This window comes from Eublepharis macularius, chromosome 13 (assembly GCF_028583425.1).
Source record: "Eublepharis macularius isolate TG4126 chromosome 13, MPM_Emac_v1.0, whole genome shotgun sequence".
Lineage (NCBI taxonomy): Eukaryota > Metazoa > Chordata > Lepidosauria > Squamata > Eublepharidae > Eublepharis > Eublepharis macularius.
The window spans coordinates 45441206-45572363 of NC_072802.1; the positions used below are offsets into that span (position 1 = coordinate 45441206).

Below are 131158 nucleotides of genomic sequence, written 5' to 3' on the forward strand. Positions count from 1 at the left end.
TGCCACTTCATACACATTGTGGTATCTTTGTTAGCCCACACAGGCCCAATGTAAAACCCACCCCCAGCATCTCCAGGTGAAGGTAACAAATGTTGGAAAATCTCCTCCTCCAGCTGAGAATTTGGAGATGCACCATCTGCCTGGGGAGAGCTCTTGAAACTTAATGTCTGACTGATCCATGGTCAGACTGCAGCCTTGACTGAGTTTTGTGCCAAACCATAGGCGATTTGCCAAAGCCTCAGAATCAAGGGGGGGGCTTCCAGCACCTTGTCCCCTCCCCATCCTGCCAGTTTCCTTGCTGGAGGGTAGCCAGGTGTCGTCCTCATTGGTCCCCTTCCAGATGCTTTAAAGGCAGCCTGGCAAGCCATGTATTCCCTCTACAGGCCTGGGTGCTGAACCAGGGCAGCTGGCCAGTCAGTGGCAAAGAATGAAACCTGCTGTTTGGTGACAACTTTTTGAAAAGACATGCCTCTGGGATGGCTGCTTGAATAATCTTCCTGCCTTAAAGCAGCTCTCTTGTGCATCCAGAAAGCTACCTGCCCCCTACACATTAGGAAGTCTGCGGTCTAAGTATCTGTCCTTGGCAAGCCTAATTCATTCTCATCCATTTGTAAAATGAGTGGTCTTCCTTGTAAGGTGATTGTAAGGATTAATGCATGTAGGTGAATAATGCATGCATACATTACTGATGCATAAAATTTGAGTCAAAATTTGTAATAAAGTTTCTTGACTGAAAGCTGGGTGTTTATTTCTAGTTGGGCTAAAAAAAATCACCCCTGGAAATATATGATAGTATCCATATTCAAGTATGTTTAGCTAAACCAGATTTCTTGACAAGCAGAAGGCTTATTTCTCCTGTGCTGTAGTCTGATAGGAGATGAAGGCTTCTCTTTGTATTTTTGTCATTCAAGAAGCATCTCAGCAATGAACAAGCGGGCCCAGTCCCAGGTCTGCCACTTCTAGTGTCTCTGCCTGACTCCAGAAAGTTTATTCCAGTTGCTATGTGGCTTGTTCTCCTTGCCACCTTCATTTATTATTTATTTTATTTACGTCATTTATAGTCTGCCTTTCTCATTGAGACTCAAGGCAGATTACTCCTAGTGAGATTAGTGCAATCAGTACCAGGGATATTTCCATAAACAATGTCATAGAGTAAATAGAAGTTCACAAAAGATGTAACGTTAGTAGGAATCCAATGCAACATAATGGTGAGATCTATGGTCCCTAACTTATTAGCGAATCATCTGAGATTCCCCTCCCTACAATATAGCCCTCCTATTTGAGTAAAAAGCCTTTTTGGATAATTCGGTTTTGCATTGTTTGTGGAAAGCCAGGAGAGTGGGGGCTCTCCTGACCTCAGGCAAGCCATTTCACAGGGTGGGGGCCACCACAGAGAGAGCCTGTGTACGGGCTGCTGTTGATTTCACCCATGTGCAGGCTGGCACCTGCAAGAGACCCTGTTTGGAAGAGTGAAGCTGCCATGGAGGAGCATAAGGAGGGAGGCAGTCCTGTAGGTGTGCTGGACCAAGGCCATGAAGAGCTTTGTAAGTGATAACCAATATCTTGAAGTGAGCACGGTAACTAATGGGCAGCGAATGGAGTGACTGTAGGATGGGAATGATGTTCATTCTCCTGCTTGCTCCTGATAACAGTTCAGCTGCAGCATTTTGCACCAATTGGAGTATCTTAGTTTAGATGGGAGACCTATGTATAGTTCATTACAATAATCAAGTCCTGATGTTACCATAGCATGAATGCAGATTTCCAGGTCGGCCAGGTCAAGGTAAGAAGCCATTTTCCAAGTGAGGGAGAGGTTGTAGAAAGCATTTTTGCAGCTGCTTTAACTTGTTTTTCTAATAATACTGCTGGATCCATTATAATCTCTAGGCTCTTAACCGACTCTACAAGGGTCAGGCAAACCATCAAAAGTGGGGGAGTACAATGCCTTTTTGGATCTCTGCCTTCCCAACAAGCATCCCTTCCATCTTGTCAGGGTTTAATTTCAATTTGTTCATTTTCAGCCATTTCACCATGGCTGTCAGTTAACGATCCAAGATTTCTACTGAATCTTGTGGGGACCTGGATAGCGAGATACAGAGTTGGGTGTCACCTGCATATTGATGACATCCCACTCCATAGCTGCGAATGAGTTCTCTTAAAAGTTTTACATAGAGGTTGAATAACATGGGAGATAAGATTGCGCCCTGTGGAACCCCACAAGATAGTTCCCATTCTGGAGATAGCTGATCTCTGACAGCATCCCTTTGAGTCCATTCCACGAGAAACGATTTAAACCAGTCCAAGGAACCCTTTGATGCCCACTTCTGTCTCTAGATGCCTCAACAGGATGGCATGGTCTACTGTGTCAAGGGCTACAGATAGATCCAGGAGGGGCAATAAAGAGGCATGGCTTTTGTCTATGTTCAGACTAAGATCATCTACTAATACCACTAGTTCCGTCTCTGTCCTATGCCCTGGTCTGAATCCAGACTGGAAAGGGTCCAGAGTGCTCGAGTTATCCAAGAAAGTCTGGAGTTGGTCAGCTACTGCTCTCTCAATCACGTTGCCCAGAAAGGGCAGATTAGAGAGGTGATAATTGGCCGCATCATTTTTGTCTAGGGATGGTTTTTTAATTAGCGAACAGATAATCACCTGTTTGAGCAGCCGGGGGGAAGGTGCCCTGAGTTAGCGACTGATTTACAATAGGCCTCAACGATTCACTTATGTGGTCCTTACTTGATTTGGGTAAGGGTCAAGCACACAAGTAGTGGCTTTCGTAGATGTCAGAATCCTGTTAAGATCTGTCATTGTAATTGGCTCAAGGCAGTCCAAATGTAAGCTAGATGGTGCATTAAGCATTTCTTCTTTCTCGTCTGCATTTGCAGCTAGCATCTAGATCAGAGCGTATTTGCACTCTTATCAGTGACAAACTTAGCAAAGTTTGTCTGTTCCTGGGACTGTAAAGGTTCAGATTTAGGAGTTAGAAGGTGTCTGGATATCTTAAACAATTGGGACTGCTGTGAACTAGCCGACACAATGATTGCCAAGAAATATAGTTTCTTTGCCGTCTTCATTTCCACGTCATAGGTCCTCCAGTGGGCTTTGTAGCATGCTCTATCAGCTTCCATGTGAGATTTTCGCCAGCATCTTTCTAGACTTCTTCCAACGCTCTCTAGGTCAGATGCTGCTTGTCTTGGATTAAGTGCCTCGTTTGCTTTCTCAGACTTCAAACAGTTCCCTGGTGTAAATATGGCAAACACAGATGGCCCGAATGCCAGTTACCTGAGGGACAGCTTAGGAAGGTGCTAAAGGGGAGCCCAACTCCTCCTGTGCCATGGCACTACTTCAAAGGGCAGCTGTTTAGCAACACACTCCAGAGGTATGTGCACTGTACATGTATCTTCCACTGGCTCTCTGGGTTGGATCCAAGTGACTTTTGTTCTCCCTTTCCTGTAGAAATTGGAGTGTGGGTGCAGATCAGTTTTGCAAACAGGGCCCTTCCCTTTCATAAGAGGCTTTTAAAGGGGATTTGGCCACCTCTCATATAAGCTTTGTGAACACTTCCATAGCACATATATGCAACATGTTCAGCATAATTCCCGGCAGAGACAGGTATATAGGCTTCTATTAACAGGCAAAAGCTGCCACCAAGTGGCCATTCTGCAGTAGTGCTGTTCCTCATTTCTAGCCTGTATCAGTTCTGCAACATAACTTCCAGAACACAGCCCTATTCCTCCCTACACACTAGTGGGGAGCAAGGTCTCTGTGTTAATTTAGGAAATGATCAACAGCCAGTTTGTAAATGCTTTGTTTTCTATCCATGTACGATGAAAAGGCCAAGAATGACCAATAAGAAAAGGACCTCCCCCTGCCTCCAACAACATGATATAGGGAATGTTCTGAATATCTCAGCTACCAAAGATTCTTATGAATTACTCTGCAAGGATATCTCATTTACCCATGAAAGCTCATATGGAAGATTTTCATAGCATTTTCTGGCAGGTCTGCCAGTCTGGTGTAGTGAATAAGAGCAGCAGGACTCTAATCTGGGGAAGACGGGTTTGATTCCCCACTCCTCTGCTTGAAGCCAGCTGGGTGACCTTGGGTCAGTTACAGCTCTCAGAGTTCTCTCAGCCCCACCCACCTCACAGGGTGACTGTCATGAAGATAATAATAACACACTTTGTAAACCACTCTAAGCGGGGTATTAAGTTGTTTATGTCCCTTTTCCAAGCAGGCTGATAACTGCCCATAGATGTGTGTTCTCAGTTGCAGACCCCCCACTGTGGAATAATCTGCCTGATAAGGTCAGGAAGGCCCCCACCCTCCTGACTTTCCAAAAACTACGCAGAACTGAATTATTCCAGAGGGCTTTTCTGCAAAGGTGTAATAGGGTTGTATTGTACAGAATGGGTTGGAAACCTACTTGGGTAAAGGTTTAGGTACTGTGGTCTATTCTGCTCTGTGTAGCTCATGCTGCCTGTTGCTGTTAAGTATGTAATTTTCTGCACTGTTAACATGTCATGTTAATACTTAGGTTTTGCTTCAGTTATTTTCAGATTTCTGGTTGATTCCAGATTTCTACTATACAATTGTATTGTTTATTGGGTGTCCCATCCTGTTGATTATATCCTGTTGACTTACTCTGTGTAATCCACCATGAGTTCCAGTGAGAAAGGAAGATTTTAAATAATATTAATTACTTCATTAGAATCCATCCACTTAGATGGGTTTGAATGGCACCTACCTTTCCATCCTTGTTCATAAAGCTGTCGGTAAATAAAATGGGGAGGGCGGGCGAATCATATACCTGAGGGAATTTGAACACACTTTTTTTAAAAAAAAGGTCTTGCAAGGCCAAAACCATCTAGGAATTACATCCTATTGTCTTGCAGCCACAGTCTAATTTTTGTGAAGTTTAACAACAACAACAAACCAACAACGAACAACAACATTCAATTTATATACCACCCTTCAGGACAACTTAACACCCCCACAGAGTGTAACCCTGCGAAGTTACAAGAGCAGTTTACAAAGTATGTTATTATCCTTACAACCAGGGCTTTTTTTTCTGGGGAAAGAGGTGCGGGAACTCTCACCTGGGGCAACTTCCAGCAGGAGGTGGTGCCCCTGTAACAACATGTGCATGTGCAAAGTGGGACTGGCAATAATGTCACTTCCGGGAAGTGACATCATTGCACACTGCATGGCTGCCCAATGGGAGAAAGGAAGAGAAAGGAAGGGAAAGAAAGAAGGAAAATCTTGAAAAGACATGGAAAGAAGGAGGGAGGGAGGAAGGAAAGGAAAGACTTGGAAAGAAGGAAGGCTTCAGCTGGGAGGGGGAATCCCCCCTCCTCTCAGCTGAAGTTTAAACCCTGTTTGGGGCTTCCCCCGACCAGATGAAGAGCAGGGGTTTACAAGCTCCTTTCCCGAAGCTCACAATAACAACAACAACAACATTTGATTTATATACCGCCCTTCAGGATGACTTAACACTCACTCAAAGTGGTTTACAAAGTATGTTGTTATTATCCCCACAACCTAACACCCTGTGAGGTGGGTGGGGTTGAGAGAGCTCCTAGAAGCTGTGACTGACCCCAGGGCACCCAGCTGGCTTCAGGTGGAGGAGTGGGGAATCAAACCTAGTTCTCCAGATTAGAGTCCTGTGCTCTTAACCACTACACCAAACTGGCAAGCTGGTCATCACCCTGTGAGGTGGGTGGGGCTGAGAGAGCTCCAGAGAGCTGTAACTGACCCAAGGTCTCCTATTCAAGTGGAGGAGAGGGGAATCAAACCTGGTTCTCCAGATTAGAGTCCCGTTGCTCTTAACTACTACACCAAACTGGTACCAGTTAGCTAACTGCCGGTTTATGACTAGAGATGGGCACGATCCCAAAAAAATTAACGATCCAGCTGATCGTGGATTGGTGCCGGCGACGATCCCGAATTAACGATCCACATCGATCATCTCCCGTTCCTGAACCGTGGATCGTGGATCATGGATGCCAAAGCGGGGCACACTGGTATTCCCAGCTATGTGGGAAGGTGGGTTGTGGTGACAGCCGACTCTCTCAGTCTCTCTCTCTCTCCAAAGGCTAGCAAGTAGCAAGCAAGAGCTCTGTCCCACTCCACTGCTCGCAGAAAATGAAACCCAGCCTGGGAGACCACGGCTATTTATAAGCATGGGTCCCATTCAGCAACACAGGAGGTCTGTGTTTGGCCGTCAGAGCTGCCTATCAGGGTTTGCAGGGATGAGATTGGAGTGCCCATGGCTACAGAACACCCCCTTCCCCCTCCCTCCCCCAGGGGGTCTTCTCCCAACTTGTGACTGCTTTGCTGCTCCATGGTTGGAAGGAAGCCTTGTTGATCAAGGAAAGCTGGGCTTCCATTCGGGTTTCCAGGGCGACAGAAGGAGGGCAAACAGAGCTCAGGCATTCCCCTGGCTCCCCAGGGGAATAGATTGCTGGCACCTGAGTGTCTGGATCCCCGAACCGAGCTGATCTCCCCGACCGCTGCCTCTCCTGACCGCTGGATCGTTGACCGTAGCCAATCACGATCCGCCGGGTCACGATAGCGCGATCGCCATTATCGTGGATTTTTTCGTCCGTAATGCGGATCGTGCCCATCTCTATTTATGACTCCCCTTCTCTTGATGTGAGGATGTTTCACTCTCACCAGCATCCATGCTTTTTCAGATTAGCAGTGTTCTGTAGCATCTTAGAACATGGGATTGTTAATGAACATGCACAACAGTGCCTTTCGCAGTAAAAAAGGGGCACTGAGGGCCAAGCTACAAGTGACGAATGACACTTGAACGGCAAGTGGACAGGTTCACATGTATTCTTCCCTGATCGAGTGGAGCGCAAGTGAATAGGGAGGAATACATGTGAGTCTGTTCACTTGCTGCTCAGGTGTCATTCATCACTTGTAGCTTGGCCCTGAGTCTCCCAGTCCTACTTAATAGACTTCCACAAGGACCTTTGAACCCCAAACAACTATAAAAGTTAAAAAAAATTAATTTGATCAAACTACTATTTTTATTCTTGTGTATTAATATCAGCTGCTTATACTTTATAGGCACTTGGAGATTCAAGTAGGAAGCCAACACACACATTGTCAGTTTCAGGTTGTGCTGGTGCAGTTTAATGGATGGGACCCTTAAGAGGTTCCACACCCTCACCACAAGTCTGAATTCCTTTAAATAAAAAACACTCTGGTACAGACCTTACTAGTTTAGAGCATTTGAATCCGCAAAAGTATTTATAAATTGAACTTCTTTTTCCTGGAATCATTTTATTTTCACCCCATCCCAGCCTTTTTCCAAAAGGTGTAATTTTGCATTAGGATTTCAAGCCAATGGGGCGGCGGCGGGGGGGGGGGGTAGTGTCACTTGCAAATTTGAGACCAGGCTTTTGAGCTATTTCCTTTGAAGCTGGGCCTTCCCGTTATGCTGTTAATTATTAAAGACAGATTTGGGCAAGGGAAGCACTCATTTCACTGTTAAGACAACGCTTCCACATAGTCATTGTGTTCCTGTGGGTTATTGAGCTCAGCAGGTGTGCTACATTGGAACAGTGACTTGGACAGATCAATTAAAAGAAAAAAGACTCTGCTGCAGAAAATTTTTTAAATAGCTGTAAAAATTGGGAAATGGCAAAGAGCCAGCCGAGCTGCTCCTCCTGCCAAGTGCATCAATTGAGTTGTGGCTGTCCACACTAGATAAAGTAGTACAGCAATTTCATTCAACTGTATTATAAAAATTTGTCATACAAGTGGTTATATAAAAAAGACAAGAAGGTCATCAAGGAAGAAACTGAACAGTAATGAGTTGCTTTTTTCATAGTCTGGGCATAAGCCGTATGTAACACACACAGCCCTAGTGCATTGTTATGGTTGAATGTTTCATTGGCCTTCCAACACAGGAGATGGCAACTGTTATGTATTGGTCAAGCTTCTAGCTCAAACAAGGGTACTGAAGCCTGCACTGTCATTGGTTGTGTTTTGCTGGTAGCAGCCAATCAGGGTGGCACGATAAAGACCAATCACTGAGCTGTAAATAAATTATAATGTATATAGTTGATGCAAATGAAGGGTTCCTGGTCTGTGTATTCTCATTGGATGTTAAGATAGTTGGGGCGTGGTTTGGGAATGAAAGTTGTGTATATATGTGCAGCTTGCCGCCTAGGGTTTCAGTGATATTCTGATTGAATAAAGAGCTTGTTGAATCACGCAGTGTTTGACCCCACTATTTAACACTAAGTCATAAGTCCCAGCCATAGAACTGGTACACACACACACACACCCTCCCCAGGAGATCCTGGCTAGAGAACTGCTGCCAGTCAGGAAATGAGACAGATCTAGACAGCCTGCCTTGGTAAAAGACATCTTAGAGTTACCAGCTCCAGCCTGGAACATTCCTGGAGATTTGGGGGGGGCCTGGGGGGAGTGAGTTCAGGGGAGAGTCCACTTTCCCAAAACTGCCATTTTCTACAGGGGAACTGATCTCTGTAGTCTGGAGATCCATTGTAATTCTAGGGGATATCCTTGAGGATGGCAACCCAATTCATGCAGTGACCTATTGTCTGTATACCAAGACTACTGCGCTTCCTGTTCCTGTCTGTCTGAGATGTCAGTCTGTCTCAGTGAAGGCCTCCTTCTCGTGGCATGCTTGGGAATGGTTCTCTTCACATGAAGATTGTCATCTAACATGTTAGCAGCACATTTATTGCTTCTAAGGGCTCCCAAACTTCTCACTTTCAGCTGATGAAAATCAAGAGAAACTTTAGTGCCCCCATAAGTGAAAATCTTGGCCTCTTGTGCTGAGGCCTCCACTGGTCATCCCTTTCCCATTTTTAGTACAAATACCTTATTCTGATATCCCCGCTCAGCATCAGCCCCGTGGGAAACTTTGCTCCAGAAAAGGAAATCTTTATGCAATTGGAGGGGAATTTTAATGCTGAAAATCTACTAACATTACGCATCACCCAGAGACAAGTATCAAGGGATTTTCTCAGTACAGTTGCGGTTTCTGCAGAAAGAGAACAAGGGCATTGGGGTGGAGGAGAAGGGGGACAGCTGCCCTGCTGCCTGCACTCCACATTCGCTGTGGAATCGAGATGGAATTTTCTGCTGCTTGGTCTCCTTCCCCCTCCCTCTCCTAAATGTAATTGTCAGCACAGAACTCTGCTGTGGTCATTAAAAAAGAAAATCTGTATATTCCTTCCTGACGTGAACAGTGCTGCAGAGAGTTTAGCCTCTGGGGAAGAGTGAGTGAGGTTTCAAGGTGGAAAAGGCAGCCCGTCCTACAGGGCCAATTTCTCATTCCACTCAGCTGCCCTACTTTAGCACATCACAGTTGGGGCCATCTCTGAGAACAATGTGAACAAAGGCTGGAAAGGGAAGGAGGTTTCCAGCAGGGGTCTCCACTTAATAATGCACCATGCGGTGGGATGCTAACCACCTCTAGACCCCAATCGTGTAGCAAACCAGTCATAGGCAAGTAGCTCCCTGAGCATATATGGACCATGCCCCATGGGGCATTCTAACGTGGCAGTAACTTGGTGGGTGGTATTTAGACAATCACTCCTTTGGAAGGTCATGCTTAAATAAGTGCGCACAGGAAGCCCCACAGTCATCAGTGTGGGTTAGAAGAAAATGAGGACGCTTGCTTTTCAGGATGTGTGCCGGCTCCAGGCTTTGCTCTCCCAGGAGCTGCTGGTCATTGGCATCACAGTAAAAATCACATTGCAGTGCCCACAAGCCCAGACCCTGTTTCAAGAAGGGTTGATTGTGGCAGGGAATGCAGCCTCTGAATGTATGGAATCAATAAAATGAAATGTATTAAATATGTAACACCTCCATTGATCTTCCACACTGTCTTGTTTAAGAAACAAATTCCCAATTTTAAAAGGAGGGTGCTGAGAATTCTAGTGAATGCCATGAAGAAAAATCTGTGTGGTGTAAGAGTTAAGAGTGTGAAGATATGACCAGGGAGATCGGGGTTCAAACCTCTGCTATTAAGCTCATCAAGTGAATTTGGGTCTCCCTCTCTCTCTCTGTCTAATCTCCCTCACAGGGTTGGTGTGAAGGTAAAAATGGCATGGAGGGGTGGACCATGCCTACCCCCTGAACTACTTGGAGGAAGGGTGGAATTAAAATTTAATAAATAAATGTGGAAAATTGCTCAAGAACAGTGCTGTTCCTCTAACCATTTCTTGTCAGCTTGAAATCCAAATGTAACTTCACCTCTTGCTTCTATTTCCACACTGGAAAAGCATTCCCTGTTGTAGATGCAGATCCTAAATCCCAGATCATCTGCTGATAAAATAGCAACAGCCGCAACATAGCACTCAAAAATAAGTGGGCAATTTGGAATGAGCATATGCAAACTTCCTACACCGGCACTTTCATTAAACCAGTTCTTCAAAAATGCCATTTGTTTCGCGGTGTGTTCTGCCAAGCCTGTACTTGACATGCCTGTTTCCATTTTTAAAAGTATGGAACTGCATCCAAGGCAGCGTAATTGTTACTGAACTGTGGGCTACCTTTATTACCTCATATCCCCTTTTGATTTCCTATTGCAGAAGGAAAGATCTTGTCTAGAACAGGGCAGTAATTATGGCTTTGCTCAACAAGGAATTAATCTGTGGAACTGGTGATGGCCTTAAGGGCACAGATGTCATTATATCTATTCTTCCTTTCCTGGTGTGCATCCCAGTTAACATTTTACACCAGCCGGCTCTGATGCCACTTAAGACTCACAGGGCCCTGACTGGCCTGGTGCTGAGCGAGAGGTGTTGAGGTCTGATGGTCTGCTCAGGTTGGAATGCGGCAGTTTCTTGGAGACGTCTTTATCTGAAGCCTGCCTACAATAAACACGCGTGTGGTGAAACTGCCTCAACCATAAGTAGTCCAGATGCTGGTGGTGCCACACTGGGCTTCCAGAGATGCGGCCTGAACATGGCTCTTAACAAAGCACAAGATGAAAGTGCTGTGATAATCTTCTGCTGTCTGAGTCAGCATGGGCTATGATTTTGATACTTTTTCTTTGATACTTTTATGTTTGTAGATATTAAGATTGTGCTCCTGCTTCATAAATGAGACAGTTTCAAGATTTGGCTTCACGTTATCTTGGACAGTGACTGATACCCAGATTAGTTTAGGTGGAGTCCAAACTCAGGCTAATATTAACAATGATTGGAAGTGCTAAGCCCATAAAGCTCTTTATTCTAGTTTTGGAGGAGAGGGAGATAGGATCAGGATGAACAAGTACTTGGTAGCTAGTAGTGACAGGGACCGTTTTCACACTGCTTACCAGCCACAGAATATGGAATGGAATATGGAATGACAGTGTCTTCCTGGCACGATGTCGCACGAGAACTGTTTCGCACGAAATCATGCCAGGAAGACACTGTCGTTCTGGGAGCTCGGTGCCATGTTCCATGGCCAGGAACCAGTGCGAAAATGGCCTGTGACCCTTCCGGCTGAACTGTGATTGAAAATATGTATTTGTGGTATTACATCCTGCTCTTTCATAGAGTTCCCAGTGATTTCCCATCCAGATTGCTGACTGGGTCCTTACATGCTGAGGAACAGTAAAACTACAACACCTGCAGTTCTCAGATTTTTCATTGGTCCCCCTTGCCAAGCAGTTTTACACTTATGGGCCTCATCTTCAAGGTCTTCCATGGAAGGTGCAGGATGGAGGAGAAGCATCTTTTCAGTGTCATGGCATTTGAGGATGACAAGCAGGTGCACAGGAGAGGCAATGCAGCAGTTCTTTCTCCCCAGAGCAGGGAGAATAGCCACAGAACTCAGCATATTCTTGACAGCCTTCCTTGGGCATCTTGGGAGAAAGCAGCCCCAACCATATGGGCAGCGGACACTTGGACAGTCAGCATACAGGGGGCTGGTCACATTCTCCAGACTCCTGATAAGCAGAGGGCAAGCACGGATGCCGCGGATGAGAATGTCCCTGTCTGAACTCAGCTTTCTGAATGATGCGGCAGAGAGGAGACAACCTGCAGCTGTGTTCTCACTGAGGTGGTAAACCCGTGTCTTTTGAGGCCGTAAACCTGTGCTTTCGGACTGGCAAGGAGCTTGCATAATTGGGTTTGCATGAATGAATGTCCTCCCTTCAAAGCAAGCCAGCTGCTCCCCAACCCAAATCAAGTTTGCAGTCTCAGTAAGAACAAGTCCTGGACAGAGTGACGGTTTGCAACTCACCTGTTGATCAAAGAGGCCAAAGATCATTCATGGAAACAATTCTTGCTCCTTTCATGACAGATTTCTCATCCCATGTTTATGCCCTAAAACCAAAAAGTCCATGCATTAGGAAAGAAGTTTTCAAAGATGGCAAGAATAGATTTTTTGCAAGATGTTTTCCAGGGCTACATTTCAGATGGTTGCATGTCAGCAGCACCCAAGGCATCAATGCGATGAACATGTTCACAAATATGTGCGTGACGGAGAGTCATGCTGTCAAGTGTCCACTCAGGGGCAGTCTTGGGTAGATGGCCTTACCACAGATGTCTCTCAGCTGTTCCTTTTTGGATGTTAATTTGATGCCGCTCTTTGAGCCACCTAAGCAGGCCTGCTGAACATTCAAATGACCCACCCTTGCAGATTGGACTGCTTCATGGCAAAGGCCATGACTGGGTGTGATTGGGTCACAGTCTCCTTGTTTATTTATTTAAAATATTTATAAGCCCAACCTTCCACCTTCCTCTTGAGCTTCACAGGCACCAAAGCAGCAACCACAATATAAAAAAACAATTAACAAAACCAAACATTAAAATCATTAAGCCTGTGGGTTTCCCCCTCTGCCCTGGCTCAGGCTGCTACCAAAGCATATGATCCGCACTAGGTCCCATGCGGTGCAGTCCAAATGGGCCCTTTTTCCTGTTCTTTGCTGATGCTCGGGGTGAGAGAGGGTTGTTGGAAGCAGATCTGTTGCCTAGATGACACACACGTCCTTTTTACACTCACCTGGTTCAGCAAAAGCCTGCAACATTTGCAGTAATGATGGAAAATCTCCATGCACGGCTGCATCCCAGTCCAATATGCTAAGAGCCTCCTAAGTATGCACAATACACAGTCCATGTGTTTGGTCTGGCTCTGGCATGAGGACTTTCCCTCAGGCATGTTCTGTGAGTTCCCCACTGGCAATTCCCAAGTGCATGGAGGACTAGATAGAATTGGGACTGTGGTGCAAGGTGAACACAGCAGTATGATGCCCACGTCATTTTCCTTGCCTGAAATGGCAGGGCAGGGGACACTGTTTGCTTCATTGGGGAAACCTACAGGCAAACATCACAATATATGGATACCCCAAAAAGAGAAAAAGCAGCTCCCCAGGGCTATTGCAGGTCAGGAAAATGATGCCATGGGAAGGCCTCTACCTACTGTGATTCTTTTTAGAACTTGGCTCCTGCTCACCCAGGAATGGAGGTCCTAGCACAGAACTCCAGGGGCACATCAGTGGACAGTCCGCAGATCTGCCTTATGGAGTGTGCCATCTGTGCATCAACCCAAAGGGTTGGGGCCCCTTTCTACAGAATTCCGCAGTCATATTAGGCTATAGCTGATTGCAGTTGCCACAAGTTTATTCTGACTTAGCCACAAGACAAAATGTTTGGCACTGTGCTACCTTTTGGCACTAGCCTAGGTCAAGATCAACCATTACGAATGGCATCATACAGCTTCTGGGAAAAAATAATGAAAGTTTTTAGCCCTTGTGGCCGCAAACACAAGGGTGATACAACAACTACTAAATGGGGTGGTATGGATTCAGTTGTGGAATAACAAGGCTGCTTCTCTGTAGGGGCAAGGAAACCTGGCCACAGTTCCTGCAGCTGATTCCTAGTGTTCAGGGCCAAGATCAACCTCCTCGTGAGGACACATTTGCACTGAATGATTTGCCTATGTTCAGAAAGCAAGCATGTATTGATTCAAGTTGTTTGAGCTTCAGCAAGCACCTACTGTCAAATGTGGCCAGAATAAGATGTACCTGGAGATAACAAGAAGACAAACTGCAGCTCTTCGCTTCCCTCTTGCCATTTGGGCAGTCCAAATATAAGGATCACCGTGATGCCTTCTCTGTGTTAGAATGGTATTTAGGTTTCTCCTTCCAAAGGGCTGGATCCAACCAGCTTTTCTGTTGGTGAAAAGGCGAGGAAGTCTTGTCTGACTAGCGCAAAGGGCTATGCCGGAGATAGATCATTGGACCCACATGTACAAAAGCCATGTGTGACGGGGGCTGAAGTAAGGAGGAGAATTGGATGTGATTGAGTGAAAAAGCTGTCTGGATCCAACCCATTATTTCTATTTGCATGTACTGCCAAACACAAAAGAAGTCTACAAAAAGCAAGCAAATATTCCATCTTTCAATGGACAAGGGAAAGAAATAAACACACCTGCTTTCAAGGCTGTATTTTGAAAGTGTAATTTCTCTTTTGGGATAGAAAAAAAACCAAGAAAGATTCCTGACCAATTGATGGTTAACAATTTTAAAATACATTTGAGTCCATTTACATTGCCATTTGCTTAAGAAAAAGAAGTGTGTGTGTGCGTGTGTGTGTGTGTGTGTCTGAATACTTTTTTTCCAAAATAAAAAAGAAAGAAATACATGAATGTACACATTACATTGGTTTGGCACTGGTATGATCATTTGTTAAAAAAACATTTTTTTTGTTCATATCGATCATGTTTTGTACAAAACTGTAAACTATTTTCAAGTTTGTTCTTTAAACGTTAGTTCATTGTCATCTTCCAAAAACTGTCACTGTGAAATTAATAGGAGCACTAAAAAGAAAAAGCAAACAAATATCTTCAAGGAGACAGTTTTTGAAAGGACATGCGGTGATGCAATTGGTGAAGACGCGCTTCCTGCAACAGCGGCTTCCCTTCTGCAGAATGTGGTTCTCGATGGCTGTCCAATCACAGGAAGTGGCTGCTTGGGAACAGGAAGTGTTTGCTCACCAATCACATATTCACACCTGTAGAGTAGACAAAGATGGCTCTTTAGGTAATTTTGTTTTATTTCTTTTTTTCTTGTTTTTTTCTTGCCTTTTTATACAAAAAGTCTACATCTAAATCATTTTGCTAGAAACATTTTTTTCCTTTTCTGTTTTGTACATTTTTAAAAAGCAGAATCTGCTTTTGTGGGAAAAAAAGAGAGACAAAGATCAAGGTTTTGTTTCATGCAGGAAAAAAATGCAAATTAAAGAAAGATCATAAAAACAGGTGTTTTTTTCCCCTTTTGTCATTTTGGAAACACTGTACAGGATGCAAAGCAGCCACTCAGAGAAGGTTAAAGATGGTTCACAGCAGTTCCTTCCACAACATACACGCTGGTGCCCTGACAGTGATGCGGGTCTCCTCCCCTGACTTTCTCTTCTTGTTTGATTTTAAGTTCTGGTCTCCCATGTCCAGATTATGCTGCTTCTTCACTGGCTGTCAGATTTAGGTGGATGCTTAAGTCAGCAGGTTGCCTGCCTCCTTATCTGAAGGTCCAGTTTAGTTGTCCTCCACGCTTATAACGTTTTGCATCACAGTGCATACCACCTCAACCTTTCCATTGACTGATGTGTAGCCTGCCCTGCTGAATGTTTGACTTTTTTTTTTTTTGCTAAATAGCCATGCTGAATGTTAACAACCTACTTTCCCTTCTGCAGAGAACTCACCTGTTCATGGAGAAATGACCTAGTGCCACGATATGCCAAGCAGTACCTTGTGTTACCTACAGCACAAGATCTCACCAGCATCCTGGCAGCCTTACCAACAGCTTCTTAATACAGTCCAGAAAATGTCCTGAGCTTGCAATCCTCCAAGTCACTTGGCCTTAGGCTATTGACATATTTCCTGCAGTTTTCTCCCTGTCTTGACTGCAATTGGCTTCTTTGCTGTCTGGACAGAGATAGTGATGCTGCCATGTCCGACTTAGAGAATAAGCATTAAAACATAGACAATGCAACAGGTTTTAGTGGACTCCAACCTTGCAAGAGTATGAAACACTTCAAATTCCACAACCCAGTTCACTGGGCAGAATGAAGTAGTTTGTATAATGCAGAAGCTTGTGTATTCTTACACTTGAAACTGCTTGGCCCGTAAAAGGTAACACATTGTCAGTATTTTTTTTTATTTCAAACACACACACATTCAGCCTCCTGCCTCCCCCCCCAAAAACACATCATAGACTTAACTTCAAAACAAAAAGATTGGAATGTTTTGGTTTGCTCATGTTTGATCTGAAAGTGGCTGGCCCTCCTCATGCCAGTAAAGCATAGGAATGAAGAGCATTATTGTGGGAAACGCAACTTCCTGTGGACTTTGGGACACTATCTTGGGGTGACAACATTGGAAGTGAACCTTTTCCCATCCTTGCAAGAGGAGCTGTACTAGCCCAACACCTTCCTGAGTTGCTTTTGACTGACGGGTCCTGATTACACCACCCACCCACGGCAGATTCATTCAGACATTGTTAAACCCCTCATTACAGCATAGCACACGTTAGAACCTCAAGGTTTTACAAACATGCATCCCATAAACATCACAAACCCTATGGTCTTTTAGACAAGCGTTTTAGGAGTATCACATAGTTAGCAAACACGGGGTTGCAGACAGCATGCTTTTCAATTTGCAAGAGGATGTAAACATTGTGCCTCTTAACAAACCAAAGCCTTATTTGAATAGGGGTGCCACCTACAGGTTGGGAAATTCCTGGCAATTTGGGGGCAGACCCTAGGAAGGGTGGAGCTGGGGGAAGGGAGGTGGCTCAGCTGGGTTGCGATGCCACCCTCCCAAGCTGCCGTTTCCTCCAAGGGAACTGGGAGAACTCCAGGCCCCACATGGAGGCTGGCAACCCTATTAGTGAAGCATGGTGGCGGGGGAGATGGAGAAGGCTGCTCCATTCCAAAGTGAGGAAGAGCCACTGGAGAGTCATGCCTGAAGCATGGCTCTGTGCCACATTCCTCTCCTCTGTTACCTTTCCCCTAAGCATTCATCCCTCATCCTTCTTGCAACATAGCAGAAACCTACTTTCTATGTTTACTTCTTGCTGCTGTGGCTAAAGCACTGCTGATAGCAGCAGTTTGGTTTAGTGGTTATGAGTGGCAGGACTCTAATCTGGAGAAGCGGGTTTGATTCCCCACTCCTCCACTTGAAGCCAGTGGGTGATCTTGGGTCAGCCACAGCTCTCTCAGAGCTCTCTCAGCTCCACCCACCTCACAGGGTGATTGTTGTGGGGATAATAATAACACACTTTGTAAACCGCTCTGAGTGGGTGTTAAGTTGTCCTGAAGGGTTGTATTATAAATCAAATGTTATTATTATTAGCAGTACTGGCAGGGCATCTTTGCAGGCTGGATCCTGAGACAAATATCTCTGGCCCCGAGTCTGAGGCATAGTCCACTTGTCCAGGGCACCATTTCCAATCATTCTAATCATCTCTTCTGCCCATAAAATTTGAACATCAGCAGGTGGGAAATTTCTTCACTTTTGTCTGGAATCTCACATTATTTCCACCTGCAAACTGCTCCTAGGGTCATGGAGGCATTATGCTCCACCATAACCAGCTGAATAAAATAGAGACCACCAGAACACTATCAACCACGTGGCCTAGGAATCCTGGAGGTGTCTCTAAGCTACTGTTCAAATGCTTCCCAGTGGTCATAAGTCAGGAGTGCAAAGTGTATCCTTGGTGTGGCATAAATACACTGACAGGCATAATGAAAAGGAAGAAGGAAGCGGTTATGGAACAGCCCCCCTCCTAAAGCAGGGGTGGAAAAGTCCTCTCCTAAAAATGCTGTTGCCTGCCTTTTGCCCCATCCCTGATTCACAGTAGGATTTCCTTCATATCCTCACCTACTGAATTCCAAAGGAGCTCAGCTACCTGGTCAAGCCCTGCGCAACTAGCCGCTATCAATGGACCCACATTGAGTATTGGGTTGGGGGAACTGAAAAATATACTCAGTCTGGAATAGACATCAGCCAGCCTGCATGAAAAGATTGCCACTGTGGATGGATCATCTTTACCTCAAGGACACTACCTGTGCCACAAAAGCATTATGCCAAGATTGAAAAAGAGACATTGACAATCACACCTGCATGGGAATGTCCCCAAGTTCTTATCATTGACCTACATCATCTTATGAGTGAAACAGACCACAACCCCCCTGTTTTCACAGGGGAAAAACCTCTCAACATTAACAGGAGGAGGAGGAGGTCTTCCTCATACTTAAAAAGAAGCTTGATGGGCGCATCAGAGTGGCTTTGGTCATCCAAGCCCCTCCACCGGCCAGGCCATAAAGAGCATGGAAGAGCCCAGTTAAAGGAAGGCCAGTTGCACCTGAGCCATGCCTCTGCAGGGCAGTCATGGGCAATACATAATTGAAAGTTTATATTAAATTGGGTATGTGTGTGCTAGATCGAGATCGAGATCTGAGACTGTCATTTTTTTCATTTTTTAAAAATACTAGCACTTGGTTTTTTTAAAAAAAATATGAACTTCTGGCTTTCCCAAACTCTGGAATCAGGTTTAAATTTAGATAGCTTTGTGTGTTGAACCAGATTATATGACTGTGAGACAGCCATTGTTGAACTTTGGAAAAGTTGGATTTTGAATGAGGGCATGTGCAAGGCCACACTGCCTCAGCAGTTGCAGACTGAATTTTTAACACATATAAGCATATCAACCCACCATTCTATGATCCATGTCGCTTTTGTGCCATTTCAAGGTTTTCTTATAAAAGGTTTGATCAGCGGACAAAATTTTTCTGCATCAGGCCTGGCTTCCAGGTAGAGTTCCCAGTCTCCAGATGGTGGCTGGAGATTTTCCAGAATTATAATGGATCTCCAGGTGATAGAGGTTAGTTCCCTTGGCTGCTTTAGAAAGTGGACTCTATTGCATCATATCCTGCTGAGCTTCCAACCTCTCCAGACTCCACCCCCAAAATCTCCAGGAATTTCCCAACCAGGTTCTGGCACCCCTGCTCCCAGGCCTTACACAGCCCCTCTACTCAGCCACTGTTCTGTTGGAAAAGCAGCTTCCTCTGAAGACCTTTTAGTTTGAACCCGTGCGACCCTTTGCCTCAAGAAGACCCTTGGCTCACGTCATCTGCGAATGTTCTTCTCAGTCACTTTACAATCCTCTTCCCAAGTCAGGCCCCTTGCCCTGCTATAGGTGGGAGGCTCTTTTTAGCACATTGCATATTTGATATGAGAAGAACACAACTGCATTGTTGCAACTAAGATAATCAACTTCTTTTTTAAAAAATCTACCATTGTAGGAGGATACCTGTGCATGCCTGGGAAACACACACAGAATGCAGTGGAGGGATCAAATAGCATGGCAAAGAGATGAAACAAAACATGATGCTGCTGGTGTGAGCGCAGCCTCAGCATGAGACTTGTACCTCGCATGCTCCCTGCACGCTTGCACACAAGAAAAAAAGCTCACGTTGCACAATGGCTTCAACAAAACAGACTGGCTGAATTGCTCCTGAGTTGAAAGGGGAAAAAGGGTCCGGAGGGACTTTCCTCTAAGCAGGCTCTTTCAAGGCTCCTTGGGATTACAGAGGGAGCTTAGGTGGAGGCACACCAACAACACACCTCAAGAGCAGAGCTGGGGCTGTTTTTCAATGACCCCTCTCCTGCCACTTTTCTTGCAAGTAGCCTTCACCAGCTCCCTCCTTCCTCCACACACAGAGGACCATCACACTGAGTCAGTGAATCTGTTTCATGTTTGCTGCAATGACGGGATTGTGCCACTTTGGAAGATTACAGGCTTCCCCTTTCCCTTTAGAACTTGCCAGTCCCGTTTCACATGGGGGCAGGAATGGGACAGTTGGGGGCTGGCATGTCAAAACAAGCTTCTTCCCCATGATTCAGCTCTATTTGTGCCCACCCATTGGGGGCATATTCTCCTCTGGGTAGATTGGAGAGGAGCAGCAGCCAAAGGGGGAGGGAAGCATTATGGGCATCTGCCCTCTGCTTCTGTCACTTTTCTCCCCAAACTGCAGCTCAAACACCTTCTAGCGAAACTGTCTTTCTGCAAAGTGACAACTGGACCATGCCAGCTATTCATTCCACCTTTCTCCTGAATTCACAGAATCACACTTATTTGGCTTAAAATAAGACATTATTAAACTGAAAAACGAAACCCAAGCAAATGCTATATACAGCCCCTTCTGCCCACCCCCTCCTTTCCCCACCCCACAGCCTCCCATTCTTTGTCCCCACAGATTGGCTCCCTGGCCAACCCCATATCCTTAGCCATGACTCACCCTTTGCCTGGGTAGCATGGACTCTTGGTGCAGAGTGTGGCCACCCACTTTGGGGCTCTTGCTGGCAACTAGGATGCACATTATCATCCCTTTTGGAGCTGCCACAGAGCCCTAATCATATCCCTCCCCCCCACCCTCAGTCAGAATGCCTCTGGAATCTATACAAACCGAGGGGCTGCTTGAAGACTCCCTAGCCGACCCTCCCACAATCCCCTCCCCTCCCCCTTTTGAATTGCATTCTAGACTGCTTGCTCTCCCCTCTAGTCCAAGAGGCTGGTTCCATCCCACCCCAAAGATTCTCTCACCTCCCCTGATTAGCTGGTACCATAAGCTTTATTTTCCCAGAACTTCTCTGCTAAACTGGCTGGAGCTCTCAACATTGATCACTTCCCTTGCTATAGAGTACCAAGCCATATCCCAAACAGTTCAGCTTTTGGGATCTTGGAGATCATCACAGCAGGGTAGAGGAAACACTGAGCCATGGCCCCACTTAAATGTGCCAGTTTGCCCATATTAGGAACTCTCGAGATGGATGTCCATTAAGACACTACTCTTAGTTCCATAGATTGCAAACTTTTCCTGTATTAGGGACAGGACCGAAGCTTTGAATCAAAAGCAAAGAATGTCTTTCACCTCCAAGAGCGCCCTTTTCTCCGTTCACATTGCATTTGATCAGCACGTTCATTTTCCATCATTCTTCCTCCATAGAGGAAGGAGTGGTGTGTGGAGGGGAAGGGGGTTGGTAGGATGACAGTCCCCAGTTCAGAAAAGTCCCTGAGTGACGGCCCTATGCCAGCAGCAGGAAATGAAGCATACATGTTGGTTGCGCTGTCCTGAGATTGTCCTCCTTCCCCCCATCTCACAAAAATGAATTTTGATGACTTCACATTGCTCCTCCAGCTAGTCCATGGTGATCAAAATGAGCAGCTGGCTGAGTGATCCCGGTCGTCACCCTATTTTCTCTTGCATGTAGTTACTCTTTTCTTCCTTATGGCTGCCCCAGCAACCCACATGGCAGCAACCCACACTTCGCACAGGCTGCAGAGCATAGGATCGGCCCAAATGGTGTTAAAATCCTGACTCTGGTGAAGGTAAGGGCAGCCAGGAAGGACATTGAGCAGCAATTGAGACTTGTCAGCCTGCAGCTGATGGAGAAGATGCCGGTCAAACTCTTGCTGAGGAGGCAAAGCCTCATGCGGGAAGCCCTGGCTGCTTCTGAATTGTCAGGAGGATTTCCAAGCAAGTCCTTGACGGAAGGATAGAATAGTAGAAATAGGGCTATTTTTGGTACAGGAGGTGACTAGGTGGAACCGCAGTCAATGAAAGACGCTAGTGATAGTGACAGATGCACAAAAAGCAGGAGTTGCAAGGGACGGCCATGGTCGTGCAGCCAAACCCTTTGACCAAACAGTGAGAAGTTTGTTGTTACTATGGGGCAGAAACGAAATGACGATGGCCTCCACCCCACTGCCCACCCCAGTTTGGCTCATGTCCTTTCCTGGGTTGAATGTGCAAAGGCTCCTGGGTGTGGCAGATGAGGCATGAATGGAGCAAATAGAGAGAGAGTTCCTGCATTTGCACATCTGAAGGAAATGTGCATGCATGAGACAAAGAGACCTGTGGACACTATTACAGACCCCAAATGGGCTTCACTATCATGGATCGATTTAGGATTTTCTGGTACAAAACAGGATCTAATGACCCGCCTGTATATGCAGAGAACTATTTCGTTTTTTTCCACACTCTCACCCAGAAGTGTCAGTTTTTCACATGCTCAAACTCAGCTAAAGACATACATGTGCGCCCACAGCATGTAGCTGTAACTTGCGGCGCTGATGTGTTGCCACTATGTCCAGTTGATGAGCACATACTCAAAGCTGGAGCTGACCAGATAACATTGGGCGGAGCATTAAAAGCTGCCTATGGAGGGGGTGGTCTCAGAGAGATAGAGAGGAATTCCTCTTTCCTGGCCAAGGTGGAGTAGTAGCTGAAGTGTCTGAGTAAGACAGGGAGATCCAGGTTCAAATCCCCACTCTGCCACAAAGTGCACTGGGTGACTTTGGACCAGTCATTCTCTCTCAGCCTAACCCACCTCACAGAGTTGTTGTAAGGATACAATGGGGAAGAGAGGACTATGTATGCCACCCTGAGAAGAAGGGCAGAATTTTTTAAAAAACGCACTCAGTAGATAGTGCACATCAAGTTGTAGGATTCTTTGAAACCTTGCGACACAGTACAAGCACAGGGGTAAAAACAAAGCTTGCGTTTATCTCAAGCATGGCATTTGCATCTGCTTGGTGGGATGTCCCTTGGCTTTTTGAGATGCTCCCAGTTAGAGTCATCTGGCACCAAGAATGGAGCAGGGGACGAGGAGGATGCTGGAAACTTGAAAAGGGTGATTCTGGAGCAAGGCAAAGTGTGTGAGGAGACAGCAGTAGAGAATAGCAACAGAAGTCCTCGGTGATGCCTACAAAAAAGTGGGCGAATCTTGTGCATGTCTGAGTTTGTTCTCTCATGGCATTGACCTCATGCCACGACAAGGGGAAATGCTGAAGCCAAAGTTTCCAAGGTGCTTAATGGAGTTCCTCATCGTGACTTGGTAGCTCTACGATCCAAGACTCAGGACAAGCAGGTGAGGATTCTCCCGAGCCCTGCCAAGGTGTGCGGGCCACTTCGGCATCCTTACAGACCTGTGCAAGTTTCCTGCATGCTACACCAGACTTCAGGCACTCCCTGGTCATCCCAACAAAAGCTGAGGTGGCAAGAGCTATTGCTTGCAGCATGCCAGTTCAGGTCATGAAGGAAATTATGGTTCTATTGAAGGATTAGGAATTAGAGCCCCCCCTCCCCCTCCTGCAAAAAAAAATGGTTCTTTTTTGCCACAGATAGGTTAGAAGGATCTCCCATAGCTTTCTCTGGCTGACCATGAAACAAGCCGATGCCAGAAGCTGGTCTGCAGAAAGATGAAGTGGAAAAAATTTCCCTTTCAGTGCCCCAGTCATGAAGTTGTCCTGCAGCTGCAGAAGAGAACTCCACAATACCACCATTTCCCTCCCATCTGGGGACACCATGTTAGGAAAACAGCAGGTGTCACCTTTGTCACTTTCATTCTGATCTGCTGCATTTAGCTGCCTGAGCCTACCTGAGGCTAGGAATCACCCTACGTTCCTGGGAATCACAGAACATCTATGAAGCTCCCCACATTCCAATGGTGCCTCACCAGTACCTTCTTTCTACAAAAGACATTACAACTCCGCCCCCCCCCCCAATGCCGGGAAATGAGTTTATACGCATGCGCACACATGTGCACACGCACAAACAGATGCTTGTACATTCACACCAGAAACAAAACAAAAGCTCCCACACACCTGAAAAGGGGGAAAAGCAGCTTATAAATGTGCCTTTGATTCTGATGTGGGCCTGTCCTCCCTGCCCCCTCCCCTTTCTTCCCCCTCCCTGGTGTAATGGGTTGCAACATAAATATTTCCTTTTTGAGAAAGAGTCTCATAAACTTTGGAGACAGAGAAGAAGAAAAGCAGTTCATGCGCTATGAGAAAGCAATTCCTTCTTTCAAATGAAATATAAATGGGGGGGGGAGGAAGAGGAGGAAAGAAAAAGAAAAAATGATCTCCAGAACAAGGAAGCGAGAGTTTGGCAAGCCAGTGAAGCTTAATGGCTGTGCATCTGGGCACCTTCCAACGTTAACACACTCAACGCCACCCTATTGACTGAGTCAGCTGCAACAATGGGGGGGTTGCTTTGTTCTTTAGGAGAAAGGTGTTTTTCCCCCAAGTGGTGAAGTTCATCAAGCAAGGAACGCAAAACCAAACAAGAGAAAGATGTCCCTTTTCATCCCTGAAACCAGCCCCTCCCCCCCTCCACATGCCCCTGTTTCCACCACACACAGGCTGTGTGTCAAATGTGCTGAAAAGGAGAAGAGATCTAGGAGAAACTTAAAACCAAAGGCAGGGAGGGGAGGGTGAGAATTAAGCATTGGTCATAAGTAAGAGAAAAACCCAAACCCCAAAGACTGCAGCACTCCTGTGGTGTTGTCATAGTTTGAGTGTCTTTCCCTATTTCTTGTGAAGCCTGCAGGCATCAATTGACATAGTACAACCAGTAAACCAGGTTGAAGAATCCAAAGGTGATTGGGAAAATGATCCGTGACCACTTGTCAATGGTGCTGACATCTGCCAGGTCCGGAATTTTGAGCTTCAGCTTTGAAGACCGCCGGCGGAGTCGGCAGTTAGCACGATTGCGGGCAGCAGTATGGTGGGACAGCGGGACATGACGGTCTAAGGTGGGGTGGTGTCCAAAGCCATCTCGGGAGGCCACCTGCTTGCGGAACTGGATTCCTGATCCCTCAAAGGACATGACAGAGTTTCGGGAGTCTCCCACGGTACTCATCATGTCCGTAGCCAGTAACTCATTGTTCATTTCTAGAGTGCTGAGAAGGATGTTGCCATACGGGTCAACCTGTAAAAGATGAGAAACATTGGGCAGAGTGAACATCCAATCTGTTGTTGGAAACTGGGCCAATTCTACAATTGATAGCTTTGCTTTGGCAGCCTCTGCTCAAGGGTTTGTTCGGAGCAGGAATTTAAGGGGACAGTTCCATAGCATTTTCATTCAGGGGGAAGGGGGTCACAGACTGCACTAAGAGATATTGCCACTTTCAACCAGATCTCAGCAATATGTATTTAACTTATAGTGAACTGAGGCTATCATGTTTTGTCCACATTATGAGAAGACAAGACTCTCCAGAAAAGACAATAATCTAGGAAAAGAGGAAGACCCAACATGAGATGGTTTGACTCAATAAAGGAAGCCACACAGTCTTCAGTTTGTAAGACCTGAGCAAGACTGCTAATGATAGGACATTTTGAGGCCATTTATTTATAGGGTGGCCATAAGTCAAAAGTGACTTGATGGCACAGATACAATTGCAGTCCTAATTTTAGATTTCATAAAATGCAATAATGACCAAACTCTGTTTTTTAAAATCCAAAATTATACTAAATCCAGAAACAAACAAATGTAATGTGAGTGTGTTGGGGGGTGGGTGGGGGAACTAATTGGACAAAATGACTGGTGTTTGCATCTCATTGCTAACTTGTATTTTTTTTACTTCCATCAAATATTTATAACAAAATGAAAATTCATTTTGAAAGGTGGCCTATTCTGTTTTTTTTTACTTTAAAAATCTACTTTTTTATTTTTAAAAAATTTACTTCTCTTAATTTTTTTGAGACTGGTAAAATAATTTAGAAAGATGCCTTAACAAACAGGAAACATTATGACAAGAAGAGAAAATAGAAAACTCTATTGAAATGATACTTTGGTACGTTGAATGAAACCCTGGTTATTTGGCTTGTCCAAATCTCCCACCTCCTTCTGCCAGGTGGCCAGGACTAGAAAACAAAATGGAGCAGTATTCTAGAGCAGAGTTATGTTTCTTTTGCATCGTTTGTTTCCATTGCATCATTTGGGTTACCAGCTCCATCTTGGGAAATTCCTAGAGATTTTGGGGAGATGCTTGGGGAGAGCAGAGTCTGGGGAAGAGAGGAAGCTCAACAGGGTATAATGCTATAGAGTTCACCCTCCAAACTTGCCCATTTCCTTCAGGGAAACTGATCTTTGTAGTCTGGAGGTCAGTTGTAATTCTGGGAGAATTCCAGGATGCACCTGGAGGTAGACAACCTTACATTTGGCTTACAGGGATTCTTCCATGGAGGCGGGAGAGAAAGCGCCTGCTTATTAAGAATCCTTTTTGGTCCCCACTCTTAGTTCCATGGGACAGGACCCACCCAATGTATCTGTCAGAGCCTGAAGTGCTTGGCTTTAAGAATAGGGATTAGGGAACTTTGACATGTCACATTTGGCATAAGATTCTTGAAAGAACTGTGTATGGACCAGAAGGCATGGCTGGATGGGTTCAGCTCCCCGTTTCATCACAAACACACTGAAACAGGACCCAACAACATGTTCACACTGGTTCTGGGTCTTGCCTACCAAATATGTGCTTGGAATTCCCTGTTGAAACTTAATTTTCAAGCATGCAGAAGTACAGTTTGGGTTGAGACCATAGCTCACAAGGAGAGAAAGCGTAAGCCTCCTGCCCCCACTCCTCTCACAGTTTTTCCTGACTAGGAATGGCCTCATAAAGCAGCTATTTTCCTACTGAAGAAACTTATGTATATATAATAAACTCCATTTGTACTGATGGGCTGAAGGTAAATTTTACCTACGGGACAAATCGCTGCTCCCCAGGCAATGTTTCAGGTGAGGAAAACGGCACAAGGGGGAAGGCTTAAGCCCTCTCTCCCTGCATGCCCCTGTGTCCTTGTGTGCCTGATATAGCATTCCTGTGTGCCTGACATAGGACACAGGGTATACGCAGATATGTACTTAGGCCTGTTGTGGCCTGGGGCAAGCAGTGCTGTGTACACTTTTCTGTAAAATGCAAACAGTGGAGGCATTTGCTTCCGGGTGGCTCCTTAGCAAGCAGCTGCATGCCCCAGTTTTTGTTCAACATCAGTGAACATGAAAGGTACATCTGCAATACCACAAGTGGAAAAGCAACTGGGGGACATGGCCATTGAGGAAAGGTTAAACACACATCCCTACACATACACTCCTCCACTCTGAACCTCCAAAGACTGCTTTGAGGCTAGAAACCTGAATGGGCTGGAACTTCCTTGCATATCCTGTTGTTGTTTGCGCGTGTGCACACGCACACCCTAGATGCTGCTGTGAGAGTGTAAAGGGAGACAGACAAACCTGCTCTCTCACCCGCTTCTCCTCATATCGGTGCCTCTCGTTATTTGCTTTATTGATGCGCTCGCTCTGCTTCTTCTGCTGCTGAGGGCCTCGCCCAAAGAAAATGTAGTTGACGAAGGCGTACTCCAGGAGCGCCAGGAACACAAACACGAAGCAGCCCATGAGATAGACGTCAATGGCTTTGACATAGGGGATCTTGGGGAGGGTCTCTCGCAAGTGGGTGTTGATGGTGGTCATGGTGAGCACGGTGGTGACCCCTGCAAACACAGAAGGGCATGCGCTGGTCCTCAGCAAGGGCTCTGCACTGAGGGAATGCTCCACGTGCTTCGTAGCAGAGCCAAGAGTGGCTGCAGTCACTTTGCAAGCGCTTTCAACAGTGGTCCATGCCAAAAAGATGGGAGGAAGTTGCTATTCATATTAATTTGGTATTAGAACATCCATTGATTTTTGAGGGTATTTACATACTTTTAAACTACCTGCCTGTAACATGGAACCTAACCAATGGTCAAGGAAAATGGACTCTCCATAATAAAAATAAAAAAGTGATCAATGCCTGACATCTGTCTATATAGCGGGTATAAGACAGCAGTGAAAATGGACAGAGGTCATTTGCAGCAGAGCTTAGCTGATGCCTGGCATGAAATATCACTGAATTTTAAAAATCCAAACATTTCAAAGTCCAAATTAAAAATTTAAATCCTAAGTCTTTTTTAAAAGACTAATCATGATGTGTCATCAAAACAACTGATCTCAGTTTTTAAATCAGACATGTAAACCCCTTCACTAAGAACAGTTGCTAATCTTCTATGTGGAAAAAATTAACTTCCCTGAAAAGTCCTACAAGTGGTATGCCAAATGCAGGATTACCTAGATATCTCAAAATTGCCCTTTAGGCAAACTCCAGAGGCAATGCCAAGATGGTGAAAATACTCCTGAGATAAATTTCATGAATGCTGACAAAATCCCTGTAGGCAAAATTCAGTGGCAACTCAACAACATGCAGAAGTGCCTCCTGCTAGAAAATCCTAGAGGGGGACCTATGTGAGGCTGCTGCAGCCAAAATAACAAAGAGTCTTGTAGCATCTTGAAGACTAACGAGTTTGTTGTGGCAGAAGCTTTGGTGGACCACAGTCCACTTCCTCAGATGCACATGATGACACATCTTAAAAATGGGCTTTGGTTCACAAAAGCTGATGTCACAATTAATTCATTAGGCTTCAAAGTGCCACAAGACTGTTGCTGTCATCTGCATTTGATCATCAGGAGAGAAAGCAGGCGGAGCAATTGCTTGATGCAGGTCAAAATAAACAGCACATGTTGCCTTGACTCTCTTGTGATTGCGGGGGCAACAATTAAATAGGCTGCACGCTTGCTCAGGAGGCAAATTATTCTCTGCCTTGACCTCTCTGGTAAGCATTTGTTCAAGCTGCATTCCCAGTGTTTGGCACCAAGGTTAAAAGGCTGGATAGAAATCACAAGAGACCCATGCTTGGATCCAGCAATGTATAAGTGGAAATGGACCTGGTGCAGTTCTACTTGCAGAAGATCTTACATAGCACCTAACGCTTTCCCTCCTATATTTTATAGTGCCCAGGAATTGCTTGTGCATGCAGGAAAATGACCCTGGATACTCTTGTGTCAAATTTAGAGCAAGGAGCTGGTGTACATGTGTTTTTCCCACACTTCTGCTTGTGCAAGACCCCTTGCACAAGTGGAAATCATCTAGCAGATCCAAGCCTGGCTTCAAATTCTGGCACAAGTAAGAAGTTGTGAACATGAAGTCTCAGGCCACTGGATAATTCCCTCCCTTGTTTGCACCATCTGTGCTAGGAGGCAACATCAGGGGAAGTCCTTAGCCTCCAAGCCTTTTTATGAATGGCCCTCCACAGCAACAGGAGTGGCCACTGTGTAAAATAGGATGCCAGACTGGATGGACCACTGGTTTGATCCAGCAGGGCTCTTCTTATGTACTCCTACCTGAAAGAAACGTTTTACAAACAAAGCACAAGTGATAGCTGAGCACAAAGCAGGCTAATCTGTCTTCTGTTTTGAGCCCTGAGCTTCTTGGTGTTTCATGTGAAATGCCACCTTCATCGTCTGCGTGGGGTGGAGAGCTTGTTCTGCATGAATGGCTGTATCAAACATTCTGTGTGGGCCTCAAGTTTTTAACGTGGCTGCTTTGTATATTACCATATTTTGCATAGTATTTACATGAACCTGGGCCAGTTGGTGGTGGGTGAGCTGCTCGTCTACAGTGCTCTTGTTTGGAAATTGTTCCTTCCAAGTGTGAAATCCTTTTGTCAGTCTTCAGGAACTGAAAACAGCCTCTTGGTAGCTGAATCCTTGTTCAAGGAGCTCTCTCTGGTTTTTCTTAAAAGCTCGAGTCTGCTCTGAACAGAAAATGGCCCGTCTCCAGTTTACACGCCATTTTCAACCCATTGTAATGTGTTCTTATAAAAAGGGAGCCTGACAAATACATAGAGGGAAAGAGGCCTATCAAAGGCCACGACGGCAGAAGTGTACCAACCAAGCTGCTTTCCACTGAGTTGGATTACAGGTCTGCCTCTTCTGATTGGTAGGCGTTTTGTAGGATCTTGGATAAAAAGGGTCTTTCCCAGCATTGGCTACCTGAGGTGCTACTCAGTGGAGATGACAGGAATTGAACCAAGGAGCTTTCAGCATGCTAAGCATGTGCTCTCCCATAAGCCCTTCCCTAAAGGTGAATTTTGTTTGATTCCACATTTCTCCATTCTAAGACTCAAACTACCTCTGAATACACATTGCTGGGAGTCAACCGTGGGGAAAGGCCTCCATGCCCTGTTTGTGGCCTTGCTGGGGGGCAACTCATTGGCCACGGTAGGAAAGGGGATGCTGGGGACTTTGCTGGTCTGATCCAGCAAGGATCTTCCTGTGCTCTTCTTATGAAAGGAGATACTTGAGGGACTCCAGAAGTGACAAATGAGCCACATTTCAGGGGTCCAAACTGTCTTTTTACTCCCTCCCTCCCCAAGCTGGTAAAGCCTAGGAAAGTAGCTTGGGGACAAAAGACATACCAAGGGCCACCCGGGCAGCAGAGGCATCATAGTTGATCCAAAAGGAAACCCAGGAGAGGATGGTGATGAGAATAGAAGGCATGTAAGTCTGCAGGATGAAGTAGCCGATGTTTCTCTTGATCCGGAAACTCAGGGATAATCGAAGGTAGGAGCCTGTCAGAGAGAAGATAGGGACAGCTTTAGGAAATGGGCAAAAAAAAAAATCATTTTTTCCCCTCTGTGGTGGGATCTCTCAATTTCAGCTCTACCTGCACAAAGCACATCATTAGGAGGACCAGCTATCCATCTTAGGGAACAGGTGCATTTCCCCCCTAAACCTGGCATATTTCCTTCCAAATTGTTCACTGATGGGAGAAGCCAGGAAGGAAGAATTCACATTGGCCTCAAATTCCAGCTTGTTGCCCACAGTTAATATTCAATTACTGATCCTACACTGGAGATCAATAAGATTTTCAGGGTATAAGCTTTTGAGAGTCAAAGATCCCTTCTTCAAATACCTGAAGAACCTGAAATAGTATTGGAAGTATCTGAAGAAGGGCACTTTGACTCTTGAAAGCTTATTCCCTGGAAATCTTGTTGGTCTCTAATATGCCATTGGACTCAAATCTCACTATTCTACTGCAGACCAACAGCTACCTACCTGAAACTGGCCCTACATTGGATACACAGAAAATAATGAATGACATAAAAATAGAACTTAGAAAGGCTTTACTGAATTGATAGACTCTGTGATATTTATGGTATAGAGACAAAGAGAATGAAGAATGGAAGATATGAAAGCAGGATAGGTGAGGGAGCTCCAAATAGTTCAATAAAGAATGAGTAGTAAATGCCACAAGTAAATAACATGATGTAATTTGCACAAGTAAATGCAAAGGCATAACAAAAAAGAGGGAAAGGACACAGACATTCAAAAATAAAATGACAGTAGACTTTAAGAATAACACAGCAAGTGAATCTAAGAGCAATAGCAACCCCAAACCATAAAAGATCACAACACAGTGAGCCATTGAGTTTGCCAGAGCTCTTTGCTGGCTGAATGTCAAGCAAAAGTGTACTGGGCATGATGGAAAGCTGGTGACTCCAGGGTGCAGAGGGAGAAAGAAAGAATATTCCCACTGTTGCTGCTACCAGGCATTGTCAATGAGGCACCCAAGGAGCAGTCAGGCTTCCTCTACATAGAGGAGGAGGGCTTGATTTGCTTGTTTAAACCAAGCAAATACATGAAACCACTTCTCTGCAACAGGACTCTTTTGTTGAAATCAAAAGGTGCAGCAATGCCATTTGGTCATTCCAGCCCCAGCAAGGGTCCACTCTGCTGAGGATTTTTTCTGTGGCTACTCCCATGTTGTTTGTTTGTTTGTTTTATATAACACCTTTCTCTTCAATGGGTATCCAAAATGGCTTACATCATTCTCCTCTTCTCCATTTTATTCTCCATGGAATAGCCTTCTGAAGGAAGTTAGAAAAATCTATGTCTCTCTTGCAGTTTCAGACAGATTGTACAACAGAACTCTTTAGAAGAGCTGTGGCTTCTCAAGACGATTGCTCTGTGGGTACTTTGAAAGACAGCAATCTCAGTGGAATTTTATTTTTAAAGCCTTTGCTATCTGAATTCTGTTGTTTTTAAAATTATGGTATTGGGGGCTGTTTTATTGATGCTGGTTCCAGGAGACAAGTGGGCTTCTGTATATTTAAATAAAACAAACAGATAAAACAGTAGTTTGCTAAATTGAAAACTAATATGAACTATCATAAAATACCAACCCCAAAGTTCTCATTTTGCAAAGCGAAGCAGTTAGAAAAAAGTAAGAGAAAAATAGGGAAAAGCTCAAAGTCATGATTGCTAATCCTAATTTCCAGTGCCAAAGACCCATATTCAGAGGACATCTAAATGCCTATAAAAATCCTTTCCCTGCCATTGTTCCTGTTTGCTCCTCTCTCTCTTTCTCCACAGAGGATAGCCATGTTCATTTGCTGGAGCAAAAGGTAAACAGGAGTTATGTGACACCTTAAAGAGCAAGATTTTATTCCAGCATAAATTTACATGGACTATAGCCTACTTTGTTAGATGTAGACAAAGTGGGCTCCAGTTGCAAAAGTTTGTGTTGGAATAAAATCCTGTTAGTTTTTTAGGTGCCACATAAGTCATGTTAATTTTTTCTCCCTCAGCCAGCTGTCACTGTCCAAGATCAGCACTGCAGCTTTCCTCCCCAACCCTTACCCCTGTCCCCTACTGGAGAACCCTAAGGTAATGGAATATATGGTTCATGCTCCAAAAGTGCACAAACCACAGCCTAGCAATAGCAAAATGGGGTCCCTAACAATGGGGTATCTGTGTAGGAGCCACTACGTAGAACTTCCTATAACACTTCCTGCATTTAGACAATATAAGGGATTGCTTTTTAAACCAGGGCGGTAACATTAGCTGATTATTTTATCTGTTTTTATAATTGATTTTAAGCTGTATTTTAATTAATGTTGTACCTCACCCTGAGCCTGCTTGTGGGGAGGGGGGGGTTAAAAATGAATAAATAAATAAATAAATAAATAAATAAATAAATAAATAAAATAGTCAGTTGACAGTGACATCCTAAAAAGACCTTCCTGGGAGTAAGCCCCCATTAAGTACACTTCAGTAGTATTACGAGTGGCCCTGACTAACTGGGTAGCAGATTATCTTTTAAAATTTTTAATACAAATACTTCCAAAGCCAACAAGGCTGGTTTAGGGGTCAATCGTAGAAGAGGCATTCCTCTCTTTCACACCGCAGTAATGGGAATGCCTCTTCTAAGCTGGCACTTCCAGTGTCATGTGCTGGCATCACATAGAAAGAGAATGCCTTCTCCACCTCTCCTAGAGTCACCAACCTCCAGGTGAGGGCTGGAGATCTCCCAAGATTACAACTGATCTCCAGGGGCAAATCCACACGCCCTTGGTGCGTCCCGGTGTTGCGCTAAATGTTCGCTAAAAACCCGGTAGTATAGCATCTTTCTAGTGCGATTTCTGAAATTGCACTAGAAAGATGCTATACTTCCAGGTGTTTAGCGAACATTTAGCACAACACCAGGACGCACCAAGGGCGTGTGGATTTGCCCCAGGCAATAAAGATCAGTATCCCTCAAGAAAATGGGAGTTTGGGAGAATGGACTCTATGGCATTATACCCAGCAGAACTCCCTCCCCTCAGCAAACCCTGCCCTTCCCAGTAGGGTTGCCAGCCTCTTAAGTACTGGCTGGAGATCTCCCGGAATGACAACTGGTCTCCAAGCCATAGAGATCAGTTCACCTTAAGAAAATGGCTACTTTGGGGGATGGACTCTATGGAATTATACCATGCCAAGGTCCTTTCCCTCCCCCAAACCCACTTTCTCCAGGTTTCTCCAGGTTTCACCCCCCAGATCTCCAGGAATTTCCCAACTTGGAGCTGGCAACCCTAATCCCCAGGCTCCACCCCCCAAATCTCCAGGAACTTCCCAATCCAGAGCTGACAACTCTACCCCCTACCCTCCTTGTTTTGCAAGTTTATGCAGACAAACCAATTAACTGATTGGTGTAAACTCATATCATCTGTGGTATCTTTAAATGAACGATAGTTCTGTTTTTATTTATAAAACAGGCATACACACACACTACATACTCTAGAGATGGAAGCTCCAAACTGCATATAGGGCATGATCAAGATGTGCTGAGGCTCTAAACTGTGTCAACTATAGCACTGCATTGCAAATATGGTGATTTAGTAAAAAATGTGTTTAGAGGCCCCTCGTAATCTGAGGCCCTGTGCTATAGTTTACTTAGGCTGTGCATAATTTCAGCGCTGACAGTATCTCTCATAAATAAAGGAGTTGTGGGGGGAATGGTGCTTCCCCCTACATTGTGCTTCTTAGTTTATTTCTTGTACTCTGTCACCAAGTTTTGGAAGTGGTAAAGGAACTGTATATAAAGAGGTGGCTAGATGGAGTCATAACTGCAATCTTGATTGTATCACCAATGGTCAGGCAAGAGGCCTGGGGCTGCACGGAGAGGAAAAAGTCCCTGATCAAAGGACACTGGCTGGCAGGCTGACAACATTTTGGGAGAGAAGGAGCCAAGTACAGAGGTGCTAATCTGAAGCAACAAGGAAGCTACTGGTTTCCAGAGGGAAAAAGATAGGGACACAGGTTATCCAGGTCACATGCAAGCCATTTGGCAAGGTGAAGTAAAAGCAAAACAGACAGATCTCCAGGATTTCTAAGGCCAAACCTCCATGCCATACAAGCTGTGCCTATGAGCCTGGTGCTCTGGAAAGAGGAGCAAGTGAATCAGGAATCGCCATCTGCTGAGGTCTAGGTCCTCTTGGGTGGGGTGCACCCCAGGGCAAGGGAAACCCAAGAGGTTTGCCAACATGCAATTAAAGAACAGGCCACGTAGCTAGATATCCTTTATTCCTTCCCACCTTTTCAAATGCATAGTTTGGGAAAGGGGTTTTATGAGCCTAAGTGCCACATCCTTCAACAGCCACGTCAAGGTCTCTGAAGTTAAGCGGCACTAGCCAAGAGAAAACTCACAATGCATCTAAGAAGAAAGCCCACCTGTGGTAAAGACAACCTCTCTCGTGACCAGCCTCTGCTCAATGATAGTGAACTGGGGCAGCTCTAGGGTCTCCATCCCAGTCACAGCCGAGTTGTTTCCTTGCCAAAAGAAGACAATATCATCGATCGTGTAGCCATCTGGATGGAGAAAGTGAAAGAGGAGCATGGTGAGAACTGAGACAAATGGCTGCAGTGATTGCAGTGACATTCGGCAATGACTGCAGCCTCATTGAGGAGGTTGCTAGGTATGACTTGAACTCCTGCCTGGCCCAGATGCCTTGTGATTCCTGAGGGGGACAGGATCAAGGGGTTGGAAGCCTTGACATTTGCAGCATCAGGTGCAAAAGCCTCTGGGCACAGCAACACTCTTCTTCACCCTATCCAAGAGGGGCTGGCTGAAAGCTTGCATTGGTTGTGCAAATGAACACCGTTTCCTGCTTACGATGGCAGATGCACCTTGGGTCTAGGGACCATCATGACTGGAATCCATTGCAAGCCTCCCTGGAGTCTGACCAATCTCTCTGGGACGATAAGGTGGGTAGCTGAAGGCCTTGTTTTGTGCTGACACTGGATTAGGGGACCTGCAACTGGTCAGCAGACATCCAAACTGAAACAAAATGCCCCCTCCCACACAGATGTCAGTCCTTGGATTCTGAGCCTTCTGAAAGTTGACTTTAAAAAATTTAAAGGGTGTCAAGGGAATATTGCATTTGGCATCTGATGCTTCACATGATTACCTAGAGCAGCTCTAGTCTGTAACGGCCAAGAAAAATAGATGTGGACATTGTTGCATTCTGCCTGGGGCTGAGCACCAAGAGGAAGAGGCTCAGGAGGGTTCCGGTAGCGGCAGAATGCAGGAAGAAAGCAGAAGGAGCCCTTTTGGCCCTTCCTCCAGGGTCACACCCCCGCTGTTGCCAAGGAGACCTTGGGCCCAGGTATAGAGATACGCACAGCTCTCGATTTCCAGCGTGCAGTTTTGCTGGTCCAGAGGGTATCTCCTCAGGTCCATCATGCAAGCAGCTGTGGTGGTGATTCTGAAAACGAGAGAGAAGGAAGACAAGTCAGCGTGAGGAGCTGCTGTTGCTATGACAACCAGAGAAGGAGGCTGTGGGGAAGGAGTGTGTGTAGGGAGCACAGCGCATCTCAACCTCAACTGCATGGTTTAAATCATTCGTGACTCACTGCAGCCGGCCTGTATCTCTATTAAAAGGGAGGAGGAGAGAGAGAGAGACCAACCATGGGAAAGTGTGGGAAGAGCGACGTTTCTGTTTGTGACAGTGCAGGGGGAGGCCTGGAAGAAAACAAACCTACTAAAGAGAAAGTGCACATGACTCGGATCTTCAAGGCTTGTTAGGAAAGAGATGGTTCAATTATGTAGGCTGAAGCAAAATGGGCCTTTTCGAATCTGACTTGGAAATTGCATGTCACTGAGTGTTTGGGCTTTCAAAACGTTGCTTTTGTACATTCGGTGCAGACTCGACTTCTTCCCCACATGCGACTGTGGTACATGCGACCCACAAATCACAAGCCATATGTTACATAAACAAGTTACATAATCCCCAATTCACCAACAGAGAAGAGCGAATTACGAATTCATGAATACCAAATAACGAATTCATGAATGCCAAGATGGCAAACGCCACTGTGAACATCAAATGCAGAATTAACACACTAAAAGAGGCCTTCCATATCAGTCCACAAAACCAGTCAAGTTCAGTCTCTTGGGACTGTCTGATCCAGTCTGAATGCAGCGTCTCAGTTCCATCCCAATCTCAGAGTGCCACTGCATGCAGAATAGGTCTGCTGTACCTTAATAGCTGCAGATTAGATGGAATCTTGGCAGACAGAGCTCTCTCTACACGTGAGAGTGAAAGAAACTGCTCTTGCTAAATTATCCCACCATTGCAATTCTTAGAGCCTCTGCAGACCTGGATTTACCCAGAAGGGCCACATACACATTGCTAATCCCTCACTCTTCCACCCTGACACCATTATCTTTGCAAGAGCTGCTATGGATAGTTTCTCAGCACATAGCTCATTAACTGAAGCTTGTGTGAGCACTATTGATTCAAGCTTAAGGAGAGTAACTAACTATCCCACAATGTTTTGCTGTGGAAATGGAGGCTAAGAGAGCACAGCTGGCGCCTATTGGATGGTGCCAGAGACATTATTGCCAGGGGCATCATTGGCACTTATTAGATGGCACCTACAGGCACCTATTGTTGGCACCTATTGGATAGTGCCAAGACATGACTGCCAGGAGTATTGTTGGCCCATCCTTGCCTTTTTGTGCCATTTTTAAATGACCACAATTTACAAAAAAATGTTTTCTTCTACCATCCCCTTTTAGTTATTTTTGTGATTTTCTTTCCCCATCATATAGATCTGCAGAGCTCACAAGGCGTCTGGAAACATATCAACAAATCAACAATAAATCCTACCATAATAGACCAAATATAAATAAAAAGAGCATCATCAACAACTTTTTAAAAAGCACAAGTCACCGCCCTCCCAAGTAATTCCCAGGCAGAAAGTACAAAGAAAGTTAAAAATATAATCATCATTCCCAAGACCTACTGGAATAAACAGGTCTTGGATACCACATATTCCTCTGCTCTAGCAAATATGGGCAATTTTTTTTTTAAGGAAATAGAAAACCCTCCTTCTTCCCACCTGCTAGGCTACCTCCATGCCATCGTGGCAGGTTCCTTGCTTACAGATGGCAAGTGGTAGTCCAGCATGGTGCATTAGACTCCTTTAGACACGTTTAGACTCAAACTAGGCATGAGGGCAGCAGGCATATATTCGCAGTTCATGAGTTCACCTCAGTTCTCTTATAAAGTGGAGGGTGAGGGAAATCCCAATTCACAATCAAAAGGAGACGAGAGGAGCATCCCTCTCCTGCCTATTTGCCCCACTGGAGCTCACATATGGGTACTGATATGGGTACAAATCTGTTTCCCCTTTGGGACAAATAAGGGCTTCCTGGAACTATCTGTAGACAGAGCTACCATATATTGAGTCAGACCTCTGGTCTATCAAGGTCACTATTGTCTACTCCGGCAGCAGCTCTCCAGGGTATCACATCCTCATTTATATCCTGCCTTTCTCCACAATAGGGGCCCAAAGCAGCTTTTAACCTCATTCACCTCTCCTCACCCTCACAACAATAATCATATGAGGTGAGTGACTGGCCCAGTCAACCAATGAGCTTCCTATGGCAGAGCGGGGACTTAAATTCAGGTCTTCCGGATGAGCGTCTGAAACTCTAACCATTACACAATGCTACCATGCTGACTGTATAGCATGAGGGGGTGGAGGTTTAACACTACCTTCTCTCATGCCACGGGGCCCTGCAACCTGAGAAATCGATTTTACAAAATACTGAGAGCTCTGTTCATGGAGTTCCCAGCATTTCACTTGCATTTCACCTTTCCTGAACTTCAGGGGTTTGCCAAGGTGTTTGGTAAGCTGTTTGGATAGGCCTTCTGGATGGTCTCTTGCTGCGGTGTAACTATGGGTTTTTATATTACATCTTGCATTAACTGGCTTTAAAACTTTGTTGCAGTGGGAAAAGCCAGGACAGAAATATTTTCAGTGCATAGAGTCCATTCATGGCTGCTGACACCTGGAAGATTTGTCAGGAGAAAAAAAATGAGTGACTTGTATGTGTGAATCAGTTGCCAGCATGTTCAGAATTGAGATTTTTGATTGGTCGATGAGCAGACTGACCACTGCTTTTGTGCTGACAAAGAAAGACATCTCTTTTGCAAGATTGAGCGGGACTGTGGCTGTGTGTGATTGCTTTGTGAGTATGTACCAAGGCTGAAATGGCTTTTGTCTCCGTTTTGGGAGCAGGAATCTGCACTTCCAGTTAGAAGCTTGGTGAAAAACCAGCTTGACCAGAGTTCCCAGTGGGAAAGCAAAACCATGCACAGCTAGCACAGGGCAGCAGCAGTGCTATCTGTGTTCTGCTCCTCAGAAAATTACCTCTGTACACCCAGCATTGCAGTCGGGCAGCAAACCCAAAGAGAACAGAGAGCCTCCCCACTGGGCTCTGTCCCCTCCCCCCGACACACACACACAACTGACCAGGATTTACAGAACCTAGTCCAAGTGCCAACATTTTAAAATAGACTGACAGTTGGCAGCCCTGAATTTAAATGTCAGTTCTGTGTGAGAGGCTGCTTCCACACAGATTTGCTCTGCCCCGGCGCTCAAACTGCAGCATTTTATGTACCATCATTCCACTATAGCAACTGAATTGTCTTGTTCACGCAGGGTGTCAAGAAATGCCATCCACCCAAGAATTCACTCCACTATTTCAATTATTACGACGGTTCTCTGTCCACATACAGGAGCACACCTGTAGACCAGTAGCTAGCAGAGAGGAGAGGGATTGAAGGAAGAAGCCATCAAGCTCCCAGCATAGAGCATTCAAGCTCTTAGTTATGCTAATGGCAGTGGCCAAGGAAAACTCTTATTTTGTGGCGGGGACAATAAGGTCATCCTAACTAGGGGTAAAAGGTTATTTCAACTCAAGACACAAGGAAGAAGTTCTAACTGTCTTACTCTTGTATCTTGCTCTTGACTTGGAAGCCCAAACCACAATGAACTAAGCTTATACTTAAGTACTAAGACCAGGAGATTTAAGGTAATGATGATGAACTTCAAACTACTAATCTGATCTAGATGTAACCAGAGCATGCACCACAGTGGCCAGTACAGTTGCCAGCTCTGTGTTAGGAAATTCCTGGAGATCTGGGGGTGGAGCCTGGGGAGGGTGTGGTTTAGGAATGGGTGGGACCTCAGTGAGGTATAATTCCATAGTGTGTCCCCTCCAAAGCAGCCATTTTCTCCAGATGTCTATCAACTGTAATTCTAGGAGATCTTCAGACCCCACCTGGAGGTTTTTTTCAGTCAATTTAAACAGAAAAGTCAAATCCAATATCAATATCATACAAACTCCCATTCACAAAAATATATCATTTGTTCTCTTGTTCCCTTGTTTTAACGGTTGCCTTTAGCGGAGCATACACAGTTCTTCGGCATGCAGTCTGTGGAAGCTGCTTGTTCTTCTCCCTGGGGGGTAGAACAGAGGTGGTGTTCCCAAGAAGATGGCTACAAGCTTCGCCGGCCCCGTCTCTTTCGGCTCGTTTCAAGAACAGTCTTCTTCTAGCCAATATTTAGTTCCTTTCAATAAACAGTACTCAAACTTATGTCTCCAGTGTAGTCACCCCACCGATATTGACTACACTGGAGATGGAACTTTGAATACTGTTTATTGAAAGAAACTAAATATTGGCCAGAAGAAGGCTGTTCTCGAAACGAGCCGAAAGAGACGGGGCCGGCGAAGCTCATAGCCATCTTCTTGGGAACACCGCCGTTATTCTACCCCCCCAGGGAGAAGAACAAGCAGCTTCCATAGACTGCATGCTGAAGAACTGTGTATGCTCCGCTAAAGGCAACCGTTAAAACAAGGGAATAAGAGAACAAATGATATATTTTTGTGAATGGGACTTTGTATGATATTGATATTGGATTTGACTTTTCTGTTTAAATTGACTGAAAAATACATAATATTGTCAATCTTCATAAGGTAGAAGGTGTTTAATTGCAACTCCCTTCTCTTGCCTCCTTGAGCTTAGGCTCTTGGTGCTTTGTCTGATTAACAGGTTTCCCCCTCACATTTTGGCCCCACCTGGAGGTTGACAACCCTAGCAGGTCTTTTCTGCCCAGGCAAGGCTGCAGCTGGCTAACCAGCTGAAGCTGGTAAAAGGCTCTCCTGGCCACAACTGCCACCTGCTTATCCAAATGTAGATCCAGGTCCAAGAGCACTGCCAGACTACAGACCTGTTCCTTCAAGGGGAGTGCAACCCCATCCAGAACAGGCGACACTTTAAATCCTGAATTAGACCCTCCACTAGGGCTGCCAGATCCCCGATGGTGGCGGGGAATCCCCCGCCCCCACTTACCTGGCCAGTGGGGGGGCGCACCTTCCATGCGTGCCCCCCTGTGGTGCTGAGCGCCCCTGCGCACAGCAGCCCCAGGATCAGGCCTGTTTTGGCCTGGATCGGGGCCCCTGTGGAGCGCAGGAGCATTCCTGCACTCCACAGGGGCCCACAATGGGCCCATTCTGCACCAAAATGGGCCCAGTCCGCTCCCGTTTTGGCACGGATTGGGTCCATTTTGGTGCGGATTGGGCCCATTGTGGGCCCCTGTGGAGAGCAGGAACGCTCCCACACTCCACAGGGGTCCAAAATGGGCCCAATCCGCGTCAAAATGGACCCGATCCATGCCAAAACGGGTGCGGATTGGGCCCGTTTTGGTGCGGATTGGGCCCGTTGTGGGCCCCTGTGGGGCGTGGGAGCGTTCCTGTGTTCTGCAGGGGCCCACAAGGGGCCCGATCAGCACCCAAACAGGGGCTGCGTGATATCACTCCCAGAAGTGACATCATCACACTTGCACACGAGCTCCTCCAAGGTAAGAGCCAGGCCCCAGTCTCCCGCTGGGAGATCAAGGGGGCCTGGCAACCCTACCTTCCACTCACCAGTAGCAATTCCATCCTGTCAGGATTAAGTTTCAGTTTATTATCCTGCGTCCACTCCAAAACAACCTCCGGGCACTAGTTCAGGGTTTCTTTTTTTTTTTTGAAAAATTTTTATTGGGTTAGAACATTTTTATTTTTACATTACAGTCAATTTTCCCCTAATTTTTCGTTTCTAACCCCCACCCTTTCCCCCCCTTTTGTTGACTTCCAACAGCTTTCCCACCCTCTGTCCCTTTTCCCTTACTTCTATTAAGTTCCTCTGTCTAAAACAGATATACATTCTCCATTATATTAAGCAGTACATCTTTAACTCCTTTACTTATTATACACCCAAGTTATACGTCTTTAGATAAACAATTTATCCCATTTTCCAGTTTTGAATATTTCTATATTAACCTATATATCATAAACCATAAAAATTTCCCACATTTAAATCAAACAATTTGATTTGTTCTCTATATATTACTCATTTCAACTTTTTATGGTAATTCTATATAACTCCTCGCATGATCAATCAATTTAACTCTTCTGTACATTCAGTTTGGTGCATATAAATCTTATCAAAGAAAGAAAATATTGTTAGTTACTCAATCCTCATGTTTAAACCTTATCATTAATTATTCTCTATCAATGTTCTATCAGTTAACCTATACATATCTATATATATATCAATCTATTAATCTAACTGCTTATAAATTCACATTTCTCTTCCTCCCCCGGTAAAGTCACCCCTCTCTTTTATACTTTTATTATACTTCAGTAGTTCTCAAACTGCCACAGTTTTCCTCCCACCTCCCATTTCTTCTCCAGATATTGTTTCAGCTTCTCCCAGTCTGTGTTAAACTGCCCTGAGTCCAGATCTCTCAGTTTTCTTGTCATCTTATCCATTTCAGCCATATACAGCAATTTGTAGATCCAATCTTCCATAGTTGGCACTTCTTGTACTTTCCATTTCTGCGCATACAAAAGTCTAGCTGCTGCAGTCATATAAAAAATCAACGTCCTATGATGGGCTGGAATTCCCTCCATTCCCAAGTTTAGTAGCAGGAGTTCTGGGTTTTTATTTATTTGAAACTGTAAAATTTCACTCATTTCTCTTATTATTTCCCCCCAGAACTGCTTTGCTACCTCACACGACCACCACATATGATAGAGGGAGCCCTCATGTTTCTTACATTTCCAGCATTTATTAGAAGTATTCAAGTTCCCTAGCGCAATCTTCTTTGGTGTCATGTACCAACGATAGATCATTTTGAAAATGTTCTCTTTAATATTAATACATGTCGTTGTCTTCATTGTAGTTTTCCACAAGTATTCCCATGCCTCCATTGTTATTTCTTTATTGAAATTTATAGCCCATTTCACCATCTGTGTTTTAACTATCTCATCCTCAGTATACCATTTCAACAATACTTGGTATACCTTGGATATTCTTTTCTTGTCTTCTTTAAGAAGGGTCTGCTCTAGTTCCGAGTTCTCTGTTCGTATGCCCCCTTTTGCAAAGTCCGAGTTATATAAGTCTCTAATCTGTCTATACTGGAACCAATCATAGTTAGGTGATAGTTCCTCTTGCGTCTTTATTCTAAGTTTAGATACTTCAATCTTGGTTATTTCTTTGTACGTTAAACATTGTTGTTCATTATCCACAGCTCTCGGATCTATCACCTCATATGGAACCACCCACAGGGGGGTTCCTTCTTGTAAGTAAGTTCTGTACTTCTTCCAGATTGTATATAGACTTCTCCTTACAAAATGATGCAGGAACATCGAGTTGACCTTTACTTTGTCATGCCATAGGTATGCGTGCCATCCAAAAAATTTTTTATATCCTTCTAGGGCTAATAGTTTCTTATTCTTTAATGTCATCCACTCTTTTAGCCAAACTAGGCAGATTGCATCGTGGTAAAGTCTCAGATTGGGCAGTTGCATTCCGCCTCTCTCCTTTGCATCTTGTAAAACTTTTACTTTCACTCGAGGCTTCTTGCCTGCCCAAACAAAATCTGATATTTTCCTCTGCCATTTTTCAAATTGTTTAGAGTCTCTGATGATTGGTATTGTCTGTAACAAAAACATTACTCTTGGTAACACATTCATCTTAACTGCTGCAATCCTGCCCAACCATGACAGGTTCAATCTATTCCATTTAATCAAGTCTCTCTCTATCTGAGTCCATAATTTTTCATAGTTATTCTTGAACAAATCTATATTTTTTGCAGTCAGCTCAACTCCCAAGTATTTCACCTTACTAGTTACTTCACAATCCGTTGTTTCCATTAACAATTGTTGTTTCTGCTTAGTCATGTTTTTGCATAATATCTTTGACTTCTTTTTGTTAATGAAGAAACCTGCCAAGTCTCCAAACTCCTTGATCTTGTCTATCACTTTTGGCATGTTCTCCAGTGGGTCTTCTACGATTAACATTATGTCGTCTGCAAATGCTCTGACCTTATATGAATAGTCCTTTATTTTTATTCCTCGTATTTCCTCATCTTGTCGGATTTGTATCATCAGAATCTCCAATACTAAAATGAACAACAATGGAGATAACGGGCAACCTTGTCTTGTTCCTTTACTAATCGTCAATTTCTTGGTCAGTTCATCATTCACTACAATTGCTGCAGTCTGGTCTCTATAAATTTCCTTGATTGCTCTGACGAATCTTTCTCCCAATTGTAGCTTTTCCATAGTGGCAAACATAAAGTCCCAGTTTAAATTGTCAAACGCTTTTTCTATGGCCTCCCTGGGATTGGCTGGAAGGACAAGTTTGAATCGAATGTCATCCAAATAATGGTAACAAGCAACCCAGGCCAAATCCCTGCATGACCTCACCCAGTGGTTTCATAAAGATGTTTGTCATGATCTGGCTGTGCCAAGATGGCCTAGCAAGGCCTCAGAAGCCTGTTAGCAGTGAGAGTAGGCCTGCCCAGGATTCCCAGGAGCCCCTGGGCCGTTTTGGCGCCCTTTTTGGCCAATCAGAACACAGGGGGCTAATGCTATATAAGTCTGGGAGGAAAAAAAGCCTGTGTTTTTTCTCCCAGGGAGCAGGCCAGAGGAGATTTCTGATAGGGAGAAAGGCCCTCATCCAGGTAGGGTGAGAAGACAGGCCAGGCAGACAGAGGGACAGTGAGTTCAGTCGCGCTAGGGCCTTTTGTTTATTTTCCTTACACCCGTCTCTTGTTGGTAATGCACCTTGCTTGTTTGCTTGTTGTTTGATTAACTGACCTCCTTGTAAATAAACCCTTTTGTTTGTTGTTACTCTGCTGGGTCCTCACGCCTGTTTATTGGCCAAGCTATGGAGGTCAGAAGGGTTGGGAGGGTACTCTGGGCCTTCCCAAGGGACTCTAAATCCCAGAGCGGTGGCAGCATAAGGTGGCTCACCCCACCTGAGGCATAACAATGTTAAAGAGCATAAGGGACAAGATGGAACCTGTGGGGCTCCCACAGGCCAAAGGCATGGCTGCCAGATCCCCAGCTATTGCAGGAGACTGCCCACCCCCAGCCACTGCCCTCTGCCACTGCTTACCTGGCCAGCAGGGTAGGTGGGAAAGCACTGGGAAACAGGGGAGGTAGCTATGAGGCATGCACATGAAACGCATGCACACCAACCCATGTCACCAGAAAATGAGGTAATTTCTGGTGCAATGCAGAAGCAACAGCTTTCACCAGAGATCAATTCTATAAAAAATGATCCATGGTGCAACTTGCTGCTTAAGTGTCATGCCAGAAATGACATCATTTTCTAGTGGTGCAGGAGTACGCGCATGAAGTGTGCCTGTGGGTATAACTACCTGCTGCCCCTCCCCCATTCCCTCACCCCCTGATTTCCTGTATAGGGGAGCTGGCAACCATGGCCAAAGGCCAAGGGGCTGAGCCGAAGTCCCTCAACACCATCTTCTGAAACCTACCCTCCAGGTAGAACTGGAACCACCACTAAATTGTACCTCCCAATTTCATCCCAGAAAGGCTTTTCAGAAGTATACCATGATCAATTGTACTGAAAACCACTAAGGCAGTCCAGGAAGATCAAGAGTCATATTCCCTCTGTCCATCTCCTGGCACAGGTCATCCACTAGGGTAACCAAGGCTTTTTCAGCCCTATAATCACTCCCAATACCAATTTGGAAAGGATCCAAACATGCTATATGAAGTGTGGTAATGCAGGAGGAGGGGGGACAGAGAAGCTTACCATCCCTGGAACACAATAGAACTAAATTGGAAGTTGCAATAGATCACCCCCCTGCTTGCTTTTAGGATCATAGTGGGAGGTGCAGAAACTAGGCAGAACCTCTAAATAGCAACACAGGTACAGAGTGCTAGACTGCGACTCCATCTAACAGGAGATATTCTCAGAGTCATTGGTGGAAGCTGGCGGTTACCCAGTTTGTTTTTTGGTACCCCTGGGGAGCAAGAGAAGGAGTGCTGGCGGAGGCAGAACAGCTGCAGGATTTTTCTGACCTCTCAGGGACCAACCTGAAGAAACGAGGGGGTTGTGAATCTGCTCCTTCACAAGGGATAACCCAATTGCAGATGACTGCAAGAGCATGATAATAGTACAAGAGCCAATGGTGTGTGGATACCGCCCAGGACATCTTCACTCCATTCCCCTTTTGTTGCCTTCTGTGACTTTCCTTCCTTTGATTTGTTTCTGGAGACATTGGAATCAAAATGGGTTACATGAGGATAGGAAGGTGTAGATTTCTGAAGCTCCTGCCCACATCCAGCTCCATTTCTCCTATTAATTCCCTTGGGCTTACACACACACACACACCAATCCTGGCTCATGTCAGGATTTTTGCTTGCTTTAAAAAAACAGGTAGCAGGTATCTCACTGTAACACTGCAGAGATAGCCTTGCTACTAATTTTTTTAAAGCCAGCAAAAAATCCCACACACACGGGTGCAAGAGAACAGGGAGGGAAAACCTGCGAATCACTTAGTAGGGATCTTCTCCAGTTGTTGAAAATGCAGCAATGAGACCGTAATGGGAGGTATTGTCCCCATGTGGAAGCAGCGAGAATGTCATTAAGCTTAAGAGCAAGATCCCGGCTCAATAGCACCTTGAAGACCAACTACATAGCCAATGTATGAGCTTTTGACAATCAAAGGTCTCTTCATCAGCTCGTTAAGGTGCTATTGGACCCAGATCTTCCTCTCCTACTGCAGACATAAATGGCTATCCACTGGAAACTATCAAGCTTAAGGCAGTCTTGGATAAAGAAAGGGTGGTGATGGTTTGCTGTCCAATTTGTAGGGTTGCCAACTCCACCTGGGGAAATTCCTGGAGATTTGGGGCAATGCCTGGGGAGAGTGGAGTTTTGCAAGCAGAGAGCACTCAGCAGAGATGTGATGCCATGGAGTCTTCCCTCTGAAGCTGCCTTTCATCCAAGCAAAACGATCTGGGTAATCTGGAAATCAGTTGTAATTCGAGGAGAATGCTAGGCCCCACTTGGGAGGTTGGTAACCCAAACAATATGGACATCGAAGCTGGAAAGAATCCATTTCCTTCTGGCAGGAATTATATACCTTTCCAAACCTCACTGAAGTCCCCCAGGCAGCCCCCACCTCGCCCATCCTAGGGCCCCAAATGACATTTGCAGGATGGTTGGAATGGCTGTCCACTGATTCAGGAGTACAGTACCAGGGTATTAAGTCTTTCTGTTCTTCACAGGTGCCCCTCAAGCAGCAGAGGGAGAAGGGCTGTAGAGTCCTTTAAGTGGTATGGAAGAAATGATAATTCAGTCTTAGTAGCCATGTATGTCTGTGTGCATGCATGAAGGCAGATGGCGATGAGCTCCATGGCTCTCTCTGCAATTAACCATCCATAAGGCATGAATCAAGCAGCATGTTTTATGATGCAGGCATAACCAGCCAAAAGAGGAAAGCTTTGTTAACCCCCAAGCCCCGGAGTGGGGGGAGTGGATGGAGGAATAAGGGAGATGGGGGGGGGGAGGCAAGGAAGAAGAGTGAAAGAGGGAGGTGGAGGAAGGATGGGAGGGGGCCAGAAGCTGCTCCCCCAAAGGGAGAGAGCAGGGCAGGCAATGGCCTGGTCAGGCTGCTGTCTCTTTAAGAACTCTTGCATGCTAAATTTATCTCTCCGCTGTCTGTGACGAGGGTTGTAGGAAGCCTTGAGGAGTGCCTCTGCCGCTGCCTGTCATGCTATAAATAGCTCTGAAGAGACTGAGGAAATATATATATAGGGTGGAGATACTACACTGCAAACAAGGGTGGGTCAGCCCCTTTGCAGGAAACAAGCTGCTATCTGCGTAGGCCTGGCAAGGCTCCATGTGTATCTCATATTGCCAGGTTCCAAATGTGTCTGTGGTGAGTGAAAGGCCCATTTCCCCTTCTCCTTCTCCCTGATCCTGTTCTTAAAGACTGGAGAGAATGAAGGCATCCACCTAGGGCATTCCCAGAGAGAGATGCAGCAGTGGAAGGCAGAGGGACCGCAAAGGCCCGTGACTCATCCTGCATGCTGCACACAGCTTGTGCTGTATATATTATCCTGCACCCGTGGGAAACAGCATCTACAACTGCATCTTCTTTTCCCCCAAAGTGTGAGATGCAAAAATGTATTAAATTACATTTTTTCCAGCTCATTTGCAGGAGGACCCTGTGGGCCAAACCTCCCTGCGGTTACCCACTCAAGATCAGTGCCAAGCCAAGGCTGGCGAGAGGGAAGCCCCGGGGTTTGATTGACCCTCTGGCTTTGTGGTCAGGAATGAGCTCAGCACCACCTGCACTCTGGAGTCTCCCTAAGGCCACATCTGCAGGTGCTCTGTTGAATACCTTGGATTTCCTTTACATTTCTATCAGAAGATGTAAATCTCTGCCTATTTTGTAGCAAATGCCATTTTGCTTCTTTGCCAGGGATGCTTCTGTTTAGCTAAGATTTTAGTGGAGGCTTATTACAGCCTTTCCAGATAATGACATTTTTCTGCAACATAGGCAGATCTGTCGCATGTTTGTTGTGGGGATTCTAATATCTTCGCATCGTTACAGATTTGGTCAGCAGAACTGCTGTGGCAGAAAAAGCTTGTCTTGCCAGAGCTCAAAGCTAAGTTTCTATTTGCTAGCAAAATTAAAAACTTTCCTCACGCATACCTCAGTCATTACTTGAGGAGCTCTGTGGAATGTGGTCTCCTAGGTATCATGGGCACCTTTCGGCTAACACATCTGTAACATCCCCGAGGATCACCACATACCTTTTCTTTCTCCATTACTATTTTGGAACCTCTTTTCTAAAGAGATAATTATTGGAATGTGGAATGCAGCATAGTATAGCCCAATCTCATCAGATCTTGGAAGCTAAGTAGAGTCAATACTTGGATGGGCAACCACCAAGGAAGATTGCAGAGGAAGGCATTGGCAAACCATCTCTGTTTCTCACTTGCCTTGAAAGCCCCTTGCTGGGGTCACCATAAATCAGTTGTGACTTGATGGCATGCACACACGCAATTATTGGAATCTTCCTCTGCTGTATGAGTGGTTTACAAATAAAAATCAAATGGTGATGGAACAGGTGAGTGTGGTGGGCTATAATTCTCAGAAGCATACTGTGTGCTTCTTTCTACACCTGTATAGACTCAGAGAAGATGTATAGTCTGGAACACGTGGAATCTAAGAGTCTTTGCTGTAGAATTTTGAGCATCATTTTGCTTGCTCAAAATTATACAGCAAAGACTCTTAGATTCCACATGCTCCAGACAATACATCTTCCCGGAGTCTATGCAACAGTGTTAACGGAAATGGGGGTGCCACGATATCTGATAGTTTTGAGGCACAACCTGTACTCTGGACAAGAGGGCTATGGCTAGGACAGAATATTGGGAAACAGAATGGTTTATAATTGGCAAGGGTGTCAGACAAGAATGCATATTATCTCTACTTGTTCAACCTCTATGCAGAGCATATCATAAGGAAAGCTGGATTAGATCTAGAAGAAGCTGGAGTAAAAATTGGCAGAAGGAACATTTAACAATTTGATGTATGCAGATGACATTACTGGCAGATAATACTGAAGGCTTGAAACAACTACTGATGAAGGTTAAAGGAGAAAGCGCCAAAGCAGGATTACATCTGAACATCAAGACGACCAAAGTAATGACTACTGAGGAGTTACACTATTTCAAAGTTGACAATGAGGAAATTGAAATTGTTCAAGATTTTCTATTCCTTGGCTAAATCATCAACCAACAGGGAGACAAATACAATATTCAAAGTTGAGAATAAAGACAGAAGAAGAATTGTCTCCTTGTTATGGATGGTTCCAGTACAGACAGATCAGAGACCTTTATAATGCGGACTGCCAGAGAGGAGGAATAAGATTGGAAAATTTGGAGTTAGAGGAAGTGATACTACAAGAAGGCAAGAAAGAAATATCCAAGATTTACCAATTACTTTTAAAATGGTTTACGGTGGACGAAACAGTAAAAGTCCAGATGGTGAAGTGGGCAATAAACTTTCATAAAGAAATAACAATGGAGGCATGGGAGTACCTATGGAAAAATACAGTGAAGATTTCAACTTGTACGAACATTAAAGAGAATGTGTACAAAATGATTTACAGATGGTATTTAACACCAAAGAAGATTGCGCTAAGAAATACTAACGTCAGACAAATGCTGGAAATGTAAAAAGCATGAAGGATCATTTTATCATATGTGGTGGACATGTGAAGTAGCTAAACAGTTCTGGGGAGAAATAATTGAAGCAATAAATGAAATTTTACAAATACAAATAAATAAGAACCCAGAATTGTTGCTACTGAACTTGGGAATGGAGGCAGTTCCAACGCAGCATAGAACATTGTTATTTTATATGACAGCAGCGGCAAGACTTTTGTATGCGCAGAAATGGAAGACACAAGAAATACCAACTGTAGAAGACTGGATTTACAAATTGCTGTACATGGCAGAAATGGACAAAATGACAAGGAAACTTAAAGATCTTGACCTAGGACAATATATTGTTGATTGGGGGAAATTGAAACAATTTTTGGAAAAAAAGTGGGATGTAAAAGGAGAACTGTGGCAGTTTGAAAATTTTTAAAGAACAATGTTGCAATGAGAAGAGAGAAGGGATCTTACCATTTAGGGGGAATGTAATTATAATCTAGGCTAACATAATATTTAAGGGAATTTTACATTGAATATATGGGATAATGAGAAGGGGTAAACAGATATCTCAATGAGGTATACTATATATGATATATAACATAAAATAACGGGTTAGTGGATCAGACTTTACATTATAACACAGTATGAGGTTGTGCTATATGGTATTGTGTGCTGTGCTACATTGGTGGCATAGCATACAATATATATACAATATATATATATATATAATATATTACTATAATATATACTATATTGATAGTGTATTTGATGGAGTATATGCTTAAAAGAAAAGAAATAGAATAAGTTTAAAGTAAGAGATAGTGCGATCCCTGCTATATATTATATTATACTGTTATGTTATATTGATATGAGATATACTATATTGATAGTATGTTTGATAGAGTTTATGTAAAAGAATAAGAATATGCTTAGAGTAAGAGATATTATGATTCAAAGTTGGTAGGGAAATATAAATGAAATAGATTTAAGTAATAAGAAGGGTTAAGGGTTGGAAAGCTGTTGGAAGTCAATAGGGAGGGGGGAGGGAAAGGGTGGGGGACAGAGTAAGGGGAAAAAATGGGATTATGTGTGTTAAATTTGGAAAATTTTCTTTTGTTTTTCCACTCACCAATAAAACTTTATTAAAAAAAAACCAACAGGGAGACTGCAACAAGGAAATCAGGAGATTGAGACTTGGAAGAACAGCTGTGAGGGAGCTAGATAAGATCCTTAAAGATAAAGATGTCTCTATGGGGACCAAGATCAAGATAATCCAAACAATGGTATTCCCTATTACGATGTACGGATGTGAAAGCTAAACAGTGAAGAAAGCTGACAGGAAGAAAATTGATTCATTTGAAATGTGGTGCTGGGGGATATCTTGGATGGGCAAAAAGACAAATGGTACTAGATCAAATCAAGCCTGATTTCTCCCTAGAAGCTAAAATGACTAAACTGAGGCTATCATACTTTGGTCACATTATGAGAAGACAAGATTCTCTGGAAAAGTCAATAGTGCTAGGAAAAGTAGAGGGCAGTAGGAAAAGAGGAAGACCTAAAATGAGATGGCTTGACTCAATAAAAGAAGTGATGTCCTCTAGTTTGCCATATCTGAGCAATTCTGTTAATGATAGGATGTTTTGGAGGTCTTTCGTTCATAGGGTTGCCATAGGTCAGAGGCGACTTGAGGGCACATAACCCACACGTGAAATCACCAGCAAGATACATGGAAGCTATGCTAACTGCTGGGGTACGTCGCTGCTGGGGATGGCAAATTTCTCCCCCCTTCCTGCCTAGCATCATTGGGGGAAGAGGCCGCATGAATTCAGCCTCAAGCTGCCACATCTTTCAGAGTTCAACAGCTCTGGTGCTCTGAAAAGCTTTTGTGGGGAGAGGCAGTAGAAGCATTTACACTGGTGTTCCATTCCAAAACCACTTCTCTCTGCTGCTCAGAAATGTGCTAAGAGTTATTTATCTTTGCAACACTATATCTGCAGTTACTGCTGCTGCCAGCAGAGCTGTCCTTTAAAAAATCCTTTAAGTGTTCCAAATAAACCTGAGCTCATGATGGCAATATTTCTATGCGTATCCTGGGTCCAGATTAACAGGGAATGCCATTTACATTGGACTGCAGTACAATGTTAATTACAATAGCAGAAGATACACAAAGCAGAGGCATACAAGCAAAGGTAACTTGTAAACATACTCCACTCAGTAAAATGTCTGAAACTGGATGGATATATTGAAATAGAACAGGGGCATGTCGAATGTCTTCCTTTGATCTCCAATGGCAGGAATAAAGAACAAAATGAAAATCAGGCAAGGTTGAAAATCTGGTGAACTCTCACTCCCTTCGTATCTGATTTATTTATATATTTCATTTATATACTGCTCAACCTTCAGGACAGAGAAGTTTGCAAATTATGCAGTCTGAAACTTGCTTGACTCTAGCAATGATGCAGCACCCCGTACCTACGAATTATTCTCTGCCCCCCTCCCTGTTTTTTAACTGTGGGTTCCTCTGTGCCATCTTTTCCAACAACAACATAAAGAGAGAGTTCTAGCAACAATAACCAAAACTTGTGCACCGTGCACCCACAATGGTATAAACCAGATGTGAAAAGTATCTGAACGTCTGGGTACTAGAGTGGATTTGAAAAGTGGCAGGATACTGCCCCACACAGATGCCAGATTTCCACGCTCATAACCTTTGTACAAATTAATTAAATGATGGGGAATCATGGAGAAAAGACCGAAGGAGACTATTTTATAAAGCATGAGCACGCTCCATAGTGACACAATTCTTACTAGAAAATATTTTTAAAGGAAGGAACAAACCCGTATCCTATAAAATTAAGTGAGCATCACATAACCCTACAGGGACACAGGACAGGCCATGGAACAGTTTATCAAATACATGGGAACCTGACAGAAGAAAAAATCCTGCAGTACAGCCTTAACTAATTCAGAACACCCTGTCATTGCAATTGTCCTATAAAATTCGGATAGTAATTTTATGCTTAGTATACAGACCATGCAAAACTTGTTGTGAAATCCATTAATCAGTATCACAGTCCCTCTGCACACATACAGCTGAACTAGCTAGCACGGGGGTCAGCAACCTTTTATAATTAAAGATCCAAACAACTACAGAATTCAGAGCAAGAGAACAATAGAGAGCTAGCATAAGACAGCAGGTTGGTATAACTGAAAACATACAATTTAACATGACTGATAATTGACATGTGGATTAATAATCATAAATTTTCTGCAGCCCAAGCACTGGCTGCTGCAAATTCTTTATTAGGAAGGTGACACACACAGGGTCTCCCAATAAGTAATAAATACACACAAGAGCACCTTATACAATTGTTTTAGTGCACTGGCATTAATCTGCATTTGATTCACACTTGGACTACTGGCAACTGTTCGCCTCTATCATTTTCATTTGTGTAAAGTATCTCTAAGAAGTCCTTTAGTCCCATTCAAATTTTTGCCTACTATTCTCTCCACATACTAGTAATCTAGCATCCCACCTACTGTCTAATAGACTTTAACTTAAAGATTTCATTTTCTTTTTTTTAAAGAGCTATATTTGGCTCTATAGTGAGCTAGATGTAGCTCTGGAGTCATAGGTTACAGAAGGTTTATTATTTTTACTGCTAACTAGAAGGAAACATTACATTTTGAAATAGCATCGAACTTTGAATTTTAATGCAAGCTTGTAACAGCCTTAGGAATTTGGGCAGACAAACTTCAGCCCCCGATTAAATTGATTTTGATGGTCTGTTGGTAAACTGAGTTGATAGCAAATGAAACAGATGCAGCCACATCTGTGGCACCACATAGCATCCACTCACATGCACATTGTAAACTCTCAAGCCAGTCCTGCCTGACTTCAGTTGTATTTGCACTTTCCCTATAACATGCAAGTCAGGTCTGGATGATAAGAGAGGGCCATTCTGCGAGACTCACCTCAAGCCATACAGGACTGTCCCATCTGGGTGCAGCCGAATCATCCGGTTCTTCACTGTTACCCCGTGAAGGAAAGACTTCTTGTCGTTCAGGAAGTACGTGTCAGGAAGCCAGAGCTGATCAGCCACACGGTTATCCAGAGTGAGATTCAGAGGCAAGTCACTGTACGCTAATCTCTTGTCTCGCCAGCTTTGCTGGAAATACATGGTGATGGTGTAGTCCTGGAAGCACAAATATCGCAGTGGTTAAATCTCAAGAAGAAGACCCAGCTGCCTCTCCCCTTCCTCTGGTGCTCTGGGGCAGCAGGGCACTTAGAGGGAAACGGAGCAAAGTACCAGCTAGAGGAAGAGGCAGGCTGATCCAGGGTGCCACTGCTCTGGATCTGCCCATATATGAGGAAGCAGTAGCAAGTGGTCCTGTTTGGGGTTGAGCACCGCCAACCAATGCAGCCAGTCAGGCCGAGGCCATGGGGGCAGCTGTTGAGTCGAGCTGCCAGGGTCCCATGACTGTCAGCAGTGATGTGGGGAGGGCTAGGAGAAGGAATTTAAAGATCGGCAGTCCAGTCCATGCATGTGTGGGATGGCTGCTTCTTTATCACTGTGGAGCTGAAAAGTGACAAGAGATACCAAGGAGCAGTATGCTGAGCAAGGGCTAGGACTGACAACCTCCAGGTAGGGCTTGGAGATCTAGAATTACAACTTATCTCCAGACTACAAGTATTAGTTCTGCTGGAGAAAATGGCTGCTTTGGAGGGTGGCATCTATGGTATTATACCCCACTGAGGTCTTTCCCCTCCCCAAACCGTGCCCTCCTCAAGCTCCATCCCCAAATCTCCAGGAATTTCCCAACCCAAAGTTGAAAAGCCTAGCAAGAGCATCTTTGTACCTCTTAAAGTTTCAATGCAGCATGTCCTCTGGGCATCCTCCTAGGAGGAACTGGGCAGCTGCTGGTGGTGGTAGTGCTGCTGCCAGGCTTCCCAAAGTGGGCTTTGAAGGCCATACTGCTGGAAAGGAATTCTCAAGCAAAATAGTGCTTTGGTTGGCACTATTAATTTTTTAAAAAACTGCAGGAATTGCATAGTGGGGGAGGAGTGTTAGAATCTAACAGGACTTACGCTGGAACAAATGAAAGATCAGTCTTATCCTCCCTCTTATTTCCCATAGTTGCCAACCAATTGCCCCCAGGAAGTCTAGAAGTGAGGCACACGCAAAGGCCAGAGCTCTCCCGTGCTGCCACATCACACCAACTGGTGCCAGTGCCTTGGAACATGAAGATGCCATTTACTCCTCACGGCTAATGGAAGGTGATCTCGTAGTCATTAGCCTTCTGTGGCAACAGCATGTGGCCATCAAGACTCTTCAATTACTACTGATTTTTCATCCCACTGTCAGAAACAATCTGTGCATTTGATCTGCATGGTTTGGAATCAAAAGGGGCTGCTGAGGTTTTTTGCACAAGGGAAACCAGACCTTGTGGCAAATAGGTAATTCCTCTCTGCTTTTGGCCTCGGGCACTCATGAGGAACCCAGTCAGTATTTTAATTATTTATCAGTCTAGCAGATTTATATTTCACCTTTCTGTTTTTAAAACACCCAAGGGGGCTTAGCAATAACGCAAAAATACAAGTCAGTACAATCAAATGCAACATCATTAGAAGCAAGCAACATGATAAACCTGAGGCAGCAGAATACAAGCAGGTAATCCGAAAGGCCCTCTAGAGCAAATAAATGTTCAAATTGTGCCAAAAGACTTGCAAAGACAATGGCAGTTGTACCTGGGGGAGTGGTTCTATAAACGGGCAGTGGCAGCTGAAAGATCCCCTCCAGCCGAAATTTAGCCAGGGCATGTTAAGGATGCTCATATATCCAGTTCAGCTCACACCCTGTTTGTCACTAGCAAACCATTTTCACACGGCTTAACGGCCACGGAATATCGCACCGAGCTCCCGGAACGACAGCGTCTTCCTGGCATGATTTTGCTGTTCTCGCATGAAATTGCATCAGGAAGATGCTGTCATTCCGGGAGCTCGGTGCAATGTTCCGTAGCCGGTAAGCCATGTGAAAACAGCCAGGGAGCCCAGCAGTTGCTCCCTTTGTCAATCAGTTTGCAGCTAGTCAGCAGGTTGCCTTGCTGCATTCCTTCCCAACAGTGAAGTGCAGCACAATCAGCTTTCCATGTATGCCCATTCTCACAAATTGGAAGTTCTGCTTTCCCCGCTTCTGCTGTGCCGCTGTTCCACCTGGCCAGCAGTTGTTTAAACACACAATCAAATCAGTCATAAATAAATGCTGTCTTTAAAAAAATCCTACTATTCTGTATTCATCTATGTAATCCTTTGCAACCTTAACTGTAGCTAATCCACTAAAGACAGACAGCTGCCAGGTAATCCTATATTGCATTGATTGTATCTGCTTGTTTTTGATAACAAACTTTTATTTCATAAAACTGTGTCTTAAAACTTTTCACCCACATTGCATAAAAGAACTCACCTAGCTCTTTTGCTTACACTCTTTCATTACAAAAACCTAAACTTTAGAACTGCTTCTCTCCCCAATAGAACTAAAGAGGTCAGTGGCACTTATGCAAGAGCTCATGCCGGCTGGCAGATTAACATGGGTGTATTTATTTATAATGTGCATATCCTGCAAAGTGTTGTTCTGGACTGAATACTTCTGCTCAGTTATGACACCTAGGAGTTTGAAGGTAGATAAAACCCCTGCTATCTATCAAGTGCAATGCTTGCCCTAAGAAGGTAACCTCTGCCCCCAGCTCCCACTAAGGAAGTGGGAGCTGGGGGCACCCTGATAAGGGTTAAGGGGCTTTGTGGCAACTCAAGGAGAAAAGGAGCCTTGGATGTAGAATATGGAAAAGAAACAACAACACATGACAAGATAGTGCAGGTCACTCTGATGGAAACTGTTCACTGGGGGGCAAAGTTATCCTAAAGCGGGTTGAGTTCATCCGTCATCATGGAGGCATGCTTCTCAGCAGTGGAAGCAATGGCTCCAAGGTGAGACTCAGCCATTCATCAAGCAAGGCTGTCTTTGGGGGGATTCTACTGCAGACTCCACAGCTCTCTCTGGAGAGCAAACCAGACTATGAAAAGGAATCTGATTTGGGCTTCGGAGCATCACCCAACTCTGCAACCCAGTCATGTCAGGGCTGTCCTGGGTACAGCCCATCAAACCCCTCCGGTGGGAAGCGTCTGGGCTTGAGGTATGCCAAGAGGTGAGGCACATGATTAATTGTGCATCTGCTGCTGGTCTACCCACTCCAGAATGCTGATATGGAATCCAAAGTTTGAATGCCTCTTCATGCACAGAGAAAGAAAGAAATCACTATCCATTTAAAACGAGTAAGCTAGTGTAATGTTAGACTGCAGCCTTCTCCATGACATGCTGATTTGGTATGCATGAGAAAGGGTTTGTTTTAGGGGGGAAACTGAAATACATACAACCCTTTCCTTGCTGCTGTGTGAAATGATTCTGCCCGGTAACGAACCACTCATCAATGCAGGGCTGCTGCCTATGATTCTACTTGGAGGCTGGAATAAAGTTTGAAGCAGAGCTTCCTTTACCCGTTTGTTCACGGGGCACAAGGAGAGTTGTCTTCTAAGGGCTCCCTGCCAAGCTGCTATAACAGTCAGCCATGCTCTCAAGGGGCATAGAAACATCTGGGTACCAGGAGACTTGTTTTCTTGGAGTTCTCTTTCCATCGATTTGCTGTCACGGGAGGTTTATTTTAATTCACAAGTTTTAATTGCTCTACACGAGCCTTCAGCCTTGGTGGGGGGGGACTTTGAACTACCACCTTGTTTGGCCTTCCTGTCATCTAATAGACACAGATCGCTGCCACACATTCTTAATGAGACGGCCTGCCAACCTAACTTTGGCTGGTTATCTCACTGATTACACACATCATTGTTTCCCATGCGTGAGCAGGTCATGACAATCCCGCTTTTTAAGCGTTTTTTGTGAAACCTGTTTCAGTCCCTTTTCATTTTTGATGCTGGGTTTTCCGCACGATTATCTAGCATATCAAGGCATGTGGACACTTCTTTGCGCTTTTGACGTGCCCTCCCACTAATCTCCAACCCCTCCTCTCACCATTACCCCTCCCACACATGCGCCTGGCTTGCATGCGCGATTGTATAACCCCCCCTTTTTTTTACTTTAAAAAAAACGGTCTTTGTGCTATTACAATATGTATACAAAGGGAATCACACTGCAGTGCTTGCTACATTGGATCACTCAGCAATCAGACTATCAGTCTAGGAACAACATTGGGAATGGAATGCCATTTCTGATTTTATTTCAAACTAACAATAAGGCCCGTGGTTTGGGAAAACACAACAGGCCCTAGCAGCACTCTCCCTCCCTACACCTCTCCCCATGGCATCAGTCAAAGGGGGGGGGATCAGGGAAGAGAGCAGGAGCTCCCTCCTCCTCCAACCCCTCGGCCGCCACTTGGCTTGTGTGTGGCCCTCCCAAGGCCCCACGGAGGCGGCAGGGAGCCCTGCTCCCCCAACTGGCCAAGTAGAACAGTGGCAAAGCAGAAGAGGGGAAAGCAGAACTTTGGCTCTGTGAGACTGTGCATACATGGAAAGCTGATTGTGCTGCACTGCACTATTGGGAAGAAATGCAGCGAGGCAACCTGCTGACTAGCTGCAAACTGAGAGCCAGGCAAGTGTAATTCGTCACTTGTAGCTTGGCTCAGATTGACAAAGGAGGAACTGCTGGTAACTCAATTGGCTCCCTGTTTGCTAGTGAGCTGAACTGGATGTTTGACCAATCCTTAACTTGCTCTGGCGGAAGTTCTGCTTTCCCTTCTTCTGCTATGCTGCTGTTCCACTTGGCCAAGTTGAATTCGCATATTTATTAAACACTTTTGCATTTAAAACTTTGAGCGGGAATCAACGGTAGAGAGTGGAGTACTGTGCAGGCCCAGTTTCTACAAAAGCTGACAGGACAACGGTTTTGGCACGAGCCCCCCCGCCCCCCCCCAAAGGAAAGTTGGGCAGGAATGCACTAACATCGTCCATGAAAAGGCGCAGATAAAGAACGCGTTTTCTGTTTTGGGACTATTTTTCCCCCCTGCGATAAACAACCACAAAACACACATGAGGATGATGCATGTGGAAGGTGAGTTCTCGAAGCAGATCAGGAACAGGGAAAACCCCAAAAAATTGGTGCATACGGAAGCGACCACAGATAAATGGGCACGAGGAACGTCAATTAAGCATATGATGTAGTGGTATCTTATTCTTTTAATTACTGTTTTCATCTCATTGGATTATTGCAGGCTTTGCAAAACTCAGCCATTGCCCAAGAGCTGCACAACCTTCTGCAGGTACGTGGGTAGCATTTGGGCCCCGCAGACATTAGCCACGGACAAGCATTCTTCAACATAAACACCGTGTGTGTTAGGTGCTGCACAGGAAAGGGACCTCACTGCATGTGAGGCTTGGAAAGAGGTAGAGAGAATGCAAGGGGTTGTTATTTGTGAGTTGGTTAACAGAAGTGATAACAGGAGTTTCTGAGCTTGAAGGTAGCCTGTCAGTTCTGAAAAGCCTCCCTCATCTCATGAACCAACAGTGGACTTTGTAGTAATCATGGACCTTTAAGAGTACCTCTAATTTCTTACTGCTCTGACTGGATAATATGCTTTTGTACAAAAAAATCTACTGGCTGGTGCTGTCACAGAACTCTAGTTTCTCTCTTTTCACACTCACAAGAGTGCTCAGTGACTGAATGTGCCTTATTATATTAGGCTGCAGGCACACAGCCAATAAGAAAGCTGCAAAGGGGCCACTTCATCTGGCCTGCTGCCCAAACCAAGCCTCTAGCAGAGGGACACTACATAGTTGAACATTATTTCCGGAACTTTGTTACATGATCTTTGATGTCTGTGTCTCATCTCCGTCCACGTTACAGCAGAGGACAGGAGCTCCTGTTGGCCCACCCTAGTATCACTGCTAAGGCCAAGGAGGGAACCAGCCCACAGGATGTCCCAGAATCCTCTTCTGCACAGAAGGAATAGTTTGGCTTCTTTCCCATATGTGCCTCTTCAGGTGGCAAATAAAAATGGTGGAGCATCCTGTTCTCCAATTGGCGGTGGCAGGGGGATGAAATGATGTACTTTGCATTCTTGAAAATACACCAGTGACTGCCAACATTTTCAGGGCTAAAGTGATTCGGTGAGGGAGCATGCTTCTTCCCGCCTTCTTCCCAGAGTGCCGTTTGGTTATTTCTTAAAGAGGCAGTAGCGGCCACTATTACTGACATTCACACGGATCTATGAAAACTGCCCTTCACTGGCTCATTCATTGGTTTGTTGCTTGGCACACTGGAGAAGTTAGTTTAAGGTAGGGTTGCCAACTCCATGTTGGGAAATTCCTGGAGATTTAAGGGTGGAGTCTGGGAGGGGCCTCAGTGGGGTCTACAGCCATAGAGTCCACTTTCTAGTGCAGCCAGGGCTTTTTTTCAGGGGGAACGCGGGGGAACGGAGTTCCGGAACCTCTTGAAAATGGTCACATGGCTGGTGGCCCTGCCCCTGATCTCCAGACAGAGGGGAGTTTAGATTGCCCGCCACGCTGCCAAGTGGCACGGAGGGCAATCTAAACTCCCCTCTGTCTGGAGATCAGGGGCGGGGCCACCATCCATGTGACCATTTTCTCTGAGGGCAACCCACTGAGTTCCACCACCTCTTTTCCCAGAAAAAAAGCCCTGAGTGCAGCCATTTTCTCCAGGGGATATGATCTCTGTGGTCACAGCAGATGTAATTTTAGGAAATCTCCAGACCCCACCTGGAGGTTGGCAATCCTAGTTTAAGAGCTGGCCTGGCAAGCAAGAGACTTGGATACAGCATGTTAAAAACAAATAAGTATGTAAGCCTGATCAAGGTAGAGAAAGAGAGAAAATTAAGGTAAGCTATTTGCAGTTTAAAGCATGCTGTTGTAGTTCCCACTCTTTGCCCAAATCTCATTTCTCACTATCACGTAGAGGGTGGTGAACTGCTCTGGAACATGGTCAAGTTGAATTCACATGTTAATTTTATAGTGTGGGAGCCACTGCTCCCCTAACACTTCAGTAACATGGGAGGAGGCGTAATGGGGGCTGCTTTCACACATGTTGGATAACGCACTGTCAATGCACTTTAGTTTTCAGTGCACTTTTGTGATAATTTGCAATTGGATTTTCCTGTGTGAAACAGGAAAATCCACTTGCATTCACTAAAGTGCATTGACAATGCATTAACCAACATGTGTGAAAGCAGCCACAATGGTTACTTCAGCTGCACCCTTCCCTGAGCTTGATGTGTAGAAGCCAAACACACCCGCATGCCTGTCCCACATAGTTAAGTTTTTCATGTTACTGGGACAGTGTAGGGCCAGAGCTCACACCCCACACCCCACAGAAAAAGCCCCATCCGAATTCTAAGTGTAACAGGATTAATCTTGTGGCCATCAACACAACATGTGTCAATAACTTCTGTAAGGTTAATTCAGCACAAGTCTAGTGGCACCTTCACTTCAAGAGATGTTTTGCTGCTGAACAAAATTTCATGAAGGAATAAATGTTTAGTGTTTCAAGTGCCACTGAATTTGTGTTTAATTTGGCCGCAGCAGTCTAACATGGTTGCCTATCTGGATTTATTTCCCTAAGTTAAATATTGGATGCATAAAGCCATACATCATTTTGTCAGTGCCCAAATATGCTGCCAGTCAGATTTGTGAGATACCCCAAAGCAAACACAAAGGGCTGATGGATAGAGTCCTTTCACTCTCACTCTCTCAACATTTTGCAAAGTTTTATATTTCGCTGTCACGTTCCTGCTAAAGTCATCTTTTTTTCCTGCAAACTAAACTGCGTCAACTTCTCTAGCTTTTCTTAACTAGAAAGATGATCCAGTCCTCGGATCATTTCCCTTTTCGCTTTCTGGTCCTTTTCCAGCTGTGTGATGTCCTCCTTGAACCAGGGCATCTAAAGCTGCATGTTGTGTTCTAGATGGGGGCCACGCCACAGATTTAAAGAAGGTTGTCACTGCATTTGTTCCTGTTACACCTTCCCTGTTATTTTAGGCAACATGTCTTTTAAATCCAGCAAAGCATGGGATTAGTAACAAATGTGGCTTTACTTTACTTTGGTGGATTTTGACCTGTTGGGAGCTGCCTATCAGAGGGTGAGTCTGCAAGCAGGACCTGACAGTCTCCTTCCACTTCTGGAGAACTTAGGCAATCATAAAAGTGATGATGAGAGTCCTTTACAAGAAGGAAATCCTCAGCACATCCTTCTGGGCAGAGTCAAAACTAGGAAGAGTCCCTAGCCTTGCAGCAGCCTTCTTTTCCAGGGAAGCTACTTGCAGGGGGCAGGCATGGCTCCAAAGGTGCAGGCACAGGTACAGATTTCCCAACCTCCCTTTCCTCCCTGCTGTCCCATTCTACATTTTGTTCCCACCTCCTTTTTATCTGACCAAAGGGCAATCTGCTCTGGCCCTCCATGATCTCATTAGCTCATTTGCCTTCCCAGTTGCCTAGCAACTCTGCATCGTTGCAGAATACTAAGTACTCCCCTTGCCTCCCCTTCCATGCACTTGCTTCTCCAGGGGCTTGAAAATGTGAAAACAGGCAGTGGGGGGGGGGAGAGAAAAGGGAATTCTCAGAGTGCCTCATTCCAATAGAGCCATTCAGTTCTTTTGCATCTGCTCTCCTATCCATCACAGAGATGCAAGCACGTGTATGTGTGTGCACACATCACTACACATACTGGCAAATGCATCTGATATATATTCCAACAATGGCTTCCATGCACATAACATCCTGCAATGGAGCTATTCTGGTTTGTCTGGAAAATAGACCACAGTAGCTTCCCAACTTCTGCGTGTCTTTTTTGCCAAATGCTCACACACACACACACACACACACAGAGTGAACATATTGCTTATGAAACATGTGATCTCAAATTAGTTTCCCATTCAACAACATGATTGTTACTGGAACAGGTCATCATCACTGGAACTCCTTCTCACTACCTATGAAACTAATTTGATTAAATCTAGAATAAAACAAGATTGTACACAAATTCAATATGAGCTTTCAGAAATATGAAATCATGATTCCCGCTACCTCTCATCCGGATATTTATGCTCAAATTCAAAGAAGAGAATTTTTATAGAATTCTCTTGTGGCCCTTTGTTTGTACCATGTATGTGTGTAGGGGGGAAAGAAAGCATATGGGGCAAAATAATACACAGGCATTGCTGGAACTGATGCCAGGTGTCTTCAATGGACCACAGAGGTACCCAAGTCTGGTTAAGGACTCCTCATGGCAGTTGGTTGAGAGTCCTTTTCCCCCTCCCTATTTGTACAGTCATGGTCCTTGGCTAATCTCACACACACACTCCCCTCTGTGAGCCTTGCTCCCTTGGCCCAAATAGACTGCATCTGTTGCTATACACTGGCTAACACAACTCCACCCAGCAGGGCTCCCTTTCCCGGTGCCTGGTCCCTCCTTGCTTTCTATCACTGCCAAGCCTCTCACATTCCCTTTTCTTTTATTTATAGTCTGCCTTTCTCACTGAGATTCAAGGCAGTGTAAATCTATGCAATCAATAGCTGGCACAATCAATGAACAATATAATAGGCAATGCATGGCAGGAATTGGAAAAGAAACATACAATTCAAATATAGGAAAACAGCAATGAAACATTGCTGGAACAAAACATAAGAATTAGACATGACCTATTAAACAACATGGTAAGTAAGATCATATCTACATCTACAGACAGTACCCAGTAGTATAGCCTACAGTCCCTGTCCCTTTACTAAACCATTTCTCTGTACTATTTCCTTCCTACTGCCTGAGTGAAAAAGCCCTCCTGAATAACTCAGTGATGTTCTATACCTTGAGAAAAAAAATAACTTGTGTGTTATCAAAGTGATGATAGGATAAGCTAGGAAGCTCCCTGACACTGTGAAAGCAGAAATCCTCCTTTTACAACCAGCTAAGACCACCCAAGTATATCTGGTAAGCCATCCTGGTCTACCTACACAGCCCCAGCTGAAGTACAAAAATCCCCTCCTTTTTTTGCCTACCATTAAAATATGCCTGTATACATTTGGAAGCTTCAAATGATGAAAACTGGCAGCTAGAACGTCCTACCAGGACCACACTGGCTGCTGATACTGATTCTCCACCAGCACAAGTAAAGATGTTGCTTGTTACCTTTAAAACCCTAGGTGACTATGTAAAGAGCTACTAATTCCCAAATGTTGGTCAAGAGCTTCTCCATAGGCCCTACTCTGTATACCTCCACCTTTGGAATGAAATGACCAATGGCCACTTCTGTATTCAGTTTTTAAAGAGAGGTTGTGGGGCTTGTGCATGCTGAGAGTTGAGCCATCCATGCTGGGAATCCTGCTTTTTAATGCCAAACATGTGAGGCTAGGCTATAGTTACTTAATGGTGGGAGAAGGGACTCTGCACATACTCAGGGATACCTTTCTTTATTACTGCTTCACATATTCCAGGACTCACCCCTAGCAGGGCAGTAACTGGCCTTATTTACTAGTTGGGGGGGGGGGACTGCTACATTTTCTGGTCATGTTTCAAAACAATGGAAATTACTGATTTCTTTAACAGAGATCCCTCTTACTCTGTCAGAAAGCCCCAGTCTTTCTCTGTGCATTTTAGTGCCTGTGACTGGTTAGCATAGCAAACATGCAGGCCAAATAAGAGGAATCAAGTTTTTACCCACTTACAATGAATACCTTCCTTACACAAATAGCTTTCTTAAATTACCACTTAGTCCCCCTCAAACTTCCTGCCATGCTTATAAACATAGTAACAAAAGGGAGAATTTTTGTGGAAGAGCTCGTAAGCATGACAAGGGTGAATGAGGCAGGCTTGAAAAATCCATCAGGAAGTAGGCAGACCGTGGGTGGAACAGAATTTACAGCACTTTTTCTTTGCAGTGAGGGGGATCATGGGGTTGCCAAACTCCAGGTAAGGCCTGGAGTTCTCCCAGAATTACATCTGATTTCCAGACCACAGGAGTCAGCTCCCAGTGGGGGAAATGTCAGCTTCAAATGGTAAACTTTATGGCATCACGTCCTTACTCTACGTCCTTCCCTCCCCAAGCCCTGGCTTTCTTGTGCACTGCTGCCCAATCTCCAGGAATTTCCTATGCTGGAGTTGGCAACCCTAGGGAATCACCACTGGCTCCAGATTTGCTTTGACCAGAAACATAGCTCTTCTATGAGCAAGGTTTAAATATATAAATGAAATCTGTTGTGTCATACATTTTCAAGCCTGTTTCTTTATTTTTAAATCTTAGGTGGGCCACATGAGTGCTCTAGATAGGGTAGTGTACTGCGAGCCCTGTACCAGTTATGACCACTATTTCCAGCACATTCAGGACTGGCCCCTTAAGCCTTGCTAGCTCTCTTCTCAGTTGCGGGATTCCATAAGGCAGCAGGCCCCTTGGGAGCCATGTCTTTCTCTAATGACTTTTGCCTATTGCTGGAGAGGATAGAAACTTAAGTATTTATCAAAGAGCATGGAGGAGAAGTAGATTTAATAGGTAAAATTTATTGAAGGCATTTATATTAAACCTTTCTACTTGTAAAAAGTCTACAAGGCAGCTTACAGGTGTTACATATTAATTAAAAAGTTAAAATCATGAAATCTAATAAAACATTGCTATTGCTATTACAGAAAAACTGAAGAGCCTAGGACAAACTGAAAAATCCAGTTTCAACAGTAAAGGTTAAACTAAGTATGGACTAAATGGTCAGGTTAAAAGAATGGACTTAATCTACCATTTATTTAATGAAAAGATTTTGCACCAAGCTGATCTCTCTGGGATGGGAAGGGACTTACAGAGCCAGGGTGCTACCACCAAGAAGTTCCCTTCACTAATCATCAACTGCCTAACTTCAGAAATTGGGGGATACAGAAAAGAGCCTCCAACTATCTCAATTCCAATCAGGTTCATAGGGAAGAAGATAGTCCTCCAGTCCCCATCATCACTTCATAGGTCTAAACCAGTGTCTTGAATTGTTCCTCAAAACACTGAGAGCCAGTGAAGATGCTGCAATAGTAGTATGACACCATCAGTCTGCCATACTCCAGTCAACAATCTGGATAACGTTTTCTAGACCCCAAACAACACATTGTAATAGTCCAGTACGGATGCTGCAAATGTGTGATTAACTAAGGCCAGACCATCTCTTTCCATAAATGGACACAGCTGGTTCACCAACATCCATATTCAAAGTTGTCTCTGAATGTACCCTCCAAATGTGAGCCTTATCTTTACTGTAATCCCATCTCAAGATGGTTCAGAAAAAACCACCCACCCACCATAACTCCATCAGGATGGATTCAATATATTACAGATTCCATGATCATCCACAGCTGCAGCTGTATTGGATGAAAAGAAGAAATAGATTTGGGTGTCCTCTGCTTCCTGAGAACAATTCACTCCAAATACCTAGATGACCTTTCCCAGGATTATATGTATGGGGGAACAAACAAAGCCCGGCAGCGTGTCACATGTATGTTATAATGCACAGCAATAGCCCTAAAGCTGACCTTCCTGAAACTTCCTGCCAGCTAGGAGTGTAACAACTGAACCAGTGGATCAAGAAGGAGGACTTCACTGTTACTGGTAAGGACCACTGTTGAGAGGTTCAGGCTTCCCAATCTAGCTTAACTGGCCAGTGTGGGTACAAAAAAAAAATCATGTATTCAATTCTGACAAAGTGCTACAATAGAAAAATATAATTTTCTGGAATGTTCTGCAATAGATTGTGGTCCCATGATTCTAATTACCAGTTGTTGAGGGGAAAACATGGCCAGAATCTTGAGGATGCGTTCAACCATCCTCCAACCATTCTTCCAGCCTAAGGAACCTTCCTCCAACTTAAGTGGCTGTTCTTCCAATAGAAGAGCCACTTGTATTGGAGAAAGGCTTCAGGTTTGAACAAAAAGGAAAGATGGAGTACAAACAAACTTAGCTCAGTGGAGTGGTATCACCATCGCCCCCAGTCTTCATTCCTGATTCTGGATTTCCTGGGAGCATCTGGTTGGCCATATGAGAAACAGGGTAGTGGACTGGCCTTTGCAAAACACCCCAGGATGAGTGACATTAGATTAGGGTGCCATTTGACCCACCCTCAGGTCCGTTCCCTTCCTGTTTTCAAGATGGGCTTTTCTCTGTGTGACATACCTGACTTCCTAAACCTAAGCCTGAGGGCTTTATTGGGCCTTTTAAGGGCCACCAGTGCAGTCAGCATCAGCCCCTGTCCCATTCAACAGAAGTACTGAGCCATCACCTAGAGAAAGAAGCAGATGCCCTTGGAATCACGGGGAACCAGCCTCTTCCTTCCTATCAACTTAATTAGAAGCGCCAACATTTTCACCCAAAGAAGGAATGGAGAAGGTAGAAGTAGAATGGTGGTGATAGCCAGTGGGGAAAGGCACAGGATCTTTGGACCTGCAGAATGGGGCAGCTGTCCTATCAGGAGGGAGGATGGATTTTGGAAGGCATTTTGTGAGTGGCACACAGAAAAAGAGCTTGGAGAGCAGGTATATGGGAGTTACAAAGGACAGCTAATTAAGAGGTTTTGCTGCTGAGATATGAGAGGGTGGAAGATTGGCTGAGGGATAGACAGTGAGGGGTCTTTAAGCTGGAAGTATCTTTCCAGGGGTTCATATCAAAAATAATAGTTTGGACAGAATCAGATTTGATTATACTCTCTGACTTGGAAGCCCAGATAGTTATTTAGGTTGCTTAGCAGTGAAGCAAATTTATTTTCCTACTAGCAACAAAGCCCATTGTGGGAAAAAATACAACAGGCTCTAGAAGGGGCAGGGCAGGCGGGCAGGGCATTGCCCCCTTTGCAGTGCCCCGATCAGGGTAGGGGGAGGGCAGAGCAGCCGGGCTGGGCATTGCCCCCTCTGCAGTGCCCTGATCTGGGTGGGGGAGGGCAGGGCAGATGGGCTGGGCCAGGTGTTGCCCCCTCCACAGCGGCCAAATCTGGGCAGGAGGAGGGGAGGGTGGCTGAGCCAGGCATTGCTGCCTTCCCTGCAGGGGGCCTTGGAGCGCTCCTGCATTCCACAGCGGCCTGATTTGGCCCTGATTCAGGCAGACTCACACCACTGTGGAGGCTAGGAGTGCTGCTGGGGTGGTGCAAGGGGCCCTGGCGCACTCCTGTGCTCTGCAGCAATTCGGCCCCAATTCATTGAGAATTGGGCCACTGAGGAGGCCGGGAGCACTGCTGGGGTGACGCATGGGGCCCTGAAGCGCTCCTGTGCTCCACAGTGGCCTGATTCAGGGGGTGGTCCAGCCCTCCCAAAGATCTGCCAGCCGGCCGCAGCCCTCCTCAGGCCCTCCGAGGCATGCCATGTTGGCCAGGACTCACCTTTTATCCCCGTGGAGGGGCATGCAAGTGTGCCTGCGTGGGGATAAGACGTGTGTTGACGCCGATACGGCTTGCCTTTTATAAAGTAGGATCTACATATTGTCTCTTTTGCATATTGCCTTTCCTCCTCAAAACGACTGATTAGGCTAAGAGATTAAACTAGCCAATGCAATTAAGGCCTCAACAGACACACACACACACTCCCTATTGCTTTTATGTATTTTTGACATTATAGCCATGACATGTTCAGGAACATTTAATTAATTTAACCCCTTTTTATCATCATAAAAATACTCTATAAATTAACTGGGTGACACTTGCTTTTTAACAAATGTTGTTTCTAATATTGCATATAAAAAGTATAGACAGAATGCTTTTTCATCTCAGAAAAAGCATTCCCCCTTCATACAGGAGGGTATGCTTCTCAGATGGTGTTTGTGGAAATACACACACATACCATCTATAAACAAAGAAATTACTTTTTCTGTTATTGTTTTATTCATAAGCAATAGACAGGGGGAGAGAGATTTAATTTGATCATTTTCAAAATCATTTGACCAATCATTTGACTTATGTTTCTTTAATTGTGTGACAGCCTTTAACTTGCAAGTCTTCAGGAACGATTTCTAAAAGATATTCACTAATTATTTATCTACTTATTTATTTATAAAACTTTTAAACTGTCTTTATCCCAATAGGGATTCGGGGTAGTTTACAACAAACAAACTCTAAAACCAAATTATATCAAAATTAATACAACACTCTACTGAGCATCAGATAAACACCATACCTTTCAGAAAGTGCAAAAATCCTGCACAAATAACACACAACAGCACCCCCCCACACACACACTCCCACTCAACCAGCTAGCTAAAAGAATTAAAACACATTCACAATACTCAGTGCCCTCAAAGGCAATCTTAAATTTTACCTTGCTAAGTTATTTTTTTTAAACTCAGAGTGTAAGAGCTTCTTTAACATAGCTGGACAAACTGTTCCTAGAAGATGGGGCAGTCACAGAAAAAGCTCACAACCAGTTAATAGCAATTTAATAGTCCTGATAACTAAGAAGAGACAATCGGAAAACCCTTTTGAGAAGAATGAAGGGACCACATGGTTTCATAACTGGAGAAATGATCCTGAACAGAGGTGTCATTTTCAGCTTGAGAAGTTCTTGGAGATTTGGGGGAGTTGCCTGGGTAAGGTGGAGTTTGGGGAAGGGAGGGAGCTCAGCTGTGAGTCTGCCCTCCAAAACTGCCATTTAATCCACAGAGCTGATCTTTGTAGTCTGGAGTTCTGTTTTAATTGTGGGAGAACTCCAGGCCTCACCTTGAAGTTGGTAACTCTAATCCTAGAAAAAAAAATGTTTGGTGTACAATTCAGCTGGAATTGACTTCTTTTTTTTTGGTGAAAAATTACCCTTTGGCATTTCTGAGTGGAGATAAGGTTCCTGTCTATCCTGTATGATTTTGATATCGCAAGTTTACACGAAGGTTTGATCCCTTTATCTCCTGTGATCCTTTGACTCTTGCTGGCCCTGGATTGCTCTAAATAGCCATTTCTTCATGTAGGTCCATTTATATTGCAGTGGTAAATATAGAAATTATATTCTGTGATAATTAGTACACATTTTCTATAGCCCATAACAAATTATTCCATATAATAAAATCATGAGCTACTATACTAGTTCCAAATGACTAATGCCAACATTCCAAAATCATGGCTTTTATATTGAAAAGGCATCATTGATTCCCTGAAGAAGAATCTTCTGAACCCAAAGGGCTTGGTACCATTCTGGGTACAATAAAACCTGATATTTGGATTGTGGCCTAGAGTTGTTCCTTGGTTCTGTCCTGAGGAAAACCACAGCCCAATGTGTCTGATGATGTGAAAACAAAATTTAAAAAAAACACCCACTCACAACTAGGATTTTGGACACATGAGAAAAAGCACTCTGTTAATGTTTTCAAACAAGCAAATTGAATAATGGTTCTTATTTTCTTTTGCCTTATTTATAACCTGCCTTTCTCCCCAGTGGGGACCCAATGTCGCTTATATCATTCTCTTCTTCATCTTTTTGTCCTCAAAACAATCCTCTGAGGTAGGTTAGGGGAGTGTGTGTGACTGGCCCCAGGTCACCCTGTGAGCTTCCTTGGCACAGTAGGGATTTGAACCAGGGTCTCCCAGATCCTAGTCTCTCGAACCATTACATCACACTGGCTGGAATTCTGTGCCATGTTGTAGGGTTGCCATCTTCCAGGTGGTGGCTGGAGATCTCCCGGAATTACAACTTATCTCCAGCTGACAGAGATCAGTTCCCCTGGAGAAAACGGCTGCTTTGGAAGGTGGACTCTATGGCATTATACTCTTTTGAGGCCCCTCCCTCCCAAATCCCACCCACTCCAAGCCTCACTCCACCCCCCCCCCCCCCAGTCTCCAGAAATTTCCCAACCTGGAGCTGGCAATCCTACTGAGTGGAGCTGCACTATATAAATGATAACTTTCCTGCCTTCCCTCTCCTGTTACAGTCATCTGTGACCCCCAAGATTATTCCCCCTGTGTCAGTGGACCCACAGGAACATGATAGGGGGTTGCATTGAAAGGAAGATTGGCCAAAATGCCTCACTTCCTCCTCTGTAAGTAGAATGACTACCGCAAGTGGAAAAGGAGCTTAGACTGAAGAAATGTCTTCGTTCAGCTTATCTCTAGAACCATTCAGAATTTTGGGGGGTGGTGATAGCTATTACTGTGGCATTGTTTTTTTAAAATAATGGCAGAGAAGCCAACCGATTTCTACAAAAGGGTTCCCTTAATATAAAGCAGCCACTGTACAGGAATGAACAAACACCAATGGATCACTGTCTCCCTCCTGCCCTTCTGGTGATCTTCTCTTGCCATTTGTCTAGCAGCTCTCAGAAGCTGAGCAAAAGGGGCCAGTGGGCCTGAACCAGCTTGGCAACGTTTAGGCTCCCTGACGGATGGGCTGAAGGAAAGCAGCAGCAGCAAATCCCTCCTGTCTCTAAAGCCCCCTCATACTCTACTTAGAAAGGCAGGTTGCATTTTGTGTGCTCAGCTAACTTGTGTAGCAGCTTTGTTTACTCTTTCCCATTGCTCATGTACATTCTGTTGCCTGCAAGGGGACTGCTGCTTTTGCCTCATTGGACAATTTTTTTTTCCAGATATGTTTCTAGGGGTTTCGGAATAGCACGCACAATATGTTACCTTCCTCAATTCAGGCAAACAAGCCAAAGCATGCATAAACAGCCAGACTTTTGATACCCCAGAAAAAAATGTAAAGGAAGAGGGGGCAAGAATTTGTGTTTGTATTTCAGACAGCAAACATTCTTGGTTCAGATGCATACATAGCACAGGATTGCTCCTAGCTTCCCCATTCAGTGACAACAGTCCATGTGCTTTTAATCTTGTCACCTGCACCAAACTTTACAAGGTTTTAAGGTTAATGATGCTCAAGCAATGATACTGGGGTTATTTGAGCACTCTCTTGAATGAATAAATACAGAAGATGCAAGAACTGCTCCCACAAAATCACATGAAAATAGGGTGCATATTAGGGACATGCTGTAAGCAGTTGGCTTGGCCTCCACCATCTTTAATAGCTATTTAATATAGCTACCTGTGATATAAAATCACAAGACCCCTGAATTAAATGCAGTTTGGCTTGCAAAAAGCTAGCAGTTGCTGAGTCCCTCCTGGGAGACCCAGGCATGAATGGAATGCCACATGTAAATGTAGAGTGACCAGTGGTGATTAGTTTACAGTCTTCCCAGCTCCGAATGGAATCCAGAGCAACAAAGGTCTTGCAGTGTCTTCCCACCTAACACATTCCTTTCCCCTCCTTCCGTGATGAGATCTCCTGCCCATGATTGATAAGAAATCAATTAGCATTCATAAGCTCTTATGATTCATTCCTGGGAAAGGTACTTTCCCCAACTAAATCCATCAACTTAGCTGTGGTGGACTCCATTTAAAAACTCCCCCTTTTATGCAGTTCCAGGAGAGACTTTGCATTCTCTTTTACACACCCTGGCATTTAGCAATCAAGGTAATCCAACCTTTGTTATTCCCAGGAACTGACTGTTGGGACCTTCGTTCTAACGGCTGGGAGGATTCTCCCACCTCAGGGCACGTTTTACCCTATAAGAGTAGTACCCTTGCCCCATTCAAATCATGCACACTTATTGGATCCGAAGTGCTGCTCCCTTGATGTTGCTCTAAGCCTCTTGCTCTCTTGGCCGAGGATGTTGGACATTTGAAGCTACTCTCTTCCTCCATGGACTGGACTACTCTTTAGGATAGGTAGATATACTTCCCCTCCCTCACTCTACTCCAACTTCTGACTAGCATCTTAGGACTCTGTGTGTGTGTAACCATTTTTATTTATGCCTGTGTGTGCGTGTGTTTTTCCTCTTCAATAAAAGATTACTCTTTGAATTTAAAGCACCAGCCTCGTCTGCTATTTGGGAAGGCACTCCGTAAAAATTAATGGAAAAGATCCCATAGTTACCACCTCTCGCATAGCCGTCTTCCTTGCTGCTAATTCCCCCACTCCCTATTACTCAAGGAGACCGATTCAGGTAACAATGCAATTCAGTATATATAGTTTTAAAATATACCCCCCAAATACCTATTTGGTATTATTCAGATATATCTGGATTAGAGATGGGCACAAACCAGAAAAAAAACGAACCATGTGTCCCATTTCATGAACCACGAACTTTCACAAACCTGCCCCAGTTTGTGAACTGGTTCATTTGGTTTGTGAAAACACCACTTCAGGGCCAGCAAATCACCACTTCCAAGTCAGCAGAAGGTCACTTCCGGGTCAGCAGAAGGTCTGCAGAAAGCCCATCCCCCATTGCCTAGGAAACTGATTGATCGGCATCAAACTGTCTGCAGTGATGAACTGAAAAATGAAACAAGCGAACCGCCCTAGAGTTCATGGCAGTTTGGCAGAAATGGGCTCTGATGAACCGCTAGTTCACGAACCATGAACCGGCCTGATTCATGCTGAACTTTGGTTTGTATTTCAGTTCGTGCCCATCTCTAATCTGAATATATCTGTCAGATAACTGGTTTATATTCCCAAATTATCCATATATATTTGAGAATATCCAGGACTTGCATTTTTAAGATTGCAGCACCTTGTCCCTCATCCCCCCGCTTTGCAGGTTTCCCAGGCTACCGGAGGAAGAAGGAAGGAGGCAGAGTTACTGTGTGTGTGTCTGTGTCAGTGTTGCTTGCTTGTCATATACCATTGTCAGGTCTGGCTGGCTGCCTTCTTATAGTTTGGGGTTCTGGGATTTTCTGGTTTGACACTGGTTCTGTTGGGCTTGCATTGGCCCTGGGTTCTGCCTAGCATCTGTGAGTGACACTGGTTCTGTTGGCTTGTATCAGGGTCCCTTGCTTCAGTTTGGTTCTGCTGGGATTCTCTGGTTTGAGTTGGTTGTGTTAGGCTTTGTTGGTTCTGTTTGCATTGGGAGGCTTGGTCAAAGTTGTTGCTCTTGTGTGTTTGGCTAAGGCTCTTTTTTAGGCTTCTGTCTTTGACCTGGAGAAAGCATTAGATAATGGTCCCCCTCATAGGAAATAATGGAGAATGACTGGGAGCACCATTTCAGGGGCCCATATAATTGTACTTATAGACCCAATTGACTTGAAACTTGGGGAGTCTTTAGTGGACAGGCAACACTAGGCTTCCTGAAATTTTGGTGTAGTTTGCTTGAAAAACAGCCCCTCCAGCGCTGCCCCATAGAGAACAATGGAGCCAAATATATCCAGAATTCCAAATAAAAACTGAATCCAAATACTATACCATATATATATTAGTACCTGAATATTGAGAATACAAATATATATGGTATTCCAGATAACTGAATTTGGAAAATACTGGGGGTTTTTTTTAGTGTACACTTGTAGTGCTTACTTTCCTGTCTGCAGCCATCTTTCTGGGGGCAATATGAGCAGCCAGGTCATAAATGCATAGGGCACAGAAATACTTGGAAATTTGTGGAGGATTATTCTCTCTCTTTTGGTGTAATACAAATCAGCTTTATTATGCTGAAAGAATATGCCAGCAAGTCCTCTCCAAACTCATAGCCTCAACTTTGTTTCATAACACTCAGGGCCTAACTTTTCCCAGGTCCGTCTCTAGATCAGGTTGACAGATGTGGTCTGGGAGTTGCATGCTTTCCTGTGCTATTTTCCCTACCTGAAATGGCCCTGGGAAGCTAATATTTGCCCTACTGGGGAAAATTAACGTTTAGCCCATGAGTACATGTTACATTTCCCTATGGAGCAAACTGGCTTCTCATGGCCATTTCAGGTCAGGCAAATGGAGGGGGGGGGGAGACTTAAGCTCATGGGCCATGTTTTTGATTCAACCTGTGTGCTAGGAAGCACAGAACTCTCGGACTTCATCTGTTGAACCAAACTGCATGCAGGTCCAGGAAAATGTAATGTGGTTAGGCACACACTGCTCCATATTGGCATCCAGACAGGTAATAAAGCCAGCACCCCCGTAACAAGAGCCCATTCATCTCAGTCCCATTGAAAAATATTCTAAAGAAGAATGTACATGATAATACCAAAGCACTACTACCAAAAGCAAAGTTGAGCTGAAATAAGCTGAAGATTTTCATGGACATCTTAATAACTCCCCTTGCCATGTTTGCTGGAGGTACGGGAGTGCGCACCCATTGCCAAATGCACCAAAACCAGGCAGCATTTTTCTTGCCAGGCAGCTGAGCTGATTCTCCTGTCTTGTTTTATTTCGCTGCAGCAGTTTCATCACTCCACTTAAAGAGGGGGAACATCAGTCTAGTTGCCTTGGCGATGGAGATGCATTGCTTCCCTTTCAAGTGATGCCCATGTAGCTTCATTTGCCCTAAGTGATATCATAGTATAGTAAGATCTGATTGGCTAAATCAGAGTCTGCAGGCACTTTGGGATTTCTGAGAAACAGATAGGGAGCACAAAATGGCTACCAGGGGGAGCCCTTAACCCTAACTGTCTTCCTTATATACATTTAAAATAAAGTTTCAATTAAGCATTCATGAGGGAAATAAAAGATTTCCATTTTTGTAGGGGAGTGGAGTCCAGACATAATTATCCAGTCTTTCTAATATTTACCAACTGATATCTGTCATGGATACCATCTGCAAGTCTTTGTGGGAGGGGGACTGACTCAGGGATCCAGTTGAAGACAGGAGCTGGGAAATCCATAAGCCGGTGTACCAAGGATTTTATTTGGTATGTATATGAAGTATTCTGGATGTGACAGGTGTTAGAAGAGCAGGGTAGGTTTCCCTGGCTGACTGGGGGAAGCATCAATCCTCCCTCCTCCTCTTTCCCAATCTCTGTCAGCTCTTCTCATAGTTACTTTCTGTTCTCATAGTGAGTGCTCCTCTCCCTTGCTTAGTTTCTGCAAGAAGTGGAGCTGTCATTGTGGCAAAGTCTTTTCAATCAAACACATGCCCCTAATGAAGCAAAAGGTAAGTCAAGCTGCACATTCCAGCACCCCTTGGCCTTGAAGCTGTCTGTAGCTACTGCCTGGACTTCTTGGGACGGAGTGGACCTTGGCTCTCTTATCCCGTCAATCCCCTCATCACCTCAACAACCTCTGCATTCTCTCATCAGCAGTAGCACACTTCAAAAGTGGCTGGAGAAGTGTTGTGGGGTAGGAGTTAAGGACAGAGAGCCTCAAAAGAGAGGAACAGAGAAAGGAAAAAGAAAGAATATATAGGAAGGGAAAAGCAGATGTATGAACAAGGGAGGACAAAGAAGAAACGGTCTTGAAAAGGGATAAGGAAGTAACATGGAAGAGGTCAGAAAGTGGGCAGCAAGTGGGCATCAGGAAACTCATTAGCTGTCACCACGGCACCCACAAGAACCATGTTGGGTACCACTAGACTAAATAGTAATGGAATCTTGTTATGTTCACTATATGATTTTTGGTTTGAATCACACAATTCAGAAAGAAGAAAATGGTACCAAAGCTCTACAAACTATTGAGAATGGATATACTTGATTTAGACATAGGAATCTTTTTGCAGGAAAATTTTTGAGGGCAAGAAATTGGTGCAGCACTGGTTGAAAATACAATTGCTTGCCATTCAGTTAATGTTCACCACACTGGATGGAGCATGGTGCATACTTGGGTCGACTGGGAGCATGGGTGAAAGATACTTGCTCAGATGTAAAGTGTCAAAGTACCTTTGGTGTACATGAATTGGAAGTACTGTTCCCTTGTCTCTGGAGTTTGAACTCCTTGAGATGTACAAAGATTATAAGGCTATCCCCAAAGACAGGCAGATTAGGGCTGTTAATCTATCCCCTTCCTAAATCATCAATTACGAAGTCTCTTTGGAGACGTTTTGGGTACGTGACAAAAAAAACCCCTGTCCACCATGAGGATTTTGTGCCGCAGGTGTGTTGGGCATACCTCCCAGATACACATGGTCCCAACTCTGATTGTGACTTCAGTGCACAAGAGGAAGAGGCTTCAGTATTCCTCCTGTGTCATTTTCTCATCCTAAAATGCCCCCATGGAGCTGCAGTGTGCTCCACTGAGAAACTTGTGTGTGTGATACAGGGACTTTGTAATGTGTTGAACATTACATTAGTTGAACACACAGACTGCAACCCTTTGCACCAAAATAAGACTCACTGAGCTCAGTTGGACTTATCCTAGACTAAACATGGCTGTATTCTTCCATCTGCCCTGAAACAGCCTGGTTGCGACATGCTGCAAACCAATGCACACACACCCCTGGCAAACTACACCTGCCTCAACCGAGTGAAAAGCAGAAACCAGTTGTCTTTAGGGCTGGGTGGAATGGGCATGCACAATAGTTCTGCTCCAAAAGGTGTTTGCTATGCCAGAGCATAATTAGTTTCTGATGAGGCAGCTCTGGTTTTAACTGGAGCAATGCTCCTATGTCCCTTCTTGCCTAGAATTTTAATGTTGCATCTATTATGCATTTTATAATGTGATTCTATCCCCTTTAGTGTTGTTTTATCGCTTTGACTGTTAACTGTGTTAAGAACACTGTTAAAAAGTGGCCTATAAATCTAAGAGGCAAGCAACAAAAGTGCCCGCTGCCCATGCACAGCAGAGGGATCAAAGAGGGTGAGATTAGTTTTTGTATTCTTTTGTAGTAGGGACATTTGCTTTGCTTCAGCACATTCAAAGTAGATCTGTTCATGGCACAGGTCGCTGCTGCTTCTCCTAGGATAGCCAGTGCAGCTACTGCATCTGAAATGGTCCTTAAAACTGTTTCATCAATTTTCCTGACCAAATTGCTCTGTGATAAATATGGTGCAGCAGGTATAAGCTGGTACTAACATGTGTCCTTAATTTTTTTTCTGGAGTAGGCAACCATGTCCATACACTTCTAAAAGCTAGCATAAGAGTTCATACGACCTTCATTAAACATGGGGTAAGAGACTGATGAGGTGCCCCAGGTTATTGTCAATTTGAGGGTGTTATAATAATGAAAGACGACTCAGAGACAACAACGAGCACCTTTCTTGGAGGAGGTTATGGAGAAGTTCAATTCAAGAAGAAGGGCTAGCCTGCAGTAAAGATTTTCTCGAATGAGGGCAGTGCCAACCCAGGAACATCTTGCCTCTAGACGTTCCTTCTGAGAGAGGGTAGCTAGAATTTAGAGTGGATTTGTGCACTGCAGGGTACACATTACCAAGCAAGAGCTGCCTCGGCTTCAAAGTACTTGGAGGTAGAGATGGGCGCGACGACCATTTGAGGGGCAGGAAGGCCGTTTTCGGCTTCCACCATTTGAGGGTCCACTATTTGAGGGGCGGGAAGGTCATTTTCGGCTTCCTCCGCTGCCCTGAGGGCCCACACAGCAGCGGAAGAGGCCAAAAGCAGCCTTACCACCCCTCGCAGGAGGAAGGGGAGGACGCCACGGGCCCATAGGGCAAGGTAAGTATGGGGCTGGGGGGGGTTGGGGGGTTGGGCAGTTTAAAGGGCCTTGCTGCTTGCAAGCAGCAGGAAAAAATTATATGGCCATTTCCCTGGGGAAATGGCCATTTAAACTGCCCCTTTAATACGACCCAAACGAACCAGTAGACCAGTTCATGGAAGTTCATGGAAACAAGCTTCCATGAACCACTGGTTCACGAACCATGAACTAGCCTGGTTCGTGTGTTTTTTTGGGTCGTAATTCGATTTGTGCCCATCTCTACTTGGAAGGCATTCCAAAACCTCCAGGAGACTTGAAATCAGCATGTGTTTGGGTCCCTTGAAGATTCGGCAATTTTTGTGGTGTAGTGGTTAAAGTGTCTGACTACATCCTAGGAAATGCAGGCTCAAATCCCTGCTCTGCTGTGGTAGTTCTGTAGGGGACCTTGGGTCAATCACTCACTCTTGGCTTAACCTAACTCATAAGGTTGCAGAGATAAAACAGAGGAGGGGAGAACAATGCTGTAGGATGCTTTGGGTCCTCACTGGGTGAAAAGCAGGGTATAAATTTCTAAATATGTAATAAGCATGTAATTTAGATATAGCTGCCGACTTCTTTGCAGTTTTGTCATATTAAAAATGTTCTTTTAAAAAAGAAAGTGTAGATTACGGAGTTGGGTTGGGACAATTGTGACTGAGGATGGGATTTTGGGGAGACTGTGATGGGGATCAAGGACAAACTGTGTATTCTTGGAAACTGGGTTATATGGATCAGGACAGAGGGTTATTACAAAAGGAAGCTCAGCCTCCTGCGGGCCCTGAAACACTGAGTCACCATCTCCACAATGCCCCAAGATCTGCTCTTTGTGTCAATGAACCCTACGAGGCCCAGCACTCTGAACAGTGACCCACATTCAACCACATATACTATTGCAGTGGCCCTTCTTGTTTTGAGATATTGACAATATTAACAATTATTATTAATGTGTATCTTTTATAAAGCACCCGTGATTACAAGACTGGAAAGAGGCCCAGTCCCCTAGAGGATATTAGTGGGGCATTGTTTTCCAGGGAAAAGCTTTTAGATAGATTGGTCCCCCTCGTCTGACTCTAAGCATCCCACAAGTCTTAGATTTCAGTGGCTAAGAAACAGGTTCCTTCCAAAGCCCGCCGGAAGGAACCTCTCGCCTGGGGGAAGCTGCCCAGTGTACTGCCCAGTACTGCTTGCACCCTGAAAGGAATGTCTCTGATGCACCAGGAAGGGATATTTGGAGGTGAATTAATGGCACTACAAGGAACTGTGCAACAACGGAAGTGAGTCTGTCTCCATGGCAACAAAGTGGCTTGTGCACCTTTAATTTATTGCATGAATGGTCCTTCCCTCCTTGCCCACAGCATGGAGAAATCTGTGCCTAGATACATGTGCTACACGATGCAGAAAGCATAAAACAGGAAGCTCTTCAGTACAAACTACCACCCCTACTCTTCACAGACAGGAAGGAACACATCTGCTTACTGGCTCCTCTAACCTGTCTCTATTTTTCAGCTTTGTTGCTAGCTGTATTGGCTAGTGATTGAGGTTATGCCATCATTGGCAACACCTCCTTAGGCCATGAAGCCAAAGGGCCTTCACATCCCTATTTGCCCACCCAAGCATGCACAAGCACGCACACACAACATAGCCAGGTAACATTGCTCAAGCCTCTTCCCTTTGCCTTGTTGCAGATTAGGAAAAGAGCACAGGCTGTATCCAAAGCAGAGACAATGAATTGCCAGAACTGGAGTTCTCAAAACATCTACAATGAAATGTAGGAGAGTTCCACACAATTTGCTGTCTTTTCTTCCCCTTTAGGGATACCACAGCTGGCCACAGACCATTATTTAAGATGGAAATGCTGCATTTCTGTGCTATGGAGGAGTTGGTGGGATTTGAAACTTTTTAGCAAGGAATGGATCGGTAATGCTGTGTGGGAGAGAGCAGTGGTCAAGCTGGGCAAAGAAGCTCCGTTCTTTAAACCTTCCTTTCATAACTGTGATAGCTAGAATGAGCAGAGGGTCTCAGAGGCCTAGTTTTTCTCCAGCCGGTTAAGAGATTATACCTAATTTTAAATCTCTTTCTCTGAAAAGTATCTGCCCTCTTATATAGTCCATGGGAAGAACGGTTCTGCTTTTCTGCCTGCTTTCCCACCAACTAAGAACAAGTGTGCCCCACATCACTATCCCAGCTCTATTCCAAAACACGCTTTTCCATGCATTGCAGGTCAACAGAAACCTTGTGCCTGGCACTGGGGTTCGCAGAAGGCCTGCAAAGGCTCCTGAAAGAAGAGGCCAGGAAACTTCTGTTCTTCATCTGGAGAGATGGCGGCAGTGCTGGTTTCTTTAAGAGCTCTAAGAAAGGGGAACATTTTGCATGCTGATGGGAAGAGGGGCTGCTCTCTCTCAGTTGGGGTTGGAGATCCTACTAAATTGGGACTGGTGCTTCTCCTGGAAAGGCTCCTGCTCAGTCCAGCCTTGGGGGAGGGAAGAGAAGACAGCTCTCTTTCCTGGCCGTTCATGAAGTAGCATGCATTCACCCTGAGTTAACTTCACAGGAGAAAATTTTCACCTGGGGGGAATCCCCCTCTTGTTTGTTCTGAACTGGCCTGTGAGCCACACCAAACAGCCATGAGCATCGACAGCACTGATCATTCTTTGGTGCTGTTGCTCTGTCTCTGCCCGCTGCTGCCAAGGGAGGGTATAAGTGAATGCTGAGGTGAGTATGTAAGACAGAGAGAAAAAACAGACACCCAGGAAACAACCTACTTCATTAGAATGCACTTACAACGGCACTGGATGGCTGCATTCCTAAGCACACTTACTAAGGAGTAAGTCCCATTGAATCCAGTAGGGTTTGTTTTTGTGCATACTTGCTTAGGATTGCACATCTAGGAACAAAGACAGCTGACACACCTTGTTCCCAAAGATATTTCCACCTCCCCTGAAATGCTAACATGATCATAACCAGCACTAGCTGGCCTAGACAATTCCACAAATGACCCAAAACTAGATAGCAAATACGGAGAAAATGCAAGGGCCAAACTGATTCCTGCCTATGACTTCACCCACTACAAAGGGGGTTCCTAGGGGTTTGGAGTGCATGTCATGTTGGCTGAGTCACGAGGATGCTGGAAAGCCAGTCTAAAGTACACAACGAATGAAGGGGATTAACTGGTGGTTGCAACCTGGAGGTGGCTTCTGCTGTAGTCCAGAGCAGTTAAAAGGTTCAGCTTTATGCTTGCAATGTGCCTGGTTTCTGTGTTTGTGATTAAAAGCTCATGCTTAGAGGGAACATTGGTTTCTGCCTTGAAATCAAGAGCCGTGTGGATGTTACAACGCGTGATGGACCCTGCCCCCTCTCCCATGGGTCCTTATGCTGAGAATAACTTCTGGCTAAAGGTCTAGCCTTCTCTTTTCTACTGGGCAGTTTAAAAAAAAATCTTCATTTTTGTCACTATTTTCTAAACAATTTCTCCATTAAGAATTTATAATTGGCCCTGCACATTTAATTGGTTATGAACATTTTATTGGTGAGTAACTGCAGTGCTCTGGTCTACTTGGGAAGGCCTGGAGATGTTCTTTGTGGAGCTGGAATTCCTGTTCTAATCTGTCCCCTGTTCCCCGCAGGCTTCTGAGCTTGAGTTGGGCACTGCTGTGGTTCCCCAGGAGCAGAGAAGCTTGCATGTGCCTGCAAGCAGCTGAAGTCAGAGTCTGAGAAGGGCAAATAAAGGCTCGCCCATGTTGCTTTGGAGGGTAGGGTTGGCATGGGCCTATGGGCCAAAGCATTGGGAGCTAAGAGGAGATCCTGGTTGTTCCTCCAAATCACTCTGCCTGTTCTTCTGGAAGCAGGGAAGTTCTGTTCATAACTCTATCCCATTACCTTGATTGCATGTGCTCAACTTTCTTAACCTGGAAGAGCTTCTCAGACACCCTTTCACAGGGTTCATGACCCTCAGGAGTATAGATACATACTATGGATAAACTGTTATTTGCAAATGTACAAATTCAGAAGGTGAGAAGCAACCATATACAGTGGGCATACTAATTGCAAAGTGACACCAGGTCAGAATCCTAGAAACTGCTTTTGCCCAACAGCTAGCTACCTTTTCCAGCCAGGACTAGACTCAAAAACATGCCCCCCCCCCCTCTGTTCAAAGTTAATTCATCCTCCTGGGAGGACAGGTGGAGTATAACTCAAATTCTAGAGTGACAACCAACCATCAAAGCCCATTAATCAGGAAACCACTATCAAAAAGTGGTGGTGGTGGAGAGTGCATTAAGTCATAGCTGACTTACGGCGGCCCCTTGTGAGATTTTCGAGGCAGACTAGCAGAAGTGGTTTGCCATTGCTGGTCTCTGCAACCCTGGTCTTCGTTGGATGTCTCCCATCCAATTACAAACCAAGATAAATCCTTCTTAGCTTTTGAAATCTGATGAGATTGGGCTTGCCTGAGCTGTCCAGGTTAGGACATCAAAAAGAGGAGGAGGGACATTTTATGTAAGCCAGGAGCAGATTTGGCAACTTTTACCCCTAAAGGCCTGGAGTGAAACCTACAAAGGTTGGAGTGATGCCTTCCCACCATTCCCCATGTAGCAGAAAGCACAAGCCAGAAAGATCACAAAGAACATGGCAAGTTTTATCTAGCTTTGTGCAGATACCCAGGCTGAGGAAAGGTGATCAATACAATGTCAAACACACAAATCCAAGAGGATTAATTCCAGTCCCTCAGTGATCTAACGCTTAATAGCAGAAAATCCCCAAACCAAAATGAACTGAGCCTCTGGCCTTCTTTCTGCTCTCTCTAAGCCAGCTCCCCTTCCCTCTCCACTATACCATTCTCCAGGCAGGAGGTATGCTGGCTTTGGCCAGGAGGTGGGGAGCACAAAGGCCATGTAGGGTCAGATTCCACAGGGCCCATTCAAACATAACATCTGTCTCTAACTGGAAGAAAGTTTCTTGTTAAAAAATACAAAAATAGCTATAAAGTTCTTGCAACTTGAGTGGGCTGTGTATGAGTCTTATATTTGACTAAGAAATTCTGGGAAGCAGAGTAAAATAAACTTTAAAAAATGAACCCTATTTCAAATGACATGTCCAGTGTAAGTGAAGTCACCAGAACAGCAGGGAGCAATGGACCCACTCTTGACATGCATACAATCAAGTGCACCTCTGTATGGAGTCTAGAGGCCTACTGTTATAACAACAACAACATTCGATTTATATACTGCCCTTCAGGACAACTTAATGCCCACTCAGAGAGCGGTTTACAAAGTATGTCATTATTATCCTCACAACAAACACCCAGTGAGGTGGGTGGGGCTGAGAGAGCTCCAGAGAGCCGTGACTAGCCCAAGGTCTCCCAGCTGGCTTCAAGTGGAGGAGTGGGGAATCCAACCTGGTTCTCCAGATTAGAGTCCCATGCTCTTGGAAAAGCAGAGTTCCTGAATCACAGGAAGGGGGAGTTCTGTGTACATTCAGCTGCATAACCCTACCACTATCCCTAACCTTAATTCAGACTCCAGCAGCAGATTAATTTTTCATTGCCTTTTAAGTACTTACCATATTGACTTCTGAAATCTGATCAATGCTTGAAATACGGATGCTCATTCCCACCGTAACAGGGTTACCTGAAACACACAGGGCACAGGGTTAGTCTCTGCATATGCTAAGCTATTTCACAATTTTTGTTCTAGTACCTATCAAGGAAGCAAAGTATCAGGCCTGTGATCCAATCATGCCTCTGTTGTAAGCAGAAAGTAAGAAATAAGCAAAATAACATATATTTTGGATGGTAAGGGCATTATTGGAGGGCTTTCCTGATGCCAAAGGGAAAATGTGGAGTGAGCTCTTATCATGGCCAGTGGGTTCAATGCAGTCCCTAACTGTTCTTTCTCCTTCCTAGCAAAAATAGCAAAAGCCTTTTCCTCCAGTTTTCCTTGCAACAACTAGCCAGAGAAAACCCAATTAAATTCCCTTCCAGATTAGACCAGTGTCTAATCTAGAGAGGAGAGACCTTTGGAATGCCTAGTGAAAGAGGGTCTGCCATTCCCCAAGCCTACCTGGAGGGTTGCAGAAACTATAGCAAGGCATTTTTAATTAGGGATATGTATTTGTTTATTGGTTAATAGAAAAACAAAACAAAACACCTTATTTGTTACTGCCACTATAACAAAAAGCAAATAAGAAAACTGACAGTGATAATTAATATTCATTCAGAGAATTCAAACTCATTGAGACTCAGAGGGAATTAGTGGGTAATGAAACTGATTGTGAACCTTTCCAGTCAGCAGAGTCAATCAGATCTTGCAACAGAAGAGATTTCTCCTAATAGGGCTTTCTTTCCTCCATGTTTCTAATAATTATAGCTGAGTTGTGGTGGGTGTGCATTCTTGATTCTATATAAGGAAATCTATCACCAGTTACTTAGCTACAGAATAAGGTTGCCAGCTCTGGGTTGGGAACCACCTGGAGTTCTGGGAGCAAAGACTGAGGAGAGAAGGGAGTTCAGCCTGGCTATAATGCCATAGAATCCACACTGTAAAACAGCCATTTTCTCCAGGGGAACTGATCTTTGTAGTCTGAAGATGTTATAATTCCAGGACTCCAGCCCCCACCTGGTTGGCAACAAGTATTGTTCCTACCGAGACCATGGCTGCAATCCTAAAGACACTTTCCTGGGAGTAAACCTCATGGCATAATATGGGACTTACTTTTGAGTAGACCTGTTTAGATTGCTCACTGTGCCTTTTATGTGTTTTGTGCTTTGAAAATTGCTTTTACTCTTTGAGTGAGAGATCTGGATGTGAGCATGAGCGTGGCTGATCTGCTATTTTTGCTAGTATCAGAGTTTTGCCAGAATGATGATTTATCTTATTCCCTTTCCCTTTGGTGTCAGTTCTTGTAAGATCTGTTATTCATCCTGCTTATATGATAATGTGTCAGTATATGCACAGGCCCTCCCCCATTTTTATTTTAAGTTCATTTTACGTTTTTCTTTTCTTAAAAAAAAAACTTGATTCAAATTCTTTGATAAGGATTAAGGGAACAGAAAGCAAACAGGACCCATTTCCACTTATATAGATCCGGAAAGTCCTCCCAAAGCCAGTGGGACAATGCAATGATTGGAGTGGAAATTTTGCACACAGAAACACTAATTGGGAAGATCATCGGTGGTGGAAACACCTGTTTACTCTTCTGGTTGGAAGATGCTCCAGACACTAACAGTACCATCCTAAGCAGGTCTACTCAGAATCCTTCTCAGGGTTATTCAATGGGGCTTATTCCCAGGAAAGTGTTATTAGGATTGCACTGTTAGATTATTTGTTGTCTCTCACCTTGATTCCCCTCTTGCTGCCCTTGTTTCTGTGCAAAGGAGAGAAGCTCCAGCATAACATACATTTCTCACAGTTTCTGGAAACTGCTGGTTGTTAATTTTAGCAAACTGATTAGATATTTTAAACACATTAAAGAATTCAGTTCAGATTTCCATTCATTCATATCTGTGCCAGTGATTATTTGCAGCACACACAAATACTGAATTCTTGTGCGTTACTCATACTGAGTATACAAACATTAATAGTCAGTTTGAGTGTCACTCATTGCAGTGCACACACATTTAAAGTGATTTCCACCAGGCCCTACTGCTCCAGTAAGTGTTTCCCACTCAGCACTCCTGCTCAATGTTTGAACAATCATGGAAAATTGTGCCTGACACCTAAACAGAATTAGGTCTACTCAGAATTCTACTCGGTTCTATTCAATGGTGCTTTCTCCCAGGGTTTAGGGTTGTGCTGTTCATGCTCTGCTATGCCACTTGCCTTGTGGGGTGCCAGATACTGATAGGTCCCAACGGGGGCCCAAAGCAGTGGTCGTTGTTCTCCTCTCCTCCATTTTCTCCTGACAACACACTTGGGAGGTTACCCAGCCAACTTCCACGGCGGAGTGGGAAATTGGATCCTGCTCTCCCAGATCCTAGTTCAATATTCTAACCGCTATCCCTCACTGGCTCCTTCTACAAAACTCTTTCTTCTATCTGTCATAGACTTGGCAGGCATGAGGGTTACAATTACTTTTTATCAGAACTGGACAGACAACAAAGTAGATACAGCCAATAATGTGTTTCATACTGAAACCAATGAAAAATTAATTCACGGGGGGGGGGGGGGTGGAGACATGAAACTTACCCCCCCCCTCAATTCTTATTTAGGATAGGCATATTTCTACAAATACTCTTGTTATGATTATTACCACCAGGAGTAAGTAGGGCTCTGATCCTAGAAAGCGCCTCTCAGCACAGTAGTTGTGGGCAGAAAATTGCTCTCTGTCACAGAATGGGAGAAAGTGGTCCCTGATCTAAAACTCAGCCCCAGACACCAAAGTGAGATTAAACCTACAATCACCATCAAATACAAACTTAATTCAGCAAATGAGCCACAATGCTTAAAGATGAACTGCTGAGCTGCTGCAAACAGGAGCCTCAGGTTTAAGTCACACGCCGTCACACAATTTCAGTGGCCTTAGGCAAACAATGGAGGGATTATAATGGGGGCCAACTTTGCAGGAAAGGTGTAAGGATTACTGAGATAATGAATTTGAGGGACTCTGACAATAGATATAACAAGCTTCCATATATTAGGTGTGGAGGTGCTGTCTGCTCAAAGATCAAGGGGGCAGGGAAAGAATCTTCACTAGTCAAGAGCTACCAAGTGGCAAACTTCCCTGACTATTCTCATGAACTCTTGTCACAAGTAATGTATTTATTCATGCAAGCGTTGTCAACCTATCTTAAAACATTATTTGATTTTCATCAATTTACTGACCGAATCTGGAAAAAATACCCCATATCCTCAGTCTAGGGGATTACAATTTCAATAGTACTTGAGCCACGAGTCATCTGTCCTCCTACTAGAATATCTCTTAAAACCTAGATAAGGCCAATTCAGGCATCCAAGTTATACACTGCAAGGGAAGGCAAGAGAGCTTCTAGCTTATCGGCTATGCTCACCTGAGGAAATCCCTTCCCAACCCCCTCGTATAGCAATCAGAGCATGAGGAAAAATCCATCCTGCAATGAACTGCAAAAAACATCTGGAGGTAAAAAAAAATCTCTCCACCCCCCACAATTGTCCAAGAGACACCCTATTGCTGAGCATTTATGTAAATTGTATTCATTTATTTATGTATAGGCTTCTAGACTGCTTTTATACTCAGCAAACATTCAAAGCAACAAGATTTTTAAAAATCACATTTAATATCATCCATGTAAACAAATCACAGAAACAACTCAAATTCATGCAATTAAATCAAACCATCAAATTAAAAAAATACCATCAGCTTAAGAGATGTCAACAGAAGTCATTCAGGCTAAGATACGTTATTAATGCTAACGCTGATACCAATACTTAATATTTGTGCAGCACTTTCCCTTGTTCAATGTGCTGCCCACACATTATCTTGTTGCAATCTTTACAACAACCCTGGAAGGTAGGTGTACATTATTACCCTCATATTGTAGTGGGAGGGGGGAGCAGAGAGCAAGAACTTTGCCTAAGACCACTCAATGAGTTTGTGACAGGGGGTCAGACCCTCGAGCTGGTGACTCGTATATTGTTTGTGGTGTCATTCCGCCCTCCAACCTGTAAGTTAGTTTGGGGTAACATACCTGGAACTACAATGGATCTCCATACTACACAGATCAGTTTCCCTGGAGAAAATGGCTGCGTTGGAGGGTGGATTCTATGACATTATACTCTGCTGAGGTCTCTCCCCTCTCAAAACCCTGTTCTCCCCAGGCCCCACTCTCAAATCTCCAGGAGTGTCCAGACCTGGCGCTGGCAACCCTAAGTGGGTGGATCTGGGGTCTTTATAGTAAATTGATCAGCCTTGGAGTCATCCACCTGACTCCTTTGAACCAAAGAGTCAAATTATTACAAATTTCAGCTGCCTTCCTGCTTCATAATAATAATAACTGCACTTACGCACTGCTGTTCTAGACAGATTAGTGCCTCACTCAGAGCAGCAAACAAAGTCAGTGTTATAATTATCTCCACAATAGAGCTGGGGCTGAGAGGAGTGGTCTACCCAAGATCAACTGCTGAGCTCATGGCAGTAATGGGATTCTAACCAGCAGAGTGCCAATTCGCAACCCAGCCACTTAATCATTATGCTACAGCAATGTTGATTACTTTTTTAAAAAACCCTCTCCACTTCAGTTCTGGTTCAGGCATTAACTTTGAAATAGTGGCTTGGTCACTGATTCAACAGCTTTGAACTGGTTCGGATTCATGCATGAGAAACTGTTTTCAATCTGGAATTATTAATATGCAACTCATAACAGCTGCGGTGAGGCTCCTATAAAAATGAATATTTAAGACTTAAAAAAAAGCAAGCCATTTGAATGCCACATCACCCAGAATGATGTCAATCATATCTGACAACTGAGTGGATGGAGATAATGTTTGAGGACAGAAATTCATTCTACATTAACTGGCATTGCAGGAATAGAAAAAATATAATTTTAGCTCATATCAGGTATTTTTTTAATCTCTCCAAGCACTGAAGAAACTTGCAGCACGAATGCCATTATATAAATGCAGCCACACTTAAAATATCAAATACAATTCTGGCTACTCCATTTCCAAAAGGACAATCTGTGTTTTCTCAGAAGGAAGTCCCACTTTGTTTAATGGGATCAAAGGCTTAGAGCACTTTCCTACAAGGAAAGTCTCAAATGTTTCAGGCTTTTTAGTTTAGAAGAAAAAATGGCTTGGAGCAGGAAGGGAAATTAGAGATTTATAAAACTATGCATCTCTACAGCACAGATACAGAGATTCTTTTCTCCCAGAACTAGAAACTGCTATCCCCCCGAAGTTGATTCATGGTGAATTCAAGGTTGATAAAAGAAAATGCTCCTTCATGCATTTGCTTATGGAACACTAAGATGGGATGATAGCACTAGCCCGGATGGTTCTTTAAGAGGCTTAGACAAGTTGACGGAGAATAGGTCTAACAACAGCCATTAGCCGTGGTGCCTATATATTCAGAGGCAGTGTACCTCTGAGTGGGAGAAGCTGGGGGGGGCGGGGGGAAAGACAGCGGGGAGAGCCAAGTGCCTCTGGCCTTGGTTTGCAGTTGTTGGTGGATACAGAAGGCTGAACTTCACAGACTTTTGGTTTTCTTTAGCGAGGCAAGTCTTCTGTTCCTGTTCTTACTTTTAGCTAGATGAGGCTCATTGATTAGAGAATTTGGTTAGGGACCTTCGTAGCCCTTTCTTAGAAGAAAAGTTTCTTGCTTCTTATAACTCTGAACACTCAGAGAAGATATCAGCCATAAGCTGAACTAGTGGCCATACATTTCTGACAGGGAGAAAAAAAAAACCATTCCAGGCATCGTCTGAAACACAAGTGCATAGACATCTCCAACACAGCTTAATTAGATTAGCTTTTATTTCATCTTCAGCTGAGAAAAGCAGTTTGCACTTGAGGTCAAAGAAATTGAAGGAGACAGGATAATTTACCAGTCCCAGAAGCTTTGTAGCATCATTTGGTCTTCTACAGGACTTGGACAAAGCCAGCGTGTTGTAGTGGTTAGAAGTCTGGGAGAGCCGAATTCAAAATCCTGCTCTGCTATACAAGCTTGCAGAGTGACCCTGGGCCAGTCATATACTTTCAGCCTAACCTACCTCTCAGAGTTGTTGTGAGGATAAAACAGATGAGGGAGTGATGTAAGCTGCTTTGGGTCTCCACTGAGGAGAAAGGCGGGATATAAATAAAGCAGGTAAGTAAAAAATAAATAGCCTTTGTGATATGCTAAATGCTGGACATGGCAGAGGAGAACATTGTTTCAGTCACTTACTTGATCAAAAGAAGAGCTCAGCTCTGCCAGCAGATACCAGTAGGATGTCACAGAATGTTCTGAACGTCATTACTGTGCCCCTCTTTCCTTATCATCATCATCTCTGTATCCTGCTATGTGTTTACAGTGGATTCAACTGCATCGTTTCTGAGACCTCAGGCCCTATCCTAGGCAGCCCATCGATGCAAAAGGCCCCAAAAGTGTTATGCCAGCAATGTTTTGTGCCCAGCAGGGAAGATGATCTACACATGGTCTTTTTAAAGAGGACTGCACAGTAGCATACTTGTCCTATGACTTTCCCATCCAAACCTGTGATTTCTGAAGTCACCTTGTCTAGCTCAATAAAATATACTGAGCCTAATTCATTTAATGGGTTCATAGACCTGCCTCTTTTCATGTCCGGTTCAAATCATGGAGATATTTGTAACCACATCAACCAAACCCAAAACTAAACAAAACTGCTGACCTATCATATTTATCAAAGGAACCACAAGGAGGTATTCCCTCTACTTTTTGAAATTTTAATGAAGAAATCACATTTTAGCAGTCAGCATTTGTTTATAGTTCTGCATTAGCACATGTTATCATGGCTGGGTTTTGCATTTATTGTCATCTGGGAGATACAGCATTCTGTTATCTCCCAGGAGATGCAGAAGAGAACTGCCTTTTAGCTGGGAAGCTGGAGAGGTTGCTTAATGCACCCTTCTTTGTAAATTTGGACCTGGTGTCCTCCTCTCATTGACCCACAGCCACAGAAAACTACCCTTTCAAACCCTCTCACTCCATAAAATGGTAGAGGAGGTGCTCAGAGCCCCCTCCCAACACTTGAGGCCAAACATCACCACAACCACACCTCTCTCCACCATTGGATATGAAAACGGGAAGAAGAAACGGCAGTAAACACCGGAGCTCATGAATACTAGTTGAGACTCAGGAGGATCCTGGCAAACTACCGTACCCCTCATTTTACTTCCAAGTTAAAAAAAAAATTACAATCTAGAATCTCAGCCGCTCAGCCAAATTTATGCTAAAAGACAGGACCAGGCTCATCCATTTTATATGAGCACTTCTGATCCAAAAAGAGCAATCATCTTGCTGACAGAACTGCAGGGCTGCTATCCAAAGCTTACAGATAGGGTTGCCAACTCTCGGTTGGGAAATTCCTGGAGATTTGGGGGGGTGGAGCCTAGGGAGTGTGGGGTTTGGGGAAGAGAGGGACCTCAGTGGGGTATAATGCCACAGTCCACCTTCCAAATCAGCCATTTTCTTCAGGGGAACTGACCTCTGTCGTCTGTAGATTAGTTATAATTCCTGGAGATTTCCAGGCCCCATAAGGAGGTTGGCAAAACTAACCTACAGACTAGGGAGTAAGCCTCCGTGAATTCTTATTTCTGAATGAACACAAGTTCAGGATAAGGGTGTGCAATTGAGTATTCAGTATACAGAATATACACCAGATAATTGCTGATTCGGTATTATCTGGGCAGAACAAATAAGATTAGAGAATCTCAAATAAAATTGGGATACCAATTAAATCAATGCCAGATCAACCTGAATTTATTTGGGTTTATCCAGCAAACTCAACTACAGCCTTTTTAAAGGTGACTGGCTGCTCTTGCAAGCTCCCCCTGCCCGCCCCCCAGCCTGCTTGCCCAATTTTCCATGGCTTTCCTTGCTTCAGTTTGGCTCTGCTGAGATTTTCTTGGTTGACATTGGTTCTGCTTGGATTCTCTGGTATGATGTTGGTCCCCTTTCATCAGTTTGGTTCTGTTGGGCTTTGTTGGTTCAACTTGCATTGAGAAGTGGCTTTTGGCTAGAGGTTGCCCCTTTGCATAAGGTTTCTTTGCTTGGAAAGCCTTGGGAATGTTTTCCCCACAAGAAACAATGGTGTGTGGCTGTGGGAACTTTGTTTCAGTTCCCATAGAATTGGACTCCTGGGTCCAATCTTCCTAAAACTTGGGGAAGGGTCTTTAGTGGACAGGCAGGGCTAAGTTCCCTGTGAATGTGGTGAAGTTTGCTTGAAAAATGCTCTTCCCAGTCACCCAAATTGTTTTCCCTTTAGGGAATAATGGCCGAATATATTCAGATTCCCAATTAAAAGTGAACCCGAATAGAGAATCTGATCCGAATATCAGGAATATCAAATATTTATGGTATTCCTAAATACTGGATCTGAATGAAGATGATTTTTTTTGGGGTGCTTACCCCTTGTTCAGGATGCACAGTAACCTAAAGAGATATATGTTTTAAAGGGTGGGGTATCAGATGAACTTGACTAAGTCCAGGGCAGTAAAGTATTCGGAGGTTGCCGAGCAGCTAGGAGCTTTTGTGGGAGAAATGTGTTTGTGAGGAGCGCTCTGCCTTTTCAGAGACTTCTCAGCAGTTCCTATTGTCTTTCTCCCCATGAATATTTTGCTAGTTTATTTAAAGGGCTGGAACTGTTACAAAAACCAGTGAATTTTAAGCAGGGATGGAAGATATTTGAGGCAATGAACGCCAGATTCAGGATGATGTGTCTGAGGAAATCTTCCTCCCTCTCTCCATGCTTCTCCCCATTCCAATCTTTAGTTCGCACCAAAAGACCTCAATATTTCCTGAATGCTTGTTGACTAGAGCGGTGGGATATCTGGGAGCCCTTGTGGTTAGCGTCTCTTATCTACACCCACCCTGTGGCCATGGAATCAGCCAGTTTCTACATTCAGTCATGATTCCTCTCCTTTTCACAAGAAAGCAAGACTAGCGCCATTGGCACAGAAGTGAAAGGATGGTTGCCAACCTCTATGTGGGGCCTGGAGTTCTCCCAGAGTTACAACTGATCTCCAGATGACAGAGATCAATTCCCCAGAAAATGGCTGCTTTGGAGGGTGGATTCTATGGCATTATACCCTGCTGAGGTACCTCCCCAGGTTCCACCACCAAATCTTTAGGAATTTCCCAACCTGGAGTTGGTAATCATAAGTGAAAGGGATCAGGGTGGTAATCCTCCTGCCCTGAGAGAACAGCATTTCTTCCTCAAACATGCCTGGCTAAAGTTTGCCTACCTTTTTTCTTGGCATCTTCCAAAGAAAGAGATTTCACAGCCTCCCTGGGCCACATCCTTTGGCTGGACTGCATTTATATTCCTAAACCAGCTTCCCTGGAGTATAAACCCTGCATTTCTGGTCCTGTCCTTGCACTCAGCAAAAGAAAGTTGTGGCTCTTTTTTCTAATACTCTTTTAAAATTGTGCCATCTCCCAATTTCTTCAGCCTACCAGTTAAGATTCTCTTCCTGCCTGTAGAAATGAGACTACCAGAGTCAAGGCTTTTTCAGGGATGCACCTTTCCTGTGGAAAACCCTCCCACCTGAGGTTCACCTGGCACCCTCCACCCTACTCTCTTTTAGAGAGCCAGTTTGGTGTAGTGGTTAGGAGTGCAGGACTCTAATCTGGAGGGCCAGGTTTGATTCCTCACTCCTCCACTTGAAGCCAGCTGGGTGACCTTGGGTCAGTCACAGCTTCTAGGAGCTCTCTCAGCCCCACCTCACAGGGTGTTTGTTGTGGGGATAATAATGATATACTTTGTAAACCGTTCTGAGTGGGCATTAAGTTGTCCTGAAGGGTGGTATATAAATCTATTATTATTATTATTATTATTATTATTATTATTATTATTATTATTATTATTAGGTGCCAGACCAAAATATTTCTTTGTATCCAAGCTTTTAATTAAGGGCTTGACCTTTTACATTTATTTTTATAGTCTGCTTCTAGCCTAAGGACTGTTTTATGAGAATCATTTTAGATTGCTGTCTCATGAGGATAGGTTAGGTGGGTAGCCATGTTGGTCTGCAGTAGAACAGCAGGATATTAGTCCAGTGGCACCTTAGAGACCAACAAGATTTTCAGGGTGTAAGCTTTCGAGAGTCAGAGTTCCCTGCTTCAGACAGCTTCCCTTCTAAAGAAGGGAGCTCTGACTCTCAAAAGCTTACACCCTGAAAATCTTGTTGGTCTCTAAGGTGCCACTGGACTCAAACCAGAGAAAACCAGAGCACTTGTGGTGGTTTAATGCTCTGGCTGGGTTTGTAATGGCTAGGTTTTTAATAGTTTGTTACTTTACAATGAATGTTATGAAGTTTTATGACTTTACCATGTTCTACTTTGTAAGCTGCCTCAGGCAGGTTCTCTGGAGAGGTGGCACATAATTTCTAAATGAATGTTTAAATAAATGTGAGAATACTAACTCCCCCTCTGTAAGGATCATTCACCTTTGCATGTGCATTTATCACCCTGCTGTTCACACAAAGCTTTGTTTCAGATAGGATGAGGTCATTTTCTCCATTCTGGACATGAGGAGGGTGGGGTGGGGGACAGGCCCTGTACTACTCAAATTCCAGTACAAAGTCCAGGTGTTAAGCATATGCCTATCGTTCTGGTCAGATATATAAAAGTTCCAGGGATCGGAGATTCTCTGTGCCTTCTTCTACAAGGCCACCTGCCTGATTAGTCAATGAGAAACAGAACCTGGGGCAGGGGGGAAGGAAGAGCTTCAGCCCAGGAACACCAGTCTTCTTGGGCTGGAGCCTGGCTGACCTCTAGACTGCCACCACACCCAGGAGCGCTTGAACGGATGCTATAGATGGTGAACTGGTTTGGGGAGCCCGGCTGTCAATGTGAGAATAAAAAGGAAGGCAAAATTGGTACCACTTTTCATTTGCAGCATCATCTTCTTCTTACATCCCACCCTCTTAATTATGACCCAGCAAATGAAGAGTTATGCTTGGAAAAGCAATGTGATGGTTAAGAACTAGAGCTGCCAAACTCCAGGGGGATCTGAGAGATCTTCTGGAATTCTAGCTGATCTTCAGAGATCAGTTCCCCTGGCTGCTTTGGAGAGTGGGCTCCATGGCATTATACCCTGCTGAGGTCTTTCCCCTCCCCAAATGCCACCCTCCCCAGATCTTACCCCCAAATCTCTAGGAATTTCTCAATCTGGAGTTGGCATCCCTGTATCCTCCCTTCCACAAGGCTCTTGAGAGTCAGGATGCTGCAGGGAGCCTTTGGTTTTGGCGTGCAATTGTGACACAATTACTGCTCTGTCATCACAAGCCAGAGAAGAGATTTGTGTCAGACGGAGATTCTTACCTACTTGTGTGAAAACGATACAGAGAGAGGAAGACATTTCATGTGAGCTCAAAACAGACAAGATGCTGGGAGTTCCATAAATGGAGCTCCCAATATATTTCTTTTTCTTAAAATGAGGTCACGTGTCCCCAGTTTGGACTGAGATCATGGCACGAGGAGTTTACCCCCCCCCATTCCATTTTCCTAAGTGGAAATAGCTCTGAGGAGCCACTCTTTGCCATGTTGGGGCAAACATAAAAGTACCTTTATCAGTACCTGCATCTTTTCTCATTTTTTCTTTATGTCCTGCTTTTCTCCCAAGGTGGGGTTGGGCAAAGCAGCTTACAACACTATTCTCCCTTCCTCTATTTTATCCTCACAGTAACAACCCTGTGAGGTAAGTTGAGAAATATTGGCCCAAGGTCAACCAGCAAGCTTTTGTGGCAGAGTGGAGAGTCAAAACTGGATCTCCCATCACTGCACCCTGCTAGCATACAGGGCAAATAGCAGGCAACTTTTAAAATCATCATTCCTAACTTTGATTTCAAATTCTACGATTCCTCCTCTACTTATGGAGAACATGATCTGAATCCAATATGAGCCCCCTTGCATGTCCTGGTCGACTGGAAAGCCCTGCAGAAGTTATGTTGGCAGCCTGAACAAGCAAGAGCTTATCTGCTGCCCACAGTGGGAGAACTCCCTCCCTCAGAATATAGGAGCCAGGTGCCAAAGAAGAAGAGAGGTGGGCTCAGGGAATCTCTCTCTGCCCCTTACATACTTCTCCATTCTGACCCATTTGAGGGACAGTTTCACTATCTGTTCAGAAGAAGTTTTGGAGTCTTCTCCCCTACCTCATTATTTTACTTTTTATTTAAGGGGAGGGAGAGTCATGCCAGGAGATTGAAAATACAAGAGGAAAGGAAGGAAATAATTAATAGGGTCAAAATGTGGGTGGGGAGGAAGCAAGTTGGGGTGCACCAGGTGATCCTGAGATCCAGCCAACTCATCAGCTGAAGGGCTTCAAGGGAAATGGCTGGTGCTTCTCAGCCTCTCAGCTCTGCCCGAAGCTAACAAAGCATCTCAAAATTAAAAAGTGAACTGCAATCCCCAACAGGCCTGCCCTCCTTTTGGAATTAGTTGGAGCTCTCTGTTCCCTCCTCTTCTGCCCCCCCCCCCAAACCTGGATGAGCAGGTTAGCAAATTTAGGGAGCCTAAAACTGCAGAGGAAGTGAAGTTACTGAATCCTGCCAGATACTTTGATCAAGGTATCCCTTTCTTTTGCTGTCCTTAAGGTTCCAGTGCTGAACAGTGCTTGGGGAACCCATCCATTGATCTGCTACAGAAGCCCCTTCTTTGCTTCATTCACTCCAGCCTCCTATTGATATCTCAAGCATTACATTCCCAGACTTTGCCCATGTCCTTTGTTCCTCTGTCCTTGGGCAATGCACTGTTGTCATGTCCTAAGCTGCCTGCAACATACTAGGAGCCCCATATGGTCTAGGAAAGGAGCAGAAAACTTGCAAGACAGATAGTCCAGTGCTTTGCTGTGTTCCCTAGACTGTGGACCTATTTGTCATAAGGGAAAGGCTCAGGGGAGGTTTTGCAGCTGCTAGCAGATCAGGTCCCTATTAAGGGCAATTGATCCCAGGTACAGCTGGCAGCTCCACGCAAACCTGCCAAGGCTCCAGCCCAAAGATCTTTAGTATCTTTTGCTCTGCAGCTTTGGTCTGATCTATGCTGTTCTAAACTTGTCGACTGCAACTGGATCTATGCATATGACTTGGGACAGTCTGCTTTGGCTCAGTTCATACAGATCTACATAGTGGTCTGACAGAGACTTTAAAATGCTACTGGCAAGCAATGTGACTCTCCATGCAAGCTGCAGCATTTTCAGCCCCTACAAGGCAACCTCTCTTGCAGTGTCAACACCAATGCATGGGAAGCCACTTCACATACATGGCGTGCCATTACAGCTTCACCTGCAAAATCAGGGGGAGGTATTGATAGTTACCATGCCACATTGTGCATTCTGCATTCCCTGAAATAGAACCGTTCAGTACCACTAACTGTTGTATCCTTCTGTCTTGGTTAGTGGTGGGAGGTGCTGCACTCTGGTAGCCCCCCCATTCCTATCAGGTAGGTTACAGAAAGAGGTCCGGGGACTTATGCTCTCTTCTTTGGAACTGATCCTTTTGAATAATGATGGCCACTGTTTTGTGCTCTATTCCCACCCCACCAAGCTACTTAAAATCTACATAGAAGTGTTGGGAGTGAAGCATCAGAATGCTGATAGCACATTTCTCTTTTGAAATGAATGTCTGGAACCAGCAATGAAGGCTTGTTAAATAAAGCTCAATCCATCCTCCACCCCCCCACCCCCCAAAGCTGACCCTATCTGCGGTGGATGTGGTTACAGTGTCCCTATCCTCCTATCCCAAGGATCACATTTGTCATCCGGAGGTTGTTATTAGTTCTGGCCCTTATATTCAATACCCAGAGAACAGCTGGCACGAAGCACTTTGCAATATGGTGGGTTGATGCACCAGCTGAACATCCCCCTTCCCTGGACATAACCTGGCCCCAGTTATCCACAGTCTAATAACATCAAGCCTGGATTTCTTCATTGCACTCTACGTAGCTCTGCTTTTGAAAACTATTGGAAAATGTCAGTTGTTTCAGAACACAGCTGCTAGACTGGCAAATCTTGATTAAGAAACTCATCTCTTCCTAGAGTTAACATATCTTCAATGGCTAGCACTTTCTTTCTGGGCACGATTAAAAGTGCTGGTTTTGACTTGCAAGGCTCTCAGTGGTCCAGGAGCAGAGGTATTGGAAGGACTTCCTTCTCCTTTATCAGTACGTTTAAGATCTTCCTACCTTCAATGGCCAAGTAAACAGCAATCAGGGACAGGACCTTTTTTGTATGTTGGCCCCCCATTTATAGAATGCCCTCCTTAGAGGCTTGTATGGCACCAGTCTTAAGGTCAGTGCCAGGGAAAAGACTGTGTTGTTCTCTGACTTGGAGAATGATTATCTTTCCAGCATCTTATTTTTACTGCTGCTGAGGGTTTTTTTTACTGGTTTCTGTTGATTTGCTAAGCTTTAATCTGATGTTGCATTTCATTTAATGATTGCCAGATGCCCTGGAGGTTACAATGGAAAGGCAGGAGATAAATATTTAAATCAAATGAATAGACCTGGCAACATTGTGCACTAAGAAGCTTTATCACTGGCTCTTGATGCATTTCATTCAAAAATGCACCACTCCGAATTGTCAGTCTTGGGTTTTTCCCTCTCCAGCCTCCATCCGATACCTCCCCGCATGCACATTATGCAGCCTTTTCACAAAACCCAGGGTGGCCTACTTGACTTCCTCTTTCCCAAAGCACTGTTGATAAGGGTACATAGGGCAGGGGCAATGTGTTAAATGGCAGAACTTCCAATTACTGCCATGCTATTGACCTCTGGCTTCTCACTTGAGGCCTTGGCAAAAGAGGGCTCTGCCAAAGTCATCCTGGGGGCTTGTAATGCTTTCTTGCTCCATAAATGCGCAAGCCAAACCGAGTTCAAAGGCAGGAAGAGACAGTCAGGAGCCCTCAGATAGTCAATGAGAAGACTCCCTTCCAAAAAGGGGAAGGGTATCCCATGAAGCAAAACCAAAACAGGTATCATATGAAACAAAACAGAATTATGAAAATATGATCACTGTAGCAACGTGTGTGCCCCAAAGCAACAGTCTTACCAGGGCTTTTTTTCTGGGAAAAAAGGTGGTGGAACTCAGTGGGTTGCCCTCAAAGAAAATGGTCACATGGCTGGTGGCCTCGTCCCCTGATCTCCAGACAGAAGGGAGATTAGATTGCCCTCCATGCTGCTGAGCGGCACGGAGAGCAATCTCAACTCCCCTCTGTCTGGAGATCAGGGGGCGGGGCCACCAGCCATGTGACCATTTTCAAGAGGTTCCGGAACTCCATTCCCCCACATTCCCCCTGAAAAAAAGCCCTGAGTATTACACACACATACACACACAATCCCAGTTCTGTCATCAAAAACCAAAACATGGTATTAACTAATATCCTATTGAGACTGTTTCCAGTTCTTGTGGGCTCTCCCTTTTTGTGTCTAGCAGACTCCACCATCTCATGTAAGCTCTCAGCTTCTCCTGAATGAATATTTCATCCTGTATTAGTAGCACTTGAGAGCAACAACGCAAGCGAGAGCTCCATGTACACTAGTTGCTCAGCCAGAAGAGACATGGATGGATGGATGGGCCCAACACACTGCCAGACGGACTGACAAGCCAACCATAACAGAGAGGGGGAGACACTTGTGGGCCAGGAAGGGTTTAGTGTTTTGCAGGGAGGAGAACAGAGCTAAGATATGTCTCCAAGGAACGTTGCCATTGCAGTTGCTGCAGAAATGCCAGCCACAGATAGGCAATGGCTGCTCCCCCCCTCCCCCCCAACATCTCAGCCCTGAGTAGACTAAGAAGGAGGCTGAATTTGACCTGGCACCGTTCATCTGGCTGCTGGATTGCATGTCAGAGCCAAGCAGAGGAAATGGGGAGAAAGACAGGGAAGGGGGAGGGAGGATAAAGGGAAAGACAAAGCAAGGTTTACCAACCAGAAGGCTTAGCAAGAGAGAGAAGGACAAAGGAAAGGAAAGGATGGAGCAAGAAAGAGCAGGATGGGGAGTTGCAAAAGATGTCTCATAAGCTGTTGAATGCTAGGCTTGAGAAATAGCAAACAGTTCTCAGTGTCTCCCTCCCCACCACCCCAGCCAATGAGAAAAAAGGGACCAGCCTACCTCCAAAGTCAGGCCGGAGGCGGACATCATACCCCTTCAGCAGTTTGTCCACAATCCCTTTCACCACCGAAATATTCCCAGTGGATGGGCTGAAAGACAGAAGAGTACCAAGGCCTCATTACTATCACTGTCCCCACAAAAGCAGCATGGGGCAGAGGGCCCATCGGCCCACCGCAAGCACATTTCCTGCTTGTACCTCAGAAAGGCCAGGATCTGGTGCATAACAAGCCAAAGCATTTTCTGCCTGTATTGGAGTTGGGGGGGGGCACCAGGGGTCAGATCTGCCATGGTTAGTGGAGTATAGTGTGTGTGTAGCCAGCATGGTGTGTTGTGGTTAGAGTGTTCGTCTAGGATCTGAAAACCCCAGTTTCAAATTCCCACTTTGCCATAGAAGCTCTCTGGGGAACCTTGGAAAAGTCACTCTCTCTGAGCTTAACCTACCTCTCAGGGTTGTTGTTATGAGGATAAAATGTTATTATAAGAATAAAATGAAGGTGAATGATGTTGTATGGTGCTTTGGGCCCTTATTGGGGACCAAAGTGGGGAATACATATTTAAATAAGCATGTAGGCAAGAATTCTAGAGGCTGTTGCAAGGAGGCACGTAGCGTGGGGAGGCAACCTCAGACCCACACCCACTCCTTCCTTCTCTCTCACATACACATGCCCTTCCTCCTATGGTGCATATACATAAGCTTGCTCGCACATATAGTCTTTCCTCTCCATCTCCTTCTGGCAACCCTGAGATTCTTTCCTAATCTCCCTTTCTTCTTGGAAATACGCAAGAGGACCACAGGAAAGGTTCCATCACAGTTGGAAGGAAGAGCTCATGAAGCCGCCTCCTTGGATCATGGCTTGATCATCTCTCCCACCCAGTGCCATTTCTCCTAGTCCCAAGAGGCCCTCCAGTGCTAGTTCAAAGGGCCTGTTGGCTCAGTTTGCCATCTGCGAACCTCATCTTATTTCTGCACATTGTCAGAAGTCCCCAGTATGCCTTCATACACACACTTGAGGCACAGTGTTGTGTGAGTCTTCCTCCCAGTACAAACCCTTGTTGTTGCTGTCCTTTCACCTCCACACACACCCATCACCCTGTTAATAGCTGCTGCCTGATCTATCACATGCACAGCGTCTGCATTCAGTTCACAAGTCTCCTTGCTCTGCCAGTCCACACCCCCCTCCCTTTTACACCCCAAACATCCCCAGGTTGCTTGCACCTCTCTGCAAATGACCTGTTTTCTGTCTCTTCCCCTCCCATTTCAAGGCACAGGAGAGGGTTCTTGAGCCTCTGAACCCGGCTGTTCTTTGCTCTGGAGAAGTGCCCTTACAGACTATGAGAAGCAAGACTTCATCTTTGCATCCATGTGGCGGAGGATGCCATCTCTGCCTGAGTCTGCTCATTCCCATCCAGAAGCTGGTATTTTGCTTTCCACTCCAAGGTGTGTGTCAGTGGGTGGGTGTGTATGACTGTAAAAACGGTCCTCACAGGGGATGGGGGGAGACAAGCAAGCGAATCACTGTGGTGCTGGTGGAGGAGGAGAAAGCTCAGAAACGCAATTCGACTGTAGATGGCTTCTCTAACCCAAAGCCGGCAAGATGAGCCTTGCGCTATGAAAGGAGGTTGCATAGAGATGCCATGCTGTTTATCAAAGTGCTGGCTCAGCCCAAAGACTAAGACATCTTTGGCAGCCCACAGGCATTTGCTTTTTCTCCGGACACCTTCTGGAGGTACCTAGCCTTTGCCCATCCAGCCAGAGTTGGGGCCTATGCTGATTATTAATGGATCGAGAAAGTCAATCCAATCCCTTCACCTCAATGTGCGTGACTCATACCAACGAAGTTGATATTGTGGGAATGGCACCGTGCGCTTCTGTGACTGGGTGCAAATAGCTAGGTAAGATCCAGAGGAGGCCTGGCTTGGCATGGGTACAACACTGCCTGTCCTTTTCCTGAAAGTGGGCAGGATCTGGTGCAAGCTGAGTGCCTGACCTCTCAGCCACTCCTTCGGGAAAAACTTGACCAGCCACTCCTTCGGGAAAACTTGGCTTCAAAGGCCACATGACCTGGCCAAGATCTGGGAACCGCAGAGCAGTCCCAGTTGCAGACAGCTCAAACCAAGCCTCCTGTGCAGCACCAGTGGGGGCTGGTGATTACTACTCTCCATGCTGAGTCTGTGCTGCAGGCATGCAAAGTGCAAACCAGGAGACACGAGTTAGGATCTCAGAGAATAAGCACATAGATTGCTAATGCAGGCTTCTTTCATTTGATACATCAGAGTAAACCAACAAGTTTTGCAGGAGGGGATTGGCACCTGTTCTAGGTACATAGAAAAGCAGCTCAAATCGTCTGCTGATGAATATGTCTCCATGGAGCAATGCTCATTCCATCTTTCTGCTTACAATCCATGTACGTTAGTATATTCTGGTTAGTGCTTGTGGATCTGCAGGTAGGTGTATACTCTCTAGAGCATGTATAACTAATTTCCACATAATATGAGTTTAGATAATTTTCTTATAGAGACAACTGTGTTGGTAGAAAGCTTTCAGGTTGCGCAGATCTTTTCCTATAGGAAGGCATGTTATCCTACCCTAAAAACACAGTAGGCAGATTTGGATGAACACCCTCCCCCTCCCCAATCTAGTCTTAATCTGAAAAAGTCAGTCTTAGACGTGGTCCTGACTGGGCCCTGGGCCCAACTGTGAGATGATGGCATTAGCATGCACCAGGGCCTGGAGGCCTCTACGGTACCGGTTTGTATTTGAGACAGACTGAATGATCTCAAGTCTGGTCTGAAATAGATTCAAGGAGCACTCCCCTCAGAAAATGTGGAGGCAAAAAGTCTACATTTTGAAGAATTTGCCCTGGAATCTTATATAGGGCATCCATGCAGTTATCTTTGCAAGAACCCTGCTTTATGCTTATTGGATTTCAGAGAGGCTGGGAGGAATGGCTGTCTTCATTTTATAGGAGGGAGTCATAACAGTTAAGCAAGAGGTCACAATTAGAATCTACAACAAAACTACATCTGGCTCACCACACTCCACCTGGGGCAGAAGCGCTCTCATCAGCAAGACCTGGAGGCTTAGGACACTTGTAGGGTGCAGAAATGCTCTGTATATATGATCTGAATCCCTTGTCCCAGGATATCCTCCTGTCTATGGATCTCTGCCAGGCACCTCAGTGCATCTGATCAGGGCACAGAGTTAGGCGTAACATGTCCTCACTGAATGTCTGAATAGAGGCAAACCTGCCTGGGCCAGTCAGCACCAGCTACCACAGCACAAGGGGGGGTGGTCCATGTCAAGACAGCTCTGCACGCTGTCCCCCCCAGAAATGTGTGCCATCGATGGATGCTGAGATGGAGGTTCTGCATCTCTTCCGCGGCATGCGCAGGTCACACTGAGTATGGAGACACTGGCCGTGTCTGGCTATGCAAATGTCCCGGGTGCCTCCATGATGCTATTTGCATGCACGTATCCACTGCCCCAAACCAGCAACATGGACCGTGTGGTGTTTGTGATGTGTCCACACATGCACCGCCTGGCTGGACATGCAGTGGTGTGCGGCGGGCTCCCTATGGGCACTGGAGGAGCGGGGCTTCTGTCACCTACACCTTGTTGTACAAACAGTCCCCGCTGGTGACCTAATCCATAGCAGATGCACTGAGAGGTGAGCCTCCCTCCCGTCGGTGTACCCACCAAGCTAGCCCCACTCTCCATCCAACATCCGCGGGAAAGCAGTGCAAGGGTCCAGCAAAGCCAAGGCCACCCCCACCAGCACCCTGCAAACGAATTGGCTTACCTTTGAGCACAGCAGGCGAGACAAAGGGCTGCTAAAGCAGAGACGAATCCACTCAGTCTGTCTGCCTGAAATCTCCACATTTCCACCAACACCATGGAGGGAAAAAGGAAGGTCTGTTGGGGGGGGGGGTGACCGTGCTTCTGAAAATCACCCTCTCCAAAGGGAGAAAGGAGCAATGGACAATGTCCTTGGTTGGTTGGGTTTTTTTAAAAAATCACATGAATTGGGTTTTTTATATATAAAAAATAGGAATAGGGGAGGGTCCCACGCTGCTTAGTGCTCCTCAAAGAATCCGCTTCTTCTCGCATCCAGCATTCTCTCAGCGAGGCATCCTCTGCCAATGGAGAAAATCCCAGGCTGTGAGGGGAGAGGAATAAGCCCCGCAAATGGACTCAGCAAAACGTGAAATCCGCTCTTATGGTGGGGGAGGAGGAGGGGAGGGAAGGAGAAAAGAAAGGGAAAGAAAAGAAAGAAAAGGGACCCCGGCCTCCCCCCGGACCCTCCACTTGGCTCGCTGGCGCTGCCCCCTGCTATTCTGCCATCCAGCCCTGCAGATGTTGCCTCGCTCCTGCTATCCACCTTCAGAGAGGAGGAGGAGGAGGCGGAGGAGGAAGAGAAGAGGAGGAGAGTCGATGTGTGGAGGAGGAGGAGGAGGAGGAGGGAGGCCGGGCGAAGAGTTCTCCAGCGATGCAATTTGGGCTCCCGGCCCCCACCCGCCCCCTCTGCCTGCGTGTCCCCCTTCCCTATTTTTAGCCGCGGGTCTGGGAGGCTCCGATACCTGTTTGCTTGGGATTTTCAATGGGATCGGGGCAGGGGTGTGAGGTGGAACAGAACCAGTGGGGAGACTGGAGGAAAAACAGCTGGCCCAAAGCGAGCGAGGTGGGGGGACTCCGGACACGCAAGAGCATCGGCACCCCCTGAATGCGGAGAGAGCGGACCCCTTTCGCGCGCTCTTTGATCATTGCAAAAAACAGGCGCAAGGGGGGGCTGGGCAGATGGAACCGCCGCCCCCCTCCCCAAAATCTCTGGGCAAATCAATGCCATTCTGACGTCACATCTGAGCATATTAACCCTTGCTGGTGTGCGCGGGGTCTAGCGTGGTGGCGGCGGGAGGAGCGAAGGCGATGCCCACGTTGGGGCGATTTTGCAGCGGAGCATCCTCGGCCGGCAGTCTGGCCGCTGGGAACGGGGGAAGGGACAGCGCAGAGGGTGCAACACCCGGTGTGGGGGGGGGTCTGCCTGGCCCGGGCCACAAAAGCTGGGAAAGCAGCATCCCGACAGGGAAGAGCATAAGGCAGACGGGAGTTGAGCTGTCGAGTGCTTTGCCAAGCCTTGGCTGTGCGGTCCCTGTGTACAAGCGCGGCTAGAGGCGACGGGGGAAATTCATGGAGGGCTTCTCCAGTCCAGCACTAGGAGCCCAGGAATGATGCTTTCCTGCCCCGGCCCAACGCTGACCTATCGCCTGGCCAGAAGCCTCTCTGACTTCCGATTGCCCAAAACGGAGCCTACAGCTCATCAGCTGATGGGGAGTGGAGGAGATAATCTTGGGCTGGGGGACCTGAGTTCAAGTCTCTGCACAGTTAGGAAGCTCACACTTGCGGACCTTGGGCTGGTCGTTGCCTGACCTACCTTACAGGCTTGCTATGAGGCTAAATGGAGGGGGGATCTAATCACATTTTGGAAAAAAGGGGGGGATAATAAAACAATAGTTTCCTGGTGAACCTCACATTTGTCACAAAGCTTATAGCTGTGGGGAGAGAGTTCTTTGCGCAAAGATCAATTAGCCATTGTGTTTTGGAGTCTGGCAGCTCTGCAGTGGGCTTTTATTGGGACAAACCCTTTGGATGGCCATCAGTGGGTGCCCTATTTCGGCCACCCAGCTACCCCAATTTGTATAGCGTGTTCGCATGGCCCATGTCTTCTGCCATGACTCAGAAGGCAGGGGGCAAACCTGTCACTGGCAACACAGGAGCAGGCCTGTAGGGCTGGTACAGTGACTGGCAAGTGAGTGGTTATTATGCCCCACTGTAGATAAATCAACCCATAAAGCAAGTGTGTGCAAGTCATTAGTTGAATGGCAGCAAAAATTTGGTCTGAGATCTGAAGTGCCCAGGACTGGCACACCTCCTATCAACTTACCCTGTTTCTGATTTCTCATCTGACTGTAGTGGTCTCAGCAAAAGGTCTGAATGTAGTGGTCTCTTAGCCATCAGAAAAAGTACAGTATCTACTCAAATGCAAAACTCCGTTTTCTCCCTACAAGCACACCATCAAAAAAACAAGACGGGGGCATCTTACATTATCATTCAAATTACAATAATGTCCAGTAATTTTGTAGGTGTGTAACATTTTTAAGGGGGTCACGTTATATTCAGAGTCATCTTCCTTTTGAGTAAATACAGTGGCCGCTGGGACTTCTGTCTTCCAGATTTGGGTTGAATTTTTGTTTTCAGAATTTGGCCATGACCATATTTCATTAGAATGAATACCAAAGAATATTGTGAAGGGAGATGGAGGGGGATAAAACAAGGATGGTTTGCATACCACTTTGAGTAGCAGTAGTAGAGGCAGCAGCAGCAGCAGCCGTACCTGTAGTAGCAACATCATCAACAACAAGTATTGCAAGTAGCCATGCTGGATCATTTGAAAAAATCTCAAATAACTTTTACTGGGACCAACTTAAATGTTACAAAGTTGCAAGCAAACTTTTGTGTTCCCCAGAATGCTTTCTTAGACTCTATGTTCTGTGCATTGTTTTTTTTTTAAGGAGACAGAAGACAAAATGTATCAGGCATGATGAAGAAGCCCCATAGACTGCAGTTTGTACTAGTCTGAAGATGGCGCACCAGAGGTGCCTTTCAGACTTAATTAGGTCTGGCCATACTAGGTATAGAACAGATTTCAGGTTGCCCTGAGGGCTTCTGGGAGAGACAAACAGTCACTGGCTGTTTTGCCCTTTGAAAATATAAAAATCAGCAATAATTCACATAGAGGAAGATACTTTATATAGAACCAATAATAAGCAAACAATAAACAAATAGTAACTACCCCGAATTTTAATTGCAAATTAAGCTGATGGGTCCTAAGCCTGCAAGGTCATTTTCAGGTGCCTGGCCAGAGGTCATCAAGCAGCACACTAGAGGACTGCAATCTATACATAAGAGGGCTTCAGCCTACAAACTCCACCAGCCCAGAAGACCTGATGAAGATTATAAGACTGGGTTCCTGTTGCCAGCTCAAGACTGAATGGCTGAAAAATATTTCTTTTTCTAGGGACACTTCCCAACCCTCCTGCCAGTCCCAGCCTTGGATTATAGGCAGTGTGGATGTGCCTCATAAAGGTACCCCTTTTACTTTTTTCCATATAGAAGCAGGCCTAGCAGACCCATCTGGAAACAAAATGTACAACTCTGGCAAGGGCAGCAGCCATCCTGTACCACCAGTGGGCCTGTAACCTGCCCATCCTAGCACTTACACGTAGAGTTACTAAACTCAGGGGCTGGAGTTCCCCAGAATTACAGCTTAGCTCCAGAATATGGCGAGCAGTTCCCCTGGAAGAAGTGGCAGCTTTGGCAAGTGGATCAACGATATACTGTAGAATCTTGGAGAAACAGTAGTGGTTGCAGATGGTACCTGTTCTAAGATTCCTAATTCTCCTATGGTATACAATAGAGAGAAGGAGAAACTGACTATCACCGGTAATGACACTAAAGGCCATTTTAGGCTTACAACATTCCTGTGAGGGAGGTAAGGATGAGGGTATATGACTGGTCCAAGTTCACCTCGCAAGCATCCATAGCAGAGTGGGGATTCCAACCTGAGTCGCCCAGATCTAGTCCTGCACTCTAACCACTACACAAGTCTGGATGTCACTGGTAGACAGAACTGGGCTGAGAGCTCAAGGGTGGCAACTGGTGAGAGACTTCCATGGAGGGGGGCACTAGCCAGGAATGTCATGATTTCACTGTGGCGACACTTCTGGGATGCATTGGCAGCAATGTTCTAGCATTCAAATTTTAAAATTTTCCACCTCCTATCACTTCCCCTGCATTTCCCCTCTGTATGCCTTCATGCACACATTTGATGCACAATGTTATGTGTGCCTTCCAGTACAAACCCTCATCACTGTCCTTTCTCCTCTGCACACACCTGCTACCCTTTTAAAGGTGTTAACATCCTCTACCAGGCTGTTAACCCTGAACCCTCTGATTTGTTCATTTCCTGACTGTAAACCATTTGTTCTCTGAGCAAGTGAGCATTTCTGGCCACTACAAACACAAAGCGGTCTACTTATTGCTCCAATTCCTGATTATTCTGTCCTTTTGAGAACTGTTAGGCTAAGAGGAAAAAGGCAATACATAAATAAATAATTTTAATGCCACTTTCTAGGCATTCAGAGCCCATTGCCCAATCATGTCTAAGCCCGAGAGCAGCAAGAGGCCAAAGATGGTTTCCTGTGCTACGTACATGGCATGAACAGAGGCAGAAGAGGAGGAACACATCAGGTCCCTTTGCATAACCCCTCTCCTGTTGCTAACTTTGTGACTTAAGGGCCTGTGCTGGCAGCGGGCCATATTCCCAACTCAGGTGAAAAGGACATACCCATTAAATGCATTTTTCAACAAGAGTGGAAGGAAGAAAAGGAATTTTTGACATTAATGAGAGCAATTGCCCTATCTGGAAAGGTGCCCTCCTACCCCTAGTAGAAACCAAAGGAATGCAGATTGGATCTCATCTACTCCAGGGACGACTGCAACTGATATAGGAAGCTGATTGCTCTGTCAGCAAGTCAGCAGGTTTTCCCATCTTAAATTGGAGGTGACAACTGTGCATTGGTTCACAGAAAGAGAGAAAGGGAAGGAGAGTGTGGGATGATGGCCAGAATGCTGGACAGGGAACACAGGGGTTCAAATCCTGTCTCATAGGGTGATCTTCTTCTGGCCACTCTTTTCCCCTAACATACCTAACACACCGGGCTTCCAGCAGCACCAGTGGCTCCCGCCCACCTTGCACGTGGGGAAGTCTATTCGTTGCTTGATCCTGGGGTGGGGGGTGAGTGATTCCTGGACTTTTGCGCAAGGGCCCAGAATCACTATGACTATCAGTGGATAAAACAGAGGAAGGGAGAGCCCTGTATGTCATCTTAGAGGTGGTAATGAAATCAGGGAAGGAACTCCAAGGTAGGCAAGGAGTCTCTGTGTCATTTTGCTTGCAGATGAGTTTTTCCTACAAGTAGCTCCTGAGGGCTTCCTCTTGGGAGCTGCAACTATCTCTGTAAGCATTCCTGAAGGACTTCCTCTTCCAAGAAGAGCCCTCAGGTCCAGTCCACAGGTCCCACTGTTTGTACTCCCTGTTTGCCAGGTGGGGACATCCATGGCCAGGGCACAGGCCTTCTTGGTGGCAATCTCATGTCTATGAAATGGGCTACAAAATGAGATGCAGAAGGCATTTCTGTTGCTGGCTGTTTTACCAGTAGAGCTGTGGTCTTTCAGAAAAGTTTTTTTTTTTTGACTAATTTATTGGGTGGTGATGGAGAGTGCATTCAAGTCATAGCAACCCCTAGTAGGGTTTTCATGCCAAGAGGCTAACAGAGGTGGTTTTCCATTGCTTGCCTCTGTAACCCTGGTCTTCATTGGAGGTCTCCGATCCAATTACTAACCAAGGTTGACCCTCCTTAACTTCTGAGATCTGATGAGATAAGGCTTGCCTGGGCTGTCCAGGTCATGATAACTTATTGGTATTTATTATTACTTCCTTTATTTGGCACTTAGATTTTTAAAAGCTTTTTATATTCATTGTACTTCTTTGTGATTACCTTTAATTGTATGCTGCTTGGAATTTTGGATAAAGTGACATATACATTTTTCAAATAAAAAATGTAAATGAGGGGTGAGACACCTGTTGGGAATGCAGGCCAAATTGCTGATGGCTAGCAGCCATGAAAACAAGCAAGTAGGCAAACTGGCAGAACCACAGAGGTTCAGGAGGGCTTCTGAGGATCCATGAGCAGTTCAACCTGCTACTGAATGATGAGGGGCAAAACTCAGAAGTTACATAAAGCTCGGCTGGACCTCACTGGCTCCTCAAGTCACCTGATGCTTCTGGGTAGAAAACTGCAGCTCACTGCAGCTTCAGAGCAGGAGAAATCAAACCAGTCATTATTTCTGCTTACAAGCTGCCTCGTGGGGAGGGTATTTGTTAAAGTCTAATGTCAGCCAGATAACCCAAAGCTATGAAGCTGAACACCAGGCTTTGGGTTTTCTTGTTCCCCAAATTCAAAGCACTCCCTTATATAGCACTGGGAGGGAGCCGCAGTTCTTGGTTGCCTGCTGGGCCCTTTACATGACAGAGGGTTGCTCAGGGAGATTTGTGTGAGGCGGCTACTCTGCCATGGAGGCCAAAGCAGCTGCTGGCGCAGGGCCTGCCTACAACCTGCCACCTTGCTGGAGAGGGGTGAAGCAGCAAGCTTGGAATGTGGGAGTGTCCAATCCAGAAAAGAACACAGGGAGATTTCCTCCGTATATTTGGGTGAACTCCATTTGATGCTGTGTTGCTTAGCAACTGACTGGGGCTACTGATGCAGTATGGGCAGCTCCTTTCCAACTCTGTGAAGACGGAGAATCATCTGAAGATGTCGTGTCTGTGTGACAGTGTGTGTAAGGAAAAGGGAGTGTTTGGGTAGGCATACGGTGGAGTAATGTGAATCCTGTAAGGTGAAGGAGAGGCAGGCAGCCAGGGAGGGGGAGATTATCTGCCCCAGCAGAACACACGGTTAATTTTGAAACCTGACGTCACATGAAGCTTTTGTCAAGTGATGCTTGACACAATCATACAGGTATGGATTTCCTGAGACTTTCATATTTTATTTATTTACTTACAACATTTTTATGCCATCTTTCCACCCAGATAGGCAGCAAATATGAAAACATTAAAACATTTGAACATGAAACAGCATTTAAAATAATATATAAAATAATTCAATAATGGCACTAAAAACAGGGAGGAGGGCCAATAACAGTTATTAGGGGTTTGCCAAATGAAATTTAAAAAGTCTTCACCTGCTGTCAGAAGACAGCAATAGAGGGAGACAGATAAATCTCCCTGGAGAGGGAGTTCCAAATTTTAATGTTACAACTAAGAATGCCCTTTCTTAGGTTGGCACTCATCTAGCCTCAGGCAGGCACCTGAAGCAGGCCTCTGAAGATGGCTGGAGTGGACAGGTAGGTTCATATAGGAGAAGGTATTCCTTAAAATATTCCTGTCACAAGCCGTATAGGGCTTTAAAGCACCATGAGCTGAGCTCAGAAGCAAACTGGAAGTGTAGATGGAGCCAGACTAGAGCGATATGATCCTTTCCACCCACTCCAGTCAACCCTCTGGCAGCAGCATTCTGTACCAAGTGTAGTTTCCAGAGTCTTCAAGGGCAGCCCCATGTAGAGTGAATTGCAGTAATCTAATATGTATGTTACTTGGGCATGCTGTATAGTGGTAAGAACATTCCTGCCCAGGAAAGGCCTCATCTGGCTCCCCAGTCCAAACTAGTGAAAAGCACCACTGGCCACTGCTGCCACCCGTTTATTCAATAGGGGTCCCAGATCCAGCAGCACCCCCAAGCTATCAACCTGCTCCTTTGGAAGGAGTGCAACTCCATCCAGAACAGGAGATATCCCATTTCCTGAGTCAACACTACCACTACCAGTAGCACCTTTGTTATGTGGGGATTAAGTTTCTGTTGCGTATCCCTCATCCTCTCCAAAACTGCCTCCAGACACATGTTCACAGTTTCCACAGCCTTATCAGGCCCATGCATATAAATCTTCCCACATTATGTTTTAGTGCAGAATATAGTATGTGAGAACTTTTCTGTGTCCTCCAATTGTACCTGGCAGAAAACAGCCGCCTGGTATGAAAAGTGTTTTGTAAGGAGGAGGAGGCTCCTTGCATGGAATCCTTCTTACAAAGACTGTCCACAGTTCAAGTCCAGTTAAAAACCTCAGTACACCAGCTCATCTGTTAATCCCATGTCAAAGCCCCCCATTCTCCCACATCCTGCAGCCACTCTTAAGGCCCCTTTGTGAGGACCAATGATGTAGCGAAAAGAAAATGCTTGGCTCAGAGAGGGCTCTTTTCCTCACACTGCAATGCCTTGAGTAGAGTGTTTTGCAGTGAGGGAAGGAATTGCTTCTAGGAGACACTGGGGATGGGACAAGGCTGAGGACTGGCCTGTTTGGTGGTCTCCTTCTCCTTCTCTCTCCTCTATAAACAGGGAGTATTTCTTTTTTTTTTTTACTACACAAAACTATCACAAGGAAAGGGGAGAGGGAAGGGACAAAGGGGGGGTGGAAAAAGAAAAGGGGGGGAATGAACTACAAACACTAAACACTACACTTCAATGTTTCCCTTCATACTGTCAATACAAAAATAGCTCCATAAAATAATGATGGAGTGGTTAATCATACAGAGAATAAACATTTCAAATTCTGGTTAAACTTTCCTCCCCCTTCTAGGTCCCGGACGCAATTCTCTCTGTGCAACTGCTGTTGCGATGCTCTCCTCCTCCCCCCCCCCTCCGGCTCCTCCTTTTCTTCGTTCTTGGTGCAGCAGAGATCTGGGTTTTTATTCTCAAAATCCTTTAGTTGATCTTCTGATAATATCTTATAGGCCTGATCTTTATATCTGAACCATATTCCTTCCGGGAATAACCATTTGTACTTTATTCCATGGTCCCTCAGAAGTGCTACAAACTTTTTATATTTAAAACGCCGTTTCCGGACTAGAAATGGAACGTCCTTCAAAATCTTGACTTTCAAACCCATAAAGTCCAAATCCGCATTGTATGAGTTATATAGGATGGTGTCCCGAATCTTTTTAGATGAAAAGTCAATAATGATCTCACGAGGCAACTGTCGCTTTGTTGCATATTTTGAAGAAGCCCGACGGACCTCCAAAATGGCGCTTTTAACCTCTTCTTTAGTCGTCCTCGCGGGTGTCGCCAGTAATTCCGAGACCAAATCCCACAGATCCTCATTTTCCTCCTCTTTCACGTTTTGGAGACGCAAAATTGTCTGCGTTCGTTCCACCTGTAGCCCGATCAGCTGGTTCTCCACCAACTTCAGCTCCTTTTTTGTAGCCTTCACAAGTGACGCACTTTCCAGAGCAGACTTTTCTGCCCCCCCCGCTGCTGCCTTAATGGTTTTCACCTCGCTTTCAATTAAGCCCACCCTTTGATCAGTTTCGTTCAGCTTGTCAACAAAGGGTTTTATAGCTTCCACCACCGCCCTGCGTACCAACTCTTCGAGCGACTCCCCCTTCTGCAAGGTAGCCGAGATTGACTTACCGAGAGCGGGACTTTGCCTCTTTGCTGCCATTTGGGGGGGGGGGCGCCAACAAAATTCTGGAACTCAACGAAGGGGAAGAGCGAGTCTTCTTCAGATCAACCTCTCCTTCACAAACGCTTGTAGAACAGAAGGGATTCGCTTGTTTACAGGCTTCCGCCTGTTTCTTTTACTTGCCGTTTCTCGTTGCCCGGCGGCACTCGAGGCGCCGCGCACATCTGCCGGCCTCCATAGGGACAAACGGGCAATTCCCCCCCCCGCATTGATTTCGGGGAGTTCTTCCCGCCGCGTCCCGGACCCTGGCTCCCTCCCTGGGAGTCCTGGGGGCTAATCCTTGCGGGTCAGCCGCCCGGTCAGGGTGCCCGGTCGTTTCCTCCCAGACCAGCCGAGAGGAGCGTCCGGCATGGCTGAGAAAACGAAACCGAATCAACAGGGAGTATTTCTGTAGGATAATCCTGAACAAAGGAAAACAAATCATGATAGTGGTAAGCTGGGAAAGCTGACAGCGAAAGAGGGCTTTGCTGGAGATAGAAACCTGCAGCGAGGCCAGAATAAGGCTGCAGCACCACTGAGACTTCCAGACTCCCCAGGTGTAGCGAGAGAATCCCAGAGCATGGCTCCGTCTCCACTGGCAAGAAATAATGGGGAAAACACTTGTCAGCAGCCTGCAAGTGTGGCTCTTGTTTAAAAGTTGCAGTTCTGCTGCATGGACAGTGCAATCCAATGCAGAATTACTCCAGTCTTAAAGGCATTGTTTTCAATGGGCTTACACTGGAGTAAATCTGCATGGAATTGTGTTGCAAAGTTTTTAAAACATTAAATGTTCCTATTTGTTGCTACAAAGTGGGAAAAGGAGTGGGGGAGTGTTTATTGGACTTTCTGAGATATTGAAAATGTCACCAAAATATTCTGTCCTCTGTATTTCCAGTAATTCACGATTTTTAACAAATTATCTCCAAAGAATTGGGACACTCACTAGAGATAGGCTAGGCCCTGGAAGAGCCATCTTTCAATCCCTGCTTGCCTGAAAAACTCGCTGGGTAACCCTGGGCCAGTCATTCTTTCTTGGTCTGTTGTGATGATAAAATGGAGAGAGGAAACATGTGTGTACCAAACAGAATTTCTGGGAGGAAAGGCAGGATTTTTATTTATTTATTCACTTTATTTAGAGCCTGATTTTCTCACTGAGACTCAAAGCGGATTACACCGTGTAAAATAAATGCTGCTAACATTCACAAAATACTGCTTTTAGATAGAACAAACAGAGGGCTGGCAGCAATCTGTAAAGCTCACTCCCACCCTGATTCTCTAAACTCTCTGCAGGTTGATTTTTCCTGTCCACCTCATGAAGCTGCCTTATATCAAGTCTATCAAGGTCAGCATTTCTTGGTCTGGCTGGTGAAGGCCCTCTGGGCTTTCAGGCAGATGTCTTTCACATCATTTCTTTTAAACCGGTAGATCCCGGGGACTGAATTTGGGACCTTGTGCATGCAAACCAGATGCTTTATTTCTGACCCACGGTGCTGCCCTTTCCTTTCACTGACAGGCAGCTGCTTGCGACATTTTTACCCTTCAGGAGCAGTCCTTCAGGGTGTTTTTGAGAGTTTCCCCCCCCCGGCCTTTGGTTAACATAGAATGTCATATTTTGCTGCCATCTGCACAAGCCCCAGCCACCTTGCTGTTGGACAGAGTGATGATGGGATTTGCCACTTGTGGTGCTGGTGTATCCAAATTCTGTGCTGAAATTCTGGCAATCACACCCACATTGGCCCTGCTTTTGGCAAGTCCACCAGAGGTATGTGGAAGAAATCTCTTGAGGGGGAGGATTTGTATAATCTTTCTAATTATTATTCCGATTTGTTTTCTTTATTCATCTGTAGTTGTTCTTCTCCCCTCTAACTGGGCTGACATTCTAAGGGATTCTAAACAGATAAGAGACAGGGTCCACATTTTATGGGCAATTTAAAATTTCCCTGTCTGTGGCACAAGGAGGTGGAAGAACATGAGTTTTGCCTTCTTTTGAAGGATCCTCTGGCAGGAGGATAATGTGGTTTACTTTTAAACAAAAATGGATCATGCATTTCTATTATCCAGTTCTTACTGCTTTGTTTTCTTCATTTTCTCCATCATTTGATGTATCTGATGCTTCCCCCCCACAATTCTAGTCCTAGAGAATCAGGGTGGGAGTGCGATTTACAGATTGCTGCCAGCCCTCTGTTTGTTCAATCTAAAAGCCGTATTTTGTGAATGTTAGCAGCATCTCAGTTGAAGGAATCTTTGACTTCCATGGGCTATGGAGAGGTCTAACCAGGTGGTATAAAGGCCAGTTCTTGCAATGTGTGAGGGATTCCTTTTCTCAGCTTTCCTGCTGCAAACAGATGTCCCCTGCCCTGCCGGGGCTCTAGGCTCATGCACGAGTCACCTGGTGGTCCTATAAGCCTGAGATGGCCATGACGTGGCTCCATATGTGCAGGATTTGGCTTGAGAACCATATTGTTGGGTGATAACTTTGCGGATTTCTCTCTTGGATGTTTCCATCCCATGTTTGCTTCTCTGCCTTCTGCTGGGTCCCTGCCTTCCCTAACAGTCGTTCACGGTGCAGAAAATGGTCTAGTCCAGCCTCCGGTTTTAAAACTCCAGAGTGGAAACGGAATAAGCACAAATAGTGAGACATCATGGAAATATAGATAACAAAGGTGCTTGATTCAGCCTGATTGAACACGTACACACATTGAGCATGGGGGAGGAATTGCTGGTTCTGCTGTGGACTGAGGGCTGCAGCGAAGGGCTGCAACCCTTCTTTATTAGATCTACTCACCAGAGCAAGCCAAAGCCTTGCCTATATTTAACCTGGTACTTTTCTCGATGTGGACATAAATATATTCTCTGGGTCTCAGTCCCACACTGAGTGCCATATCACACCATCCCTTTGCCCAGGAGCAATGCGTTTCCATTAGCACATTTGCGCTTTGCTTAGTGAAAACATGTGAACTCTGCTGGAGAGAGGTGATGGCATGTTGAGCAGAGACTGGGCCTTCGTGAGCAACGGAGCTGCTGCGCCTTCTAAACCTGTGGGCTTTGTGGCCTCATTTAAGCCTTGAGAACTGAAGTCAAGTCACTGACACAGGAGCCTTCCCGTGAGGCAGGACCAGATTCAGACATGCGGAGTCCCTAAACTATGCCAGATTTAAGAGCCCCCTTTAGCATTGCCCAAAACACTGGTAATTTAGCAATTTTTAGAGGGCTCTCATTATCTGAGGCCCTAAACTGTAGCTTACTAAAAATATACATAACTCTCCCTCTGCCTTGGTCCAAAGGAACACCGCACACTCTCCTGGCTGCAAGCGGGTGCGCAGAATGGGAGAGACTCTAAGGAGATGGCTATTCCTCTCACCTTCCTCCCTTTGGTTGCCCTTCCTCTAAGGTAGGCTTACTGGCATATATTGGGATTGTTTTTAATAACCCAAGCAGGGCAACAAAACAGGTGTCTGATCTGGAAAATGTCCAACGATGCCAAAGCAGACAACTCCCACAATGTATACTATGAAGGAGCAAGAGAATTGTGAGCTCAGAGCCAAGCTTGGAGCCTTACAAAAGGATATGTGAAGTAATAAGGAAGAGGAGAATGCCCCTGGGCATGGGCAAAGTGCCTTACATTTAATAGCCACAGCCGGCCCTTTTTGATATGGAAAGGCAGCCTATATGGTTTTAAATTCTCTCTCTTTTAAATCTGTTTTAAAAGGGCAACACATCTATGAGCGTGTATTTCAGCAGGCCATTTGACCCAGCATCTCTTAGATTTTAACCACTGGAGTCAGAAAAATGAATGAGAAGCAAACAGGCTAACTACCCAGGAAAAATACAAGCAGTTGCAAGCCCAAGTAAAGTATGGAATGTTGAGAGGAAAGGTTTTTGTGAAAACCACAACTTGCAGATACCCAAGATAAAAAATCTTTGTGGTTTTCCTCAGTAAGTCAATGTGCCCACCTCTAAATATTCAAGGCACCAAGCTTTCTCTGAACAAGATTCTCTTGGGGGTATTTTCAAGGGGGAGGGGAGGACAGAAACCCTTTGATGAAGATCCACAGCTAGAGATGTCTGGATGACAGGCAGCAAAAATAGTGTGGCATGATTATCAAAAGACACATCCAATATATGCCCATGTGCCAGTTACGTTCCTCAGACCGCCTTCTTCCACTGTCACCTTCAACCTGGATTGCCTGTATGGCAACAATTTGGTCAAAGACTTTTTTCTGCAGCAGGTAGAGTTGTCACAGAAGCTCACTGAATGATCGTGGGCGAGTCACAGACTCTCAATCTAATGCACCTCATGGGGTTGCTGTGAGGATAACATGGGAATGATGTAAGCCTCTTTGGGTCCCTGTTAGGGAGAAAGATGGGGTATAAATGATATAAAATAACATACATAAAAATAAATATAAATATTTTAAATAGTCATATGTGTATGCACCTAACACAGAACACCTTCTATTAATATGAATCAACTTCCTAAGAAAATAACAACAACATTCAATTTATATACCACCCTTCAGGACAACTTAATGTCCACTCAGAGAGGTATGTTATTATTGTCCTCACAACAAAACACCCTGTGAGGTGGGTGGGGCTGAGAGAGCTCCTAGAAGCTGTGACTGACCCAAGGTCACCCAGCTGGCTTCAAGTGGAGGTATGGGGAATCAAACCCGGCTCTCCAGATTAGAGTCCCACGTTCTTATCCACTACACAAAACTGGCTCTTCAGGACAAGGGAAGGCTAGAGCTATCCCTGTTTTCTCCCTCCCTGATTGTGTGAATCACTTGTAGCTGTCATGGGAGATGGGAACAAGGGATGGTGATAGTGCCCAAATGGCTCCCAGTGCTGCAAACCTACCTAAGTGTGTGTGTGTGGGGGGGGGAAGTTGCCAAATTTTCCATTTGTGCATTTTGATCAGTCCAAGTGGTTGCATTGCAATAACAGACAAAGTTGTCTGGTGCCTCGGAGACTAACAGAAGGAGAAGCTTTCATGGTCTAGAATCTTGTTTTGTCAGAAGTATGTCTTCAGGTGGCAGATGTGTGGGCCCATACATGAGTAATATAGAGGAAAAAGTAAAGAGTTCAATAGCACCTTTAAGACTAACCAACTTTACTGTAGCATAAGCTTTTGAGAACCACAGCTCTTTTTGGCAGATGAGAGCTGTGCATCTGATGAAGAGAGCTGTGGCTCTCAATAGCTTATGCTACAATAAAGTTGGTTAGTCTTAAAGGTGCTACTGGACTCTTTACTATTTGCTACTACAGACTAACACAGCTAACTCCTCTGGATAGAGGAAAGAAGGGAAGTAGCAGGGTCATGAAATGCTAACAAGAGGGGAAGCGGCAGCAACCCATGAAATGCTAAAGGTCCACCGTGACATTTCTATGCGGAACCTGAAAGTATTCAAGATAAGCATACCAGCAGAGTAATAATTAATGGTTGCGCAAGACAGAACCTTTGTCTCAGTTCAAACCTAGACCAGTCCCAACTCCCTGATAAATTCTAATTTGGCAATTTCATGCTGGAGTCTCCCTTTGAAGATTTTTTGTTGAAGTATGATGACTTTCAGATCAAGAGCAGAGTGTCCTGGGAGACTGAAATGTTCTCCTGCTGTTTTCTGAATGTTGCCATTTTTTTATGCCAGATGCTTGTCCGCTCCTTCTGCTCCTTCTTTTACATAAAAATCGACCTGTTTGTCCTGTGTAGACAGCAAGAGAGCTGTTGAAAGATTATTGAGTATACCGTGTTGGGGGATGAGCAAATTAATAAGGCTGATATTTTGGAGGAGTATAATGGAATTGCCTGAGTGGACTGGGTTGGCATCTCTGCTTGTTGCATCATCTAGTCTCTGGGCTTGTGTCTCTCTCAGGTGGACCACTGTTGCGGGCGATGAGCTGTAGCTGTTTTAGAATAGGCAGCTGACAAAGGAGGTTGCCTTATCCTGCCTGAAGGCCAAGCTACAAGTGACGAATGACACTTGCCTGGCAAGTGAACAGACTCACATGTATTCCTCCCTGTTCACTTGCCATTCACTTGCGCTCCACTTGCGCTCCACTATTTTGTGATGTCATCCACTCCCCTTTCTCAAATTTCCAAAGGTGCCCACAGGTTCAGTGAGACTGGAAATTCCTGACTTACCTTGAACCAGGAGTATGCTGGTCTCCCCCCAGCCATCTATAACTTAGCTACTAATTCTATGGCCTCTTGACCTTGTCCAGTACCGAAGGCTTAGTGCTAAAGTATCACATGCAGAAGGTCTCAGGTTCAGTCCCTAGCATCTGCAGTTAAAAGGATCAAGTTGTAGTAGGTGATGTGAAAGACCGCTACCTGAGCTCCTGGAGAGCTGCTGCCAGTCAAAATGGACAATATTGACATCGATGGACTGTGGTCTGATTCCCTATGAGGTAGCTTCCTGTCTTCCTGTATAATATCCACTGCTTTCACACTGCTCATTTCTAATACAGGTACTTCCCTGCTTTATTCATCAAATACACTGGAAGCTGGTCCAACAGAGACACCGTCGCTTTTATCTTCCTGACATCACACAGTGAATTACCAACATGAGATGTTTATTTGTTTTATTGAGATAATTTATATGCCACTTCTCTCAAGACCAGCTTGATTTTAGTTGCAGTACCAGTTTCCTGTCCCTCTTTGAAGCCACTGTGCATTGCTTTGCAGTGGCATACCATTGCTAGCTCACCCCCAATTCTAGACTTCAAATTCCAATAAAACTTGCCAAGATACTTTACAAATAAATGATAAGCAAACTTGAATCTGAATTGCTGTTACACCCTTTTCACTCCCCCCTACACACACACGTGTGCACGTGCACATACACAAACTTTATAGCAGATTAATGCAGTCCTGATTTTCTTTGAATGGCATCACACTTAAAGTAATGATGCTTTCTTCCAGGTAGATCACATTAAGGACTGAAATGAAATGTAGAGCACCAGGAAGGAAGGGACACACACAGCCTGCAAAAATATCAGGGCAAACCTTAAAAAGAGCTAAAGGAGATGAAAATTGTGTGAAAGTGTGTGCCCAATGGGCTTGAGTTGGCAAACCAATCTAGACAGAGAGAGGTGGTTTTATTTCCTGTTTTATTGTTAGGCTTAAGAAAGAGGGTGGAAGGACTTCTGGATATAGTCAACAATATCTCAGGGTATGATTCTCTTGTACACCCACCATGGGAATATTCATAGGAAAGAATAATTTGATTTTGATGCAAGAGTTTGGGGGGGGGCAGAATGGTCCACTTGGCAGGGTTTCAAAATGATGCCATCTTTGTGAATGATGCCTAAAAACCTCCCTGTGCACAGCATAAAGAGTCAGCTCCAGGGAGGGAGAAAGAGGAGCGGGAACTTGGGTAGTAACTCTCCATGTTAATGAAATTATGATTAACTATTGCAATTAAGCAGTGAGGGATGTAGCCTGGTCTCCTGCACCCTCCTCTCATGACTGATGAGGTACCAAACCCACTCATGTTTCATCTGACAGCTATTTCTGCTGATGGGAGCACTTTTCTGAGGTTTCAGCTTCTTTTGCATCACTAAATTACACCCAGAGAGAGCAGACCTGCCTCCAGCAATGTGCTAATTGTCCACCAAGCACAGAAGAATACACCTCCTTCTTCTCAATGGACTGCATGGAATGGTAGTCAATGGCAGGCTGTGAGGGATAGGTGAAAGGTGGGGGAAGGAGAGGGATTCACGAGCGGGTGAGCAGGGAATAGAAAGACGTCTGGTAATTGGGGTTACAGAGGAAACATGATGACCTTGTGGATAGGCAGGGAACTGGGCATTTGCCATAAGAACATAAGAACCATGTTGGATCAGACCAGTAGTCCATCTAGACCAGCATCCTGTCTGACACAGTGGCCAGAAAGTTACTGGCACTGGAATTCAGAGGTTCTGAATGTGGGAGTTCCCTTTAGTCACTGGTAGACGTCTCCTCCAGGAATCTGTCTCACCCCTTTTAAAGTTGTCTGTGCCTGTAACCAAACTGTCAAATGCCTCCCTCTAGTCTTCTAAGTTGTGAGCATAAGCCTGACCCATTGGCATGAGGCGGCCATGTGTGGTGCTTGGCCCATCCATCCATCCATCCTGCTGCTTAGAGGACTCAAGGAAAAAACCCTCAAAGTGTCTTAATCATCTTGACCACAAAGGAGAAGCAACTGGCCAGAGCCAGATTTTGGAAGGATTTCAGGATTCTGCATTCTACAGGATTCCCCTCCCAGCAACTCCTGATGACTCCCTGCAGCTTGTTGAAATACTATTTTGTAGTTCCACATACTGAGCAAACTAGCCTTTGCAGCAAACCATAAGCTCAGAAGCTGTTTTGCAGGAGAAGATAGTTGGGCCCAGTTCTCCTGAGACAGAATGAAAGCAATAGGGAGAAATCTTGATTCCTACATCTCGCCTACCCCCCCCCCCACACACACCTGCACTTTTAATTCCCAAGGGAGTGCTCCGCCTGTCATACCTGTGATGAAAATGTTTGTAGCAAAGGACTTACCTGCATGCATGGCCCTAAGCAAAATGCATGGCAGGAATCCCCAGGCCTGCCTCTGCCTCAGAAGCAAGACACAGATATCATTCCCTCCAACACAACAAATGTTATTATATAAGTGACTCTTTGGTTCACAGCTGAGAACAAATTTTATAGCATCAGCAGCAGTACTTTTTATTGTGACTGGGAGGGAGGAGAGGATGGCCTTTCTCTGGCTGACCTCCTTGCCATGGCTTTGCCACATTGGGGCAGGGAAGCATTGCTTGGCTAGAGACAAATCTACTGACTGTATGGCATGGCAATTGGCAGAGCAGATGTATGCAGAGCAGACCCGCATTCTGGCCTCTAAGTTTGCCCTGTGGTCTGTTTGCATCAGTGCAGTGGAGGGGTCATGGCTCAATGACAGAGCATCTGCTTGGCATGCAGAAGGTACTAGGCTGAATCCTCATCATCTCCAGTTAAAAAGAGGTACTAAGCAAAGTGAAAGATCTCTGCCTGGGATGCTGGAAAGCCACTGCCAGTCAGAGCATATAGTACTGTCATGGATAAAACAATGGTCTAACAAGGCAGCTTGTGCACATATTCATGCGTGCACATTACCGTCTCACCTAACAGTGGTTAAGTGTCCAACAGCAAAAACAGTGTAAAATGAGCAGCTGAGGAATATACATCTCATGAGGCATGGGGGAGCACAACTGGGGCAAGGATGCCGGGAGTCACACCGTAGCCTATGAAACTAGAACACTGACTTCCCATCTTACTGAATTCATAAACTGCAAAAACTGAGGACTAGGAAGTCACATATCAGGTCTGAATTACGCCCTGTGAAGGAACTTCTTTGCAAGCTCAGTTGTAAAACTGTCTTCTTGTGATGGTGGATATCTGAGTTCTTTGACCAAAGCTGCATCAGAGTTAGCCAGCTGTAGCCATGCCAACATCAATCTGTGGCAGAAAAGGGGGAGCCTGACAACAGAGGCAGAGCTTAGAAGGGAGATGGAGGACTTGCTCATGCATCACTCAAGCAACCAAACGGGAAAGAAGGAGAAAGGTAAATTTGGGCTCTCTGGTGGGCGCAATTCCACAATTTGCACAAATTGCAATTGTTTAGTGATGTTGCTTAGGATTCATGACGCTCTGAATACAAACTTATCCTGCTTACCTTGCCCAGAAGTGTTTTGGGGAGAACTCTGCTGCCCAAAGAGTTCTTCTGATCAGATCAGATCACATCACATCACCAGATTCCACGAACATAACTGCTTCAGTTAGAAACATCCTGCTTTCTGAAACAGACTATCCCCATTCAGGATGAAACTGCAACCGTCTTTACCATTCACACTAACAAAATTTGATAGAACAGCTACTGTTAAAAATGTTCTCCTTGAGTCCAAGATGATAAGGCAGAATAGCAATGTTTTTAATACATAAAATGAAATAGATGAATTTTTTTTGTTGCATCAATGGCATATAAATGGTGTAAACATGGCATCTGGCCTTTTAATGGAATAACCCACCCCATAAAACAAGTTGGAAACACCACCAGCAAAAATGATTGAAACAAAAAGGCTCCGGATGATAGCACACATAAATAAAAAGAACCGCAAAAGGGCACATTTGTGCATCCCTGGAGCATATGCTCCCTTTTTGTGCCTGCATGGTATGAATTCCTCAGATGAGATGGCGCTCAAAAAGGCAGCTGCTGTGTTGGCAATTTGGTGTATGTTTGCTGATTGTTGGAATTAACTTGGGAATTGAAAGGGAACAATATGTGTAATATACAGAACATTCTCTTGGCCCTAGAGGTCTCCTGTCCAGCAATTTCCAAGTCAGAAATGCTCCCCTACTCCCTTGGGGCAGGATTTGCCGATGTGTCAGTGCACTGTGTTCAGATACCACTGGAGGGGGGGGGCAGGCAGGGAGAACAGTAGCACTATTATTTTAAAAAGCCAAAAGCCTTTCTTACAAAAAACCGACTAGTTTAAAATTTCACTAAACAAAGCAAATAATTTTTTTTAAATGCTCACCTCCCAGGTCAAAACCAATCATGTGTGAAGAACTGTAAAAAAATATAAATGAGGTATCCCCTAGAGAGTTTTAAAATCCCAGCCTTTACAACTTTTCTTTACTGTTATACTTTATTGGAGGAACAGTACCATTTCCAAATAGTAGAGCAAGAGCCTATACATCATGCCTGCCCCTCGCACTCACTGGAAATGAACTACAATTGTGCAAAAGAACCAAAACCACACCCACACACGAATTTAGGACTCGCCTGAGAGGTGGGTGGGGGGGCTCTTTTTCTGAGTGTTCTCCATTGATGTCTGCAATTGACAGGCCATTTCTGAATTGAAATGGAGATATTTGCCCATCACAGAAACGGAGGTATTTCTTAACTTCTGTGGAATATGTATAAGAAGGGTAGCTGTCTGTCTTGGTTTAAGGCAAAATCCACAGGGCTTGCAAGTAGAACTGAACTGATTTGTTTGTGTTGATACATCAATTCACAATTGGACCTACCCCTTTCCCTCCAGCACTTGACCAACTCTAGAAATATAATCATTATGCTAAGAGAATGAATCTTGACTTTGGAAAACTGTGTGCCATTTGTGCTTTTTATCTTTCTTCAGAGTAAAACTTCGAGGACAATTTACTGGTTTGGGAGGTAGCTCTTACGAGTCAGGCTTAGCCAGGGAACTCATCTGATCACAAATGCTCAGCCCCATGAACTGAATTCTATACATTGCGAATGCTGAACCCGGCCAGGCAGGGACAATAGCAGCTAGTAGACTTGTGAAGTGAGAGAGGCTCGTGTTGATATTACTCATCTGCAAAAGTAATCCTTAGATTTATTATTGGATTTTTAAAATATAGATGAAAGCAAACTCTCCCTTGCTCCAATGGGAATCTCACTGCAAATCAGAAGCAGCATTCCTGACCCTTTGCAAAAGTGCTCATTTTTTATTGGGTGTTCTAAATTGGATTGCACACGGACAGTGTTATATTGCCAGTAGAGAGCAATGGTTTGATGGGGGACAGAACAAAGCCATATCATGCTGGAGACATGTCCAGTGGATTTTGTGTATAGTCACACTCATCACAGTAATTGCTAAAAACAGGAATGAAAGGAAAAGGATGGAGGCCCACCTTGCCCTGGTAAGCAGGAAACCCTGGAGAGGAACCTGTGCTCCTCATGATACCCACCTCCTCCTCCTCCTTTCCCTCTCTGGTCTATGGAAGTAGCATTTCCTCACAAAATTGTCTCCGCAGTGGATTGGGAAGCCTGGCAGTCCAGGCAACCATGAATGTGACCTGTCTCTTTTTCTCTCATTCTCTCTGTCTGGGATCACAGGTTCAGCCCCTGGACTCACCGGGAGGAGAGGACGGGAGGCAGCCTGGAGACAGCTACCCAGCCACCCCGGCAGTCACCCAGGCCCCACACAGGATGACAACAGAGGGGGGGAAAAGAAGCACCCATGCCACGGAGGGTCAGAAGGGGCAGGTAGAAGCCCGCTAGCCCCATTCTCCAGTGGGAGGCTAAGAGCCCCAACAGGGGGAGTAAGGGCAGCCAGGAGGGAATCAGACCAGAGGGAGAAAGCCCAGGAAGCAGGGATGGCCAGCTAGCAGCAAGACAGCTAGCAACCTTACCTTCAGTAGAGGAAGGGCAGCACAGGGCCACGCCCCAGCCTCCAGGCAGGCTAGAAGAAATCAGCCAGAACCAGGTGGGGCTGAAAGCAAAGCAGCCACAGGTGGGGCTGCCTGAGGCCCTTAGTAGAGAGAGCTTGGCAGCGAGAGAGAGACTGAGAGAGCAGCGGAGAGGAGGTGGAGGGAAGAAGATGACCAGGACCACCGACAGCAGGTTGGGGACAGCTGTCATGGAAAGCAGCCAGGACAACGTCAGGTTGAAGGGACCTGCGAGTGGACTGAGAGGGTGTGAGGGTGAGGTATACCCCCTCCTTCCACAGAGTGGGGTCCTGCACACTCCCTGAAGGTCCTTTAAGGCTGAAGTCAGGCAGGCAGGCATCTCACAAGGTGGCACCCTTGGCAGAACCTGACACTCTCATTCTGAACTTTCTCTCCAACTGTTAGTTCCATAACCCATTTTTGGTAGCCAGATCTTTACTGACTCAGCAGGGTTTGTCCTTCTTCACTTAGATCGAATTGGTGAGGGACCCGATACAGGGATTTTTTGTTTTTGTTTTTCCCTCTTACTCGTTTGTTTTAATTCTCTACATTGTCTTGCATTTATGACAGTGACGTCTCCAACAACGAATGGTTGAATTGGGGTCCTGCACATTTCTACTGCTCAGGGGAGGGAAAGGAGGGTGGCAGCAGCCAGATTTGCCAAGTCCTCCTAGGCTGGGATTCAAAGAGGAGCTGTGTGATAAAGGTTCAGAACCAGAAAACTTGATAGGGAAGAGAGGACAGGGAACCTACAGTTCAGAGAAAGGGAAGCTGAAGGAACGGAGCAGAATAAGCCATGGAGGATTCAAGAACTGGGGAATGGCCTGGAGGCTGTAAGCTATGAAGCCAAGGGAGAAAAGTGTTGGGACATTTGGGGGTGCATAGAAGGGAGAACTCTGCTATCTGAGCCTTCTTACCTAGCAATTCTAAATGTCAGAGAGAGGCACAATGTAGTGGGATGAGGGTGGGCTATAGTTCAAACTTATTCCCCAGTTCTCTGCATTTTGCCACTCAGTACTCTTGTCGTCTTACCCTGTTCGTGGGAATCATGACATGGGATGCCCTTTGGTGATGCAGTCCTGACTTTGGGAAGGTGTTTATTTATTTACTTACTTCATTCATACACTGCTTCTCTCCTCATCAGCAGGGCTGGATTATTCGTAAGCCTGACTAGGCTGAAGCCTAGGGGCCCCGCAGGGAATTGGGGCCCACCAATTTCTTTTGCTGAGGCACACCCCTACATAAATTAAAATTAATTAATTCTCTTATATAACCTCTATTAATAAGATAATTAACTGCTTCCTTATTGAAGTGAAACAAATCGTCTCTTATATTAAAACAATTATTAGTAAACTATATATTTTTAATAAATAATATAAATTTTATTCACTTCAAAATATTACAGCATTGAACAATTATACTCCCAAAATGTGCTTTCTTGAAGGGTTCTACTCATGCAATAAAATATATATTTTTAAAATGTGAATAGAATTCTTCAGGAGACCCTCAAAATGGATATAGGACTATATATTAGGGTCAGGCTGTCAGCTGTAGTGGGGTGAAAGATTGAAGTGCTAGAGGGGGCCCAAAATACCTGAAAGCATAGGGGCCCAGCCATGGCTTAATATGGCCCTGCTCTTCAGGGATCTATAGCACCTCACATCATCCTCTTTGCCTCCATTTTAATCCTCACAGTGACACTATGAGGTAGTTTAGGCTAAGAGTGTATGACTGGCCCAATGTCACCCAGTGAGCTTCAATGGCAGGCTGAAGATTCCTACTTGATCTCCCAGATCCTAGCCTCACCACTACCCACACTGACACAGGCACTGCACTACAATTGCACAGATGGCCTTCAGTGCATCCCAAAAGTATAGATCTGAAATTACTGAGATGCTAATTTGCAAGCCTAAACTCAGGATTTTTGCATTGCCGGTTGTGTCCAGATAGTCTGGCTGCAATCTCTTTCTCACCAGCATAAACACTACTCCCCCAGGTAATAGCGCATTTCATCCCTTTGCTATTATTAATTGTGCCTTTGCAGGATCCGCCTTAGCCAGCAGAGAGCAGCACAATCCAGAGAACCAAAGCATGTTCTCCTCCTGTGATAGAGAAAAAAGCATTGCTTTTGAGCCCTTCTGAAGCCATTTGCCCAGCTGCCCTTCGGGTTGAAAGCAAAAGGAAAACAACTAATGGAGCACCATTGATAGCCTGGATCTAAAGAAGGGGAGCCAGTAGTCAAAGAGCTCCTGTGCACCCTTGGGCGATAATTCTTTCCATCACACTCAACGGGGAAAAGCTCCACACCTACCGCCAAATCCTCCTTCTTGTGCATGTAAACTCAGGACAACCCAGGAGAGTTTTGCACACTGTGCAAAAGAGACATAGCTACATATTCTGAATCTCTTGTACATTGGTCCAGTGCTACAGAAAGATGACCAAGAGAGCAGCCAAGGTGTCCCTCCCTGTTTTGAGTGAGCATTTTCCTCAACCAAACCACTCCTTTTTAAAGGGAAATCGCATTAGCCTCATTCTTGGTGTCAAATGGCGCAGGAGCAGAATCTGATGGCTTTTTAGTTTGGCATTGTTAGCTATCCTGGGGTTGTCTAATATTATTCTACTCTCTCTCTCTCTCTCTCTCTCTCTCTCTCTCTCTCTCTCTCTCTCTCTCTCTCTCTCTCTGTGTGTGTGTGTGATATAGATATAGATATAGATATATGCAGCAAGTATTGACACAGGATCCATCCTTAGGGGTCCTTTGACTGGCCAGGAGATCATTAAAACCTCCAGGAACAGAATGCTGATTCAGCCTCTCTTTCCTTTCTTTGCTATTTTAAATTGTGCCTTTGTAGAATCCACCAAGCCCTACAGGACTAGTGAATGCTAAGCACTTTTCAGTGGTAGCAGCTGCTGGATTTTAAGACTGGACAGAGTATTAGAGCTGGTTGTATAATTCTCTGCCCCAACCTTTCTAGGCTATATGAAGCATGAGCATAAGATGGCAAAGAACAGGGGTCATTTCGTAGAAAAAGAGTTGGAGGAACTTCTTAGCATAACTTATTAGCATAACTCATTAGCATATGCCACACCCCTTGACATTACTGGAAGTGTGCCATTAACATAACTGATTTGCATGTGCCACACCCCATGACCTCACCTGTCCTGGCTGTTTTGGACCCAATCCTGGCCGTTCAGGGCTGAAATTGGGCCCAAAATGGCAAAAAGGGGCTGAAAATGGCCGAAAAGGGGCCCAAAATGGTCAGGATTGGGCTGCTGCTGAGTGAGTGATCCACCACCCGTCAGAGGCCCGATCTTGGCTATTTCAGCCCCAATCCAGGCTGAAACGGGCCCAAAATGTCCAAGAGTCCGGGGGGGGGGCACCTGACATGTAACCTCTTTGGAGAACTGCTGGAACTGTGTTCCTGCATGTTCCTCCTCCAAATGAGCCCTGGCAAAGAGCAAAGTATTCTTGTTACAGACAATACCAATTTTCATATGAAAGTGAAGGGCACATACCTTTAGTTTAAAATTTCTCCTTGTTACACGTGCGTATGTGTGTGTGTGTGTGTGTTTATCCTTTGTTCTAATAATCCCTCACACACCAGTCCCTAAATGTTGCCTGCTGGGCAGAGAAGAGGTGGATGGAGCAGAAGGGAATCTGCTTTGTCTATCTATCTCTGGAACGGTTAATGCCAATCTTGCATTGATTTTCACTTCAGTCAGACATATCCTGAAAGCCCCTGAGGGCCCCTTTGCTGCAGCTGGAGCTTCCTCTGATTTCCTGTATCTTTTGCCTCTCCAGGATGCTAAATACCTTTGTGCATTGATATGTTAGCAGAGGATTCCCTGGATGTCTGATGAGCACCTGTTCAGGGGGACTCTCTTCCTTTAATGTTCTTCCTGATTAGCCACTCCGTAGGGGGGAAAGCCATCTCCTGGAAAAAGACAGACCTTGACTTCAAACCTGGACAACAGACATTAGTTTCCTAAAGGAGAGAGGAGTACCATAGGAATTCAAGAAGGAAAGAGGCATGCTGGAGAGAACCAGATGTTAAAGCATTCAGAGTAAATAACACAGGAAACATGTGAGAACCGTTGCTTGATATTTTTGACTTAGAGAAAAAGGAAACTGAAAAGGAACTTGGCCCTTTTCCAAGATCTGAAAAGCTTTTAAAGAATGGCCCAAAACAATCTGGGGAGGGGCCATTGTTCATCTAAAAACCCTTCTCAAGACGGAATATTCAGAATTCAGTCTAACTGCTAAGTTCCAATGCTCAGGTTGCTCACCGTGTTATAAAATCTGGCTGGGAATGCAGACAGGATCCTGTTCTGCTCGGTAGCAGAGCCCCCGCTTTGCAGTGTCAGTGCCAGGCACCTCCAGTTACAGAGGACAGATAGCAGGTGGTGTGAAAGACCTCTGATACCCTGGAGAGCATCTGTCAGTCAGAGTAGACAATACAGGACTTGACGGACCAATGGTCTGTCTCAGTATACGGCAGCTACATGTGTTCAGTACATTCAGCTAATGAACAGTGAACATCAGGATATATTTCCTAACTGACAGTATGAGAAGGTTTCCAGGGAACTCTAGTGGAAGAAACATTTATCACATATCATTTGTTACTCAAGATATAGATGTCTCCTTCAGCATTCTGTGTCTGTTGTCACTGAATTCTGGAGACAAGACAGGGAGTTTGGGCTGAATTCTGAGTATCTTACTTTCTGAAAGTGTGTCAGATGAAATTTCATTCTAAGTAGAAGATAACTAGTTTGAACCTCTGCTAGATTTTCTTAGTGTACACATAGTTTCAGGTGAATAGCCATGTTGATCTACAGTAGAACAGCAAGATGTGAGTCCAGTAGCATTTTAAAGATCCAGCAAGGTTTTCAGGGTATAAGCTTTCAAGAGTCAGAGCTCCCTTCGTTAGACATGAAGTTCCCTTTAAGCAGGTATCTGACAAAGGGAGCTTTGACTCTTGAAAGCTAATACCCTAAAAATCTTGCTGGGTCTTTAAGATTCTACTGGACTCGAATCTTACAGTACCTTGTAAAATCAACACTGTTGGGCTCTGTAACTGTAACTAAGATTATAAAAGTAGACAATTCAGTTGACCTCATTTTCAAGGATAACAACAACAACATTCAATTTATACACTGCCCTTCAGGGCAACTTAACACCCACTCAGAGTGGTTTACAAACTATTTTATTATTATCCCCACAACAAACACCCTGTGAGGTGTGTGGGGCTGAGAGAGCTCTGAGAAGCTGTGACTGACCCAAGGTCACCCAGCTGGCTTCAAGTGGAGGAGTGGGGAATCAAACCTGGTTCTCCAGATTAGAGTCCCTACACTTGTAACCACTATACCAAACTGGATGGTCTGGAAGCACAAGGCAGGAAAGGAGGTCCACGGGAGAGGCAACCCAGAGAAAGTGGAGGCCCACCAGCCCAGCCCTGCAGTGTTGTCCACTGTGTTGCAAAATCTACTGCAAGATATTTTACCACAGGTGAAGACAAAGCCTGACTGGGAACACACTGAGGATCGCTGTTCTGCTACCTTGTATGAAGATGGATTGTTCCCACAGTAGCTTGGTATGAGCTTGCTTGACAGTTCATTTAGAATCAATTAAACCCATTAACGGTTTAAAATGGATTTCCATCAGTCCAATCCCATTGAAGTCAGTGAGACCACCGCTGAAACAGTGCCCAACAGCTGCATTGGGTGGAGGCGAGAGAAGGGGAGAGCGCAGGAGGCAGAAGGTGTGAGCCAGAAGGAAATTGCTCAAAACCTCCACCCCCACAGGCCCTCCCAAATG

General features: G+C 45.1%; 1 protein-coding gene across 2 annotated transcripts; it reads right to left on the bottom strand.

Moving 5' to 3' along the window:
* Nucleotides 1–24380: 24380 nt before the first annotated feature.
* On the bottom strand, nucleotides 24381–103877 carry LOC129341276 (gamma-aminobutyric acid receptor subunit beta-4). 2 transcript variants are annotated; one of them, XM_054996394.1, is made up of 9 exons: nucleotides 103783–103877; nucleotides 99983–100071; nucleotides 83786–83853; nucleotides 53828–54048; nucleotides 35640–35722; nucleotides 34689–34826; nucleotides 30116–30268; nucleotides 27063–27319; nucleotides 24381–24758 (listed from the first exon to the last, which is right to left on the bottom strand). In XM_054996394.1, exons 1-9 carry the CDS (start codon nucleotides 103875–103877, stop codon nucleotides 24381–24383), a joined length of 1482 nt encoding a protein of 493 aa, XP_054852369.1. The 2 variants fall into 2 exon arrangements, with proteins under 2 accessions (XP_054852369.1, XP_054852370.1); XM_054996395.1 differs by having other exon boundaries at nucleotides 27075–27319; nucleotides 103783–103874.
* Between the last annotated feature and the right edge of the window lie 27281 nt (nucleotides 103878–131158).

What these genes read in the sequence shown, in the direction of transcription:
- LOC129341276 (XM_054996394.1), bottom strand. Translation starts at nt 103,877, where the DNA reads ATGGTGTTGGTGGAAATGTGGAGATTTCAGGCAGACAGACTGAGTGGA. An exon ending in AGATTTCAGAAGTCAATATG is followed by an intron (nt 54,049 to 83,785) that starts GTAAGTACTTAA and finishes TTGTGCTTCCAG; the next exon opens with GACTACACCATCACCATGTA. An exon ending in AGAAGCGGGTGAGAGAGCAG is followed by an intron (nt 24,759 to 27,062) that starts GTTTGTCTGTCT and finishes CATCTTTTACAG; the next exon opens with GTTGACCCGTATGGCAACAT.